Source organism: Hyla sarda, chromosome 6, assembly GCF_029499605.1.
Source record: "Hyla sarda isolate aHylSar1 chromosome 6, aHylSar1.hap1, whole genome shotgun sequence".
In the NCBI taxonomy this organism is placed as follows: domain Eukaryota; kingdom Metazoa; phylum Chordata; class Amphibia; order Anura; family Hylidae; genus Hyla; species Hyla sarda.
This window is the reverse complement of record NC_079194.1, coordinates 25897883-26042061: the sequence shown is the minus strand read 5'-3', so window position 1 is coordinate 26042061 and position 144179 is coordinate 25897883. Positions and strand designations below refer to the sequence as shown.

The following is a 144179-nucleotide window of genomic DNA, read 5'->3' as shown; positions in this document are numbered from 1 at the left end:
ATTACAAAAACGAAGCTCTGAGGCAGCTAGGCAATTCTCTCACCTACACCAAATTACATACGAATCCTGTCCCTAAAATTAGAGAGAATCTACAGGGTTTACTTAGAAAAGCAGTTGAAAACAATATCATTTCTAAAAAACGTGCTGAAAAATTGATTCCTTTTTTTCCTTCTAGCCCGCGATGGTACTTCCTGCCGAAGGTACATAAAACCCTGGAAGCCCCCCCCCCCCGGGAGACCGATAGTCTCAGGGAGGGGCTCAGTCACAGAACCATTGTCCAAATATTTGGAATGGTTACTGCGACCCCTTCTGCAGGAAGTGCCATCGCTGGTAAAGGATACCAACCAATTTCTTTTGTTTTTACAGGATTTAGTATGGTCAGATAATATGTTGCTAGCCTCTATAGACATAGAGAATCTATACACTAGCATTCCACAAGATAAAGGGGTGGAGTGCATCAGGGAGATTTTGTCGCACTCCGGAAAGTCCGAAAAAGTGACCCAATTTATTTGTGAGTCCTTGACATTTATATTAAAAAACAATGCATTTCTGTTCGACGAAGTGTGGTACAGACAGATCGGGGGTGTGGCCATGGGCACCCCCGTGGCCTGCACATTTGCAAATCTGTACGTCGCTTCATTCGAGGAAAAATATGTGTTCACTACCTCCAATCCCTTCCTGAAGTTCGTCCGGTGCTATCACAGATTTGTCGATGACGTGTTCATCGCCTGGGATGGCACCGCGACGAACTTCAGGGAGTTTGTAGAATTCCTCAATGAAAAAAATGAAATGAATCTTAGATTCACTTACAAAGTTGATTCGAAAAAAATGGAATTCTTAGACGTTCTTATTGAAACAGAGGGAGGGGAACTCCGCACATCAGGCTATAGGAAGCCCACAGCCTTTAATTCTCTGCTTCAGTTCTCGAGCTATCATCCTCAACACACAAAAACCGCTTTACCTTACGGACAATTTCTGCGTTTGAGACGCATCAATGATACTGATGAAAAATTTATCTCCCAAGCAGAAGAACTGAAGCAGAGATTGGTGGCTCGTGGCTATCCTGTATCTATTATTAATACAGCTCTTAAAAGAGCCTTAGCACAAGATAGAAACAACTTACTCGCAACTAACAAAAATAAAAAAGCCAAACAAGATACTAAAGTAAAATCCTCTGACAATCCAGTATCTAGGTTCTCCTTTTCTTTCAAATTTAGTCCCCTTGAAAAAGTCATAAGAAGAGCGGTACATAATAGTTGGTCCTTGATAAAAAGTGACACCGACCTAGGAAAACTGGTACATGATAGACCTCTAATCACATTCAAGCGGTGTAAAAACCTGAGGGATGCAGTTACTAGTAGTAACTTCTGTTCCAACCCTAAAACCACTGACTGGCTCACAAAATCTGGCCCCACAGGGAACCACAAGTGTGGTACATGTATTTGGTGCCCCAATATGAAAATAGGTAAAAGTACCCAAATCGGTGGAGAAATTATACATGTTAACACCCTAATTACATGCAGAACCCAGTGGGTTGTGTATGCGATGATCTGTTCATGCGGAAGGTTTTATATTGGTAGCACAAAACGCACCCTTAATACAAGATTTAGGGAACATGTTTACTCAGTCAAAACTAAAAAAGGTGCACCCTGTTTTATCGAACACATGAACAGTGAGCATAAAGGCATCTGTGATAACTTACTCTTTCAGGGACTCGAGGTTGTCCGCAGCAAAGAAAATTCTGACAAAAGAAAACTCCTGTTACAAACAGAAGCCAAATGGATTATAAAACTTAATGCTGCCGGCAACCTGGGACTCAATGAAAGAGTGGACTACAGTGTCTTTTTGTAATTCATATTCCTGCGTTTCAGGTTTATTTATAGCCTTTTCATTTCCTCTTTTTTCGTTTTTCTTTTTTTCTTTTTAATACTATTTTATAAAAAGAATAATTTTTGTAACTTTTGTACTTTTCTATATTTATACTATTTAGATAGAAACTTGTTATACTTGTGACAAATCCCATACATTACGAGTTGTTATTTAATGTTTTTAATGTATTAGTTAGCAGGCACCTGTTCCGGGTGCGTCACTCGGGGAGGTGTGCTCTTAAGGGTGACGCATCACGGAACAGGTAGGGTCTGAAGAAGCGTGATACGCACGCGCAACAGCTGTCACCCAGCTTCTCACTGATGATTTAGTCCTACCTTCTGGCGTCCGTGCTCCATGTCTCTGCACCGTTGAAATAAAGAAAATTGCACCGTATCCTGGTGAGTGACGTCCCTCTTTCTCTTTTGTGCATACTTTATATTGTATATTATACCTCTCACCTTATATATAGTATATTATACCTCTCACCTTATATATTGTATATTATACCTCTCACCTTATATATTGTATATTACGCCTCTCACCTTATATATTGTATATTATACCTCTCATCTTATATATTGTATATTATACCTCTCACCTTATATATAGTATATTATACCTCTCACCTTATATATTGTATATTATACCTCTCATCTTATATATTGTATATTATACCTCTCACCTTATATATTGTATATTATACCTCTCACCTTATATATAGTATATTATACCTCTCACCTTATATATTGTATATTATACCTCACACCTTATATATTGTATATTATACCTCTCACCTTATATATTGTATATTATACCTCTCACCTTATATATAGTATATTATGCCTCTCACCTTATATATAGTATATTATACCTCTCACCTTATATATTGTATATTATACCTCTCACCTTATATATAGTATATTATGCCTCTCACCTTATATATTGTATATTATACCTCTCACCTTATATATAGTATATTATGCCTCTCACCTTATATATTGTATATTATACCTCTCACCTTATATATTGTATATTATGCCTCTCACCTTATATATTGTATATTATACCTCTCACCTTATATATTGTATATTATGCCTCTCACCTTATATATAGTATATTATGCCTCTCACCTTATATATTGTATATTATACCTCTCACCTTATATATTGTATATTACGCCTCTCACCTTATATATTGTATATTATACCTCTCACCTTATATATAGTATATTATGCCTCTCACCTTATATATTGTATATTATACCTCTCACCTTATATATTGTATCTTATACCTCTCACCTTATATATTGTATATTATACCTCTCATCTTATATATTGTATATTATACCTCTCACCTTATATATTGTATATTATACCTCTCACCTTATATATTGTATATTATGCCTCTCACCTTATATATTGTATATTATGCCTCTCACCTTATATATTGTATATTATACCTCTCACCTTATATATTGTATATTATACCTCTCACCTTATATATTGTATATTACGCCTCTCACCTTATATATTGTATATTATACCTCTCACCTTATATATTGTATATTATACCTCTCACCTTATATATAGTATATTATACCTCTCACCTTATATATTGTATATTATACCTCTCACCTTATATATTGTATAGTATACCTCTCACCTTATATATAGTATATTATACCTCTCACCTTATATATTGTATATTATACCTATCACCTTATATATTGTATATTATACCTCTCACCTTATATGTAGTATATTATACCTCTCACCTTATATATTGTATATTATACCTCTCACCTTATATATAGTATATTATACCTCTCACCTTATATATTGTATATTATACCTCTCACCTTATATATTGTATAGTATACCTCTCACCTTATATATAGTATATTATACCTCTCACCTTATATATTGTATATTATACCTCTCACCTTATATATTGTATAGTATACCTCTCACCTTATATATAGTATATTATACCTCTCACCTTATATATTGTATATTATACCTATCACCTTATATATTGTATATTATACCTCTCACCTTATATGTAGTATATTATACCTCTCACCTTATATATTGTATATTATACCTCTCACCTTATATATAGTATATTATACCTCTCACCTTATATATTGTATATTATACCTCTCACCTTATATATTGTATAGTATACCTCTCACCTTATATATAGTATATTATACCTCTCACCTTATATATTGTATATTATACCTCTCACCTTATATATTGTATATTATGCCTCTCACCTTATATATTGTATATTATACCTCTCATCTTATATATTGTATATTATACCTCTCACCTTATATATTGTATATTACAGCTCTCACCTTATATATTGTATATTATACCTCTCACCTTATATATTGTATATTATACCTCTCACCTTATATATTGTATATTATACCTCTCACCTTATATATTGTATATTATACCTCTCACCTTATATATTGTATATTACAGCTCTCACCTTATATATTGTATATTATACCTCTCACCTTATATATAGTATATTATACCTCTCACCTTATATATTGTATATTATACCTCTCACCTTATATATTGTATATTATACCTCTCACCTTATATATTGTATATTATACCTCTCACCTTATATATTGTATATTATGCCTCTCACCTTATATATTGTATATTATGCCTCTCACCTTATATATTGTATATTATACCTCTCACCTTATATATTGTATATTATACCTCTCACCTTATATATTGTATATTATGCCTCTCACCTTATATATTGTATATTATACCTCTCACCTTATATATTGTATATTATACCTCTCACCTTATATATTGTATATTATACCTCTCACCTTATATATTGTATATTATGCCTCTCACCTTATATATTGTATATTATACCTCTCACCTTATATATTGTATATTATACCTCTCACCTTATATATTGTATATTATGCCTCTCACCTTATATATTGTATATTATACCTCTCACCTTATATATTGTATATTATGCCTCTCACCTTATATATTGTATATTATGCCTCTCACCTTATATATTGTATATTATGCCTCTCACCTTATATATTGTATATTATGCCTCTCACCTTATATATTGTATATTATACCTCTCACCTTATATATTGTATATTATACCTCTCACCTTATATATTGTATATTATGCCTCTCACCTTATATATTGTATATTATGCCTCTCACCTTATATATTGTATATTATGCCTCTCACCTTATATACTGTATATTATGCCTCTCACCTTATATATTGTATATTACAGCTCTCCCCTTATATATTGTATATTATACCTCTCACCTTATATATTGTATATTATACCTCTCACCTTATATATTGTATATTATGCCTCTCACCTTATATATTGTATATTATACCTCTCACCTTATATATTGTATATTATACCTCTCACCTTATATATTGTATCTTATACCTCTCACCTTATATATTGTATCTTATACCTCTCACCTTATATATTGTATATTATACCTCTCATCTTATATATAGTATATTATACCTCTCACCTTATATATAGTATATTATACCTCTCACCTTATATATTGTATATTATGCCTCTCACCTTATATATTGTATATTACACCTCTCACCTTATATATTGTATATTACGCCTCTCACCTTATATATTGTATATTATGCCTCTCACCTTATATATAGTATATTATACCTCTCACCTTATGTATTGTATATTCTACCTCTCACCTTATATATTGTATCTTATACCTCTCACCTTATATATTGTATATTATACCCCTCACCTTATATATAGTATATTATACCTCTCACCTTATATATTGTATATTATGCCTCTCACCTTATATATTGTATATTATGCCTCTCACCTTATATATTGTATATTATGCCTCTCGCCTTATATATTGTATATTACGCCTCTCGCCTTATATATTGTATATTACGCCTCTCGCCTTATATACTGTATATTACGCCTCTCACCTTATATACTGTATATTACGCCTCTCACCTTATATATTGTATATTACAGCTCTCACCTTATATATTGTATATTACAGCTCTCACCTTATATATTGTATATTATACCTATCACCTTATATATTGTATATTATACCTCTCACCTTATATATTGTATATTATACCTCTCACCTTATATATTGTATATTATACCTCTCACCTTATATATTGTATATTATGCCTCTCACCTTATATATTGTATATTATACCTCTCATCTTATATATTGTATATTATACCTCTCACCTTATATATTGTATATTATGCCTCTCACCTTATATATTGTATATTACGCCTCTCACCTTATATATTGTATATTATGCCTCTCACCTTATATATTGTATATTATACCTCTCACCTTATATATAGTATATTATACCTCTCACCTTATATATTGTATATTATACCTCTCACCTTATATATTGTATATTATGCCTCTCACCTTATATATTGTATATTATACCTCTCACCTTATATACAGTATATTATGCCTCTCACCTTATATATTGTATCTTATACCTCTCACCTTATATATTGTATATTATACCTCTCACCTTATATATAGTATATTATACCTCTCACCTTATATATAGTATATTATACCTCTTATCTTATATATTGTATATTATACCTCTCACCTTATATATAGTATATTACGCCTCTCACCTTATATATTGTATATTATACCTCTCACCTTATATATAGTATATTACAGCTCTCACCTTATATATTGTATATTATACCTCTCACCTTATATATTGTATATTACAGCTCTCACCTTATATATTGTATATTACAGCTCTCACCTTATATATTGTATATTATGCCTCTCACCTTATATATTGTATATTATGCCTCTCACCTTATATATTGTATATTATACCTATCACCTTATATACTGTATATTACACCTCTCACCTTATATATTGTATATTACAGCTCTCACCTTATATATTGTATATTATACCTCTCACCTTATATATTGTATATTATACCTATCACCTTATATATTGTATATTGCATATTTTACCTCATATTTTATATCTTATGCAGAGATTTAAAACCTGACAATATCCTAATTAGTAATAATGGACATCTTAAAATCGCAGACTTTGGTCTTTCCACCATCTTAGAGAGCGATTCCAACACTACGCAAGGATATGCAGGAACACTGGAGTACATGGCCCCTGAGGTGAGTGCTCGCAGTGCGGACCAGGACTGGCGGGAGAGAAGTGCAGGGTTTTATGTTGTTTTTGACATTTCTATCTTTCTCTGCCTCTTATGTTGGATTTTCTGTAATTGTTGGTTGTTATTCATTAACACAAGAATTTTTGATAATTTATCTATCACTCTATGACATGGAGTAAATGACAATCTGTATGTAAATGTTTATACAGATTATACTTTATTCCTAATAATACAGAACAATGATCCAGATTAGCAGGTGAATTATTCTATGGATCTCAGATATTCAGCTTCATATAAAGCTGGAGATCTGATACCCGATGTTATATCTAAGGGTAATATTGTACATCCCATAATCACTAGTAGATCACAGTACAGTTTGGCATCTCCATATATAGCTGAGCATCCATTCAGATGTATCATTCAGTAAGAATATACATTCATTATACATTTCCTTTTCTTAGATGGTTTCCAATAAGAAATATAGCTTCGGTGTGGACTGGTGGTCCTGTGGAGTGATCCTGTATGAGATCGACACCGGAATGTTACCATTCCTAGCAAAGACACCAGCAGCATTAAAGAGGAAGATCCTTAAATGGGTACTCTGGTGAAAAACTTTAACTTTCTGGCACCAGTTGATTTAAAAAAAAAATAAAGCAGATTTGTAAATTACTTCTTAATCCTTCCTGTACTTATTAGCTGCTGAATACTACAGTGGAAATTCTTTTCCGTATGAAACACAGAGCTGTCTGCTGAATCACGAGCACAGTGCTCTCTGCTGACATCTCTGTCAATTTTTAGGAACTGTCCAGGGTAAAAGGAAATCCCCAGACCAAACATATGCTGCTCTGGACAGTTCATAAAATGGACAGAGATGTCAGCAGAAAGCACTGTGCTTGTGATGTCAGCAGAGAGCTCTGTGTTTCAAAAAGAAAATAATTTCTGCTGTAGTATTCAGCAGCTAATAAGTACAGGAAGGATTAAGATTTTTTTAATAGAAGTCATTTACAAATCTGTTTAACTTTCTGGCGCCAGTTGATTTAAAAAAAAAAAAGTTTTTCACCGGAGTACCCCTTTAAGAGTCGTCTATCGTACCCGGGAGACATGAACCCTGAACTGAAGGATCTGATACAACAAGTGAGTATGGACGATCACCACTGTCGTTGGGACAAGTGAAATAATTATTATCATATAAAAGTACCTTATAATAAAGCCGGGCTCTATGGCTGTGAATCATCGTAAAAGCAAAGCATTATGGGGTCTGGGAGTTCACCTCAAAGTTTCTCTGTAGGTGACAAAGAATTAATAGAATTTGAAGATAAGGAAACATTGAAGTGGTGAGTGAGTTATAGTAATAGCAATGTTACTGCATCTTGTGCCAACAAATGTGAAGCCTGAGCCTAAAGGACAGAAGTGACCTATATATATTCCCACAATAATATCATCACCCATAAAATGTCTCCGATATTATAATAACATATGATTATTTATTCTTCTATTGTTCTTTTTTACAGCTGTTAAAGAGAGATCCCAATAGAAGGCTGAATGAAAACAACATCCGCCATCATGAATTGTTCCGGGATATAAAATGGACAGAAGTAGAAGCCTGTCGTCTCCATCCACCAAACCATCCATGCCAGGTAAATATTCTGTAGTGTATTCTTCCCATATACTCCTATTATTTTCCATGAGGAAACCAACAGCAGAACTTATCCTTTCTCAACTAAGGACAATAGAGGAAAATTATAGTTAGAAAAAAGACTTAAAGAAACCTTCAGAACAAGGAAATAAAACATAAAATGTCCCCAAATTTATTTGTGATTTACATTATATACATTTTTTTTTTGCAGATTTCATTAGAAGAGAAAGCCACCTGTAATAAAACCTTACCACCAGAAGAGACAAACCAGCCGGGGATATCTTATACTGACCAAATATTCTTTACAGGATTCTCCTATACAAGTCCCACATGGAGAACCCCATCAAAGGGACAGTAGCGGCTACCAAGCCATTCCAGCCCGAGTCCAGCTCTTTATTTATTTTTCACGCTAAACAAACAGCATAAAATAGACTAATGATTAGGAATGAGGGAACTTTCAGGAAATGTTTGATTCTGATCAAACTAGTTTGACGCTAACCGGCAATGTAATTGTGGTGTCCCAGCACCAAAGGCTGTCGTGTGGGCTTTGGACTTCCTCGGGCGGACCTGCGGCACAGGCGTTGGGCCCCTAGAGGGCTGGTAATTATTGTTATGTTTAAACACTTTATTAGATGTTTAATATATTTTCACATTTACTGTGTTATATTATATGTGTTATACCTTTAAAAGTGAGATGCAGTGCAAGCCCATGTGACCCTGACTGCCAATGGGAACCCCTAAATTCTTAGCTATATAGACTAGTGGGGGGAGGAGTTTCCCCAGTTCAGAGCTAGTCACTGGTCTAAGCAGAGCACAAGTGTAGTAAAGGAGTGAGTTGTATGTGTAGAAGCTCGGAGGGAAGTCCAGAACAAATCTCATTTCAAGTCTTATCCAGTCATATTTCAAGGATCACCCACATGGAAGAAATTCAAGCCCTGACAGAAAGCTACAGGGCCTTGTCAGAACTTATATCAAGTTCAGTCTTATATCAAGTCAGTATTAATCTATTGAGTGAAAAGCACCATAAGTCCCAGCAAGGCAACAGGGCTCCCAAGGGGTTACACTGCATTCTCTCCACTCTGCACCATACTGTTGCTGTGTAATACCATCTGCACCCTGCTCAGTAAAAGGCATTTATCCGTAACCCAATGTTGGTGTGTTTCTTTACTCCCTGTGTCTGGCCCAGGAGAATCTGTCTCCAGTCCTGGACTGTGTATAAGCTAATGGTGCCCTGGCATCACAAACTGATAAGGTATTTCCTAGCACCCCCATGGCTACTGCATAATAAACCCTGAGAAAATGTTTATAACACTGCCTAAGAGCTCTAAAGCCCTGTATAACACTGCTAAGAATGTGTTTAAGTAATTTGAAACTGGTTTTAATGGGTTTGTTAAACTATTTTTTTTTTTCAAATCAACTGGTTCCAGAAAGTTAAACAGATGTGTAGATTACTTCTATTCAAAACTATCTTAACTCTTCTGTCATGAAAGGGGGAGGGGGGCAGGGAGAAGTGAGCCCTACAGCTGTCCCTAAAAACCACTCTACTTGCCCATCTGCCCTAAATGACGGATCAACAACTTGGAGCTGGACCCTTGCAATAAAGTGTATTGGTGTTGAAGTCAACAAAACACACATAACTGTACAAATTTGGGGAACAAGTAAGAAACATAACAGAAATCCAATAAACAGATATATTAATACAAACAAGGCAGGATATAGCATACTAACATATCGTTCAGAAACCGGAATCAAGATAAATGGCAGATATGGTAATATAAACAACGCTAGATATGAGGATAAGTATACAGCAGACAAAACCAGGAGGTGCAGCGGATGAACAGGTTAACTGAATGTCAGAACATATAAAGGGTCAGAAAATAAAGAGCACTGTTCACACTGGACTCAGAACAAGGAACACACTAGACTCAGAACAAGGAACACACTAGACACCCCACTCCAATCATGGAGGGACATCAATACCAAAGCCAAATATGCTTCTAGCCAGCAGGCACACGCCACTGAGTGATTAGCATACTAGCCTAGGAGGAAACAAAAATCCTAAATACAAGCAAACACGGGTACAGGCACAAGACTAACTCACTCCTAGATAGACAGATTAGCCCAAGACTCAGAACAGAATTCTATTCTCGGAGATCCAGGATCAAACAAGGTCAACACAGTACTGACAAAACGCACAGTGTGAATACAAAGTACACAAACAAAGCAGGCTAAAATCTTTATATCAAACAGGACAGATAACCATGGTTAATACCCAGGATATGTGCAAAGACAGACATAGTGAACATTAAGCCAAAGTGGCCAGAATACAGGTCTAATCACCAGCACAGAGCACCACCTGAAGAGGCCTTATATATCTTCCCAGTGCTGAAATCAGGAAGGTTAACTCTTCCCATCCCAGGGAGAATTAACACAGAAACTGTTCAGACTCAAACAATGTCTGAATAGGACCCAAAGCACAAAATACAGAGAAACGGACATTACACCTTCCAGTACTTTCCAGTCCGACCACAGTTCTCTGCTGCCACCTCTGTCCATGTCAGGAACTGTCCGAAGCAGGAGAGGTTTGTTATGGGAATTTGCTCCTACTCTAGGCAGTTCCTGACACGAACAGAGTCAGAATCAGTCAGAATGGAAATAACTACACAATTTCTTCTGGAGCATACAGCAGCTGAAAAGTACTGGAAGGATTAAGATTTTTTTAATAGAAATAATTTACAAATCTCAAAAAAATAAGGTGCAGCTCACAACAGAAGGACCAAGGCAGTTAAAGCTAAAGCTGGACCCCACCTGCAACAATAATGCAAATTAATAAAAACCTATAGCTTATGCCTCTAGGACCTCACCAATGGTGCATAATGGTGTGGACAAAGATAGATGTAACAGCGTTTATTCAAAAATTACTTTTAATTCAGATATAAAATGTAATATATATATATATAAATAAAATAGTAGCAAAATATCAAAATAGTAGCAAAATATCACATTACACTGTCATTGATCTAATGAAAATCTCACTGGGCCCTAGTGAGGTATCAAAAAATGTGTGAATTAATATTTAATAAGTCCATGAATCTGCAGATAAAAAAATGTAAAAATAAAAATACCAATAAAAATAAGTCCGTAAGAAACGTATGGATATTGTAACATAAAGTCAATGAAAAAAGTTGATGAATGAATGATACGGAGTATCTCTCACCACTGCTTCTGGCTTGGTCTGTTGTAGTAGATGGATCGCAGCCTCATAATCCTCATGTGCCCCAATGAGTGGAAGGGGGGCACAGATTGATAGATCTCCCTTAGCAGCCCCGTTGGCAAGGGGGCGCAGATGTTGTGTATCGTGGGCTCCGATGGCAGGGGAGCAAGCGGCAGTTGCAGCGCTCGGGACCTCGTTCGCTTACCGGCTTAGCACAGACGGCACTAGTCTGGCACTCCGGCAGGAGTGTCAGTCGGCTCGGGTGCGACAACGGGTCTGCTGATGATGGTATTCCGGGAGCAATGGAAGGTCTGGGATTGGCGTCCCACGTGGAGGCAGAAGATGAGGCTATGAGATGCAATGGATGGTAAGGTTACAGCCAGGCAGGGCGGAGTAGAACAAGTTTAACTCCTCTGTTGCCGAGGTATTTGCAGATGGGCGCTGATGATAACTGTGTGAATAGTGCCAGATTTCTAAACGCGTTTCGGGGTACTGGGAAACAAAGTCCTCCGACCCCTTCCTCAGTAGAAATGTGTATATGATACAATTTAATGATGACGCTGTTTTTATAGTGAATTCACACCTGATAGTGGTTAATAGCATTCAAAAACAATACACGGTCATGGAATAATAGTGGATTGACTCTTAAGACAAGTAAGAAATGGAGTGGAGCAGCTCTTAGACAATAACTCATGAAAAACCGGATGGTGAGATAGGACGTTATTCACACCCTATTAGCTCTGATAGTAAAATCGGTCATGTTACTTGTAGTTAGACAATGTGAATTAATACAAATTTACTATAACTAATACATATAGCAATAAAAGTGTTATATTGAATCAACCTATATACAGAAAAATAAAACAAAAATGAAAATGTCATAAGGATGTTAAAAATAATATATGAAAAATAAGTATAGAGATGGTAGATGTGGAAATGAAAAATATGTAAATTAAGAAATATGAAAGTAAGGATAGAAAAAATGAAGTAAAAAAAATAAAATGAAAATAAAAATAGATATAATTGATGAAAATTAAAATAAAAATAAAATTAAAAATAAAAAATGAAATAAAATTAAGATAAAAAGATGAATGAAAAATAAAAAGAATGAAAATAAAAATAAATGGATAAAGAACAACGGAAACAAAAAATTAAAAACAAAAACAGAAAAATAAAACGATAAAAAATTATAATAATGGAAAATAAAAATGAAATATACAGTAGATGATAGATGATAATAAGAAGGATGGAGATAAAAAATAAAAATATGAATGGGCCAGGGGTCACGTAACTAAAAATGATAATGAACAAAGTTAAAACAGAAGAAAATAAAAAATAAATAGAGATGATAAGAGCAAATAAAAGTGATTAACAGTGAACACGGAATATCTGAAACCTGGAAGATGGTTGTTGAGAGGTTCCTATCAAACCACGAACCGCCGACAAGAGTAAAACATGGCGGCGGGTGGTGGTCGGAGGGGAACCACCTCATAAAAAACCAAACAATTCAAAGCTGGAGTTCAAACCTCTGGGTTCCATTGATCCAAATTCGTAGATCATTTGGCTCTCGGCCCTGGACATTTGGACCATGTAGCTACCACCCCTCCAATCTGGTTTAATAGTTCGGAGTCCTACAAATTTTAATTTTGATGGATCTCTGTTATGAGTAATTGAAAAATGTGTTGATAGTGGATGTTTTAAATCCCCTTTCTCCCCACATACTGTTTTTTACAGTCACATTCCAAAATATATATGACTCCTTTTGTGTTGCAAGTAATGCACTCATCTATTTTCCATATGAAACTATTAGTTCGGGATTTTACTTCTACAGTTTTTTTGAAATCTACAGTGGTGTTGCAATTGTTGCATATTCCACAATGAAAAAAACCTTTAGTGGAAAGCCAAGTTTTGTTATCTTTGTTATTCGTTGGTGGTTTGATGGAGGGAGCAACGGTTATACCCTGGTTCGGCGCCTTAGTGTATATGATAGGGGGGTGGTGTGGTAATAATTCTCCTATGATTTTATCCTGTCTTATTATTTCCCAATGTTTGTTGATCACTTTTTCATCTTTTTTATGTGAACTATTAAATGGCAGAATGATCCTAAATTCAGGTATTTCTTTTTGATTGTTTTTATCCAAAGTGAAAAAAGAAGTTCTATCTAGTACTCTTACTTTGTCCAAAGATTGTTTTAGACTCTCATCTGGATAACCTTTATCTAAAAATTGTTTAGTGAGGGTCTCGGCTTCTACCAAAAAAGTGTCATTATTAGTACAATTGCGTTTTAAATGACGATATTGGCCAGTTGGCACATTCAATAGCCAGCGTGGCAAATGACAACTATTATAGGTGATAAAGCTATTCTTAGCTGTGGGTTTAGTGAATGTGTTGCAGATTAATCTGTCCTTGGATAACTTAATCTGTAAATCCAAAAAATCAATGTGACTAGTGCTGATGGTAAAAGTGAAATTGAGATAGTGCTCATTAACATTTAACTGGTGAATGAAGTGTTCTAATTCTAATAAAGTGCCACCCCAAATCAAAAAAATATCATCTATATAACGTCGCCAGAGCACCAGACTCGCGCCAAGATGCCATGAATAAATTGGCATAACTTGGCGCGAATCTGGTGCCCATGGCAGTACCAGTTCGCTGTAAATAAAAATCACCTTCAAAGTTCAAAGAAAAAATTGTTGTGAGTGAGAATAAAATGGATTGCCTGTGTTATAAAGTCTACCTGATCTGTTTTGATGTCACCTTCCTCCAGGAATTTTCTAATCGCTTTCAGACCCAAATCGTGACGTATTATGGTATAAAGGGAAGATACATCAAGTGTGGCCATGATGTAGTGATCCTCCCATTTTAGGGAGTCCACCATGGCCACCACCTGAGTAGTATCTCTTAAATAAGATCTTGTTTTCTGTACAAATGGTTGTAGAAATTTATCAACGTATTGGGATAGGTTAGATGTTAAAGAACCTATTCCTGATACAATGGGTCTTCCTGGGGGTGTTTTGATGTCTTTATGGGTTTTAGGTAGACAATAAAACACAGGCAATCTACCCGGGGTGCTTAAAATAAATGTGTATTCATTCGTGGTGATAATACCCTTCTCCTGTGCACTGTGACAAAAATCATGCAATTGTTTAGTGAAATTTTCAGTAGGATTTTTGGACAATTTTTGGTATGTGTCTTGATCATGGGGTTGTCTCCAACATTCCTTGTTATAATCTACAGTGTTTAACAAAACCACACCGCCCCCCTTGTCAGCTGGACGTATAGTCAAGTCTTTATTGGACTGAAGTTCTTTAATGGCTTTTCTTTCTTGTGGAGTTATATTGCCCCTACTGTATTTAGGTGGATTAATTTTACGTAAATCCTGCTCTACTAGTTTTTTAAAGGTAGTGATTTCTGGACCCATTTCGGTTTTAGGAAAAAAACAGGATTTTGGTTTGCAATCTGTTTGTATATATGTTGTTTGAAATGTTTGTTTTTCTACAGGATGTTTTTGAAAGTATTTTTTTAGACACAGATTGCGTACAAACTTTTCGATTCCAACATATGCATCAAATTTTTTAAGAGGATAAGTTGGAGCAAATTTCAGACCTTTTTCTAAAAGTGTTTTTTGTGATGACGTAAGATTATGAGTACTGATATTTATAATGGATGTTTCTGTTATAGCTGTTATAGTTTGCCTATTTTTGTTGGTGGTTGTGATAGAATTTCGATGCCTGGTTCTTCTACGTGTGTTCTTTTTTTTATTGGCGTGGGATTGTGATTTGGAAATTGATGAACTTCTGCCTGGATGGTCTGTATTTTGGGTTTTGGAATATTTACTGGATCTTGGATGACGTGTGTGTTCTGTTGTGGAATAAAGTTGTTGGACAGATATGGTCTCTGGTTGTTGTGATATGTTGGATTGTGACGTCTGTATTGGGGTTGTGGATGATAATATGGTTTGTGATAAGGTTTGTTGTATGATCTGTGTGGGGAGTATCGTGGTTGCCATGGGTGATAATTTGGTCGTATAGGTGTTCTCTTTATAGTATCTTGACCTAAAAAATTCTCAGAAAGGGGTGTGTATTTGTTTTGTGTGGGAATTGTATATGTTGCTGTTTGATCACCAACCTGGTTTAAACCATTCGGTTGTTGCCATAATGATTTTTTTGTTTTTCTATTAATAATCTCTAGTTCTAATTTATCTAACTTTTTACATAAAAATTCCTGCTGTTTCAGATATTCCGTGTTTTGGGAAAATTGGTCCAATTCTACTCTGAGTAAATTAATATCTTGATCACATTCTAATAGGAGCTGCTCCCTCCTTTCAATGACCATTTTAACCAAACTCCTGGAGTGATTTCTGAGGGCGTCATTCCATTTTTTATTAAAATCTGGAGATTTTCATTAGATCAATGCCAGTGTAATGTGATATTTTGCTACTATTTTGATATTTTGCTACTATTTTATATATATATTACATTTTATATCTGAATTAAAAGTAATTTTTGAATAAACGCTGTTACATCTATCTTTGTCCACACCATTATGCACCATTGGTGAGGTCCTAGAGGCATAAGCTATAGGTTATTAATTTACAAATCTGTTTAACTTTCTGGAATCAGTTGATTTAAAAATAGTTTCCCATCGGAGTACCCCTTTAAGGCTAAGTTATAGCAACATGCGGCAACTGAAAGCTTCTTAACCCCTTAATGACGCAGCAATTTTTAATTTTTAGCGTTTTTATTTTTTACTCCTCATCTTTTAATATTCATAACTCTTCCAATTTTTCATAAATTTTCTATCTATAGGGCTTGTTGTTTGCGGGAGTTATTGTACTTTGTAATGACACCACTCCAAATTTCACCCAAAAAAATGTATGCTGAAGGCAAAAAAATATATATTTTTTATGGGGAAAAATTGAAAAACAAAAACGCTATTATGCAACTTTTAGGGGGTTCCGTTTCTACGTAGTGCACTTTTTGGGGAAAAGTTTTTCATTTGTAGATCCATATGATAATAGCAATACCCAATTTATATAGGTTTTGTTTTATTTTGCTAGTGAAAAAAAATATATAACTTTTTGCAAGAAAATTAGGATAAAAATTGTCCTTCTGACCTCTTTAACTTTTTTATTTTTCTTTATACGGGGCTGTTTGAGGGTTCATATTTTTGTTCCGTGATCTGTAGTTTTTAACTGTATAATTTTTTTTCTTAATAGACTTTTTTTTATAATTTTATTGCTTTTTATGAATATTTTTCTGCTATATGAAGTGACAAAATGTGCAATTCTGGACTTTCACAATCCGTTCACGCCATTGATCATGCAGTCTAATTAACATTATATTTTAATAGTTCAAACATTTAGGCATGCAGATATACCACATGTTTTTTATTAATTTTTTTTACATTATTTTAAATAAAAATGGTAAAATGGGGGTGAGTCAAACATTTATTGGGGGGGGGGGGGTTACATTGAATCTTACATGGAATCTTTCCATTCCTAGCACTGATCACTGCTGTGATCTGTTATCTGTAGGATATTGCTCTAGCGTGCCAAAGTCTGGAGCCACAGAATGAAGATCGGATGGCACAGAGGAAGGTAGGGACCCTCTGGCTGTCATTTAGGGTAATCGGGACCATGCAATTACCCCGCGGTGGTCCCCGTCACATGTTGCAACCAGCCAAAAACATTGAGTTGCCGGCTTGAGGTCTAACGATCAGCTGTGATCGCGGGATCTAAAGGGTAAATAGCCTCGCATCGGCAATCAATGCTGCGGTCCCTGGCTGTTGATTCACGGCGGCCCGGATCAACCATAGCAATCAGCCGGCGCCATAAAGGTGATTTTAGCACCTACCTGCCAGACAGTAATGGACATGCTTAGAAAGGATTTGCACTTGTCTTTGGGTTAAATGGCTGTGTTGTGAGATAACCATAAAGCTGGGGCTTTCTTTTTGTGAACCTCAGTATTTCCTGTTGAAGTTTTATGTTTTACTACAAATCCCAGAATTCCACTTTCCTACCTCCCACACTTCAGTCACCCCACCTATTGAACAACAAACAGACTAGATTCAATTAAAAAGGTCAGTGCTTTCTAACCAGGGTGCCTCCAGCTGTTGCTTATTCCTTGTGGTCGCTCCACCCATTGAAGCAGACAGGCTCCCTGTCATCACCTGACTAGTGATGTCAGGTCTCAGGCACATTGCAACCTGGGGAATACCTGAGACAGGAGTCATTTTGTATCCTGGAATATCCCATCAGCCCATTTTCACCTTAAGGATATTAGCATTTTTCTAACTTAGAAACTTTCTGCTTGTAAGAAAAATGGACATTCCAAATAAATTAAATATTGATTCCCGGATACAATATGTCTACTTTATGTTGGCATCATAAAGTTCACATGTTTTTACTTTTTGAAGGCATTAGGGGGCTTCAAAGTATAGCAGCAATTTTCAAAATTTTCATGAAAACTTCAAAATCTGAATTTTTCAGGGACCAGTTAAGTTTGAAGTGGATTTGAGGGTCTTTTTCTGTGAGAAATACCCCATAAATGACCTCATTGTAGAAACTGCACCCCTCAAAGCATTCAAAATGACGTTCAGAAAGTTTGTTAACCCTTTAGGTGTTTCACAGGCATAGCAACAAAGCAAAGGAGAAAATTCAAAATCTTTATTTTTTACACTCGCATGTTCTTGTAGAGCCATTTCGTGAATTTTACAGGGGGTAAAAGGAGAGAAATCCCCCCAAATTTGTAACCCAATTTCTCTCGAGAAAAGAAATACCTCATATGTAGATGTATAGTGCTCTGTGGATGCACTAGAGGGCTCAGAAGGGAAGGAGCGAAAATGGGATTCTGGAGAGTGAATTTTGCTGAAATGGTATTTGGGGGGGCATGTTGCATTTAGGAAGCCCCTATGGTGCCAGAACAGCAAAAAAAAAAAAAAAAAAAACACATGGCATAATACTGTGGAAACTACACCCCTCAAGGAACGTAACAAGGGGTATAGTGAGCCTTAACACCCCACAGGTGTTTGAAAACTTTTCGTTAAAGTCAGATGTGTAAATACATTTTTATTTATTTTTTTCACAAAAATGCAGTTTTTTCTCCAAATTTTAAATTTTTACAAGGGGTAATAGGAGAAAATGCCCCCAAAATTTTTAACCCCATTTCTTCTGAGTATGGAAATACAACATATGTGGACGTCATGTGCTCTGCTGGTGCACTACAATGCTCAGAAGAGAAGGAATCACATTTGGCTTATGGAAAGCAAATTTTGCTGGAATGGTTTTTGGGGGGCATGTCGCATTTAGGAAGCCTCTATGGTGCCAGAATAGCAAAAAAGACACATGGTATACTATTTTGGAAACTACACCCCTAAGGGAACGTAACAAGGGGTACAGTGAGCCTTAACATCTCACATGTGTTTGACGACTTTTCGTTAAAGTCAGATGGGTAAATTAAAAAAAAATTTCAGTAAAATTCATTTTTTTCCCCCCAAATTTTATATTTTTACAAGGGGTGATAGGAGAAAATGCCCCCCAAAATTTGTAACCCCATCTCTTCTGAGTATGTAAATACCTCATGTGTGGATGTAAAGGGCTCTGCGGGCGAACTACAATGCTCAGAAGAGGAGGAGTGCCATTGAGCTTTTGGAGAGAGAATTTGTTTGGAATGGAAGTCGGGGGCCATGTGTGTTTACATCCCCCAAGCGTTGTCACGGGATGCCTGCTGAATGATTTCAGCAGGCATCCCGGTCCCTGCCCAGCGAGAAGCAGGGACTGGAAATATACAGGTACACCCTGCGTCCCCAAGAGGTTAAGGTCCAGCGATCAGCTTTGATTGCAGGATCTAAAGGGTTTATTGCATCACATCAGCAATCACCGCTGCAGGCTGCGGCCCCTGGCTGTTGATTCCAGTCGGGGACCGCGTGTTACGGAGCGAGATGTTACGGAGCGATGATGTTACAATCCCGCTCTACAGTTGCTCCCCCCTTCCGAGAACATTCCCATATGGAGGGAAGGGTTAAATGGGCTAGCAGATTTTTATGCTTAATAACACTAAAATATAGGTGAATAAAGTATCCCTGGTTGTTGGTAGATACCTGCCGGTGTTAAAATGCACACGGAGGTATCGAAGAAAGCAATAGATTTTTACAAGCGTTTAGAAAATTATCCTGCGGGGGTCCCGCCGCTGGTGACCCCCGCAATCTTGCATTTGGCACCCACCTCTTTGAGCTGCACGCCGCAGCTCAAAGAGGTGGGTGCCGAATGCAAGATTGCAGGGGTCCCCAGTGGCGGGACCCCCTGCGGTCAGACATCTTATTCCCAATCCTTTGGATAAGGGATAAGATGTCTTAGGGCCAGGGCCGTCGCAAGAGGACAGACAAACCAAGCAATTGCTTGGGGCCCCAAGCTGGCCCGGGGCCCCCGAGCAGAGCCAGTGTTTGCCTGTCCTCCTGCGATTTACCGTTCGGCAGGCAGCTCGCCCTGTCGGGCCAGCATTTCGAGACAATACTTGGAGCGGGAGGCAGAGACTGAACTACCCGCCTACTGGGTCTGGGGGGAGGGGGTTAATAGGGCGGTACTATCTTCATACTGGGGGGGTTAATCTGGGGGTACTACCTTCCTACTGGGAGGGTTAATCTGGGGGTGCTACCTTCCTACTGGGGGGGAGGGGGTTAATCTGGGGGCCCCCCCAGTAGGCAGGTAGTACCCCCCAGATTAACCACCAGTAGGAAGGTAGCACCTCCAGATGAACCCCCCTCCTGGGGTATGGGAGGTACTATCTGCCTGCTGGGGGGTGGGGGTTAATCTGGGGTACTACCTGCCTACTGGGGGGAGGAGGTTAATCTGAGGCCCCTGAGTAGGCAGGTAGTACCCCCAGATTAACCCCCTCCCCCCAGTAGGAAGGTAGTACCCTCAAATTAACCCCCTCTTCCCCCAGTAAGAAGGTAGTACCCCCAGATTAACCCCCTCCCCCCCAGTAAGAAGGTAGTACCCTCAAATTAACCCCCTCTTCCTGCTAGTAGGAAGGAAGCACCCCCAGATGAACCCCCTCAGGGGGGGGGGGCTTCCATGTCTATTTTGCTTGGTGCCCCCAAATTCCTTCAAACAGTCCTGCTTAGGGCCGGAGTACCCCTTTAACAATAAATTGCAGAGTGCTGAGAAAGTTAAATATACACAATTAGTTCCACCAGGCATCTCTGCCCATACCCTTTTTTTTTATAACATGCATATTGCTTTAGGGTGAAAATAGTGGATGTATAACTAGGACCTACATCCTGTATCAACTTGTATAACTATTCTACACTGAAAAAACACCAGTTGATAACCAAATAGTTAAGTATAAAAACCAATGACTTTATTCAATAATACAACATAAAACAGAAACATATTTGGTGCTCAATAAAATTACAGACAAAAAATAGCCAAGAGAGTACTTAAAATGACTATGTAGTACACACTGTAGACAAATAGTGAAACAGCACTGTGAAGGTACCTAAGATGTCCACCAGGTGGGGGTGTTACAGACGCTATCCCAACATGTTACAATTATTTATTATTACTTATGAGCACAATGTCAATAAAGTACAATAATAAAACCCCAGGGAGGAAGAGGTTAATCCAATATTAAATCACTATGGGCTCTAACCCCAAATCTTCTCCTAAGGTGCATAGATAATAAAGTAAACAAGCTCATACATAGAGATCCTGTAACTCACCCGTGCTGTGTGTAAGTATTCTGCCGGGCCCCGGCGCGCTTTCACGCTTTCCTCAGGGGAATGCTATGCTCTGTGTGTTTGCAGCTTATAAAGAGGATACGCCGTTAACAACCGGAACGCATAGTCGCCTTCCGGTCCAGCGCTCACACACAACGCATGCACACTGTCCTCGACGAGTATCACGCCACATCTCCCTTGCGTCATTACGCAGCCAAACGCGCCACGCTTAACAGTCGTCTGGATGCAAACTTTAGCCGCAAGAAGAGAAATAGCGGTCACCAGTGAAGACAGTGTGCGTGCGCACAAGGAGTGACAGGTAAATATAATTAAACATAAGGTAATCTATTGATAACTATATCCCGTGACCCTAACCTTTAGTATTAAATACACTAGGGAGTCGCCCTAATATTATAAATATGTAATGAGAGTGTAAAGGAAATGCCACTAAACCATTCCTTCCTCTACGGGGAAGTATGACTGTGTAAATCCCCCCTACATAGGGACATTTCTACTAAAGTGCAATGCATTGTCTTACCTATCCTAATTATACACCTCATTGTTAGCAAAAATCAATTGCATAAAGTGACATAAATACCACATTAGATAAATCGAGGATGATTGCGCGCCCCCCCCCCCCCCCCCCAAAAAAAAATTTATGGGTAAATTTACGAGTAATTTACGAGTAACGGGCAATGGAGGATGTAGTTTTAGCTTCGAGGGGTACTCCAGTGGAAAACAATTCTTTTTTAAATAAACTAGCTCCAGAAACAGATTTGTAAATTTCTTCTATTAAAAAATCTTAATCCTTCCAGTACTTATCAGCTGCTGTATGCTCCAGAGGAAGTTGTGTACTTATTTCCAGTCTGACCACAGTGCTCTCTGCTGACACCTGTCCATTTAAGAAACTGTCCAGAGTAGGAGCAAATCCCTATAGCAAACCTCTCCTGCTCTGGACAGTTCCTGACATGGACAGAGGTGGCAGCAGAGAGCACTGTGGTCAGACTGGAAAGAACTATACAACTTACTCTGTAGTATACAGCAGCTGATAAGTACTGGAAGGGTTAAGATTTTTAGATAGAATTAATTTACAAATCTGTATAACTTTCTGGCACCAGTTGATTTGAAAACATTTATTTTCCTCCGGAGTACCCCTTTAAGAATGAAAGGAGCAGCCAGTGCACACGCCTGATCTCCATCCCAAAGTCTATGGGACTGACAGAGATGGTGCTTGGCTATTTCCTTCAATCCAATAGACTTTCAACAGATCTGGAGTGTATAAGCCTGATCCCCTTTCCATTTAACCAGGGGACATAGGGGACCCCCATCGTTCGATTAGTAGGGCCCTCAACAATCGAATACTTATTTCCTATACTGTGGTGGTGTCAGGGGCGGATCCAGAGTCTTGTCTCGGGAGGGGCACTATTAGAGTATCAGGCGCTGGTCAACACGCCCCCTCCCATAGACTTGCATTGAGGTGGTGTGGTGTGACGTCACAAGGGGCGTGGCTATGACATCACAACCCCCGCAGCCTGCACCCAGGGTTTGGAACAAAATGTTCAGAACGCTGGGGCAGTGGAGTACCCCTTTAAGTATGCAGCATAGTGCCCCCACACTAGGTAGGCAGCATAGTTTCCAGTTCCCCCACACTAGGTAGACAGCATAGTTCCCCCACATTAGGTTGTAGTCCCCCCCCCCATTAGGTTGGCAGTATAGTTCCCCCACATTAGGTTGTAGTTCCCCCACATTAGGTTGGCAGTATGTTCCCCCACATTAGGTTGTAGTCCCCCCCCCATTAGGTTAGCAGTATAGTTCCCCACATTAGGTTTTAGTTCCCCCACATAAGGTAGGCAGTATAGTTCCCCCACATTAGGTTGTAGTTTCCCCACATTAGGTGTGCAGTATAGTTCCCCCACATTAGGTTGTAGTTCCCCCACATTAGGTTGGCAGTATAGTTCCCCCCACATTAGGTTGTAGTTCCCCACATTAGGTTGTAGTCCCCCCCCCCCCCATTAGGTTGGCAGCATAGTCCTCCTACATTAGGTTGGCAGTATAGTTCCCCCACATTTAGTTTGCAGTATAGTTCCCCCACATTAGGTTGGCAGTATAGTTGTGATGCCCGCAGTGTAGCAGGTTGCAGAAAATAATTTCCAGCATAATGATCAAATATACCAATTGTCACAGAATGGGAAAGTGCTAAAGAAGTTTTTACCATTTAAGTAGAAATCTCGCCACTGGGTGGTGTTTTGGGGAAACTAATAAGCTTCGTACAGCAATTTTTAATTTATGACTATGCAGTAAATGGCATACACGCTGCACACTTACAATTCCCCTATACATTAGGAGCTCTAAAGGTGACAATCTATTGTAATATTTAGCATTTTGCCTCTCGCTGCTCAGGTTTTGCTCTCGGGATCCAGACCACGTGCGGTGACGCCAGGACGGGCCGTGCGTGCGCCGCAGTATAAAGAGGCTGTAATTAGCGGGATTAAGCACCTGCTTTTAGCACGTATGGCTGCTCTCCTCGAAAATCTCTGCATCCTTGTTTCCATGGAGAGAGGACTGTTAAAGAGCCCTCGGTATACACAGGCTGGCTTTTGTAGGGCTTCATCTTTAGGGTGAGGGGGGAGGGGGGGTAATTGCTATGATGATAGAAATCAACACTACATTCTTTGTATGGCAGCTCTCATGGCAGTAGGGGGTTAATAAATGAGCATAAATTAGCATATTTTTTCCGCAAATGTTTACCTTTCCGCGTTCGGCTTTGCAGTTTATTATGATCTTGTTAACCTGGAAAATTTAATCCGCAATATTAAAATTCAGCAAAAATCCGAATCGGGCTTAAGGGACGTGTGCAGTCCTACAGGTAGGATCATGGTCAACCAGAGAGAGCGCGGCTGGTCTGCTCTTTCTAGGACAGAGGTCTCCAAACTGTGGCCCTCCAGATGTTGCAAAACTATAACTCCCAGCATGCCCGGACAGCCGTTGGCTGTCCGGGCATGTTGCGAGTTGTAGTTTTGCAACATCTGGAGCGCCAGATTTTGAAGACCATTATATCTGTCCAATACGTGCCCTTTTTAGGGGAGGTGGAGGTCACAGCAACGCGAAGAAAAGGCGTATGTGTCCCTGTATACACGATCAACCATAATAATAATAAAACCACCGGCCTTACATTGTGGAGGTCATCTGCCGCGGAAATCCCGATTCCGAAGTCCGCAGAAAGAATAGACGTGTATTCTTTCTGCAGAGTCCACACGGAAATGCATTGCCGTCTATGAGATGGCATGTTTTCGCTCGGTCCTAGCGATGACACGTTCTGCTGGTGCTCAGCTGTCGGCAAAATGTCCGCACAGAAATTTTCCATGCGGACATTCCACTGTATGAACATAACCTTAGGCTGTGTCCATACAGCATCATTTTACCAGAACATTCAGATGGAAAATTTCCGGGCCAGATGTTCTGGGGGGAGATTTATCAAAACCTGTGTAGAGGAAAAGTTGCCCAGTTGCCCATAGCAAATAATCAGATCACTACTTTCATTTTTAACTAGGCCTCTAAAAAATGAAAGAAGCGATCTGGTTGCTATGGGCAACTAGGCAAATTTTCCTCTGCACAGGTTTTGATAAATCTCCCCCTCTGTCCTCATCAAGTTCGGAAAAGCTAGGACCACTCGGAAATGCGCCGTCTCCATAGATGGTAATGCATTTCCGAGCGGATTCCACAGGAAAAAATTGACATAAGGCCGGAATTTGAGTTTTTAGCACCAGATGTATTCAGGGCTGAAATGCTACCGTGTGCATGGTGCAGTAGACTCCCAATAAAAACTGAAATTTCTGAGCGGATTTTTTTTCCCGCCGGATTCTGCACAGAAATTCCTCTGTGTAAATGAGGCCTTAGGCTCTTTTCACGCTACTGTTATATCTAGCGCTTCGGCCAGACATACTGGCCGTGAGCGCTCCCCTTCTCCATTCACCGCTGCCGGCGGGGCCGGGATTCGCATCGCGGGACGCACCTGCATGTGAATCTTGGTCCGTGACTTACCTTCCCTGTCTGTGTGTGTCCCCACCTCCAAGGGCATGCGCACCCCGGTGCTCTAAGATTTAAAGGGACAGTGCCCCCTTGATTATGATTTTCACCTGTACCTCCCTTATAAGTATGTGCACCTCCCACTATTCCTTGGTGGATCTTTGTGTGACCTGTGCCCAAGAGAAAGCGTACTTTGTATACCCCTACCTGACTTACCTGCTCCATGACCGGATCACTTACTTGTGCCGCCTGCCCTGACCCTCTGCTATCCTGACTACGAGTTGCCATATCCCTCCTGTGCTACGTTTTATCTCAGCAACCTGTGTGGACTAGTGATGTTGCGAACATAACATTTTCCATTCGCGAATGGCAAACGCGAATTTCCGCAAATGTTCGCGAACCGCCATAGGCTTCAATAGGCAGGCGAATTTTAAAACCCACAGGGACTCTTTCTGGCCACAATAGTGATGTAAAAGTTGTTTCAAGGGGACTAACACCTGGACTGTGGCGTGCCGGAGGGGGATCCATGGCAAAACTCCCATGGAAAATTACAAAATTGATGCAGAGTCTGGTTTTAATCAATAAAGGGCATAAATCACCTAACATTCCTAAATTGTTTGGAATAATATGCTTAAGGTGTGTTAAGTAGTACTATTCCTATCAGTTTAATCCCTGTTACGTCCCCTATCAGGGGACATGTATATGGCATTGATTTTAGGAACCGGGAGATGTAAAAAGATGCTTGGTCGGTCCTCCTACTTCAGATTTGGGGCACTGCGCGTGCACTCTAATGTGCCGCCACATAGGAATGGTGTGTTAAGTAATGCTATTCTTATCAGTTTAATCCCTGTTACGTCCCTTATCAGGGGATGTGTATATGGCTTTGGCCAAATTCAGGTATCATGGGGGCAGCGCACTCGGGTATCATGGGGGCAGCGCACTCAGCTTGTGAGTCCAGGATGGGTCTGTTAGGGATGGTCTCAGTCTTTGGTGTTGGAGTTACAGGTATCACAAGTGTACACCACTCAGCCTGGGAATCAGACACAATCCCAACACATTCACCTGCCTTAGTAGTTAACCCTTTATTCTCTGGCTCTGTACATACAGCATTACTGGTCTTTATCTGCCCCTTTTCATCCACATTCAATGTAATATCAGTACATAGTGCAGGCAATCCCTCAGCGACAACAGCTGCAGGCCCCCCGGATGTGTCCACCCCTATCCTCACAGCATTGCTTTGTAAGACAATATTCCTCACAGATTCATAGTCAGTGTCATTATTACTTATCACCTCCGGTCTCCCTGCCGGCCCAAAAACTCCCAAGTGTTTTGTAAACTGACTGATTTTATTTCACAGCCAAAAAAGGTTTTTAAAATTTACACCATATATGAGTTGCATTGGTGTAACACTGTGCCCTTGAAGGCCCAGAAATGCACTTGGGTGATGGAAACTGACTGTTATTATTTCACAGTCAAAAAAGTGTTTTTGGGGAACGTGAACAAGCTATGTTCGCAGGAAACCGTTTGCCAGCGAACAATTTGAGACATCTCTAGTGTGGACGAGTCGTACCAGGGGTAGCGACCTGGGTGCCGCCTGCCGCAGCAAATCCAACCCGCTTTGCAGCGGACTCTGGTGAAAACCAGCAGCACCTTAGACTCCGCTCCCTGGTACGGCCCACATAATCTTCTACACAGGTACAGCGGATCCACTACTACTACCGTGAGTGTTACAGCTACGTTTTTATCGATCCAGCAAAGCACACAAACGTGGGACATTCATGTTTGATGACTTAGGCCAGACATGACGTCACCGCTGCAGATCTGAATGTGCCAGCACTCCACTCCTAACAGCATTGGGACCCACAAAAGCACCCCACATCGACACTTACCATGCCTTGATGCCAGGGTATCGTCACAACAAGGCATGGTAAGTACTGCTGTGAAGATCCTGATCTCTCCCCAGTGCCATACTAAATAATCATGATCAGCAGTTCATACTTAGCTCACCCACTAGCCTCAGATGCGTCTTGGACGGGACTGGACCTCTGTCCCATGTAGAAATGTCAGTGCAAGAAGAATGTTCAGCGCAATCTCGATGCAATACGTCTTTATTCATCAATCAAGCAAACATGGACGGTGCACATGTGACGCGTTTCAGCCACAGTTTGCGGCCTTAGTCATACAGGTTGAAACAGTGAATGGATCCATTTTATAGGAGAAGAGGGTGGGATTTCCAGGTGTAACACTGGAAATTAACCCCTTAAGGACGGGGTTTTTTCCGTTTTTGCATTTTCGTTTTTTGCTCCTTGCCTTTAAAAAATCATAACTCTTTCAATTTTGCACCTAAAAATCCATACGATGGATTATTTTTTGCGCCACCAATTCTACTTTGTAATGACGTCAGTCATTGTGCCCAAAAATCTACGGTGAAACGGAAAAAAAATCATTGAGACAAAATTGAAAAAAAAAAACCCATTTTGTAACTTTTGGGGGCTTCCGTTTCTACGTAGTACATTTTTCGGTAAAAATGACACCTGATATTTATTCTGTAGGTTCAGACGATTAAAATGATCCCCTACTTATATAGGTTTGATTTTGTCGGACTTCTGGAAAAAATCATAACTACATGCAGGAAAATTAATACGTTTAAAATTGTCATCTTCTGACCCCTATAACTTTTTTATTTTTCTGTGTGTGGGGCGGTATGAGGGCTAATTTTTTGCGCGTGATCTGAAGTTTTTAACAGTACCATTTTTGCATTGATAGGACTTATTGATAGGACTTATTTTTTCATGATATAAAAAATGACCAAAAATGCACTATTTTGGACTTTGGAATTTTTTTGCGCGCACGCCATTCACCGTGCGGTTTAATTAACTATATATTTTTATAATTCGGAGATCTCCACACGCGGCGATACCATATATGTTTATTTTTATTTACACTGTGTGGTTTTTTTTTATGGAAAAAGGGGGGTGATTCAAACTTTTAATAGGGAAGGGGTTAAATGATATTTATAAACTTTTTTTTCCACTTTTTTTTGTAGTGTTATAGCTCCCATAGGGACCTATAACACTGCACACACTGATCTTCATCATTGATCACTGGTTTCTCATAGGAAACCAGTGATCGATGATTCTGCCGCTTGACTGCTCATGCCTGGATCTCAGGCACTGAGCAGTCATTCGGCGATCGGACAGCGAGGAGGCAGGTAAGAGCCCTCCCGCTGTCCTGTAAGCTGTTAGGGATGCCGCGATTTCGCCACGGCTATCCCGAACAGCCCACTGAGCTAGCCGGCATGCTTTCCGTTTCACTTTAGACGCGGCGTTCAACTTTAAACGCCGCGTCTAAAGGGTTAATAGCGCGCGGCACAGCGACCAATGCCGCACGCTGTTAGCCACGGGTCCTGGCCGTTGTTAGAGGCCGGGCCCGACCCGCTATGACGTGGCCCCGCGTTATAGATCGGGAGTGGACACATGACGTTCCAGTACGTCATGTGTCCTTAAGGGGTTAAAGGGGTTATCCAGGAAAAAACTTTTTTATATATATCAACTGGCCCCAGAAAGTTAAACAGATTTGTAAATTACTTCTATTAAAAAATCTTAATCCTTTCAGTACTTATGAGCTTCTGAAGTTAAGGTTGTTCTTTTCTGTCTAAGTGCTCTCTGATGAGAAGAGGTTTGCCATGGGGATTTGCTTCTAAGCTGGGCGGTTCCCGAGACACATGTCATCAGAGAGGACTTAGACAAAAAAGAACAACTTTAACTTCAGAAGCTCATAACTACTGAAAGGATTAAGATTTTTTAATAGAAGTAATTAACAAATCTAAAAATAGAAAAAATCTCAGCTCACCTGGGACTTGCGCGGCTACCTCAAGACATCAAGAAAAAATAAGAAAAAGGCCAGCAAGTGGAAGCATAAAAAACTTGACTTTATTTAGGAATCCTCCATAAAAAAACCTTCAGGTGGCAGACAAACATGGACATGTAAAAAAAATACAAAAATAGCACATATAGAAAGGGTCCCAAGCAGTAGCTGACGCGTTTCCGATCTATCGATCCTTACTCATAGCTTGCTAGTACTCAAATGAGGCATCCTTATATATGCAAGGATGTATTCCCTGATCCACACAGGAAAGGGAGGGACAGGTTCATATCACATTATGCAAATGATTAAAACCAAGAGTGGGTGGGACCCATACAAAAGTATATGATAGAGACCAAAAAGATAGAAAAAATATATAAACATGTATAAAAATACTAATCGTGTAATATTAAATCTGTTTTGCTGTTTAAACCATTTGGCTGGGTACTGTTCAAAAGGTAAATCCATACTGTTCCTCTGTTGTGGAGGGATCGAATGTGATCTCCTCCTCTTTTGCTATGTTTGACTTTTTCAATACCCGGGAAACGGAAAGAAGTCATGTCTGAATTGTGGAATAACAAAAAGTGTTTGGACACATTAGAAAAGCCTGAAGCCCAAGGGCCAGCTGCGTTCCTGATGTGTTCCTGCGTTCCTGATGTGTTCCTGCGTTTTCTCAATGATCTTTTTGTGGAACCCACATACACTAAATTACACATAGTGCACATCACCTTGTAAACAACAAAGTTGCTGTCACAATTGATGAAATCATTTTTAGTATGGTATCGATTGTCCCCTCCACTTTATAGCATTTTTCGGCAAAAGGACAGAGCACACAACGTGTGTGGCCACATTTATGAAACCCTTTTGTACTTAGCCAGTGTGTATGGGGGCTTGCGGTATCTACCATACTAGGGACGAGGAGGTTAGACAGTGTGGGTGCACGTCTCGCTGAGAATCTGATCCCCGGCTTAATAATTTCACCTACCACAGGGTCTGTGGATAATAAAGGTAGGTGTTTTGTAATTATACGTTTGATGTCATTATACTCTAGACTAAAGGTTGTGACAAAGGTCGGGCAGTCATCCGCAACAGGATTTTTTCTCTTACCGACTAAAAGATCTTTGCGATCCATACGATCTACCCGTGATCGGGCCTTCTTTAACATCCAGCCGGGATAGCCGCGCGCTGTCAAGCATGTGCATACCTGATCAGCTTCCCTCAGGTATGCATCTGCTGAAGAGCTGTTCCGTTTTACTTGGATCAGTTCCCCAAAAAGAAGTTGATTACATATTTGTGCCCGCTCCCATTCTGCCTATTTTTCACTCGCTGCCAAAGATGCACAAGGACCGATTCCTGCCGCCGATGCGTCTGATCGTGGCGGGGATCGGTTCCTTGAATGAGCATCTATGCGAGTGGTTGGATTCAGTTCTCCAACCCTTGGTAGTGCAATGTCCAAGCTCTATCAGGGACACTAAACACCTTCTTAACATTATGGATGAATTCACATGGAGCGACTCTTTGTCATGTCTTACTTGTGACATAGAGTCGCTCTATTCCAGCATCCCACAAGACCCAGCATTAGTAGCTATTTCTGATATTTTGAACAGATTTTCTAAATATTCTTTGGATTTAAAGCACTTTATTATTGAGGTTGTGGATTTTGTGTTAAAACACAATTATTTTATGTTTGGGAGTCATTTTTATTTACAGCGCACAGGTGCTTCAATGGGCGCAAAATCTTCACCTGCTGTAGCCAAACTCTTTGTTTTCTGGTGGGAGGAACAATTTATTTTTCCTGATTCTAATAAGTTTTCCACATGCCTCTCATTGTATGGGTATTTACTGATTGTTCATCTGTAAAAGCATTTATGGATTACTTAAACTTCAATCAGTTTAACTTAAATGGGCACTGTCACCAACTTTATTTTTTGATATGTTGTAGTACTTATGTACTACAACATATCTCTAATATACTTTTATTTTATTTTTTTTCATTAAAAAGATTTAATTTACATTTAAAAACCGGCCACTAGGGGTCACTAGGGGTCCTGAAAAAGGACTGATTTTGGAGTGGCAATCAGTCCTTTTTCAGTTAGGCTGCACTTGCTCCCTGCCTGTCAATCAGACAGGTGGGAGCGAGCGCATTGGCTCCCCGGCCACTGGCTGGGAGGCCACTCCTCCCGCACATCGCCGCCGCCGCTGTCCCTGCACGCCCGCTGCCGGACTCTGCAGTAACTGCAAGTGTAATGAGGGAACAGGGTGGGGGGGGGAGGAGGGAACGGGCTAGCGCCGCTTGTAACTAAATTATAGTTTATCTACACAGGGTGCCTCCAGCTGTTTCAATACTACAACTCCCAGCATGCCCTGACAGCCAATAGATGTCAGGGCAAGCTGGGAGTTGTAGTGGTGAAACAGCTGGAGGCACCCTTTGTAGATGAACCAAGGGCGGAAGTCGTCCCCCCCCCCCCCCCCAGCAGGCATCAATGACATGGTGCCTGCTGGTGAAGTCTGCCTGGTAGTGAGCACACTGCCAGGCAGGCAAAAGGCATTTTTAATATAGTAAAAATAAAAATTAAAAGCAGGGAGGGGGTTAGGGATAGATGGGCAATAGGCAGGGACAGAAAAATAAATAGGATGGTGGGAGCTACCCTTTAAATTTAGGCATGCTTGATCTAAATATGAAACCCCTTTTTTAGACATAGCTGTGCGAGGTAATATTACAACTGGGAAAATTGAAGTTGATCCATACTGAAAAAAAAGTCACAGGCAATACTATTCTCAGAGCAAGTTCCTGTCATTCAAAAAGCACCATATCTGCCATACCTGTTGGGGAACTGATCCGAGTAAAACGGAACAGCTCTTCAGCAGATGCATACCCGAGGGAAGCTGATCAGGTATGCACATGCTTGACAGCGCGCGGCTATCCCGGCTGGATGTTAAAGAAGGCCCGATCACGGGTAGATCGTATGGATCGCAAAGATCTTTTAGTCGGTAAGAGAAAAAATCCTGTTGCGGATGACTGCCCGACCTTTGTCACAACCTTTAGTCTAGAGTATAATGACATCAAACGTATCATCACAAAACACCTACCTTTATTATCCACAGACCCTGTGGTAGGTGAAATTATTAAGCCGGGGATCAGATTCTCAGCGAGACGTGCACCCACGCTGTCTAACCTCCTCGTCCCTAGTATGGTAGATACCGCAAGCCCCCATACACACTGGCTAAGTACAAAAGGGTTTCATACATGTGGCCACACACGTTGTGTGCTCTGTCCTTTGGCCGAAAAATGCTATAAAGTGGAGGGGACAATCAATGGCAAAAACCATACTAAAAATGATTTCATCAATTGTGACAGCAACTTTGTTGTTTACAAGGTGATGTGCACTATGTGTAATTTAGTGTATGTGGGTTCCACAAAAAGATCATTGAGAAAACGCAGGAACACATCAGGAACGCAGGAACACATCAGGAACGCAGCTGGCCCTTGGGCTTCAGGCTTTTCTAATGTGTCCAAACACTTTTTGTTATGCCACAATTCAGACATGACTTTTTTCCGTTTCTCGGGTATTGAAAAAGTCAAACATAGCAAAAGAGGAGGAGATCACATTCGATCCCTCCACAACAGAGGAACAGTATGGATTTACCTTTTGAACAGTACCCAGCCAAATGGTTTAAACAGCAAAACAGATTTAAAGGGGTACTCCGGTGAAAACCTTTTTTCTTTTAAATCAACTGATGGCAGAAAGTTAAACATATTTGTAAATTACTTCTATTAAAAAAAAATCTTAATCCTTCCAGTACTTATTAGCTGCTGAATGCTACAGAGGAAATTCCTTTCTTTTTGGAACACTGATGACATCACGAGCACAGTGCTCTCTGCTGACATCTCTGTCCATTTTAGCAACCATGCATAGCAGATGTATGCTAAGGGCAGCGTGGTGGCTCAGTGGTTAGCACCGCTGCCTTGCAGTGCTGAGGACTTGGGTTCAAATCCCACTAAGGACAACAATAAATAAAGTGTTATTATTATTATAATAACGTCAGCAGAGAGAACTGTGGTCATGATGTCATCAGAGAGCATTCCAAAAAGAAAAGAATTTCCTCTGTAGTATTCAGCAGCTAATAAGTACAGGAAGGATTAAGATTTTTTAATAGAAGTAATTTACAAATATTTTTAACTTTCTGCCACCAGTTGATTTAAAAGAAAAAAGGTTTTCACCGGAGTACCCCTTTAATATTACACGATTAGTATTTTTATACATGTTTATATATTTTTTCTATCTTTTTGGTCTCTATCATATACTTTTGCATGGGTCCCACCCACTCTTGGTTTTAATCATTTGCACATGTGATATGAACCTGTCCCTCCCTTTCCTGTGTGGATCAGGGAATACATCCTTGCATATATAAGGATGCCTCATTTGTGTACTAGCAAGCTATGAGTAAGGATCGATAGATCGGAAACGCGTCAGCTACTGCTTGGGACCCTTTTTATATATTTGCTATTTTTGTATTTTTTTACATGTCCATGTTTGTCTGCCACCTGAAGGTTTTTTTTATGGAGGATTCCTAAATAAAGTCAAGTTTTTTATGCTTCCACTTGCTGGCCTTTTTCCTATTTTTTCTTAATTTACAAATCTGTTTAACTTTCTGGAGCCAGTTGATATATATATATATATAAGTTTTTTCCTGGATAACCCCTTTAAGCTCTTCATCTCTCCCATGTATATACAAGATTAAAACTATATAGCAGTGGTCTTCAACCTGCGGACCTCCAGATGTTTCAAAACTACAACTCCCAGCATGCCCGGACAGCCATTGGCTGTCCGGGCATGCTGGGAGTTGTAGTTTTGCAACATCTGGAGGTCCGCAGGTTGAAGACCACTGCTATATAGATACATACATAGACATTCAAGACCATTGAAGCCATCCAAGATTCTATTCCTCTGTGCATCTAAAGTGCCATCTGCAATATTGAATGAATGTCATAGTACAAATATGAAAAAACCTTTATATATATATATATATATATATATATATATATAGGTCCATGAAAGAAATATATATAATTTTGGCAATGTTGCACTTATGGATGTCCAGAGGATGAACTGAACTATGAGACAATTTTAGTAGACCTCCATTACCACGCCTTTCTATACAATTAATTCACACATATATTAGTGTTCAATAAAGCATAGTAAACAAATGAAAACATAATGAAGTGATCACCCAGTGAAACTAATGTATATGCTGCTAAAAAGAAAAATGCTATTATGTTACAAGAGCTAATTGTTGTAATAATCAATAACCACACCATTTCCAATAATGTAAAATTACATCTTGTCTTTGATTCAGTACCTTTAGATAGTGTGGTGGCCCAGTGCGGGAGGTGTTACTCTTGCTGTCCTGTCAGGCAGCCTCCCTTTAGTGACCCCTGGGACCCCCTTGCATCTCCCTCCCCGTGTAAATTTGTTTATTATGTATTATACTGTGTAATGTGTGAAGAAAGCATTGTCACTTTAAGACTGTTTACCATGTGAGTTGTCATGTGATTGTTGACCAGGTGACTTAAGGGTGACCAATGGGATCCCCCCCAGAGCCTCCCCCATATAAGCCCTGGGTGGAGCCTCTGCTCGCTCTCTTGCTTCCTGCTGAGGTCAAGTCAAGCCTAAGTGCGTGTCCAGAGTCATAGAAGCCTCAAGTCCAGTCTGCAGCCATAAGCTACAAACCTGCAAGCCACAGTCTTGTCAGTCACCAGTCACAAGTCAAGTCAACATGGCCTGCATTAAATTGACCCAATCTACTACAAGTCCCAGCAAGCCCTCAAGGTCTCTGAGTCACTGGTCACCTCCGTGGGCCTGGCTGAACTGTATAGACTTTTCCACCTGTCTAACCTCAGTAAAGCTACCGTTATCCGGAGTCATTATTGCCCCCGTGACTAGCCCAGGATCCAGCTATATACCTTCGGATGGTATTGAGGATAAACCACGTCCTGGCGTCACGAATACAAGGGGTTAGTGCTATCTGCCCCTAGGGTAATTCCATCTGCCCTGCATCACATCCCATACCACAATAGCGTGTTTTTGTTTTATACTACCTCCTCTTGTGGGGGCCGATATTCTCTTGATCCCCTGAAGGCTTAGGGTTAAAATTCCCCCCTATACACCTCCGCGCAATGTCTAGTTGCAATTGATACATGTCATGAATGAAAATGGGGGATGTCTGAAAGGTGCTTCCTAACCCTCACCTTCAGGGGATTTGATGTGCACCTCACATAGTGTTCTGAGCAGGCTTCACATGTTAACAAATGTATTGGGTATCATTCGCTACCATAGGAATATATTTTTTTTTGATAATTCCACAAAAATTTTTGTAATTTTGACTATGTCCAGTAGAAAATATTGATGGTTTTGTTGCAGTTTCCTTTGTATAATGAGGTTTGTTACCATAGATCAATTACTTTCTATTTCTATCAGCTAATATATATGTGTAAATTAATTGTATAGAATGGCGTGGTAATGTAGGTCTACTAAAATTGTCTCATAGTTCAGTTCATCCTCTGGACATCGATAAGTGCGACATTGCCAAAAAAAAGTTTTTTCACGAATATATATTTTTTTTATATCAAAAGATTTTTTCATTGTACTATGACGTGCATTCAATATTGCAGATGGCACTTTAGATGCACAGAGGAATAGAATCTTGCATGGTTTTAATAGTATTGAATGTCTATGTATGGATAGTATCTATATTGTTTTTATCTTGTATACATGGGAGAGATGAAGGGGTTAATTTTCAGGTGCCCTAGACAACGGGTCCACAACCACGAGGACTTTCCCTTCCTTCAACATGCAGGGACAGACAGAGTCAAAATAATAAACTACAAAACAGTAGGAGTCGGGAACAGATGAAGGCACACTAACTAAGGGTGGGTTCACACTACGTTTTGTCCCATACGGGAGCGCATACGGCAGGAGGGAGCTAAAACCTCGCGCTCCCGTATGTAACCGTATGCGCTCCCGTATGCCATTCACTTCAATGAGCCGACCGGAGTGAAACGTTCGGTCCGGTCGGCTCATTTTTGCGCCGTATGCGCTTTTACAACCGGACCTAAAACTGTGGTCAACCACGGTTTTAGGTCCGGTTGTAAAAGCGCATACGGCGCAAAAATGAGCCGACCGGACCGAACGTTTCACTCCGGTCGGCTCATTGAAGTGAATGGCATACGGGAACGCATACGGTCACATACGGGAGCGCGAGGTTTTAGCTCCCTCCTGCCGTATGCGCTCCCGTATGGGACAAAACGTAGTGTGGACCCAGCCTAACAGAGATACACGAAGACAAACACACAGTCAAAACATAGTCAGTCTAGCCAAAAGTTGGTAACAAGAGATAGCGAAGTAACAATGCAAGTTAGAGCATGACAGCAATGGAGGCTAGAATGGAAGTTTATCCTCTTTAGCTATGTGGAACAACTTTGTCGTAGACACAGTGATAGCCAGAGATTGGTCTGGAGACCACATGGGCCTTAAAGGGGTACTCCAATAGAAAACTTTTTTTTAAATCAACTGGTGCCATAAAGTTAAACAGATTTATAAATTACTTTTATTAAAAAATCTTAATCAATCCAGTACTTATCAGCTGCTGTATGCTCCACAGGAAGTTCTTAATTTTTAGAATTTCTTTCCAGTCTGACCACAGTGCTCTCTGCTGACACCTCTGTCCATGTCAGGAACTGTCCAGAGCAGGAGAGGTTTGCTATAGGGATTTGCTTGTAATCTGGACAATTCGTGACATAGCCAGAAGCTCGCTCTGCAGTCCCTCTGTGACTGCCATCAGTGCAACCGCAGCATGGAATACGCTGCAGATGCTCCCTGTGAGACCAAGGATAGGGGATAAGATGTCTGATCATGGGGGTCCTGCTGTTGGGACCCCCCATGATTTCTGGACCGGCACCATGAAGGGGCACCCCTTTAAGGTTTCTGGCTGTTGAAGCGGGTGCCTGGATGTCATATGACAGCCAAGTTCCTGTGATACAAGCAAAAGGCTCATCGACAGGAACTAAGCCCACTGTAAAAACATAATTGGGTGGTCACTAACTGGTTAACTTAAGAGTTAAAAGGGTTTATCCAACACCATTGGTAGGGGTCCGGCCACTGGGATTCTCACCAATCATGAGTATAATTATTAGTATATAGTAAGTAAATCATAAACACAAACCATTGTATGGGACGTATGTGCCTTAATTCCTCTGATTTAGTTATTTTATAATATTGTATCCCCAAAGAAATGTGCATAACTTTCTTATTACACACTTTTATATGTTTTTCGATTGTTCCCTTTTCTTTTGAAACAATTGTTTAATTGTATAAAGGTGTAAATGCTTTCCTGTTCCCATACAGTTTCACTGTGAGCTGAGGCTGCGGCCTTGTTGTTTCTATGGTAACCTGGATTGAAATAGCTCAGATATAATAAGAAGCTTTAGAGCCTGCCGGAGGAAACGCCACCCATGAAGGTGGAATCGCATGTCTGTTCAATCTTTCATCTTCATAATATTTGTATGTATATTTTATTGTAATTATTATAATTTTTTTTAAGATTGTGTTTTTGTTGTAAAGAGACATTATTAACCATTTATTACCCACTGAAAACTAGGGATGATTTCATGCATTTTGCATAGACAAAATTTGCATCAATAAAGCCAATATACGGCCTATAAAAAAAGGCTTTGAAACATGACCATGGATTATCAACCGAACCAGAATACCCTCCAAAAGGATCCATAGACTCCTCCATAGACAGCTCTTTAAACCTCATCCTTATTATAGAGTGGGGTTCTTTTTGGACACCAGGGAACTATCTGGAGGAGGCCTAATTTTTACATATTTTCCCCCATGGACCCAATTAGCATATTTTTTTCCCCTTAGGATAGGGGATAAGTGTCTGATACCAGGGGGGAGGGGATGGGGGAGGACCGACTGCTGGGACCTCCCGCAATCTTCAAATTGGGTCTGTCTCTACCAGCTGAGCAGTTCGCTCCCTACCTTCCAAGGCGTACTAGTTTCAGCAGTGACGGGACGCTCAGCCAATCACCAGTTAAGGCGGAACATTGCTGCGGCCAAAGATTGACTGAGCGGCCTATCACTGCCAAGACCCCTCATCTTAGAGCACTTAGCCAGGAGAGACGGCCCTGTTGTGGAGTTCGCTGGGTCCCAGAAGTCGGACCCCCCCCCCCATGATCAGACTCTTTTCCCTTATCCTGTGGATAGGGGATAAGTTTGCCATAACTGGAATATGCCTTTAAGACTTTCCACACCAGTGGCTCTCCACAAGGAGAAACAGTATCCCCTTAGGGTATGTTCATACTGAGTAATTTGAGAGGTCCGCACAGCCCCGCACCTTCACCACTGACGGCAATGCAGTGCTCGTGGAATTCCCGTGCAAAGAATGAACAGGTTCATTCTTTGCGTGGATGAGTTTCCACAGCAGACCGCGCAGACCTGCACCTCCACCATTGACGGCAATGCAGTGCTCGTGGAATTCCCGTGCAAAGAATGAACAGGTTCATTCTTTGCGTGGATCAGTTTCCACTGCAGAATTCTCCACCGCAGAAATTCCACAGTGTGAACAGGTCTGCAGAAGATGTGCGGAATTCTGTGCCAATTGCTCTTTGTGAACATACCCTTAAACTTAAATCAAAGACCTCTCACCCAGCACTCTACTCTATACCGGTAAACACTAAAGAGCACTCAGAGACAATGCCGGCCATTTCACACGACAAAGCGTGCTCCTTCTGGCCGGATGAAGCACGCCCTGTCATTGCTTTATAATACTTTATTTAGTTTACGTGCACCCCGTAGGTGTCATTTATAATATTACTGGATCCTAGACCATCGCAGTTTATTTTGGAATCCTCCCTAATATAGATACTGGATTGGCTACTACTAGGTGTGCCCTCCCCTCTGTTGTCTGTGATTATTGTTTTTCTGAATAATTTTGAACATAATGGAGATATGTATTATGTATTTTCTGTGCTATCTAAACAAAAAAAAAAAGAAGGGGTTGTACAATCCTTTGTCATCCGTTTACACCTGTTTGGTATCTATTCCGTTTGTTTGACAGGAAAAAAGTGCATGCAGTATTATTTTCCCGTCCCAAAAAATGATTGGAAACAGACGAGCCTTCAATGTCATCCTTTTGCATTCGGTTTTTCCAATACGTTCTTGATCAGAAGAGGTGCGAGCAACCAGAAAGTAGCCAGACAAAAATAAAAATGGACAATAAGAGATATAAACGGATGAAAAACAAAAGGATGTCCGTCATTTTAAGATTTTTTAATAGAAGTAATTTACAAATCTGTTTAACTTTCTGGCACCAGTTGATTTAAAAAAAAAAAAAAAAGTTTTCCACCAGAGTACCAGGTGACCAGATGACCTGCAGCTAGCCTATGGACTTCTTGCTCAGCCCCCCTTTATAAGAGGGGGAGGTTCTACAATCTCTCTTGTGTTTCACTTTCTGCTGAGGTCAAGTCCAGTCCAGACGTCTCAGGGTCAGTGTCCAGCACATTTTGAGGCCTCGAGCCTAAATTACAGCCACATGTCAAGTCATCTCTGTCTGCTGTTACTATCTTCAGTCAACTCAAGTCAGTTATAGTCAGCGTGGCTGTGCTAGAGTCTGTCAAGTCACTGCAAGTCCCAGCAAGCTGCGAGGTCCCTTGTGTTATTGGTCACCTCTCTGTGAACCTAACTGCCCTGTAAAGACTGTTATAATTGTTCAACTTCAGTAAAACCTTAACCTGGCCTTGGAACATTATTTACCCTTGCCTAACCTAGGACTAACGGGATTACCTTTGGGTGGTTACATAGGAAAACCATGCCCTGGCGTCACAAACACGAAGGGGTCTCTGGGCAACACTATCTGCCCCCTTACACCTCACTTCGCACCCCCGTGGCTCACCACATTTGCATCCATTTGTTAGTATGGTCCATTGAGCAGCAATAAAGGGAAAATCGCGGGACGGGAGAGAATAATGAGAATGTGGAAATATAATTTTTTGCAAATTTATTTAAAATGAAAACCTAAAATTTCTATGACCCTTGAAATCTAGCTCTTGGACCACCACATCTCGATCATCTCTTAAGATGTTTCTACACATTTGTGTTTTGTTTTTTTTCTTTTTTCCATTTTACTATCTGTATTTTAAAATAATCCTGAAATCTTGCAGTTTCCATTTTGGCAACTAGGTTTAAAACTAAGCTGAGTCTTCTTGTTCCGTGCAGATCACTTCCCAGGAGATGTGAGGATGGGGATGTGTGCTACAGTGCTTGTGCTTGTGCCAGGGCAGTAGCCTAAACAGCTCATCCACAGTCATCAGAGGTGACCGGATTTACAGATTACAAAAAGGGAACAAGTATCTGTCTCCAGAGAACAAGCACATATCGGTACACCCTGGCGGTGCTCTGCCCACCGCAAGAAACTTAGCCAGCATCTGAACCACCCGCTCACAGCCAGCACCATTCCCACCGATGCCCCCCAGGGTTGGTCACAGTGTGTCATGCCAGTTGTAAGGAGATTATATGAGGAGGAGGCTTGTTACAGGGTTTCATTAAGGCAATTACATGAGGAGGGGGTTTGTTTCAGAGTGTCACCCCAGTAGTAAGGGGATTACATGAGGAGGGGGTTTGTTACAGTGTGTCACTCCAGTAGTAAGGTAATTACATGAAGAGGAGGTTTGTTGCACAGGACGTGATGCAAGGAGGTTGAGAGGCTCCTCCCCCCCCCCCCACTTCCTGCCCCCTCCATGGACCAAACACATGCTGCTGGTCTGGGACACCGTTCAGTTGCGCTGTGAGTGTGCTGGATGGCGGTGGAGCAGAGGGACCTGACACAGCAGTAGCGAGCGGGAAGCAGTGGACTGTGAGCGTAGTGGCCCCCACATGAACAACAGCACACACAGGTGTCGACAACGCTGTGATCTGGAGTGGAGGCTCAGAAGAGGCAGTGAGTGGGAGGAACCTGGATCTGTGTTGTGCTGCAGATTGAGAGTGTGACCCTGCAGCTACTGGAGGAAGACACACTGAGGAGGCTGGTCCATGGCTGCTCCAGGGACCCAGCTGAGATTCGGGTGAGATCCTCTCATATCTGTGTTGTTATAAGGATGAAACTGCTGCCACAGTGAACAAGCTGTAATAAAAGAATAGGTGTGGGGCAAGTTTTTGCTTGCTCAATAATAAATCCCCCTCGTGGCGATTATAGCTGTGGAGGTGAATGCTGCCACGCTCACCTTGTATGTTTAAAGCCGATAAAGAAGGTCCTTCTGCATAAGAAATAAGAATCTATCTATAAGAACTGGATTTGGGTGGAATACCCTAATTGGGACAGTGTATTTTTTTCCTCCTGAGTATAAACGACACTTGGTGAAACACCTGTAGCACTGCAGGAGCAGGTCTATAGTCTGCAGATAACTGAGCTTCTCCTGTGATACAACAAGCTGAAAGTGTCCATTGGAAATATTTAGTTGGTAATCTTCTCTGAATCTCCCGGCGCAGCGTATGAAATACACGGGACTGTTCTGGGTGGGACAATATATTGACAACGGGAGGATAAGATGGCACCCAAGCTGAATAAAACACATAGCCCAACAAAGGACGCTAAAGCAGCTGGGAAAGTGGATAAATATTTTGTCTCGCCGGGGGCAGTGCCTTGAAATCGTGGACAAAAAATAAAACCAATGCAGGAGATCTGGGATTCGATGGCTCTATAATGGAGAAGGAAGGGGATGTTCCCCAACCTGCCCTAGATAATGGAAGGGGATGTTCCCCAACCTGCCCTAGATAAAATATTAGCGGCAGTTGCAAAATGTAATACTTCCATAGATGTTCTGTCCAATCAAGGGGGGGTTATCGGTGTGGAAATCAATTTGATCAGGGAAGATCTAAAGAAAGTCAGGGAGAGGTGTACAGAGGTGTAGACGAGAGTGTCGGGTGTGGAAGATGAGGTCCATAAGTTAAAATCTGAAGTACAGAGGATGTCAGGGGAGAACAAGTTATTAAATCAAAAAGTGACAGAATTCTAAGACCGCTCCAGACGGGGGAACCTTAGAATCTTGAGTTTCCCAGAGGGAGCGGAAAGTAAAGATGTGATAACTTTTATCCAAACATGGTTAATTGCGCAGTGTGGGGAGGAAAACCTCTTTAGTGTGATACGTGCGCATAGAATTCCGTTCCAACCTCCGCCAGTAGGGGGCAGAACACGTACCATAATACTTAAACTCCTGAATGATAATGACCGTGACAACATCTTGAGAATAATGAGGGGAAAATAAGGAAATAGAATACAATGGAAATAGAATTATGCTTTTCCCAGATTATGCAATTGAAACTTAGAAGAAAAGATATACTTTCAAATTTTCTTTCTTTTATTTTTTTTTTCTTTATATATATTTTTTTTCTTTTTTTTTTTTCCTTTTCTCTTCCTTCTCACTATGGTGTTTATTGTGTTCAACTGGACTGTAAGAGAATGACCGCGGATGACTGTTAAGGCTGTGGTATGGAATGTGCGAGGACTTGGGCATAAAATTAAAAGATCAGCGGTAATGGGAGTTATTATGAAGCACGCACCAGGTATAGTCGGGTTAGTTGAGACACATTTAACGAGAGAAACAGTAATGGTTTTGAATCGTAATGTTTGGGGATAGTATTACCATTCTCTTCATACAGCATATTCACGGGGGGTTTCGGTGTTAATCCGTAGAAACTTAAATTGGGAATTAATTAGAAAAAGGGTAGATGAGGAGGGGAGGTTTGTTTTTTTATATGGGAGACTAGAAAATTTAAGATGTGTATTAGCATTTGTACATATACCCCCGCCTTTCTCATCCGCGGTCCTTCTTAAATTATTTGATTTTTGTGTGAGTTGCGAAGAATGCCCTGTGTTTGCCATGGGGGATATGAACTGCGTCCTAGATGAGAGGCTAGATAGATGGAGGGCAAGCGGGAGTAAAGGAGAGGTGGGTTGCACCCCCCTGGCGAAAGTATGTAATGAACTGGGACTCAGCGATATTTGGAGGATTTACAACCCTCAAAAGAAAGAATATTCATGTTGGAACAAGACCTGTCAGACTATGTCCAGAATAGATATATGTCTGGGAAATGACTCTAGTTTAAATAAGGTATAAAAATACATTATTGAGTTAGATGTCTGTCGGACCATGCGGCTCTAGAAGTACTGATAAAAACAGAGGAAGAGGTAAGAGATGGGTTCCAGAAAATGAACCCTCACTGGTTAAATTTGATAGAGAATGCCACAATAGTAAAAAACTTGAGGGAGTTTTTTTTGCAAACAACTGGGGCGATGCAAGTGACCCGGCTGTCTGGGAGACCTGTAAAGCTTACCTAAGAGGGGAAATAATAAGAGCAATAAAGTGGGAAAAAAAAGTTTAAATCAAGAGGAGGGCTTAATAAGTAATCTTAGGGATACAGAGAAGGAATATACACAAAATTCATCAGAAGAGAGTAAGGAAAAATTAAATAAGCTACAAAATGAATTTCATGAATATATGTTGGAAAAGAGTAAAAATAAATTGATTTTCCAAGGCCAGCAAAGATTTGTACAGGCAGGGAAGCCTAACAAGTATTTGATGGCAATTGTCTCAAATCAACACACTAAGCAAAGAATTTCTGGGATAAGGAATAAAGAAGGAGATTGGTGTATAGAAAAAAGGAAATATTAAGGGAATTTAGAGAATATTATGAGTTATTATATAGATCTGAATATAATAAGGAAAGAAAGGAAACGCTAAATTATTTGGACCAAATGGAACTCCCTAGACTCCCCGAAATGGAAAAACAAACCTTAGATGCTCCATTAACTAGAATAGAACTGAATAAAGCTCTAGATCAGATTAGGGGTAATACAACACCTGGAAGCGATGGACTACCCTTTGAGGTATATAGAAGGTTTGGCGGAATTTTGATCCCGGCATTACATAGAGTGATTGAGGCCAGCATGGTGATCGGGAAATTACCGGACTCAATGCAGGAAGCGGTTATAATATTGATCCTGAAAGAGGGAAAAGATAAAGAGGATATGGGGTCGTATAGACCCATATCGTTAATAAATACGGATATCAAGATTTTCACCAAAGCATTAGCCATTAGATTACAGAGTAATATCACAGAGTTAATTCAGGAAGATCAGTGCGGGTTTATCCCGGGAAGAATGGTCCAACACAATATATATAGAGTCCTTACGAATATAGATATGGGAAAATTACAGGGCGGGGAATCCCACTCCATCCTGTCTTTAGATGCCGCTAAGGCTTTTGACAGGGTGGAGTGGGAGTTCTTGTGGGCAGTATTAGAAAAATGCGGCTTTGGGAAAACATATATAGACATGATCCGACTGTTATACTCCGAACCTAAGGCAAGAGTGATGATCAATGGGAAATTATCGGAGGAATTTTCGCTCTCAAGAGGCACCAGACAGGGATGCCCTCTCTCCCCCTTGCTGTTTGCTATGAGCATGGAACCTTTGGCTGTTAACCTCTTTAGGACACAGGGCGTATGGATACGCCCTGCATTCCGAGTCCTTAAGGACCGAGGGCGTATCCATACGCCCGTGGGAAATCCGGTCCCCACCGCTAGCCGGTTGGGGACCGGAGCCGGATGCCTGCTGAAATCATTCAGCAGGCACCCTGGCACATCGCCCAGGGCCCCCCCCCCCCCCCCATGTCGGCGATCGTAGAAAATCGCATGTCAATTCAGACATGCGATTTTCTCCAATTCCGGGCTGATCGGGTCTCTGGTGACCCGATCACCCGGAAAATAGGGCTGATCGGAGTTGTCAGCAACAGCCCCGATCAGCCTAAAGGATAGGAGTGAGGTCGCAAAGCTGCGATCTACTCCTATCCCCTGGCATTAGTCAGAACGGAGTTCTGACCAATGGCAGCGCAGGACAGGGGGTTGCCATGGCAACCCCCGTTCTGCCCGCCCCTGGATGTCGAGGGTCTCTGGGAAGAAGATGGAGGCCGTACCTGCAGGAGAAGATGCCTGGGCCAAAGGCTGTCTGGGCATGCTGGGAGTTGTAGTTTTGCAACATCTGGAGGGTCACAGTTTGGAGACCACTGTTACAATGGTGCCCAAACAGTAGCCCTCCAGATGTTGCCAAACTACAACTCTCAGCATGTCTCGACTGCCCAGGCATGCTGGGAGTTGTAGTTCTGTAACATCTGTCCCTTCAGATTTAGCAATTTTCATGACATTTTTGAAAATTGCTGCTCTACTTTGAAGCCCTCTAATTTTTTCAAAAAGCAAAAATATGTGCATTTTATGATGCCAACATAAAGTGGACATATTGTGGTTGTGAAGAAAAATTTCCTTACAATTAGAGAGCTTCAAAGTTAGAAAAATGCTAAAGTTTCGAAATTTTCATGAAATTTTGGGATTTTTCACCAAAAAAGGATGCAATTAACGCCGAAAATTTACCACCAAAATAAAGTAGAATATGTCACGAAAAAACAATCTCAGAATCAGAATATTCGGTAAAAGCGTTTTCGCGTTATTAATTCGTAAAGTGACGGTGGTCAGAATTGCGAAAAAGGGCTCAGTCCTTAAGGTGAAAAAGGGCTGCGTCCTTAAGGGGTTAAGATCAGAGAGGAGAAGGAGATTGGCGGGTTTGGTGCAAGGTGGAGAGAGGACAAAATATCCTTAGATGCAGACGATATCCTGCTTTTTTTTTGGAAAAACAGTCAGATCTGACCGGAGTGATGGAGATTATCAAGGAATATGGGAGTTTCTCAGGGTTAGAAATAAACTGGTCCAAATCAGTACTCCTTCCATTGGGGGAGAATAATATAGTCATAGAAAACGAAATAAAAATATTTTAAAAAAAAAAGACGAGCACTTTAAATACTTAGGTATACAAATCTCAGGTAAATTAGATGATCATTATAAATTAAACCTAGAACCCTTAAAGGAGTACTCCGGCGCGCACTTTTTTCCTTTTATCCCATCCGGGCTGCAAAATAAAAGAAATCAAACTTTCTCTTACCTGCCAACAAGCCCCCGGAGCTCCGGTACACTCCGGTACAGGTGTTCGGTCTCCGGGCTGTATTCCTCTTACTTCCTGTTAGCCCGGCACGTCACACGGAGCTTCAGCCTATCACTGGCCGCAGCGATGTCCCGCCTCTGCCGGTGATAGGCTGAAGCTCCGTGTGACGTGTCGGGCTAACAGGAAGTAAGAAGAATACACCCCGGGGACCGAACACCTGTACCGGAGTGTACCGGAGCTCCGGGGGCTCGTTGGCAGGTAAGAGAAAGTTTGATTTCTTTTATTTTGCAGCCCGGACAGGATAAAAGGAAAAAAGTGCGCGCCGGAGTACTCCTTTAATAAAGAAGGAAAAGGAAATTAAAAGATGGAGCGACTTAAAAATTTCTAAAGCAGACAGAATGATATTAATTAAAACGATTATGTCGCCGAAAATATTATACGTATTTAGTGCTTCACCCATTTGGTGTGATGACTTTTTTTTAAAAAGAATTTTGTCAATCTTCAATGCCTTGATATGGGGCCGAAGAAGGGTGAGGATTAAGATAGAATATTTATGTTTACCCAGAAGAGAAGGGGGAATGGCGTTTCTGGACGTGAAAAAAGAAAGAAAGAAAAAATTTGTATAAAATATTGTAGTATTTTTTTTTTGTAATGTGGTGGTAATAATAAAAAAAAAAAAAAAAAAAAAAAAAAAAAGGTTTGTTACAGTGTGTCACCCCAGTAGTAAGCAGATTACATGAGGAGGAGGTTTGTTACAGTGTGTCACCCCAGTAGTAAGAAGATTGCATGGGGAGGAGGTTTGTTACAGTGTGTCACTTCAGAAGTAGGGAGATTACATGAGGAGGAGGTTTGTTTCAGAGTGTCACCCCAGTAGTAAGATAATTACATAGAGAGGAGGTTTGTTACAGTGTGTCACCCCAGTAGTAAGGAGATTACATGAGGATGGGGTTTGTTACAGTGTGTCACCCCAGTAGTAAGTTGATTACATGAGGAGGAGGTCTGTTACAGTGTGTCACCCCAGTAGTAGGTGATTACTTGAGGAGGAGGGTTGTTACAGTGTGTCACACCAGTAGTAAGGAGATTACATGAGGAGGAGGTCTGTTACAGTGTGTCACCCCAGTAGTAAGGTGATTAAATGAGGAGGAGGTTTGTTACAGTGTGTCACCCCAGTAGTAAGCAGATTACATGAGGAGGGGGTTTGTTACAGTGTGTCACCCCAGTAGTAAGGAGATTACACTGTAACAAACCTCCTCCTCCTCATGTAATCTCCTTACTACTGGGGTGACACACTGTAACAAACCTCCTCCTCCTCATGTGACACCCCAGTAGTAAGGAAATTACATGAGGAGGGGAATGTTACAGCGTATCACCCCAGTAGTAAGAAGATTACATGGGGAGGAGGTTTGTTACAGTGTGTCACCCCAGTAGTAAGAAGATTGCATGGGGAGGAAGTTTGTTACAGTGTGTCACCCCAGTAGTAAGATAATTACATAGAGAGGAGGTTTGTTACAGTGTCACCCCAGTAGTAAGGAGATTACATGAGGATGGGGTTTGTTACAGTGTGTCACCCCAGTAGTAGGTGATTACTTGAGGAGGAGGGTTGTTACCGTGTGTCACACCAGTAGTAAGGAGATTACATGAGGAGGAGGTTTGTTCCAATGTGTCACCCCAGTAGTAAGGTGATTACATGAGGAGGAGGTTTGTTAAAGTGTGTCACCCCAGTAGTAAGGAGATTACATGAGGAGGAGGTTTGTTACAGTGTCGCCCCAGTAGTAAGGAGATTACATGAGGAGAAGGTTTGTTACAGTGTATCACCCCAGTAGTAAGGAAATTACATGAGGAGGGGAATGTTACAGTGTATCACCCCAGTAGTAAGATAATTACATAGAGAGGAGGTTTGTTACAGTGTGTCACCCCAGTAGTAAGGGGATAACATGAGGAGGAGGTTTCTTACAGTGTGTCACCCCAGTAGTAAGCAGATTACATGAGGAGGGGGTTTGTTACAGAGTGTCACCCCAGTAGTAAGGAGATTATATGAGGAGGAGGTTTCTTACAGTGTGTCACCCCAGTAGTAAGGAAATTACATGAGGAGGGGGTTTGTTACAGTGTGTCACCCCAGTAGTAAGGAGATTACACTGTAACAAACCTCCTCCTCCTCATGTAATCTCCTTACTACTGTGGTGACACACTGTAACAAACCTCCTCCTCCTCATGTGTCACCCCAGTAGTAAGGAAATTACATGAGGAGGGGAATGTTACAGCGTTTCACCCCAGTAGTAAGAAGATTACATGGGGAGGAGGTTTGTTACAGTGTGTCACCCCAGAAGTAAGGAGATTACATGAGGAGGAGGTTTGTTTCAGAGTGTCGCCACAGTAGTAAGATAATTACATAGAGAGGAGGTTTGTTACAGTGTGTCATCCCAGTAGTAAGATTACATGAGGAGGAGGGTTGTTACAGTGTGTCACACCAGTAGTAAGGAGATTACATGAGGAGGAGGTCTGTTACAGTGTGTCACCCCAGTAGTAAGGTGATTACATGAGGAGGAGGTTTGTTACAGTGTGTCACCCCAGTAGTAAGGAGATTACATGAGGAGGAGGTTTGTTCCAATGTGTCACCCCAGTAGTAAGTTGATTACATGAGGAGGAGGTTTGTTACAGTGCATCACCCCAGTAGTAAGGAGATTACTTGAGGAGGAGGTTTGTTACAGTGTGTCACCCCAGTAGTAAGGAGATTACATGAGGAGGAGGTTTGTTACAGTGTGTCACTCCAGTAGTAGGTGATTACATGAGGAGGGGGTTTGTTACAGTGTGTCACCCCAGTAGTAAGGAGATTACATGAGGAGGTTTGTTACAGTGTGTCACCCCAGTAGTAAGGAGATTACATGAGGAGAAGGTTTGTTACAGTGTCGCCCCAGTAGTAAGGTAATTACATGAGGAGAAGGTTTGTTATAGTGTGTCACCCCAGTAGTAAGGAGATTACATGAGGAGAAGGTTTGTTACAGTGTATCACCCCAGTAGTAAGGAGATTACATAGAGAGGAGGTTTGTTACAGTGTGTCACCCCAGTAGTAAGAAGATTACATAGAGAGGAGGTTTGTTACAGTGTGTCACCCCAGTAGTAAGGAGATTACATAGAGAGGAGGTTTGTTACTGTGTGTCACCCCAGTAGTAAGGAGATTATATGAGGAGATTTGTTACAGTGTGTCACCCCAGTATTTGTTAGTGTGTGTCAAAGGGCGGAGTCAGGGGGAGGGGGGTGGGGTGCAAAATTAGCTTTCCCCTAGGGTGGCAAAAATCCTTGCACCAGCCCTCACTAGGTGTACCCCGACGTACATGTGCGTCCTGAGCCCCATCCGGATGATTGAGCAGATGCAGGTGCGGCTCTTGCTTCATAGACTGCAGGTCCCGGCTGCTATCAATGGTTATGACACCCCGCTAATGGCGGACATCAGCGATCACATTGCCTGCCATTGCTATAAATAATGGCAGGCCTCAAATCTCCTATAGGGCCTCAAAAATGTAAATAAAAAAGGGTAATAATAAGTTAATAAAAGTGAATAGGCCCCTTCCCCAATGCAACGTTAAATCACCCTCTTTTCCAATTATACAAATTAAAAAAATTATAAAAATAAATAAAAAAAAATGTATATAATTTAATTTCCACGTGCAGGAATGTTCGAACTGTTAAATTATAATGATCATGTACAGTAAACCGTGTAAACGTTCCAAAAATACCTAAGTCCAGAATTGCTGATTTTCAGTCATATCACATCCCCAAAAAAATGGAATAGGAAGCGATCAAAAAGTCATATATACACAAAAATAGTACAGATAAAAAAAACTACTAATCATGGCGCAAAAAATAAGCCCTCATCCATTACCGTATACGGAAAAATAAGGAAGTTATAGGGTCAGAATAGAGAATATTTACACATACTTATTGTGTTAAAGTACAATAATAGTAAATGATATCACCATGGGGATCGTTTTAATCGTATTAACCCACAGAATAAAGAGAATGTGTCTGTTTTAACCGTAAAGTGCACTGCGCAAAAGCAAAAACCTCCAAAATTCGCAAAATTCACGTTTTCTTTTCAATTTTCCACCATAAATAATAATTTTTGGGTTGTGTCGCACATTTAATGGTAAAATAAAAGGTGTCATTACCAAGTATAATTGGTCGCGCAAAAAGCATCCACATGGGGTTAATACGTCAGCCTTATTGCACCGCAAAAATGAAACCCCTTCAGAATTGCGTAATTCAGTGTCTCCCAAGCAGGGTGCCTCCAGCTGTTGCAAAGCTACAACTCCCAGCATGCCCGGACAGCCAATGGCTGTCCGGGCCTGCTGGGAGTTGTAGTTTTGCAACAGCTGGAGGCACCCTGCTTGGGAGACACTGGCATAATTGTTTTGTTTCTTGTTTCGGCAGAAATTAGTTCCACATACAAAAAGGCCCTCATTTGGTTTTATAGATTAAAAAAAAAGCGTTATAGCTGCGCCATGAAGGGGTTAATAGCGGTTTACTGAGGGAGGGGCGTGGTCAGCAGTGGTAGAGCTCGGGAGCCCCTCCCATTGGTCACACAGGCCGCTCCTCCCATTGGTCACACAGGCCGCTCATTCACCAGCAGCCATCACTACAATAAAGCTGGGTGAAGGGAAAAAAAAGTGCGACCTAGAAGATACAGGAAGTGATGTCAGAGGATGGCCGTGATGTGTGTGATGAGAGAGAGCTGAGAGCGGCGGAGGACTGGCAGGTAATACCGGAGAGGACGGGGACTGTACCGGGCGGTGCCGCCTCTCCTCCGCGCGGTGTCTACACGGCCCAGACGTCAGGGCTGCGCATCCATCTTACTGACATCGTGACGGCAGGAACGGAGACCGAGGGAGGAAGGAAGGCGGGAGACAGTCATGTGTGAGGCGGAGGAGACACCGAGGTATTATAGGCGATGGCACTGAGGTATGGGGGGGAGGGGGAGGCACTGAGGGAGGAGGGGGAGGCACTGAGGGAGGGGGGGGAGGAGGAGGTACTGAGGTATGGGGGGGGGGAGGTACTGAGGTATAGTGAGGGGGGGAGGAGGAGGTACTGAGGTATGGAGGGGAGGGGAGGGGGGGGAGGAGGTACTGAGGTATAGTGAAGGGGGGGAGGAGGTACTGAGGTATGGGGGGGGAGGTACTGAGGTATGGGGGGGAGGTACTGAGGTATGGGGGGGGAGGTACTGAGGTATGGGGGGGAGGAGGCACTGAGGTAGTGGGGGGGGCGCGGGAGGTATAGGGGAGGAGGCACTGAGGTATAGGGGGGAGGAGGAGGCACTGAGATATGAGGGGGGAGGAGGAGGCGGCGGCACTGAGGTATTAGGGGGGGAGGAGGCAGCACTGAGGTATAGGGGGGGAGGAGGCGGCACTGAGGTATATGGGGGGGGAGGAGGAGGCACTGAGGTATAGGGGGGAGGAGGAGGCACTGAGGTATATGGGGGGGGAGGAGGAGGCACTGAGGTATGGGGGGGAGGAGGAGGCACTGAGGTATGGGGGGGAGGAGGAGGCACTGAGGTATGGGGGGGAGGAGGAGGTACTGAGGTATGGGGGGGAGGAGGAGGCACTGAGGTATGGGGGGAGGAGGAGGCACTGAGGTATGGGGGGGAGGAGGAGGCACTGAGGTATGGGGGGGAGGAGGAGGCACTGAGGTATGGGGGGGAGGAGGAGGCACTGAGGTATGGGGGGGAGGAGGAGGCACTGAGGTATGGGGGGGAGGAGGAGGCACTGAGGTATGGGGGGGAGGAGGAGGTACTGAGGTATGGGGGGGAGGAGGAGGCACTGAGGTATGGGGGGGAGGAGGAGGCACTGAGGTATTATAGGGAGATGGCACTGAGGTATGGAGGAGGAGGAGGCACTGAGGTATGGGAGGAGGAGGTATAGGGGAGGAGGAGGCACTGAGTTATGTGGTTTGTGAAAGGAGCCTTTGGTGCAGCCTCCAAAGATATGCACATTAGTTGCCTACCTCACGCTCTTTGCAATCCTCCTGTGAAGTCTTCCGGTCCCCACTGAACGTTTGGACTGCCATTTCTGGGACAGACTAGTGATGGCGTGCTCAGCCAATCACCAGCTGCAGCGGTGTCCCACCTTAGTCAGTGATTGGCTGACCAGGCTATGACTGCCATGACGCGTCTCTCGAAAGTAGTATCCAGAGCATTTAGTGAGGGCCCGGAATACTACACAGGGGCACCTCAGAGGGAGCAGGGTAGGGAAGTGTGTATTTTTTTTATTGTCATTGTGGCTCCAGCAATATATAGAAAGTTCTGATAATCCTTTTAAAGCCTATAACTGCAGAGAAGGGTGTCAATGAGATGCAGCTTCGGCCAATAATGGAGAACAGGAAGTCTAGACAGCAAGGAAGCAAACACAGAGAGCTTGACTTATAGTGCGAAGTTATAGTCCATCCCAAGGACACAGCACTGCCGGCGTCACAGGCTTCAGCAGTCTCTATTGGAGGTAGAGTCTACAACTGCACATATGGACATCTATGAGATTCATCTTCAGCTTATAGTAGCAGAGCAGACAGGCTTACAGAGTCAGCAAATGGCAGCAGGACATTTTCTTTATTTTATTTACCTACCACTGGCTCCCCTACAGCTCAAGATCTTCTGATCGCTCCATCACTTGTCTCTTGAGATGAGCATTCGTTGCAGGAGCTGCCCATTTAGCCATTGACTGCGGCCAGTGATTTGCTGAGCGGGCAGGTTGATTGGCAGGTCCTGTTTTGAGCGCTCATCTCTGATGCAGGCTGAAGAGACAAGCGACAGACAATCAGAAGCAGAAGAATTTGTGCTGTATAGGGACCAGTGGTAGATAAGTATGTTATTAGTTTGTTTTTTTACCACTCTAGCATTATAGATTTTTTTTTTTCCCTTCAACACCAGTACCCTTATTAAAGTTATTCTAATACTTTATAGTATTTATTTTATTTGCAATGATTATAAAATATATATATATTTTTTATTATAGGCAGGAAGAGCTTGGCATCATGCAGTCCTACCGAGAGCAGAGTAACTACCATGGAAACCCCCCAACTTATCCACCAGAATCTCATGGAGCCCCAAGGCTGGAGGAGCTAAGTCCCCGACAACAGGCTCATATATTCCAAGGTGGCTATGGTGGACGTAGAAGCGGGACAGCCACTCCTACTGCTATAGCTCCAGGAGAAAATCCTAGTCTACAAAATTATCAATCTTACCGCAAAGAGTCAGGCGATATCTATTACCTAGGCAGCAAAGAAGCTGGCACCCCAGGGGGGCAGACACAACAACGGCGACTACCTGGTCCAGTACAAAGTTATGGTCCACCCCAAGGAAACAGCAGTACCAGCAGCACAGGCTACAGCAGTCCCTATGGGAGAGAGAGTCACCCCAGCCAATTTGCGGGACAGCATTCTTCTTCAGCTAGTCTTTCTCAGTACTCACAGGATTTTCCCGGATCATTCTCTCCAGGTAGTGGACAATATTCATCACACGTTGCTAGCCAGCAGCTGAGACATCAACTTTATCAGTCACATCAGCCTATTTCTCCTGCTGGTAACCCACCTGCATCCACAGGAACCTCACATCTACAGCAGATTCAGCGTTCAGCCAATCTCAACTCTCCTGGTTATGCCCTTCGGATGGGACAGTTTGCTCAACATTATCAGGCCTCACAAGGATCCTCATCTAGTTCCTATCCTCAGAGGTTTGGCCAATCGGGAGCAAACTATGAAGGCTACAGCCCTGGAGGTACTAGCTCTCCATATGAGAGTCATATGTCTGGATCCTCCTATGGGACTCAACAAGCATATAGTAGTTTTACCAGCCAGCACTTGAAAAACTTTGAGACAGCTAAGATGCCTCAAGGAGGAAGTCAGGGACAGCAGCAGAGTGCTTCCCCTTTAATGCAGTTCCCAAACTCTTCTAAGTTACTTACTCAAAATCAGCTTGGACAGTATAATCAATCTGAAGTTCCTGTACGATCGCCCATGCAGTTTCAGCAGAACTTTAGCCCCATCTCCAATCCTTCTCCAGCTCCTTCTGTAGTTCAGTCTCCAACTTGCAGCTCTACTCCATCACCACTTATGACCAGCAGTGAAAACATCCAGTGTGGTCAAGGAAATGTCCCACTTCAATCCAGAAACCGTATATTGCCAGTGATGCCACAGTTAAGTCCTAACGCGCAGATTACAAGTTTTAAAGGTTTTGGCGTAGAAGGTCCAACTGAAAAGCATGTAACAGATCCAGGTCTGAGTAGTCTTAGTGCACTCAGCAGTCAGGTTGCAAACTTACCCAATACAGTTCAACATATGTTACTTTCTGATGCTTTAGCAACTCACAAGAAAGGTGGCAAACGTACTTCTCGGAAAACTGACAGCTGTGCCAACTCTGAAACCTCATCCCAAGCTGAGGAGCAGCTGAAGTCTCCAATGGCCGAGTCACTAGATGGCAGCTGTTCTAGTAGTTCAGGTGATCCAGGTGAACGGGTACGACAGCTAAGTGGCCAGAGCACTAGCTCAGAAGCAGGCTATAAAGGGCCTCCATCAGAAATGCCACCTTCACCTGCCCACACTTGGCAAAATGAACCTTCAGGAAAGACCACTGTTCAGGATGTTGATACAGTGCCAGAGCCAGCAAAAAGCTATCCGGAAATTTCCAAGGCAAGTGAAAAGGCAGTGGGAGTTATTGTCTCAACTGAAACTGTGACGAATAGATCAGAGAAATTAGTTGATGAGGCTCCAACAGTGGCTAACAACAATGAGGAGGAGGAGGAGGAGGATGATGATGATGATCCATCACCAGAGCCCGAACAGTCTGAAATAACAAAAGAGGAAGATACTGAGACCTGTCTCAATCCCCAGAATGGAGAACCTATTACTGTTGATGCTAGCTCTTCTACAGGAGTTAATGAACCTTTAATAGAAACTGATAAATCTCCTGTGGGAGCTGGATTTGGATTCAAGGAAGCACCATCTATTTCTCGAAATACTTCCAGTTTGGCCCAACAGCCTAAAAATTCTGATGCTGGAACTTTTGGAGGGCAGAGCGACAGGAAAACAGGAAGAAATGATAAGTATCCAAGCCTTTTGCAAGAATTCCTTCAAGGGCACCATCAGCAAGAAAGAAGATATGTAAGAAATGCTCAAGAACAACCTCCAGTTACTGAAAGTCCTGACGTACCATTAAGGCCCAATGTTCTCATGAGCCAGGCCAATGAGCAGCCTAATCGCAGCATGCCGGAAAAGACTTTAACACCACAATTAGAATCCACGCATTGGGGACAGTGGGATAGGAAACACACATCAGAAATAAAACATATCAATTTGGCAGAGTATCCTAACACCAGAAAGTATGAGGGCGAACCTCCAGCTCCCTGTCATGAACCCATTAGTGGTCCCTCTGAAAGAAGATCTGTTATCTGTGACATCTCCCCACTTAGGCAGCTTATGCGGGATCCAGCTAGTTCTCATCATATTGACTCTACTCAAGAAAGATCACAGGATGGCAGAGCTGGCCAATCTGTCATTTTGCCTAGTGGGATGTTGTCTTTAGAAAAGTCTAGTAGCCAAAGTGGAATTGCTAAGGCTGAAGATACAGATTCCACAAAGATGATCAGAAGACGAACAGTAGAGCAATGTATTCCATATGGCTCTAAAGATTCACCCAGAGGAAATGCAAGTCCTCGATCAATGACCTTTGACTCCAATCAAGAATATAGCTCTCACGGCCGTTCAACTAATCCCAAAAGAGGACCTGGGAGAGTAGGATCTCGAGGAAGATCACCTGCGCAATCTCACGATCTCGGTGATAAGCTAAAGTCTCTCGGAAGAAGTCGTGGCGCAACAGACATTCATCACGTGACTCCGACAATGAGTCTTTCTGAGCGAGCAAGTAGAGAGGCTTTGTACTCTGCTTTTTTCCAGAATGCTGATGCCTCTGCCCTTGCTTACCATACTAACTCAAGATCAAGTTCTTATGGGGAGCCTCATCCATCATTTACATCTTCTCTGCATTACAAAAGACAGATGTATCAGCAAGAGGAATACAAAGAGTGGTTGGGAAGCACCGCTCAAGCTATCCTTTCAGCATCACATCATCGTCAGGAATTACAGAGAAAGAGCCCGAGACAGGAGTCCTTTCATGTGCGAAGTCCTGGTAGAAGTGAAAATGAAGGGTTGCCCTATAGCCAGCCAACTTCATATCATGATCCCAGCAACATAGACTTCAGCCGCCAGATGCGTATGAGTGAAGGTACCTCTACTACATTAACAGCTGGAGACTTCAAACAAAATAGTCAAAAAACTCCTCCAGGAGACTCGACGGGCTGGCACCTTGGACGACAGTCTTTGCCTGCTAAAAAATCTGGATCTCTAGCTAGTGCAAATCAGAAGCCATTCAGCTCTATTAGGGATCATGAAACACATGGTCCTAGGCAAGTTGAACCCACTGAATTTTCTAAATCTGGGTGTAATGCTCATCGTCCTTCAGGACCTGAAGACTCATCGCACCATAACCCCTTAATTATGAGAAGGAAAGTGCGTTCTTTCATCTCGCCCATTCCAAGCAAGAGACAATTACCTGATGATAAAGCACATGTTATTGCTTCTTCAAAAGAAGCTTGTGACAGGACACTTGCATCACACAATCGATCACCAAGGGGAAATGAAAATGAACTTTTGTCTACGGCAGAAGAACAATCTAAATCTGGTCCTGAGCAGAGGAGCCCTACAGCAGTGACTCTTTCAAGTCCAACAAAGACAAAAATTCTCCCTCCACGCAAGGGAAGGGGTCTTAAGTTGGAAGCCATAGTGCAGAAAATTACATCTCCAAATGTTCGGCGGACCACAACTCCAAGTAACACAGACATTGTTGTTGAGCCTGTAACGCTTGAGGATATATTATCTCTCAAGGGTAGGCCTTCTGAGGCTTGTAGTTCTACTATAGAAGAGACGACTGAAAGAACAGTGGATGCTGTGCCAGATACTAACAAAAACTTTCTAAATATTAAGAGACTTTCGCCAAAGTCTTTTGAAGCTTGGCCTGCTAACAATGACAAACAGATTAAAATAGAAATTGAAGAACAATTTATGGAAACCAAAGACCTCCCGCAGTCTGGACCTTCAATACAACAAGCATCCAACCATTATTTGGAAACAGGAGAAAACTCTCCAGCCTTGGAACAAAAAAGCGAACAGAAAAGCTCTGAGCCGCAGCCTCCACCTCGTGAGACACCCGATAAAGAGAAGGTTGTTACTGCACCGTGTCCCGTAACCCCCAAGCAAACTATTATACCTCCAAAAGGATACTTTCCATCTGGAAAAAAGAGAGGTCGTCCCATCGGCAGTGTCAGCAAGCAAAAAAAGCAACAGCTTCAGCAGCAACAGCTTCAGCAACAGCAGCAGAATGTACATCAACAAGTGCAGGACCAGCAGCAGCTTCAGCCTCCTATTGCAACAGACCTGACACCTCTACCGCAACAAACACAGTCTATATCACAGCAAGAAATAGAGGCTGAGCCTAAACCAAAAAGGAGGCGAAGGGAAAGAAGGAAGCAACCTGGAACCACAAGGCGGAGGAGAGGTAAGCAAGCAGCTCCTATAGTGGCTCCCATAGAGCCAGAGATCAAATTGAAGTATGCCAGTCAAATTCTTGACAAAACGGAGACCAAACCCAAATCCTTTTTCCCCTATATTCATGTGGAAAACAAGGAGGAGTTAGGCTTAGCCTGTGTTATTATCAACGCTGAAGAGGAAGAGCAGAGATGGAGAAAAGAAACTTCTGCACGGAAGGAACAAAGATCTACATCTCCACAACCTTCTGAGAGGAAAGCTCTTCCAGCCTCAAGCTTCATGGTACTGGGGCCAGCTGTGACAGAATCTGCCTCAGTCGGACACCTTGTCTGCTGTTTCTGTGGGAAATGGGCAAACTACAAGAATTTTGGTGACCTATTTGGACCTTTTTACACACAGGAATATGCATCTACTTTGTCCAAAAACCCACCACCCAAAAAATCATCCGAAACCCCACAGAAAGTGAAGGTTCGACATAAAGACACTTTGGATGGATCTAAGAGTGACTCTGATGAAGAGGAAGAATTGCCACAGCAAGCCAGGGAACAGCGCAGTTTGTCTGCACACCTCCGTTACAAACGCCGAAATCGTTCAGGAGACTGTACTTCAAGACTTGCTGTACCTTCTCATAGGAAGACCACTGATTCTAGTGAACTGCTCTCTTTGGATTCTAGTGGGTCAGTCAATGCAGATGGAGTCCCTGACCAAGGATTTCAGATTCCCCAGCTACCTCTTGACAGCAATGAATTCTGGATGCATGAGGCATGTGTCCTTTGGGCCAATGGTGTTTACTTTGTTTGTGGACGATTGTATGGATTGCAGGAGGCTTGTGATGTTGCTAAAGAAATGGTAAGTAATCTGGAGAAGTCTTCGTTTACGACTAGTAATCTGTTTATTTGTGAATTAAATGTGACTAAACTAAGGCTATGTTCGTATTGCCGTTTGCATCTGTCCCGTTCAGGGTCCTTTTCGCCTCGTTTTTTTGTTGCATAGAACAGACCCTGAAACAGGTCGGAGGGAAACAGACACTCTGGTCCTGATGGACCCCATTCACTTGATTGGGTCCGTCGGGGATCCAGTAGTTCACCGGAGTTTGGAGAATTCTGTATCTCCGTACATCACAGGTTGCAGAATCTCAAGTTGCGTGAAATTCGTCGAGACCTCAACTAACAGCTCATTCACCATCCCCTCCTGTCTTCTGATGATCATCTATGCTCAGTTGTGTTTTAAATCGCTTTTTAATCTTAGAAAAATGTATTACAATATAAATGCATTTGAGGACTACAAACAGCCTTTGGCTGTCCGGGCATGCTGGAAGTTGTAGTTTTGCAACAGCTGGAGGCACCCTGTTAGGAAAACACTTACCTAGGGCAAGGATGAGCAGCCTAGTACAACTAGACTCAAGGCAAGTGGGAGTTTTTATTTATAAATTTTTATTGAAAAAAAAAAATGGGGGGGGGGGGGGGGAAGACAAGGTAGACAATAACACAGAAAAATTCAAAAGTTATACACAGCAAGGGAGAATGTCACAAAATGAAAAGGCTTTCCAGCTCCATTATACTAATGAAATAATCAGCTGTGTTAACATACAGAGAGAGCAATTTTTTTAATATATAAATCTATATATAAAACGATTTTTTTTTTTTTTTTTTTTGAAAAACTACAACTCTCTCATAGAGGGGGATATATATATATATATATATATATATATATATATATATATATATATATATATATATATATTTATCTATTGCTATGAGAGAGAGGGAGATGTGCCGCTCTGGAGCACTGTCTAGGTAACACATTGCCATGAGCAGTCTAGACTGAAGGCAAAAACAAAGCGCATAACAAGTCTGTATATAATTGACCTCTGGGCCCCCCCAAGATCTCTATGGATAGGGGATAAGGTTTTAAGGGCTGTGATATCCCTTTTATAAACAGTCTAGACAAGATGGCCACCCCATGTAAAAAAAAAATTTAAATAATTTTATAGGAAATAGAAACAGATTTAAAGGGGTTCTCCGGTGCTTAAACATCTTTTCCCCTATCCAAAGGATAGGGGATAAGATGCCTGATCGCGGGAGTCCCACCGCTGGGGACCCCTGGGATCTTGCACGCGGCACCCTTTGTAATCAGTCCCTGTAGCGTGTTCGCTCCGGGACTGATTACAGGCGACCACCGGGCCGGCGGCGTGTGACGTTCCGCCCGTCAATGCAAGCCTATGGGAGGGGGCGTGATGGCTGTCACGCCCCCTCCCGTAGGCTTGCATTGAGGGGCAAATTGGACATAATGTCACTCCAAAAATGGGCTGGACAAAATTATTGGCACCCTTTCAAAATTGTGGAAATATAAGATTGTTTCAAGCATGTGATGCTCCTTTAAACTCACCTGGGGCAAGTAACAGATGTGGGCAATATAAAAATCACACCTGAAAGCAGATAAAAGGAGAGAAGTTCACTTAGTCTTTGCATCATGTGTCTGTGTGTGCGCCACACTAAGCATGGATAACAGAAAGAGAGAACTGTCTGAGGACTTGAGAACCAAAATTGTGGAAAAATATCAACCATCTCAAGGTTACAAGTCCATCTCCAGAGATCTAGATTTGCCTTTGTCCACAGTGCGCAACATTATCAAGAAGTTTGCAACCCATGGCACTGTAGCTAATCTCCCTGGGCGTGGACGGAGGAGAAGAATTGATGAAAGGTGTCAACGCAGGATAGTCCGAATGGTGGATAATCAGCCCCAAACAAGTTCCAGAGATATTCAAGCTGTCCTGCAGGCTCGGGGGGCATCAGTGTCAGCGCAAACAATCCGTCGACATTTAAATTTAAATAAAACGTTATGGCAGGAGACCCAGGAGGACCCCACTGCTGACACAGAGACTTAAATAAGCAAGACTGTATTTTCCTTCTGGGGAAAAAAATCTTGTGGACAGATGAGACCAAGATAGAGCTTTTTAATAAAGCACATCATTAATAAAGCACATCATTCTTCTGTTTACTGAAAACAGAATGAGGCCTACAAAGAAACAAACACAGTACCTACAGTGAAATATGGTGGAGGTTCAGTGATGTTTTGGGGTTGTTTTGCTGCCTCTGGCACTGGGTGCCTTGAATGTATACAAGGCATCATGAAATCTGAAGATTACCAATGGATTTTGGGTCGCACTGTACAGCCCAGTGTCAGAAAGCTGGGTTTGTGTCCGAGATCTTGGGTCTTCCAGCAGGACAATGACCCCAAACATACATCAAGAAGCCCCCAGAAATGGATGGCAACAAAGTGCTGGAGAGTTCTGAAGTGGCAGCAATGAGTCCAGATCTAAATCCCATTGATCCCCTGTGGAGAGATCTTGCTGTTGGTAAAAGGCGCCTTCCAGTAAGAGAGACCTAGAGCAGTTTGCAAAGGAAGAGTGGTCCAACATTCCGGCTGAGAGGTGTAAGAAGCTTATTGATGGTTATAGGAAGTGACTAATTTCAGTTATTTTTTCCAATGGGTGTGCAACCAAGTATTAAGTTAAGGGTGCCAATAATTTTGTCCAGATCATTTTGGGAGTTTGGTGACCTGACCCATTTGCATTTTTCCTCTCTCTTTTGGTTTAGTTCAAATACACACAAAGGGAATAAACATGTGTATAGCAAAACATGTGTTACTGCAATCCTTTTCTGTGAGAGATACTTCATTTTCTTGAAAAATTTCAGGGGAACCATCATTTACAGCCATGACTGTAGATGCCAGGATCCCAGAAAAAAATGCAGTGTGTCACAAGAGGGGAATATGGAAGGACACAACCTATCAATTTGACACTTGCCCCGAACATCCGGGCCTCTGCATTAAAAACTGCTTCAGGGAGTATCACACTTCCATGCAGTACTAAATTTTACCTTTTCATTTTAATTTCCCATAATTTGACCCCAATGTCCAAGTCCAGAGTACATTCCAAATTTTAACCCCATAAACCACTAAATTTCCCAAAACTCTTATTTAAAAACAAATAAAAAAGCCTCTGGCTGTATTTTTTCAAAAATGGGTCATTGGTCACTGAGTGACTAGCATCGGGATATTTTTTGTGTTTCCTCAAATTCGCAGCGCTCTTTCCACCTGAGCGATATGTGCATTTGAGGCAACAGGTTCCCAGAATGATGGTTAGTGGCGGGCATAATTTTTTTACTTTTGACTATGCTCTGGGTCATCATTCTGGGAACATAATTGGCATATCAGTAGTCAAATAGCAATTTTCATAACCCCCCCCCCCCCCCCCCCCCAATAGTACACTTCATCCGTTCCTGGAAAATTAATTTGGGGAACACCCGCCTGGGCCAAATGTCCAGTTCCCGGGGTAGCGCTACGGCAACTTTTGATTTCAACCGTGGGCAGGGGGGGCGGGGTTTGGGGTAGTGCCGCGGCGCTAACAAGCTTATTGTTTCCTACACAGGGTGCCTCCAGTTGTTTCACCACTTCAACTCCCAGCATGCCCTGACAGTCAGTAGATGTCAGGGCAAGCTGGTAGTTGTAGTGGCGAAACAGCTGGAGGCACCCTGTATAGTGAACTAAGGGCGGAAATGTCGGCCCCAGCAGGCATCAGGGAGGTTGTGCGTGCTGGGAAAGTCTGCCTGGTAGTGAGCACACTACCAGGCAGACAAACGCATTTTGAATATAGTAAAAAAAAAATGTAAAGGCAGGGAGGGGGTTAGGGATAGATGGGCAATAGGCAGGGACAGAAAAAAAATGGACGGTGTGAGCTACCCTTTAAATGCTCAAGGCCCCTGACAAAATTCTCCAAAAGCTGATTGGCGCTCCTGTTCTTCTGGGACCTGGTGTGCACCTGCAGAGCAGTTTACGTCAAAATATGAGGTTTGTCCTTACTCTGAAGAAATGTATTTACAAATTTACGGGAACATTTTCTCCTATTACCACTTATGAAAATTTGAGGTAACCCCAGCATTTTAGTGTAAAAAATTAAAATTTTCCTTTTCACATTTATCAAACATCTGTGGGGTGTTAAGGCTCACTGTTCCCCTTGTTACGTTCCTTGAGGAGTGTAGTTTCCAAAATAGTATGCCGTTTTTTTTTTTTGTTTTTTTTTTTGCTGTTCTGGCACCATAGGGGCTTCCTAAATGTGACAAAAAAAAAAAAAACATTTCAGGAAAACACACTCTCCAAAATCTCATTGTCGCTCCTTCCCTTCTGAGCCCTCTACTGCGCCCGCTGAACACTTCACATACACACATGAGGTATTTCCTTACTTGTAACTTGGGTTACAAATTTTGGGGGGATTTCTCCCCTTTTACCCCTTCAAAATTCAAAAACTGAGTCTACAAGAACATGCGAGTGTAAGAAATGAAAATCTTGAATTTTCTCCTTCACTTTGCTGCTATTCCTGTGAAACATGTGAATATATATATATCTCCTTTGTTTGGCATGTCTTTTTTCCTTACAAGCAGAGCTTCAAAGTTATAAAAAAAATAAAGAAAAAAGAGAAAAAAAAAAAGCTAAATTATCAAATTTTTCATGAAATTTTTGACAAATTTCAGAAAATGTATCAAAGAAAATGTATCACTATGTTAAAGTAGAATGTCAGGAAAAACTGTCTCAGAATCAAATGTATAAGTAAAAGCATCCCAGAGTTATTAATGCTTAAAGTGACAGTGGTCGGATGTGCAAAAAAAGCTCCGGTCCTTAAGGTGAAAATGGGCTTGGTCCTTAACTTTACAGCCCCTGTTACATATTCAAATAAATTCCAGGAATACCTCTTTAACCAATTGACTCTGTAAACACGTCCTTGTGTCGTAAACCATGTATGGCGCGGGCTCCCGACTTGAGCCCGCACCATTCTGTCCGGCCCCCAGCTGATTTTTGTAGCACTTGCCGCGGCCGGCTATTACCCCTTTTAGATCGCCGCTGTAGACAGCGGCTTCTAAAGGCACATTTAAGAAAAAGAAAAAAAGTTGAATAAAAGTTTTAAAAACACCCATTAACTCCTTCCTTATTAAAAGTTTATATCGCCCACCTTTTCCCAAATTCCATATAAAAATATATATATAAACGTGTGGTATTGCTGCATGCGTAAATGTCTGAACTATAAAAATATAACGTTAATTAAACCGCACGGTCAATGGTGCTTACATAAAAAATTAAAATAAATGATCAAAAAGTTCCATCGAAACGAACATGGTACTGATGGACCTACAGAATTAGGATAAGCTGTAATTTTTACAAAATAGCGATCTGCGTAGATTTAGAAACCCCTAAAATTACAAAATGCGGCTTATTTATTTTAATTTTTTTTTTCAATTTAATTGGTGAAATAATTGATGTCAAAGTAAAATTGGTGGTGCAAAAAAACAAGCCCTCATATGGGTCTGTAGGTGAAAAATTGAAAGCGTTATGATTTTTTTATTGAAGGTGAGAAGGAAAAAACTTAAGTGCAAAAATTAGAGAACCTGTGGTCCTTAAGGGGTTAACAGTGTATGGAGTGTATGCTGCTTTCAAAACTGACCATGGCATTTAACAGTAATGTTTGGTGGTTTTAGTGGACAGATCGCTTTCTCGTGACAAAATAATGGGGAGCAGACCGGTTGTCATGGCAGCCCGAGGTATTTCGAAATCCATAGGCAGCATGTACTAGCCGAGCACAGAAAAATCTGTTCAATGCAAGTGATTGCTTATAGAAGTCCCATAGGGGAACTTAAATAAATAAAAAGTAAAAAAAAAAAATGTTTTTACAAATATAAAACTAAATTATAGCCCCCCCCCCCCCCTTTTCAAATTTTTCAAATAAAAAGTAACAAAGGAAACCCCATAAATTATATTTGGTATCGACTAGGGATCGACCGATTATCGGTATGGCCGATAATCACGATTTTGGGCATTATCGGTATCGGCAATTACCTTGCCGTTAATGCCCCGCACCGCCCCCACCGTGACCGACCCAACGCGTCGCACCCCCCCCACCGTAGTGCTGGGTGGTATACCGGTATGAACCGGATACCGTTTTTTTTTTTCCTCCCACGGTATGGATTTTTGCCCATACCGCTATACCGGTCGGGCCCCTCCCCCACCCTCCGAGTCAATAAAAATTAAACTTACCCATAATGGGGGTGGTCCGGGCCATCCATCCTTCCTGTAGTGTCCGGTGGCATTCCGGGTGAAGGGTGAACCGGTCCGGGCTGTCCTTCTCCGGGGGTCCTCTTCTCCACTCCGGGCAGGCTCCAGCCTAGTAATGCTGCGCAGCGGCGTCTATGCAGCGTTACTAGGCTTCAGCCTGCCTGGAGTGGAGAAGAGGACCCCGGAGAAGGACAGCCCGGACCGGTTCACCCCCCCACCCGGAATTCCGCCGGACACTACAGGAAGGATGGATGGCCCGGACCACGCTCCCCGGACGGTCCCTGCAACAACTGGGAAGGTGAGTCAGGGTTCTGGGATGGACAGGGGTATAATGTATAATATACTATACCTACAGTAGGCCCTCCAGCTGTTGCAACAGCTGGAGGCACCCCTAGGCGCGGCGGGGGAGCGGTGGCAGTGATAGGTCTCAGGACCCCCGGACAGGCAGGGGGAGAGAAGCGGGTGGCGGCGGCCTATGGCACAGCAAAAGCCACTGCAGTGCATTGATTTTAAAGCGCCCGCTCGCAGGGGGATAAATAGCTGATAACTTATACCGGAATATCGGTATAAGTTATCGGCTATCGGCCCTAACCTCTACCGGTTATCGGTATCGGCCCTAAAAACCGATATCGGTCGATCCCTAGTATCGACCCATGCAGAAATGTCTGAACTATTAAAATATAACCTTAATGAAACCACATGGTAAATGGCATAAAGGAACAAATAATTAAATGCCATAACTGGTTATTTTGATCATATCAAAAAATGGAATGGGGGAAAAAAAAATTACCCCAATACAGCTTCATATTGGAGCCAGAAAATTACCATTTAAAGGGGTACTCCGCTGCTAGACATCTTAACCCCTATCCGAAGGACAGGGGATAAGATGTCTGATTACGGGGGGGGGGGGGGGGGGGCAGCAGTGGGATCTCTGTGCAGCAACTGGCATTCGTTTACAACACTGAGTGGTGTCCTCGCGCCATGCCCCCTCAATGCAAGTCTATGCAACACTTGCATTGAGGGGGCGTGGCGTGAGGACACCACCCAGTGTTCTATTGCATTGTTACATTGAGGGGGAGCGGCGGCACAAGGGGGCGTGGCAGTGATGTCACAACCATGCAACCAGCTCCAAGCGTTTGGAACAGCCCTTTAACTATAAATATATTTTATATTTTTTTATTGTAGCAAAACATGATGCACAGGATAGGTGAAAAATGTCTGATTGCTGGATGACTCTCACCGATCACTAGAATGCAGAACTGGAGGTAGTGAGAGAGATTTTGATTGAAGCTGGACAGTGTGCGCAGCTCAGTTCTATTGAAAACCCCTTGACCTTTATTTAAACATGTGAACAGAAAACTCCTGGTGCACACACAAAATGCTGCCATAGGCCCTTTTATTTATTTCTGTTACTTATATAGTGCTGACATTAAGTGCCTTGCATAAGTATTCATCCTCTTGAACTCTTTTACATAGTGGCATGGTCTAACTACGGATTCAGATTTATTTCATTGCAATTTTATGTAATGAACCAACGTAAATTAATCCAATATTTTGAAGTAGAGGGAAATATTATAAAGTATAAAATGAATACACAGATTTCAAGAATATTTACAAATGACAATGGGAAAAGTGTTCAGTGCAGATGTATTTGCTCCCTTGTTAGCGGAACCCCAAGTAATTACTGCATGCCGTTTTGCCATTAATCACCTAAATCATTGTAAGGGTAGGGTCACGCGTAACGGATCTGCAGTGTATTTTACACTGTGTATCCCCCAATGACCGACCCTAGAGTGTGCGTTCTGCTGTGCCAGTTTGTCCGCTCGTACAAGTATCTGCGCAACTGTAGTAAACTGCGAGCACATGCACAGTTTATTCTCAAACATTGCGGCCGCTCTCTGCCCAGCTCAGCAGGGGGAGCGGCCGTGATGTCTGAGAGTAAACTGCACATGCGACTGCAGTGTTGCGCAGATCCCTGTGTGTCTGCTCATAGCCGCGGATTGCTGCTACGAGTGGACACACGTGCGTATCGGCAGCGTAAAATACGCTGTGGATCCATTACGTGTTTTTATCCTAAAAGTGGCGCATTTTACTGCAACTTCCATAATCGCAGTAAAACGCATGATTTCGGTCATTTGCTGCCAAATCTCTTCTGTTAATTAGTTGCACTACCACTAATAAGCCTAGAAGACCCTCAGGATCCCTGCACACTGCAGAATTTTTTTCACTGAATTTTCTCTACTTTCCTCCATGCAAAAACCAGGGCACACAGTAATTTAAAGCCGATTCAAGGAAATGTTCATGTGAAAATTGTCTGGAATCCTTGTTGAATCATAGCCCTATTGATGTCAGAAGCAGAAAATAATCCTAGTCTTTTCCTTCTATTAACAATTGCCCTTTCTTGAAGCAGAAAATAATCCTCATCAGGCCCTAACATTGACATTAAGGCCGGGTTCACACTTCAGAATTTCCAGCCTGTGCTGAGTGTAGCTAGCACTGGTTCAGTCGCCGCTAGGACAGTGCAGACATTGCCGTCCCCATAGACAGCAATGTCTGTGGAGTGGAAATCTGCAAAAACATTGAATGCGTTTTTTGAGGGGGCTTTCAGGGTGGAAAGTGTGCACAGTGCAATGAAATCTTATTGCCACCGGAATTTCAAAACTGAATTTGGCTCAGAAATTCTGTAGTGTGAACCTGGCCTACTAAGGTTTCGATTCCACAAGTAATCCAGGCAGATTTTCCACAAATTACCTATGAGCCCTGGTTCTTGCATGGAGGAGAAGTTGGGAAAATTCAGTGAAGACATTTTTTAATTCAAAATATATATTTTTTTAATTGTAAATTTTTATTAAAGTTTTCAGTTGTACAAACAAAGATAAGAACAGCAGGTCAAATACACAAAGGGCCCCCAAGGCCCAAGTATAGCCAGTAGAACCACACCAACAGTACAGAAATGTAGGCAATACTAGGCAGTAATAAGGTGATGCTGCAAAATACAATCCCCCCCCCCTCCCCCCAACAAAGGAATACACCATCGTGTCATAAAACCTGAACACATTTGCTAAACTCGAGGGCGAGCAGCCAGTACCACAATAAAGAACATGAGTATACACAGTGGGGATCAAAAGTTTGGGCACCCCAGGTAAAAATTTTAATTAATGTGCTTAAAGAAGCCAAGGAAAGATGGCAAAATCTCCAAAAGGCATCAATTTACAGATTAGACTTTCTTATAATATGTAAACAAAAGTTGGATTTTATTTCCATCATTTACACTTTCAAAATAACAGAAAACAAAAAAAAATGGCGTCTGCAAAAGTTTGGGCACCCTGCAGAATTTATAGCATGCACTGCCTCCTTTGCAAAGCTGAGACCTGCCAGTGTCATGGATTGTTCTCACTCATCATGTGGGAAAACCAGGTGATGTCAATCTCAAAGGTTTTAAATGCCCAGACTCATCTGACCTTGCCCCAACAATCAGCACTATGGGTTCTTCTAAGCAGTTGTCTAGAAATCTGAAACTGAAAATAGTTGATGCTCACAAAGCTGGAGAAGGCTATGAGAAGATAGCAAAACGTTTTCAGATGTCAATATCCTCTGTTCGCAATGTAATTAAGAAATGGCAGTCATCAGGAACAGTGGAAGTTAAAGCAAGATCTGGAAGACCAAGAAAAATATCAGACAGAACAGCTCGCAGGATTGTGAGAAAAACAATTCAAAACCCACGTTTGACTGCACAATCCCTCCAGAAAGATCTGGCAGACACTGGAGTTGTGGTACACTATTCCCCTATAAAGAGATACTTGTACAAATATGGTCTTCATGGAAGAGTCATCAGAAGAAAACCTCTTCTACGTCCTCACCACAAAAATCAGTGTTTGAACTTTACAAATGAACATATAAACAAGCCTGATGCATTTTGGAAACAAGTTCTGTGGACCAATGAGGTTAAAATTGAACTTTTGGGCCGGAATGAGCAAAGGTACATTTGGAGAAGAAGGGGAACAGAATTTAATGAAAAGAACCTCTGTCCAACTGTTAATCATGGGGGTGGATCAATCATGCTTTGGGGTTGTATTGGAGCCAGTGGCACAGGGAACATCTCACGAGTAGAAGGAAAAATTGATTCAATAAAATTTCAGCAAATTTTGGATGCTAACTTGATGCCATCGGGGAAAAAGCTGAAGTTAGAGAGGATGGCTTCTACAAATGGATATTGATCCTAAACACACCTCAAAATCCACGGGGGATTACACCAAGAGGCGCAAACTGAAGGTTTTTCCATGGCCTTCACAATCTCCTGACCTCAACATAATTGAAAATCTATGGATAGACCTTAAAAGAGCCGTGCGTGACAGACAGCCCAGAAATCTCAAAGAACTGGAAGACACTTGTAAGGAAGAATGGGCAAAGATGCCTCAAACAAGAATTGAAAGACTCTTGGTTGGCTACAAAAAGCTTTACAAGCTGTGATACTTGCCAAAGGGGGCAGTACAAGATATTAACTCTGCAGGGTGCCCAAACTTTTGCAGATGCCATTTTTTTTGTTTTCTATTATTTTGAAAGTGTAAATGATGGAAATAAAATCTAACTTTTGTTGACATATTATAAGATTGTCTGTCTAATCTGTAATTTGATGCCTTTTTGGAGATTTTTTCCATCTTTCCTTGGCTTCTTTATGCACATGAATTCAAATTTTTACCTGGGGTGCCCAAACTTTTGATCCCCACTGTATGTAACAAAAATATGATAGACAAACACAGAGAACATACAAGAATACAAAAAACATTACAAAAGGATAAGAAGGAAACCAAAGAAAAAGAAAGAGAGGAGAAGCTGAACTGAAGAGAAAGCAAATCAGGGGGTTGTCGATCAGAAAAGTGGCCCCATGGTTCCCAGACTGAGAGGAATAAGGGGATAGTATTATTCATTGAGGCAGTGAGTGATTCGAAAGAACGAATCTCAAGTATGCGGGCCACCAGGTCAGCCTCAGATGAAGGGAGAGTCCTTTTCTAGTACTTAGCAATGAAAGTCTTAGCAGCGAGGACAATGTACATGAAGAGCTTAAACGTCTTCTTAACTAAAACCTTAGTAGACAAGTGCAGAAGATGGGGTAATGGGTTTAGGGGACAAAATATTTTTTATTTTAAAGAATTTTAGAAAAGATACAACAGTTTAAGTCTATAAACATCAGTAAGCAAATACATCATAAACAATGCAATGCAATCAAGTGAACATAGAACAAGATAGCCCTATATATGGGCATAAAGGATAACATAAGATAAAAGAACTTGAGGGCTAGAGTAAACAAAAAACATTAGTATTGTGCACATGGTTTACTATTGTCTCATGAAAACATCCAAACAGTGTCAGTCAATGGGATGAAGAAAGTCTAGTGAAAAGTGCAGGTTACAGTGTATCAATTGAGCAGGAGTAACTTCAGAGACATAATGTAGTGGTTCAGCCAATACCTAAGGGTGGACAGTGTGGACTAGAAAGCCAGACTCCCCAACATTTGAAGAATTTACTATGAGTATACAAATGCATAGGATCTTTCATATCTACATGAAATATTCACCAAACTTATAAGCTCTATGAGACTAGGAATTCCCAATGACCTCTATCGCCTAGTAATAAGTAGTTTTGCAGACATCAGGATGTGGGCGACTGGCAAACAAACATTTACAGGTAATTGATCAAGGTTCAGTAGGAGAAGTGCTAAACTAGGGTGTAAAACGATGTCTCGACCTAGGAATTTTTTCAATAGCCATTGAATCCCATTCCACAACAAGAGTGTAGTTTTCAGGCATTCCCAAAGGGTGTGCAATAGTGTATCCACTTGACCACATTTGTGCCAGCAAAGGTTGGGGCACTCTGGGTTCAAAAGGTGCAATCTAGAAGGGGTATAGTACCAACGAAATATTTGATTTAACTACTGCTTCTATGTGATTGGTAGAGTGTAACGACGAGCGGGAGTTTATCAGGGCCATTAGCCATTGGGTTGTGGTGTAGGACTCTCCAAGATCTTTCCCACCTCTACATGTATGAGTTTTCCTCTCTGTCTTGTCACTGTGGAGATTGTTGAACAAAGTAATCCCTTTCTTACTGGGCACATTTTTCTGAAAGAAAAGCAACACTCGAGAGGGCACTAAAATGCTGCGACAAAACTCTGGTTAACAGGCTTCTAATCTGAAGACTTTTATAAAATTCTGTGTAGTCTTTGTATGTTTCTTTTAGGAAAAGTAGATAGTCCCTTGCTTGTCTATAAGTTCTCCCACCATTTTAATACCTCTGTCATGAATGGAGGTTTAGGTCAGGAATATAATGGGTGAGGAAGTCTAGAGGGACGTCCTTTAAGAGGCATAACCTCTTTTGTAGCGGGTGTTTAAGAAAGTATGTCCACACTTTATCTAATACGTTAAAGGGGTACTCCGGTGGAAACTTTTTTTTTTTTTTTTTTAATCAACTGGTGCCAGAAAGTAAAATTTGTAAATTGCCAGATTTATAAATTACTTCTGTTAAAAAATATTAATCCTTCCAGTACTTATTAGCTGCTGAATACTACAGAGGAAATATTTTTTTTGGAACACTGTGCTCTGTTGACATCTCTGTCCATTTTAGGAACTGTCCAGAGCAGTATATGTTTGCTATGGGGATTTTCTCCTACTCTGGACAGTTCTTAAAATAGAGATGTCAGCAGAGAGCACTGTGTTCCAAAAAGAAAATAATTTCCTCTGTAGTATTCAGCAGCTAATAAGTACTGGAAGGATTAAGATTTTTTTTATAGAAGTAATTTACAAATCTGTTTTTACTTTCTGGCACCAGTTGATTTAAAAAAAAAAAAAATTCCACCGGAGTACCTCCTTAATGGCAGATAAATGGGAAGGGGGAGAGGGTAGATAATTACTTGCCACTACAAGAGACTGAACCGAAGAGATAAGGGGTGAGAGCATACCAATCCAATCCAAGTTTTCTCAGGATTACCTGTCCACCAGAACTGCAATTGGTCTAGAATGCAGGCTCTAGACCTCCTGCGTCTGTATGTGGAGTCATGAGTTTATGTGCTAGTCTGTGTTTCTTTTCCTGGCCATATAGATGTAGAGAGATCCCTGTTTAGAGTTGTAAGGAAGGATTTTGGTATAGCTATAATGAGAATTCCGTATAGGTAGAGGAGTTTTAGCAATAGAAGCATTTTGAATGCTGCCAGATGACCCAGCCAAGATTTAATCTGTTTGGAGTACGCAAGCAAGGAGTCAGTGATAGAAGAAGCTAGAGGTGGGAAATTAGTGTGGAAAAGTCGGGAAGAGGGGAAAGTCCGTTGAATTCCCAGATAGGTCACAGACTCGGTCTGCCAGTCCAGAGTAAACTGCTTTTTTAAGGAGTCTGAGACTTCTGGAAGATGCACCGGCAGTATTTGTGATTTCGAGGAGTTGAGTTTATCAAAGGACACCTCACTAAACTGGTGGAGGAGAGAAAATAAAAAGGGCAGAGAGGACAGAACATCAGTAAGTGTCAAGATAACATTGTCCACAAATAATGCTAGTTTGTGCTCCTGTTCCCCCCCAAACCCCCCCCCCCCCCCCCCCCACTGTAATACCATGAGCCCGAATCACGTGCAAGAGGTGCTATGGTAAGAATGAAAAGCAGGGGCGAAAATGGGCATCCTTGTCATGTATAGCGCTTTAATCGCCTCTAAGATAGCACCTGTGATATCAAATGCTTCTAGCGTAGAGAAAGCTTACTGCCAATTTACTCTGTTGAAGGCCTTTTTGGCATCAAGTGTTCAAAAGGCTGCAGGAGTGTGAAACTGTTCACAATGCTGGAGGAGAGAGACACCACTCCTGGTATTATCTGGCGCCTGTCGTCCCGTGGTAAATCCCACTTGGTCAGTGCCAATAAGCTGGGGGAGTAATGGCATCAATCTAGATGCCAAGATTTTGCCATAAATCTTAACATCTCCGTTCAATAAGGAGATTGGTCTGCAGTGCTTTGGTCAGGAGATTTTACCTGGCTTATGGATAGTAGTGATAAGTGCGGTAAGCATTTCTTGTGGGAGGCTGCCTGTAGACAGAAATAGCTGTATTAAACATATTGTGGAGATGAGGCGCTCGGATATCCCTATAACTCTTATAATAATCGTTGGGGAGGCCATCATACCCCGGCTCTTTATGTGCTGGTAGTGTTGCTATTGCTGTCAATACTTCCTGTAAAGAGAGAGGATAATTAAGAGAAAAAAGGAAGGGTTCAGGAAGACAGGAGGTTGAGAGACTGCAGGAAAGAGTCAAAGGCTGGGTCGTCTGGGGGTCACTACGTAAATTGTATAAGCTGTGATATGTTTGAAATGCATTGTCAATTTCTCTAGGGAAGTGAACAACATTCTGGGTGCTTCATTGCAGCTATACAACTTTTAGCAAAAGATGGTTTGAGTTGTTTTGCTAGTAGGGCACTCTTTTTTTTGTCCTGGGTGTAAAAACGGAATCTAGATTTCAACAACTGCCTTATGCACCAACCATAATGCCGTTGATGTTATTTCAGTAGTATTATTTAATTGGAAATACTTCACAAGGGAGCTCTCAATAGATTTGCTATGGTCTGAATGATCTATGATTTGTGCATTGGCTCTCCAGACAAAGTCACTGCACTTGGGCACAGTATCCGAAGTGGTTTATGATTTCTCCACGTCAATTCACCAATTCCTGTATTCACAACACTCTCCAATAGACCCCTAGAGATGAGTATAAGGTCAATTCTGGAATATGTGTGAAAAGTATGTAAAGTCGCGTTCTGAAGCATGGTAAATACGCCCAGTGTCAAAAAAGGTCATAAGAATTGATCAACTCTTTAAGATTAAAGGAGCAATGTCAAACTGCTCCAGAGGGATCCGAAGAGGGGTCAGGGACTGAATTGAAGTCTCCTCAGATGATTGTTTCCCCCTGTAGTACATTAGCTACTAAACAATTTTTTTCAGAAAGTCACTTGGCCGACTGTTTGGGGCATGCAAGTTAACAATGGTAAAAGGAACATTATCGAATGTACAGATTAGCACAATAAAGAGATTGTGGGGATCCACAATTTGGTGAGAGATGGAAATTGCTGAATCATCTCTAAAAGCTATTAAGACACCCAGTTTCCTTTTCTCAAAAGTGGAGGACACAATCGTTGGAAATCTCTTGTGGTGGATGACAGGTGGGTTTGCTAAAGATATGTGTTTCTTGCAGGCACACTAGAGACACGTTACACCTCTCTACCTTACGCCACAGGAAATGTCACTTCAACAATGTTAACATTGAGTGAAAGGATCAAGGTCCAAGTTCTATACAATGAGGCACTAGAGAGCGATAGGGGCAGATCAAAGGGTTAAAAACTCGACTGGACACTCAGGCGAGGATGTCACAACAAGAATGTAAGGTCAGTTTAGCACTATAGTTATATGTGAGGTGTAGCATAAAAAACTTGACTGGACTTAAAAAATCACAGACGAGGATGTCGCACTGGAATCACTGTGTCTATGTTAGCAGATGTAGTACACTGAGCTGACACTGAGGGAGTTAAAAATCTTGGCTCTAGGAACCACAGACAGGGATGTCACATCGAAGTAATCACACAGATAATAGTATATATAGTATACTAAGGCCGTAGGCTGAAATAAAAAATGCACACAAAATAGAAGAAAAACAATATAAGGCAATAATAAACTAAAATGATGTAAGTGCAGATGTCCAGAGAACTACCAGTGTGAACTTCAATTTAACACTGATTCAGCGAGTGTGGGTGAATAGTCTCAAACTGGTCAATAATTTAGCTGAAAGCTTCTGCATCGGGGAAACAAATCAGGACAGGGTCCATTTTTGCATGCAGTGGCATTACTTCGGGTCTCTTCTGAGTGGTGAACCGGAACGTGATGAAGTGGTGCCATCTCCTTCAGGGATCATGCCCCAATCTCGCAGCATGGACAACCCCTCCTCAGCTGTTAGTAAGGCTTGAATTCTGCCATCTTGGTTAATCAGAATCTTGGCAGGAAAGCCCTAACGATAGGGGCCCCCCATGTTACGAAGAGTCTCTGTAAGTGGACCAAAACTGCGCCTCGCCTGTAGCATAGCTGCCGAAAAATCTGCATACGTCTTCATAGGGCTCAGGTAGTACAGGGTGCGTGGGGGAGTACTGTAGAAGCAGGTCTTTAGCTTGAAAGAACGTAAACCTAGCTAAAACTTCTTGGGATAAGCCCTCAGAGAGAACGTGGCTTAGGCACCCTATGTGCTATAACCACGCTATATCCATAGTCCTCCAGATCTGGAAGCAATTGCCTAGTTAGCGGATTCACATACCAGACTAGTTGGGATCCAGAGATATTTTCCGATATTTCCTGGAACTTTACATTTTCCCGCCGGTTGCGGTCTTCAGAGTCCACTATCTTAGCATGAAGAGAGTCCACTTTACCATCTAACGCATTGTGCACATTTTGCAATTCTTTATGTGCTTTAGCGAAGGAGACTAATTTAGTCTGTGTGGGACATCTTTTGCTCAGGCAGAGATGTAGAGGAGTGCAGGGGCTTTAGCAGCCTGGTGAAGTCTGCCTGCAGGGAACTACGCAGCATATCTTTTAAGCATAGTATCAGACACCGTTTTATCAGAAGTCTGGTATGTGGTGAACAGATTAGTCTTGGAGTAAGCTATGGAGTCGGCAGGATCCTCAGCCTCATCGTCTGGGGCAGCCAGATGTGCTTCTGTTTAAGGGGACTGACCTGTGGTGAGTTTTTTTCCATGCCAGCTGTCTCGCTCCTCGTGATGCCGGACTCCGGGCTTGTCTCTGTCGTACCTCCATCTCCCTCCACCATGACAGGACTGGGTTCTCCAGTATGCATCAGTGATACGGGCAAGCTCCAATGTGGCAGCATGTCAAAGGAGAGAGGCTGGTGCACACGGGTGGAAGGCAAATTCTGGTAAGGGCTCACCCTGTTGTCTGCTAGAGATGAGCGAACTTACAGTAAATTCGATTTGTCACGAACTTCTCGGCTCAGCAGTTGATGACTTATCCTGCATAAATGAGTTCAGCTTTCAGGTGCTCTCGTGGGCTGGAAAAGGTGGATACAATTCTAGGAGACTCTTTCCTAGGACTGTATCCACCTTTTCCAGCCCAATGGAGCACCTGAAAGCTGAACTAATTTATGCAGGATAAGTCATCAACTGCCGAGCCGAGAAGTTCGTGACGAATCGAATTTACTGTAAGTTCGCTCATCTCTAGTCTGTGCGGTTTTCTTCTTAGTTCTGCTTGTTCCTATTGCAGCCTGCAGGAGTGTTGTGTGCGGACTCTGCGGACATTTTGAGAGGACTAGCGAGTCGACCCTTAGCACACCATCATAACCCAAAACTGCCTATCACCCTAAACACACAAACCTGACTACACTGCCCATCACCCTGAGCACACCATCATAACCCAACACTGCCCATCACCCTGAGCACACCATCATTAGCCAACACTGCACATCACCCTGAACACACCATCTGAACCCAACACTGCCCATCACCCTGAGCACATTATCATAAGCCAACACTGCCCCTTACCCAACACTACCCATCACACTAAACACACCAACACTGCCCATCACCCTAAATCCACCAACATGACCAACACTGCCCATTAACCTGAGCACACCATTATAACCCAACACTGCCCATTACCCTGAGCACTCCATCATAACCCAACACTGCCCACCACCGTAAACAAACAAACATGACTACACTGCCCATCACCCTGAGCACACCATCCTAACCCAACACTGCCCATTACCCTGAGCACATCATCATAACCCAACACTGCCCATCACCCTGAGCACACCTTCCTAACCCAACACTGCCCATCACCCTGAGCACACCATCCTAACCCAACACTGCCCATCACCCTGACCACATTATCATAACCCAACACTGCCCGTCACCATAAAACACCACTGCCAATTACCCTGAGCACACCATCATAACCCAACACTGCCCATCACCCTGAGTACACCATCATAACCCAACACTGCCCATTACCCTGAACACATCATCCCCACAGTGACACATGGTGGTACTAGCTTCATACTATGGGGAGGCTTCTTTTCAGCAGGTGCAAGCAATCCGGTCGGCATTGATGGAAAGATGGAGGGCAATCCATGAAAAAAAGAAAATATGATGCAGCCTACAAAAGACTTGAGACTTGGCCAAAGGTTCCTCTTTCAGCAGGACAATGGGGTAGACTTATCAAAACCTGTGCAGAGCAAAAGATGACTAGTTTCCCATAGGAACCAAATTGTTTGTTTTTATTTTTCAGAGATCTTTTCAAAAAATGAAAGAAGCCATCTGGTTGCTATGGGCAACTGTTCAACTTTCCTCTGCACAGGTTTTTATATTATCTTCCCCAATGACCCTAAACATACAGCCAGGGCTACAATGGAATGAGTTACAGAAGCGCAAACTTGAAAGTAGATGTAGGAGGCACTCGCCATGGGAAAATGTGCATCATGGAGTTATAAAAATGGACTTGTGTTGACGTAGCACACCGGCAGCAGGTAACAGCTATTTCATGCCACGTTTGGGCACTTCTTCAGACCACGCCTCTGCTCACACATCCAGGTGGTTAAATACACCTACCTGAGTGACGTAAGAGCAGAGGGCGTTTACATAGTACGCACATTGAAAATGCAACAAATGTACTATTAAAAACAATAAACTAGTGCAAGAAAACTAAACATACGAAAAAACAGACAAGTAAGGAAGCACAGAGGAGCAAACATTTCATATAAATGGGCTTCGATCCAATCGGTCATTAAGCCCTAAATTCCCCTGTGCGTTCGTCCTCCATTTGGATCCATTTGGCTTCACAGTAAAGCATTTTGCCGATCAATACCATCCCTAGTGTGAACACGTTCCAAACCAAAGAGAGAGAGAACATTGTTACCTCCATGTTTGCTCCGTACATGTTTAATTCGCTTTGGTGAAACTTTTTGTGTTTTAACTGAGTGCACATGCACAAAGAATCTAACAATGAGCGCCAGAATGGTGCACCCAATGTAGTACCTAGAGCATGTGCATCGGACGGCATACACTACAAAATTGCTCCTGCAACAAATGAAATCTTTCATCTTTACTACCACGCCAAAGGTTATATATTTGTTAATATTTATGAGCACCATGAACAGTTTACGCAATGGAAATTACCGATCAGTGCGCCATTTTTTAACCAATTGCTCCCTGGCTCAGGTACACGTAACTTGCTGTGGACTAGGATGTCACCCACATTTCTGCATCTCTTAAAAGTAATGAGGGGTTTGTTACTCGTGTACTCTACCAATTCAGGGTCACTTTTCAATATTTCCCAATTCTCCTGTATAGCCTTTTTAATTTGGGAGGGGGCACGGGACTAAACGGAAAATAAAAACCAAAACGTTTAACCTTATCCTTATTTTCATTTTTACATAAAGATGCGCTTCTGTCTTTTTTGCCTTTGGCTGTCCGGGCATGCTGGGAGTTGTAGTTTTGCAACAGCTGGAGGCACACTGGTTGGTAAACAGTGTCTTAGGTTCTGTCTTTTAACAGAAAATCTGCGTCAGTGCTGTTGATTCTTCTTAAAGGGGTATTCCAGGCCAAAACTTTTTTTTATATATCAACTGGCTCCGGAAAGTTAAACAGATTTGTAAATTACTTCTATTAAAAAATCTTAATCCTTCCAATAGTTATTAGCTTCTGAAGTTGAGTTGTTGTTTTCTGTCTAACTGCTCTCTGATGACTCACGTCCTGGGAGTTGTGCAGTTCCTATGGGGATATTCTCCCATCATGCACAGCTCCCGGGACGTGACATCATCATTGAGCAGTTAGACTGAAAACTTCAGAAGCTAATAACTATTGGAAGGATTAAGATTTTTTAATAGAAGTAATTTACAAATCTGTTTAACTTTGCGGAGCCAGTTGATATATATAAAAAAAAGGTTTTGCCTGGAATACCCCTTTAACCCCTTAACGACGCAGGACGTATATTTACGTCCTGCGCCGGCTCCCGCGATATGAAGCGGGATCGCGCCGTGATCCCGCATCATATCGCGTCGGTCCCGGCGCTAATCAACGGCCGGGACCCGCGGCTAATACCACACATCGCCGATCGCGGCGATGTGCAGTATTAACCCTTTAGAAGCGGCAGTCAAAGCTGACCGCCGCTTCTAAAGTGAAACTGAAAGTATCCCGGCTGCTCAGTCGGGCTGTTCAGGACCGCCGCGGTGAAATCGCGGCGTCCCGAACAGCTGATCGGACACCGGGAGGGCTCTTACCTGCCTCCTCGGTGTCCGATCGACGAATGACTGCTCCGTGCCTGAGATCCAGGCAGGAGCAGTCAAGCGCCGATAATGCTGATCACAGGCGTGTTAATACATGCCAGTGATCAGCATAGGAGATCAGTGTGTGCAGTGTTATAGGTCCCTATGGGATAACAATGATCAGCATGAGAGATCAGTGTGTGCAGTGTTATAGGTCCCTATGGGACCTATAACACTGCAAAAAAAAAAAAGTTAAAAAAAAGTGTTAATAAAGGTCATTTAACCCCTTCCCTAATAAAAGTTTGAATCACCCCCCTTTTCCCATAAAAATAAAACAGTGTAAAAAAATAAATAAATAAACATATGTGGTATCGCCGCGTGTGCGTAAATGTCCGAACTATAAAAATATATCATTAATTAAACCGCACGGTCAATGGCGTACGCGCAAAAAAATTCCAAAGTCCATAAAAGCGTATTTTGGTCACTTTTTATAACATTAAAAAATGAATAAAAAGTGATCAAAAATTCCGATCAAAACAAAAATCATACCGATAAAAACTTCAGATCACGGCGCAAAAAATGAGTCCTCATACCGCCCCGTACGTGGAAAAATAAAAAAGTTATAGGGGTCAGAAGATGACATTTTTAAACGTATAAATTTTCCTGCATGTAGTTATGATTTTTTCCAGAAGTGCGACAAAATCAAACCTATATAAGTAGGGTATCATTTTAATCTTATGGACCTACAGAATAATGATAAGGTGTCATTTTTACCAAAATATGCACTGCGTAGAAACGGAAGCCCCAAAAGTTACAAAATGTCGTTTTTTTCCGATTTTGTCGCACAATGATTTTTTTTTCCGTTTCGCCGTGCATTTTTGGGTAAAATGACTAATGTCACTGCAAAGTAGAATTGGCGACACAAAAAATAAGCCATAATATGGATTTTTAGGTGGAAAATTGAAAGGGTTATTATTTTTAAAAGGTAAGGAGGAAAAAACGAAAGTGCAAAAACGGAAAAACCCTGAGTCCTTAAGGGGTTAATCTCTAAAACTGCCCGTAAGGTACTGCTTTCTTAACATGTTCAGGATGGTAGCTCTGGAAGTGTAGCAATGCATTACATGCTGTAGGTTACCAGTAACCCACGGTTATCAAATCCCCAACAACTAGTTTTATTTACCATCGTATCCAGAAACTCCAATTCCCTCTGCGGATTTATAGGTAACTTTTAAATTCATCTGGTTAGAAGTCCAGTGGCTCTGAGGATAAAATTGCCACTGTGACTGCATCCAATTCTGGGTCTCAAGAATTGGGAGCAGCATCCACCTCTCGGGTTGTCCCTTAAGAAGAAGGACGAGGATAGGGCACACGAGAGTGGCACAACTACAACGCAGGGTACAAGTGCAAAAAAGTATTTTGGAGAAAGTAGAGGCTGTACCTGCTCCCACCAATGACTTAACCATCATTAATGTATCCGATTATGTTTTAGATGATGTCACTATAGCTTTATTAGCTAAAGGGTTACATTTTTGCTTGACAGATGGATTTGACCAGGTCGACTTTGAGATAGACCTGTACAAATTAATCCGAAAGTATTTGAAATTTTTTTTCTACAATAATAGTTGTTCTAACAGAAATGGAGATTCCTGTGTGTATAGGACCTTTTGGGTTTTGTGTATTGAATGAAGCACCACAGGCAGAGTTGGACTACATAGACAGATTAATGTATTTATTACCAGGAGAATAGGGTGGTAAGGATACAGATACTATTTTAGTAGCCGCATTTGTAGGGGGTGGGAAGTCATCGTTTTCTCCCCCAGTTCTGACAGCCCGTTGCCTTGATGCTTTCCAGCAGAAGGTGTTGGAGAGCGTCAAGGCTTTATGCCATCCTACTGATCTTGATAATCTTACTAAACCTGAGAGGGAAGCGCTTACTATTGTTAAAAAAAACAATAGTAATGTTATTGTAAAGAAATCGGATAAAGGGGGAAACCTTGTTCTTATGTCAAGACAATATTATTTAGAAGAAGCTACACGACAGCTAGAAAATTATCAAGCTACCTGGTAACCCCATTAGTAAAATATCCAGTAAATTTCAATCCCTGGCTGGCAGGTTTAGAGATTAAAAGAATCAACAGCACTGATGCAGATTTTCTGTTCCAAGCAAGTGACCTAAGGGAACGGGCAGCTAATAACTACTAGAAGGATTAAGATTTTTTAATAGAAGTAATTTACAAATCTAGATAATAAAATTAAAGAAAACTGTCTGTGCATATAGGGACTTTGTTAGGCAAATAATATACTCAATAAGGTTATCATTAACATACCTGGGTGATCTGACTGCTACGGAGAGGTAGGAGACTTGACGGTTGGTGGTATGTGAAAATCCACAAACTTTCCTGGAGGGTTTTCGAAAAATGAATATTGTACAGCGGAGGTCCGGTGTCCAGATCAATAAATGTCCTGGTGAGGTTTTTCAGGAGAACGCCCCGGCCGGCGGCGTCTCAACCGTATTCACCTCAGTTCCCGGTTCTTTCGATAGTAGTGAGTTCCGGTTTGTGACGTCACTATGGAACTAGCTACGGATGCAGCAGAGGTCCAAAATTCCATCCAACTCTCTTCGTCAACTTTTGTGTTCTCATTATTATTTGTGTCACAATAGAAGGTATTTTGTACTCAGTAATATGCATGTTATGTTCATCAAATGGTAAGTCTATTTGAATTCTGGGTTGTAACAGGACAAATGTAATAGGATAAAAACTCCAGGGGTGAATACTTATGCAAGGCACTGTATATTGTTCTGCACAGAGATTAATCCTTTCTGTTGCTGAGGCTCAAAGTCTTTCCTGATTTGACACATGGACGGCCTTTTATAGGAATCGATTTTAACGTCTGAGGTTGTTGTGTGGAAACCAGAGGACCCCGAAGAAGCTGAAATGTCAGCTCTTCCACCTGTTGGTCAAATAAAATCTCCTTCTATAACCAGAAGAGGAGATTATGGGTCTTGCAGTAAGGCTAGGTTCACACTACGGAATTCAGACACTGCAGGATGCCGGCACAATATGCCGGTGCTAGGACCGCACAGGAATGCACTGCCTCATAGACGACCAGGCATTCTGTGCGGACTCCTTGTCCGGACATGGAAAATGGTATAGCAGTGCTGTTTGGCATGGAAATTCTGCCGTGTTTAGTGCACAGCCAAATCCTGTTGAACTCAACGGGACTCTGCTGCAGTGGAATTTCCGTGCAGACATTCCAAGCAAAATTCCGACGTGTGAACATGGCCTAACATGAGAATTTCTTAACATATACTGTACTTGAGTGCCAAACACGTGTTAAGGGATCAAGGATTCTCCTGATATACAGGGTGATTCAGAAAGGATTGGGCAAAATTTATATCCTCTGTCTTCATAACCGAGAAAACATAACACAAATCTATTACAGTAAAATCTCCCTTAGTGGACACCTCCCAATAGGGGACAGTTTTCTATTCCCCAGCAGAGCCCCATAAGACTTAATGTACTTGCACCCTCTTAATTGGGGACACTCCCAATAAGGGATGAGGACACCCCCAATAGGGGACAAAACACTCCCAATAATGGATGAGGACACTCCCAACCAATAGTGGACAACACTCCCAATAGCTCTCCCCCCCCCCCCCCCCAGTTTGACGTGCTCCTGACGTCCTCTGTGCTGCCCTCTCTGAGAGGCTGTGAGCAGCAGCGGCTGCCAGCAGTGAAGAGTGATGCTCCTGACGTCAGTGGCCGCAGCCACCACTGCTGCTCTCAGTAAGTGCAGCACAGAGGATGTCAGGAGAACATCAGGGGAAAGGATGTGGCACAGGGGCTAAGAAGGGGATGATTTGACACAGGGCACAAGGTTCAAGGGGGGAGGAATGAAGTGGTGGCTGCCACGCCTCCTCCCATAGACTTTTATTGAGGGGGTGTGGCAGTGATGTCACGCCGCCCATACCCAGCGTTCTAAACCCTGTGATGCACACAGATCGGGGGGTCCCAGAGGCAAGACCCCCGCGATCAGACATCTTATCCCCTATCCTTTGGATAGGGGATAAGATGTCTAGGGGCGGAGTACCCCTTTAAGAACAAAGGGTGTAAATGTACTCACTGGGGCAAAATGTCGGGGTCCTGATCAGCTAAAAACACAGGCAGAGATCTCTTACCATGCTCAGTCCTGTGTGAATTGGGGCTCCAATACTGCAGGAAACCTCAGCAGCCTGTAGTAATGGAGCGCCAATAACACTAATAAAAGCTGTGCTATGGCTCAGCATCGTTCATTGTATGTGATCGTCAGATATCATGTAATAGTCTCTCTCTATTGTGACTGAAATATAGTAAATAAACCCCTTCCTAATAAAAGTTCAAATCCCCCCACCCCACCCCTTTTTCCATTTTTCAAATAAAATAATATAAATAATCAAAAAACATATTTGGTATCGTCCGGTGCATAAGTGTCTGAACTATTAAAATATAATGTTAATGAAACCGCGCAGTAAACAGCATAAACGTTTAAAAAAAATATATCTTTTCAGAATTGCTGATTTTTGGTCACTTCATGTACCAGAACAAAAAAATAATCAAGAGGTCCTATCAAAACATAAATGGTACCTAAAAAATAAATAAAAAAATACAGATCATGGCACAAAAAATTAGCCTTCATACATCCCTGTATACGGAAAAATATAAAGTTATAGGGGTCAGAAGAGGACAATTTTTAGGCATATCATTTTTTTACAAATTGGTAAAATAAAACAGAACCTATATAAATTGGGTATCATGGTAATCGTTTGGGCCTACAGAATAATGATAATGGGCCAGATCTACTAAGAGTTTGGGGTTTTTACTAGCGTGAAATGTTTCTGACTTGCAGGATCCTTCTCCATTTACTACGGGGATTTACAGATTTACAAATCGGGAACGTTTTCTGACCAGTTTTTCCTTTGGTCGAAATTTCAAGCCATTTATTCACAGGATTTTCTGCGAATTCAATAGTAAATAGGTCGGGTTGTGAAACCATGGCCCTTTTTCAGGTTGTTTGGGTTTGTAGCTTTATTTTGGTGCAATTTGTTCAAATGCTCAGCCTGGATTTTTGATTTCCTACAGCAATTGTAAAGTTAAAGTTTATTCACTAATAGTGCTGAGCACAAATATTCGTAATGCGAATTTTTATCGCGAATATCGGCATTTCACGAATATTTAGAATATGGTGCTATATATTCGTAATGACGAATATTCATTCATTTTTTTTTTTTTGCTTCACATGTACGTTTTTATGCGAATTTTTATGCAAATTTTCGCATGGAAAAAAAGTGAATGAACATAGCAAATATGCGAATTTTGCGAATATACGACGAATAATCGGCAATATATTTGCGAAATATCGCGAATTTGAATGGCCCATGCTGCTCATCATTTATTCACTAATAATTTGGTTTGAATTCCCAGCCTTAGATTACGTTCACATCTACACTGAGGGAATTTTGCAAGTTCTCCCACTTAAAAATATGAGAGAGGCTGTAATTTTCATCATAGGTTATAACCTCAACTATGAGAGACAGAATGAGAAAAAAAATCCATAAAATCATATTGTCCGATTTTTAAACAATTTATTTGCAAATTATGGTGGGAAATAAGTATTTGGTCACCTACAAACTAGCAAGATTTCTGGCTCTCACAGACCTGTAAAGAGTATTTTTGCACTTTCATTTTTCCTCCTTCCTTTAAAAAAATCATAACTCTGTCAATTTTGCACCTAAAAATCCATATTATGGCTTATTTTTTGCGCCACCAATTCTACTTTGCAGTGACATCAGTCATTTTACCCAAAAATCTACGACGAAATGGAAAAAAAAAAAATCATTGTGCGACAAAATTGAAGAAAAAACACCATTTTGTAATTTTTGGGGGCTTCCATTTCTTTGCAATACCTTTTCCGGTAAAAATGACACCTTCTCTTTATTCTGTAGGTCCATACGATTAAAATGATACCCTACTTGTATAGGTTTGATTTTGTCGCACTTCTGGAAAATAAATCTACATGCAGGATAATTTATACGTTTAAAATTGTCATCTTCTGACCCCTATAACTTTTTTATTTTTCTGCATATGGGGCGGTATGAGGGCTAATTTTTTGCACTGTGATCTGAAGTTTTTAGCGGTACCATTTTTGTATTGATCGGACTTTTTGATCGTTTTTATTCATTTTTTCATTATTTATAAAGTGACCAAAAAGACACTATTTTAGACTTTGGAATTTTTTTGCGCGCACGCCATTGACCACGCGGCGATACCACATATGTTTATTTTTATTTACACAATTTTTTTATTTATTTTTTTTAAATGGGAAAAGGGAGGTGATTCAAACTTTTATTAGGGAAGGGGTTAAATGATCTTCACTTTTTTTTCCACTTTTTTTTTTTTTTTTTGCAATGTTATAGCTCCCATAGGGGGCTATAACACTGGACACACTGATCATTGTTATCCCATAGGATAACATTGATCGATGATTCTGCCGCTTGACTGCTCCATGCCTGGAGCTTTGCACTGAGCAGTCATTCTGCGATCGGACACCAGGAGACAGGTAAGGGGACCCTCCTGCTGTCCTACAGCTGTTCGGGATGCTGCGATTTCACCGCTGCGATCCCGAACAGCCCACTGAGCTAGCTGGGGGGTAGTTTAGTTTCACTTTAGACGTGGCAATCAACTTTGAACGCCGCATCTAAAAGGTTCCTAGCACGCAGTGCCGCGCACTATTAGCCACGGGTCCCGGCCGTTGTTAGAGGCCGGGGCCAACCCTCTCTGACGCTCGGTCACGCCGTGGCCCCGCGTTATAGAAGGGGAGTGGACTCAGGGCGTATGTAGAACAAATGTAGTTTACTAGTGATTTCTGAATGTGTGTATGTATGTGTGTGCATATATATATATTTCTATTAATAATACTATTAAAGGGGTTCTCCACCATAAGGTGATTTTAGTACGTACCTGACAGACAGTAACGGACATGCTTAGGAAGGATCTGCACTTGTCTTGGGCTATGTTGTGAGATTACCATAACACAGTGGCTAGCTTTTTGTGAACTGTTTGAGTTTTCTTTTTTGCCTACAAATCCCATAATTCCATTTCCCTCCCTCCCACACATCAGCCACCCCACCGATTGATACATAAATGAGCTGCATCCATTCAAAAGACCTGTGGTTTTCAATTAGGGTGCCTACAGCTGTTGCATTAGTTGCAGATTGATCCCTCCATCCATTGAAGCAGACAGGCTCCCTGTCATCAGCTGACTAGTGAGTCAGGTCTCGGCCGCATTGCAACCTGGGAAAAATCTGAGACAACAGTCATTTTGTATGCTGTTAAAAATAAATATTGGGGTGAAAATCAGAAGAATTGTGAGAAAACCGTCACACACAGGTACAGACACTATATTATGAACTACACTAACTTTACAGCCCCTGTAGCATAGTCAAATAAATAAAAAATTAGCATACTGTTCAGCCTTTGGTTGTCAGGGCATGCTGGGAGTTGTAGTTTTGTAACAGCTGGAGACTCACTGTTTGGAAAAAAAAAAAAAAAAAAAGCCCTTTAACCCTTTAATGACCATGCAGTTTTTTGGGGTTTTTTTTGTCTCCTTCCGAGAGCCATACTTTTATTTTTCTCTCTACATTCAATTTTTTGCTGGACAACTTGTACTTCTCAATAGTAACATTTTTGGGTACATATGACTTTTGATTGCATTCTTTTCCATTTTTATTTTTTTGTTTTTTTCTTGGTGGAGGGAAGTGCAGATAAACAAAATACAGCAAATCTGATGTAGTTTTATTTTTACAGTGTTCAACATGTATAAAGAGATTATTATAATCATATTCTTCAGGTTGTTATGGACATGGTGATGCCAAATGTGTATTTTTTATGTTTTATAAAAAAAAAAAAAAAAAAAATTGTACAAGAGGAAATTATGTTTGTTTGTTTTTTTGAGGGGGTGGTGTTTTATGTAACCTAATAACACTATATTTTGCGACACTTTATTGCTCCCAATGCAATCTCCTGATCACTAAAAAAATATATACTTAAAGGGGTACTCTACTGCTCAGCGTTTGGAACAAACTTCTCCGAACACTGGAGTCGGCAACTCCTGACGTCATAGCCCCGCCCTCTCACGATGTCACGCCCCGCCCACTCAATGTAAGTCTATGGGAGGGGGTGTGACAGCCGTCACGCCCCCCTCCCATAGACTTGCATTGAGGGGGCGGGGTGTGACATCATGAGGGGGCAGGGCTATGACCTCACGAGCTCCCGGCTCCAGCATTCGGAACAGTTTGTTCCAAACGCTGAGCAGCAGAGTACCCCTTTAATTACTACTGTAGCGCAGTATTACTCTGTCAATGTAAAGATGACACACGACCTTTCCGGTCTAGAGGCACAGCTTAGTAGGAACGAATACATGGCATACCTGGGGGGGACCTTTATTAGGCATCCTGTTGCCATGAAAACCAATCCGTATTCCAACGATTGTTTTACACAGGTGTTGCATATGCCCAGAAATTGCTTTGATGCTGTATTCACAATCTGACCACAGCATCTAAGGGGCTAAACTACAAGGATTGGAGGTAGGTAGTTAGAGCTGAAGCCCTGCTGTCATGCGAGAGCCAAATTCCTGCGACAGGGGACCAGTGAATTGTGGTCAATAAGGGGTTAAAAATAGGGGGAGAGATGCATCATCAAGCAGTTCGTAGGTTGGACCAATGTGAATATGTTACTCTGTCTCCTGGGAACGAACGTTATGAGGCATTCAGTGTGCAGCTTTAATCTGTATAATGTTTTTGTAGCTAGTTCTTTTTGTTTAAAGGGGTACTTTAGGGGAACAAACTGTTACGAACGTTGGAGCTGGTGACGGGAGCTAGTTACGTCATAGCCCCGCCCCCTCATGACATCATACCCTGCCCCCTTATTGCAAGTCTATGGGAGGGAGCGTGGCAGCCGTCACGCCCCCTCCCATAGACGTGTATTGAGGGGGTGGGGTGTGACGTCATGAGGAGGCGGGGCTATGATGACACAAGCTCCCGACTCCAGCGTTCGGAACAGTTTATTCCAAACGCTGAGCAGCGAAGTATCCCTTTTAAAGGGGTACTCCGGTGGAAAACTTATTTTTATTTTATTTTTTTTAATCAACTGGTGCCAGAAAGTTAAACAGATTTGTAAATTACGTCTATTAAAAAAAAAAACTTAATCCTTCTAGTACTTATTAACTGCTGAATACTACAGAGGAAATTATTTTCTTTTTGGAACACAGAGCTCTCTGCTGACATCACGAGCACAGTGCTCTCTGCTGACATCTCTCTCCATTTTAGGAACTGTCCAGAGTAGGAGAAAATCCCCATAGAAAACATATGCTGCTCTGGACAGTTCCTAAAATGGACAGAGATGTCAGCAGAGAGCACTGTGGTCATGATGTCAGCAGAGAGCTCTGTGTTCCAAAAAGAAAAGAATTTCCTCTGTAGTATTCAGCAGATTATAAGTACTGGAAGGATTAAGATTTTTTAATAGAAGTAATTTACACATCTGTTTAACTTTCTGGCACCAGTTGGTTTAAAAAAAAAAAAAAATTCCACCGGAGTACCCCTTTAAGTCCGTGTTAGCGCGACAGACGTCTTAACTTTGCCTTTTAATTTTATACTTGTTGAAATGAATTTACTCTTATCCTTTCTCACTTGTTCTTGCTTAGATCTGTGCTCACTGCCAGGAACCTGGAGCCACCTTAGGCTGCTTCAATAAAGGTTGTGTCTGCTGCTATCACTTCCCATGTGCCATGGACTCAGGTAAGGGCAGGATTACTGACAACCATGTTTACTAAATGATATAGGCTTCTCTCTCCTTTACATAGCTGTTCTCTTATTCTGGTGCAAGTCATATTGCGATTTAGAACGTTGTAGCTGCTACTTTCCAAATTGCAAAACAACTTGCAAAATGATCCCCTATCTGTTTGCACGGGGTCCGACCGATTGCGCCCCTGCAATATTGAGAAACGGGGACCAGAGACTCCTCTTAGGATAGAGCGTCAGGTCACACATGGGTGCCGCCACTCTATTTGTTCGGCCGTCTCTGGGCCTTTCATACAGAATGAATGGAGTGTCAGTTCACATGATCGACCCTCTGCTCCATTCTAACGGAGACTCTGGTCCCGGATCCTGAGAACTCAAGGGGCTCACCAGTGGATGGGGAATAACTTTAGGTGTGTGGAGGGATTGCCTTGGTGTAGATGTCAATGTCGTATTTCTTAGTTATGCCACCAATATCCAGTTGGCGAGGGTTCACCCAAGGGTTTTCCTGTCCGTCTGTAAAATGAAGCAGCTACCAAAAAGTCATGACACTTACTTGGCCACCTGTTGACACCTGGCCCCATAGTGTGTTAAGGAATTAAAGTTAATTTCTCTGTTGCGCTTCACGAAGGAACTGTGACGTAAGAACGTCTTTGCTTGTTTTAATGAGTGGTTTGGTAAACTAGAAAGACAGATTCGCTATAAACAGCGTTATCAAATTACCACAAAATCGTCACTGACTTGTGGATTGCTGGGGTCTGACTGCAGGCCTCAGTGATCACTAGAACAGAGATCATTTGTCTCCTCAATAAGAGGCAGCGCACATGCTCAGCCACTGCTCCATTTATTCTCTATTGGGGTTCCATACGTTGCCCAGCAATGAAGTTGCTTATGTTTGGAAGACCCTGGTGGTTGAGCATGCACTTTAACACTCTATTCCCTGGGGGAGAATTGACCTCCAATCTTGTGACCAGTGGGGATCTCAGCTTGTTGGACTCCTACCAATGAGTTATCCCCTGCCTTCGGCTGTCCAGGCATGCTGGGAGTTGTAGTTTTTCAACAGCTGGAGGCACCCTGGTTGGGAAACGCTGTTCTAGAGATTTCACATCCTAGGACACGCTAGAACAGCTGTGGTGGTGGTCTCGTGTATCTTAGTATGTCCTGACAGCATCTTCCCCACCGGTGGAGAACCCCTGATCTATGGCCTTGGTGGGCCGGACCAGATAGTGCCATAGGCCTTATACCACCCTGGTGGCGGAGGTTACCCAACCCTGTCTTTTAGTCAATCACAAAACATTAATATAGGTCATAAAGTGTAATATTTTTTACCATTTGTCGTAACTTTTTTAACCAGAGGACTCAATAATGCTGTTATAGGTGTCATTGTCCCTGGCATAAAGGGGTACTCCGGTGGAAAACTTTTTTATTGTTTAATCAACTGGTCCCAGAAAGTTAAACAGATTTGTAAATTACTTTTATTAAAAAAAATCTTATTCCTTCCAGTACTTTTTAGGGGCTGTATACTACAAAGGAAATGCTTTTCTTTTTGGAATTCTCTTCTGTCACGACCACAGTACTCTCTGCTGGCCTCTGCTGTCCATTTTAGGAACTGTCGAGAGCAGCATATGTTTGCTATGAGGATTTTCTCCTACTCTGGACAGTTCCTAAAATGGACAGCAGAGGTCAGCAGAGAACACTGTGGTCTTGACAGAAGAGAAATCCAAAAAGAAAAGCATTTCCTCTGTAGTATACAGCCGCTAATAAGTACTGGAAGGATTAAGATTTTTTTTTTTATTTAAGTAATTTACAAGTTTAACTTTCTGGCACCAGTTGATTTAAAAAAAAAAAAAAGTTACATTAACCGCACCTCCAGGATACTGCCCTACTGGACACACAATGAAAGATAAATGGAAACAGTTTTTTGAAAAAATGTCGAATATTTATTTAAATTAAATTAAAAAATTACCTAAAAAGAGCATAAATTATATAATATTCGTGAGCATAAATCAAAATACAATTCTTATGCCATTGGGCCCTAATGGCAAAAAATGTATAAAAATATATATGTAGTACTGCCGATATTACAACAGTCCGCAATTGTGTTGGTTGTAGAAAATGCCGGTAATCCGGAGTGATCGGATAATCCGACAATTGAAATTTAAGAGTATTAAAGTCTTTGCGGAGGTTAAAACATAATGCCCATAGTCTTTTGCACAAATGAATGGTTTTCTCACCGTATCCAGAGTCCTTGGTTCCGTGCTGTGACGGCCCAGTATTAGTAAATCATATAGTTGCTAGAAGATCTCTAGTGGTTGTTGTATAAGGAGGTATTCACAAGCCTGTGGAGCTCTGGCATGAGACTCCTCTGCCGGGGTCCGTGATTGGCAATGTACCCGGGTTGGCATGTCGGACCCTCGCTGCAGGACCTGTGGCAGGATACTCGTGGTGAAAGCAGGTAACCTGGAAGTACACCCGCTGATTTGGGAAGCAGGTGCAATGGGCGGCCTCCTTCTTTTCTTTATATGTCGGCTGCAGTATAGTCGGCAGTGCTTTAATATATCGCTCAATTCAGACTTGTAGATGAGCCTAGACGCGTTTCAGGGTGCTAAAAACTACCCCTTCCTCAGTAGGCAAATGGTATATCTATACCGTCATATGTCACGGAGCAGAGTTCGCTCCGTGCACTAGATGACTGGGGTGCCGTGACGGAGATTGTGGTGGTTCCCAGCGGCAGGACCCCCGCGATCAGATATCTTATCCCCTATACTTTGGATAGGGACTAAGATGTCTTGGGACGGAGTTCCCCTTTAGGTCAAAATAAGCTGTGCCCTCGAGGTTAAGGACACTGGAAATTTTCATTTTTGCCTTTTTCGTTTTTTTCCTATAACTCCATCCACAGACCCACATGAGGGCTTTATTTTTGCGGGACCAATTGTATGGCGCAACTAAAAAATATATATATTTTTTGTGTGAAATTGAAAAGGTTTAGCTTTTACGCTGTACACTTTACGAGGACATTGACATGTTCTCTTTATTCCGTGAGTCAATACGATTAAAACGATATCCATATTAACAAGCTTTTCTATTATTCTGCTTTTTTAACAAACTTTTTAGCTAACTTTTTTAACAAAACAAGTATGTTGTAATCTACACTATCCATATACAGGGCTGTACGAGGGTGATTTTTTTGTGCAGTGATTTGCAGTTTTTATCATTACAAGGTTTGCATATATGTGACTTTTTGATCTTCTGGGATGTTCTGTGACCAAAAAACACCATATTCTTTACAGTTACACCATTAACTGTACGGGAACATTAACATTATATTTGAATAATTCAGACATTTCTGCACATGGCAATACCGTATATGTTTTTTTTTGTATTCTGTACATTTTTTTAAGTTCCCATAGGCCACTATTTATAGGTTCCCATAGGCCACTATTTATTGCAATCTTTTGATTACTAATACTGACCAGTGTTATCTGCAATCTACTCCTATGGTCTGTGAAAAGGCAGACCATAGAAGGGTATTGCCGGATCAGGCGTGGAGTTGGTAAGTGGAGCTCCAGCCACCATCTTGACTCATCGGATCCCTATGATCAAGCCGCAGTAAAAATCCAAATCACTCCCATTTTTTTTTCCATAACAAAATGTAGACAAAAGGAAAATTAAAGGGGTATTCCGGCCAAAGACCTCTTATTTCCACGACTGGAGCAGCAGCCCAGCATAGAATAAGGGTGCTGCATGGAAATAGCATCGGGCCCCCCGTGATCAGACATCTTATCCCCTATCCTTTGGATAGGGGATAAGATGTCTGATCACGGGGGGCCCGATGCTATTTTCGAGCTGCACACTTATTCTATGCTGGGCTGCTGCTCCAGTCGTGGAAACCTCTGTGTTTCGGTGACTGGAGTCGTGACACCACGCCCCCTCATGACGTGACGCCCCCTCCATTCATGTCTATAGACATGAATGGAGGGAGTGTGGCGTCACGTCTCCAGTCCTGGAAACAAAGGTTTCCGAGATTGGAGCAGCAGCCCCGCATAAGATGTCTTTGGCCGGAATACCCCTTTAAACATATTTAGTATTGCTGCATGCGGAAATGTCCAAGCCGTAACATTGAAATATAACATCATTGATCCCGCACAGTTGCAGGTTTTTGGTCACATTCTTTAATATACAATAATAAAAAGCAATCAAAATGTCCCACGTAAGCCAAGGTGGTACGGATAAAAACTACAGATCACAGTGCAAAATGTTAGTCATCAGAAAGTCCTGTTGATGGAAAAATAAAAAAAGGTATTGGGGTCAGAATTTTTTTCTTTTTTTCTTTTTTTTTTAGAATTGTGTAATTTTTTTTTTTAAATACAATAGTAGAGTAATCAAATACTATATAAATTTGGGTACCACTGTAATCATACACACCCATAGAATACAGATAACATGTCAGTTTCATAGTACACTACATAGTATTCAAACACCCCTCCTAATGTTAGCAAAATGTCATTTTATATTTTTCAGTATATGTTATGGAAAAATGAAAGGTGTCATTACAATTGGTCCTGCAAAACGCAAGCCTCATTTAGACTGTAAGAAGGCGAGGAGGAACAAAAACAGGTTATTAAAAGGTTAAAGTGTACCTGACATCAACAATAACGTTTTATATAATGTAGATAATACCATTATATGTATATTTGTAAGATACATTGGTTAACAAATGTGTATATTTTTGTCCCTACAGCTATTGTTTGTGTGTCTCTATGAGGAGTCCAAATACAGAAAGGGTGGACAAGCAGGGCTCTGTACACTGAGGACAAGCAGGGCTCTGTACACTGAGGACAAGCTGGGCTCTGTACACTGAGGACAAGCTGGGCTCTGTACACTGAGGACAAGCTGGGCTCTGTACACTGAGGACAAGCTGGGCTCTGTACACTGAGGACAAGCTGGGCTCTGTACACTGAGGACAAGCTGGGCTCTGTACACTGAGGACAAGCAGGGCTCTGTGCACTGAGGACAAGCAGGGCTCTGTACACTGAGGACAAGCAGGGCCCCCCTTACACTGAGGACAAGCAGGGCCCCCCTTACACTGAGGACAAGCAGGGCCCCCCTTACACTGAGGACAAGCAGGGCCCCCCTTACACTGAGGACAAGCAGGGCCCCCCTTACACTGAGAACAAGCAGGGCCCCCCTTACACTGAGAACAAGCAGGGCCCCCCTTACACTGAGGACAAGCAGGGCCCCCCTTACACTGAGGACAGGCAGGGCCCCCCTTACACTGAGGACAGGCAGGGCCCCCCTTACACTGAGGACAAGCAGGGCCCCCCTTACACTGAGGACAAGCAGGGCCCCCCTTACACTGAGGACAAGCAGGGCCCCCCTTACACTGAGGACAAGCAGGGCCCCCCTTACACTGAGGACAAGCAGGGCCCCCCTTACACTGAGGACAAGCAGGGCCCCCCTTACACTGAGGACAAGCAGGGCCCCCCTTACACTGAGGACAAGCAGGGCCCCCCTTACACTGAGGACAAGCAGGGCCCCCTTACACTGAGGCCAAGCAGGGCTCTGTACACTGAGGCCAAGCAGGGCTCTGTACACTGAGGCCAAGCAGGGCTCTGTGCACTGAGGCCAAGCAGGGCTCTGTGCACTGAGGACAAGCAGGGCTCTGTGCACTGAGGACAAGCAGGGCTCTGTGCACTGAGGACAAGCAGGGCTCTGTGCACTGAGGACAAGCAGGGCTCTGTGCACTGAGGACAAGCAGGGATGTGTACACTGAGGACAAGCAGGGATGTGTACACTGAGGACAAGCAGGGATGTGTACACTGAGGACAAGCAGGGATGTGTACACTGAGGACAAGCAGGGCTCTGTGCACTGATTACAAGCAGGGCTCTGTACACTGAGGACAAGCAGGGCCCCCCTTACACTGAGAACAAGCAGGGCCCCCCTTACACTGAGAACAAGCAGGGCCCCCCTTACACTGAGAACAAGCAGGGCCCCCCTTACACTGAGGACAAGCAGGGCCCCCCTTACACTGAGGACAAGCAGGGCCCCCCTTACACTGAGGACAAGCAGGGCCCCCCTTACACTGAGGACAAGCAGGGCCCCCCTTACACTGAGGACAAGCAGGGCCCCCCTTACACTGAAGCCAAGCAGGGCTCTGTGCACTGAGGCCAAGCAGGGCTCTGTACACTGAGGCCAAGCAGGGCTCTGTACACTGAGGCCAAGCAGGGCTCTGTACACTGAGGCCAAGCAGGGCTCTGTACACTGAGGCCAAGCAGGGCTCTGTACACTGAGGCCAAGCAGGGCTCTGTACACTGAGGCCAAGCAGGGCTCTGTACACTGAGGCCAAGCAGGGCTCTGTACACTGAGGCCAAGCAGGGCTCTGTACACTGAGGCCAAGCAGGGCTCTGTACACTGAGGCCAAGCAGGGCTCTGTACACTGAGGCCAAGCAGGGATGTGTACACTGAGGACAAGCAGGGCTCTGTGCACTGAGGACAAGCAGGGCTGTGTGCACTGAGGACAAGCAGGGCTGTGTGCACTGAGGACAAGCAGGGCTGTGTGCACTGAGGACAAGCAGGAATGTGTACACTGAGGCCAAGCAGGGCTCTGTACACTGAGGCCAAGCAGGGCTCTGTACACTGAGGCCAAGCAGGGCTCTGTACACTGAGGCCAAGCAGGGCTCTGTACACTGAGGCCAAGCAGGGCTCTGTACACTGAGGCCAAGCAGGGCTCTGTACACTGAGGCCAAGCAGGGCTCTGTACACTGAGGCCAAGCAGGGCTCTGTACACTGAGGCCAAGCAGGGCTCTGTACACTGAGGCCAAGCAGGGCTCTGTACACTGAGGCCAAGCAGGGCTCTGTACACTGAGGCCAAGCAGGGCTCTGTACACTGAGGCCAAGCAGGGATGTGTACACTGAGGACAAGCAGGGCTCTGTGCACTGAGGACAAGCAGGGCTCTGTGCACTGAGGACAAGCAGGGATGTGTACACTGAGGACAAGCAGGGCTGTGTGCACTGAGGACAAGCAGGGCTGTGTGCACTGAGGACAAGCAGGGATGTGTACACTGAGGACAAGCAGGGCTCTGTACACTGAGGACAAACAGGACAGTGTGCACTGAGGACAAGCGGGGCTCTGTACACTGGGGACAAGCGGGGCTCTGTACACTGGACAAGCAGGACTCTGTACACTGGACAAGCGGGGCACTGAGGCTCTATAACATGCTCCTGGCTCACACAGCAGGAAGATTGACAAGCCAGGAGCCTGCACAGATCCCTGCTTGTCCCTCCCTCACTTCCTGTATTTGGTCTCCTCATAGACACACAGGCAACAGCTGCAGGGATAGCATTTTTTCACCCCAAAATATGCACATTTTTTAATCAATGTATATTACAAATATACATATAATGGTATTATCTACATTATATAAAACGTTTGTGTTGGTGACAGGTACACTTTAACAATCAGTTAAAATCATGGCTGCAGTCAGTGATCTGTCACCGTGGTCACATAGTAGAGAGGAATCAGAAAATAGAAGCCGAAGGCTGAGCCAGGATGCATGTGGGATCGATAAGCTGAGTATAGCTTATTGTTTTTCCAATATTGTGTCTTTTTTACTGTGTAATTCTTTTGGCAAAAATTTGCATAATTCCATGTACTTGCTGCTGATACAACCCTATCAAGATCCCTGGAACTTATTTTCATTTACAGAATTATCTATACTGCTCAAAAAAAATAAAGGGAACACTTAAACAACACAATGTAACTCCAAGTCAATCACACTTCTGTGAAATCACACTGTCCACTCAGGAAGCAACACCTGTGCTCTTCACAGATGAAAGCAGGTTCACACTGAGCACATGTGACAGACGTGACAGAGTCTAGAGACGCAGTGGAGAACGTTCTGCTACGTGCAACATCCTCCAGCATGACCGGTTTGTTGGTGGGTCAGTAATGGTGTGGGGTGGCATTTCTTTGGAGGGCCACATAGCCATCCATATGCTTGCCAGAGGTAGCCTGACTGCCATTAGGTACCGAGATGAGATCCTCAGACCCCTTGTGAGACCATATGCTGGTGCGGTTGGTCCTGGGTTCCTCCTAATGCAAGACAATGCTAGACCTCATGTGGCTGGAGTGTGTCAGCAGTTCCTGCAAGAGGAAGGCATTGATGCTATGGACTGGCCGCCCGTTCCCCAGACCTGAATCCGATTGAGCACATCTGGGACGTCTTGCTCCATCCACCACAGACTGTCCAGGAGTTGGCGGATGCTTTAGTCCAGGTCTGGGAGGACATCCCTCAGGAGACCATCCCCCACCTCATCAGGAGCATGCCCAGGCATTGTAGGGAGGTCATACGGGCACGTGGAGGCCACACACACTACTGAGCCTCATTGGGACTTGTTTTAAGGACATTACATAAAGTTGGATCAGCCTGTAGTGCGGTTTTCCACTGTGATTTTGAGTGTGACTCCATATCCAGACCTCCAGGGGTTGAAACATTTGCTTTCCATTGATAATTTTTGTGTGATTTTGTTGTCACATTCAACTATGTAAAGAGGAAAGTATTTCATACGATTAGTTCATTCATTCAGATCTAGGACGTGTTATCTTAGTGTTCCCTTTATTCTTTTGAGCAGTGTACAAAACTTCTGCAATGTGTTCACTCAATCACTGCTAAACAGAAAAATAAGTAACATTGCCAATAGTAAGAGAGCCTTTGGTGATTCTGTTGACTTCTTTGTGTTGCAGAATGTTTACTAAATGAAGAGAACTTCTCTGTACGGTGCCCCAAGCACAAGGTAAGGAAACCTTTGTCTCACTGTGTGCATCCTGTCATCTCTGGGATTCTATAAAAAATAAAGGGATCCACACTCCTTTCTGTGCAGTCCATATGACTGGTGTCTTTATTTCTTCCGTTCTTCGCTATCGTACACTGCACCCAACCTGCATTTGTGCAGTGTACATATATGTCACAGGAAGGTAGGGAAAATGGACAGGTCCTCAAGCTTCATAAGGAGACTACTAGTCAGACTGAAACACTACCTTTCTTCCCGATACCCAGCCAAGCACAAGCTTGTGATCACAACAAGATGGTTATATGTGTTGTTTCTCACAAGACCCTCCATCCTGCTACATTAACAGCTTCCCCTCCCTAGACATGCTAGTTTGTGCTTCATACATACTCCAGTGTTAGCATACGCAGGGTTTCCTTAAAGGGTACCTCTCATCAAAAAAACTTTTGATATATTATAGATTAATGTATGCAGAATAACTTTACAATTGCATGTTATTAAAAAATATGCTTCTTTCTATTTAATTTTCCACTTTGAAGAAATGACCACTAGGGGTCTCCCTACCAGTCCTGGCAGCAAGCATTTCAGACTCATGCTGGAGTCCTAAACACTACGAGCTGCCAGTCTGCTTTGTTCACAAAGGAGAAAACTCAGAGCTGCCAGCCTGCTTTGTTCACAGCCTGTTTGGCTGTGAACAAAGCAGGCTGGCAGCTCTGAGTGTTTAGGACTCCAGCACGAGTCAGAAATGCTTGCTGACAGGACTGATCGGGAAAAATACAATAGAAAGAAGCATATTTTTCATTAACATGCTATTGGAAAGTTATTCAACATTCATTCATCTAAAATATATCAAAAGTTTATTTGATGAGAGGTACCCTTTAAGAAGTGCAGAAGGTATGCCAGATTTAATTTAAAGGGGTACTCCGATGGAAAACAATTTTGATCAATTCAACTAGTGCCAGAAAGATAAACCGATTTGTAAATTAATGTAGAATAAATTTTAACCACACCTCAAGAATACCACCCTACCGGGTATACAATGAAAAATACTGGAAACAGATAGTTTGAAAAAAAATTGAGATTTATTAAAATACAATTAAAATATAAAAGACCTGTTAACATATAAAACATCAGAGCAATATTGAACAAATTGTGAATTTTACTTCCATTGGGCCCTAATGGCAGAATTAAAATGAATGTCAAAGAGCAACTACCGACTGTTAGAATGCCAGCAAAACTTTGTCAGCATATGCCAATGGTCCGGAATAGACTATTAATCCGGCAATTGAAATATTGGATGAAAAGTCAGTCTTTAAACTAGTTTATACTGTGCTGCCCATAGTCTATAAACAGATGGATAGTTGGTTCTCACCGTAGCAGCTGGTCCCGTACTGCGACGGGCCGAAGAATGTAAGTCCAGTAGTGGCTGCGATGTTACTGGCGGTGGAAAAGCAGGGTAATCTTTACGAGCCTGTTCGATGTAATGCTCCGACAGGAGACTCCTCTGTGAGCGGTCCGCGGTGTCGGTATACACCCGTTCAGGTGTCGGACCCTCACTCAGTTGTTTGCGGGTTGATGCTTGTGGTGGAGGCAGCAATCTTGCTGTGTGCTCAATAGGTGGAACTAGTAGATTAATGCAGCAGGAGCAATAGGCAGTTGTGTTCCGTTGTTATGTGCCGGCTTCAATATAGGTAGTTCCCCTGAATATCGCTCTGTTCAGACCAGATGATAAGCTAGACGCGTTTCAGGGTGCTAGAACCAACCCTCAGTAGGCAAGTTGTTATATATGTTAACAGGTCTATTTTAATAGTTTTTTATTAAATCTCTACATTTTTTCAAACTATCTGTTTCCAGTATTTTTCATTGTATACCCGGTAGGGTGGTATTCTTGAGGTGTGGTTAAAATTTATTCTAGATTATTATTTTTGATCGGTGGGGATCGATCTTTTAACTGCATCTTGGTTGTGAGCTACACACACACATTCTCTTTTGTTCAGATTTGTAAATTACTTCTATTTAAAAATCTTAATTCTTCAAGTACTTATCAGCTGCTGTATGCTCCACAGAAAGTTATTTTCTTTTTTAATCTCCTTTGTCTGACCACACTGTTCTCTGCTGACACCTCTGTCCATTTTAGGAACTGTCCAGAGTAGGTGAAAATCCCCATAGCAAACCTCTCCTGCTCTGAACAGTTCCTGACATGGACAGAGGTGTCAGCAGAGAGCACTGTGGTCAGACAAAGGAAATTCAAAAAGAAAAGAACTTCCTGTGGAGGGAGCATACAGCAGCTGATAAGTAATTAAAGAATTAAGATTTTTAAATAGAAGTAATTTACAAATCTGTTTTACTTTCTGGCACCAATTTTATGTTAAAAAAATAATAATAATGTTTTCCAGCGGACGTGCCGCTTGTTGTGCACACCTGCTAGAAGACCCATCTCGTACAGAACATGCTTCCCAAAGCTGTGAATCTGCGGAGGTTTTAGTGTATTTATGTTGCTTCTCGTATCTTAACTTTGTGGAGGTAAAATGTTGAGAGACTACAAGGTGTTTATGAATAGCTACTATTGTCTCTAAGGCTGTGTTCACATCTGCATTCATAAGTTTTGTTCAGTCATAGTAAATGAACGATGAAATTGTTTGAGTACCGAATTTGTCGCACAATGGATACCAGTGGTGCCTATTTGACCACATTGGCCCTTATTTACTAAGAGTGGTGTGTAGGTTTCTTTGTGGGTTTTAATTCCCTACAAAAAAATTTTCAACAGTATTTACTAATGTTTCCCAACGTTTTGCACTTTTCCCTACATTTTGCTTTTTTTTTTTACACCTGCTCTGATCTGTCAGGTTTTCCTCAGCTCAAATCCACCACATTTTCTGTGGAAATATGTTGGTTTTTTTTTTTTTTTTTTTAAATGTTGGGAACATGCCCCTTTACGGAGTCCACGCCCCCTTTTCTCGACAACCACGCCCCTTTTTCAGGGTTTCTCAGTCAAATGGAGAGTTGGTCAGGTTTCTCAATTCTGGCGCAGACAGAATTCTGGCGCAATTAAATAGAATTCTGGTGCAGACAGAATTTCTTGCGCACAACCCAACAAAATGTCAGGTTTACAATAGTAAATCAGGGTAATTGACTTAAAATAGGATCAGTCGGTTTCTGTTGTTGCTCTAGAATATATGAATGCATCTTTACTGTGGGTTCCAGCAAATATGATGGAATCTGCTGCAACAACATGGAGCCATGGATTCAGGTCTGAACAGGACATAAACTTTCTTGACTTGATCTTGTAAAATTTTATAATCCTCCCAGTTCACTGCCCCCATCATGATAAACCACCCCCTGCCTTTATTTTTATTATTTTTTAGTTTTCTACCTTTATATTGCTCTGTATTTTCTGCTCAGTCTCAGTCAGATTCACAGACTGGGAAGGGGCGTTCCCCAGCAGGCGTGACATCATCTGAAGCCATACAGGGGAGAACTTCCTCCCTCACTCTGCTACACACAGCCCAGAGCAGTTCAGTGTGAGTTGAGCTATGATTGGATAAGGCTGCATGCACCCCCCCCCCCCCCCCCTCAGAATTTCCTGATTTTGGACTTCTGTCAGGCCGCCAGCAGGAGTCCAAAGTCTGTGCTAGAGATAGGGGAAAATGTGCTCTGGACACCTAGTGGCAGCTTTTTTAAACCCCTTATCGACCAAGGACGTATACTTATGCGGTGACCCCGCGTCATATCGGGTCGGTCCCGGCATGTATCTGATGCCGGGACCCGGGGCTAATAGCGTGTGGCAGCAATCGCGGTGCTGTGCGCTATTAACCCTTTAGACGAGGCGTTCAAAGCTGAACGCCGCGTCTAAACCGAAAGTGAAAGCTGCTCAGCGGGGCTGATCGGAACTACCGCAGTGAAAATGAGGTGTCCCGATCAGCTGGGACACGAGCGGGGGTCCTCTTACCTGCCTCCGGCGTGTCCCCTCGGCGATTGATTGCTCCAAGCCTGAGATTCAGGCTTCAGCAATCGACCGCTGATAACCCTGATCACTGCAAAGCTATGGCTTTGCAGTGAACAGGGTATAAGATCAGTGTGTGCAGTGTTATAGGTCCCTATGGGAGCTATAACACTGCAAAAAAAAAAGTTAATAAATGTGATTTAACCCTTTCCTTAATAAAAGTTCAAATCACCCCCCTTTTCCCATAAAAAAAAAACACCATGTAAATAAAAATAAATATAAACATATATGGTATCGCCACGTGCGAACTACAAAAGTATATCATTAATTAAACAGCATGGTCAATGGCGTACACGCAAAAAAATTCCAAAGTCCAAAATAACATATTTTTGGTCGCTTTTTATATCATGAAATAATGAATAAAAAGCGATCAATAAGTCCGATCAATACAAAAATGGTACCGCTAAAAACATCAGATCACGGTGCAAAAACCCCATTACACGGAAAAATTTAAGTTATAGGGGTCAGAAGATGACAATTTTAAACGTATACATTTTTCTGCATGTAGTTATGAATTTTTACAGAAGTGCGACAAAATCAAACCTATATAAGTAGGGGATCATTTTAATCGTATGGACCTACAGAATAAAGATAAGGGGTCATTGTTACCGGAGAATGTACTGCGTAAAAACGGAAGCCCCCAAAAGTTACAAAATGGCGTTTTTTCTTCAATTTTCTCGCACATTGATTTTTTTTCCCGTTTCGCCGTAGATTTTTGGGTAAAATGACTGATGTCACTGCAAAGTAGAATTGGTGGCGCAAAAAATAAGCCATCATATGGAATTTTTAGTTACAAAATTGAAAGGGTTATGATTTTTAAAAGGTGAGGAGGAAAAAATGAAAGTGCAAAAATGGAAAAACCTGTGGTCCTTTAAATGGGTACTCCGGTGAAAACCTTTTTTCTTTTAAATCAACTGGCGGCAGAAAGTTAAACATATTTGTAAATTACTTCTATTAAAAAATCTTAATCCTTCCTGTACTTATTAGCTGCTGAATACTACAGAGGAAATTCTTTTCTTTTTGGAATGCTCTCTGATGACATCACAACCACAGTTCTCTCTGCTGACATTATTATAATAATTATAACGCTTTATTTATTGTTGTCCTTAGTGGGATTTGAACCCAAGGCAGCAGTGCTAACCACTGAGCCACCATGCTGCCCTTAGCATACATCTGCTATGCATGGTAGCTAAAATGGACAGAGATGTCAGCAGAGAGCACTGTGGTCGTGATGTCATCAGTGTTCCAAAAAAGAAAGGAATTTCCTCTGTAGCATTCAGCAGCTAATAAGTACTAGAAGGATTAAGATTTTTTAATAGAAGTAATTTACAAATATGTTTAACTTTCTGCCACCAGTTGATTTAAAAGAAAAAAGGTTTTCACCGGAGTACCCCTTCAAAACATTGAAAACTTCATTTTTTTTTTTAATCAAAGTACATTTATTTACCATAACGAGTGCGATAGCAAAATTAGTTTTAATGAGTGCCTATTTTTATAGAGAAGTGTTCTCTGTTTACAGCAGTGTTTCTCAACCAGAGTGCCTCCAGCTGTTGCAAAACAACAACTCCCTGCATGCCCAGACAGCCTTCGGCTGTCTGGGCATGCTGGGAGTTTTTGTTTTGCAACAGCTGGATGCACCCTGGTTGGGAAACACTGGTGTATAGATGTGACAGACTCTTCATGTGTGCGCTGTGTTCTTGATTCTTCTCTTTCCTTTTTCCTTAGACCAAGACAATAAAGGGTGTGTCAGCAGAACAGCCTGAGCAGGGCTGAGGGAAAACATTTGGCCTAAATTTAGAGAGAGAATTCAAGCACAGGTAGGTAACGGGTCGTATTTTTTTGTTTTGCAAAGTGGTCCTATACATTGTGCTGTTGCAGCTACATACATGAAATGCATTCTTACAGAGCTTATTCTATTCTGACAACCTCCATGTTGTGCCTGAACCAATAAAGAGTGTCATTCTCTATTGTGACTACTAGAGATGAGCGAACTTACAGTAAATTCGATTCGTCACGAACTTCTCGGCTCGGCGGTTGATGACTTTTCCTGCGTAAATTAGTTCAGCTTTCAGGTGCTCCGGTGGGCTGGAAAAGGTGGATACAGTCCTAGGAAAGAGTCTTCTAGGACTGTATCAACCTTTTCCAGCCCACGGGAGCATCTGAAAGCTGAACTAATTTATGCAGGAAAAGTAATCAACTGCCGAGCCGAGAAGTTCGTGACGAATCGAATTTACTGTAAGTTCGCTCATCTCTAGTGACTACTAATCTGCTACATGGGAAGCTGTTATGTTGTGCTCATAGATTTATATGGTGCTAAACATGCAGAAATACATATAAATGGGTAAGCTTTCATTTTTGTAAGGGTCCAGTTAAAATCTCACAAAATATAGAAGATAATCAGACTTAATGTGACTTTGCCCAGCGTTGAGCAGTTGACCGTAGCGCTGCAAGGTGATGGTATTAACGTAAACTGGTCATACGCTTTTGATAGGGGCATTTGGCGACACCTATTTCCAACAACTCCCTACACATGCACGCTTGTCTCTGCTGAGCATGCACGTGTTCTGAATAGGGAAAGGTGAGTAAGCCGATGAAAGCGCGTAGGCGTCTACTGCGCTCCCATAGAAAGGAAATGGAACACATGCTGGGAGTTGTAGTTTTGCAACAGCTGGAGGCGCACTGTTGGGAAAACACTGATGTAAGGCGAGATCATGGGTCCATTCAAATAGAGAAAACAGACAGGGTCGCACGTCCACAACATGCACAATGATCTAATGCTTCTCAGCAACATTTATTAAAGGGGTATTCCGTTTTTTTTTTTTTATTTGACTATGCTACAGGGGCTGTAAAGTTGGTGTAGTCCATAATATAGTGTCTGTATCTGTGTGTGACGGTTTTCTCACAATTCTTCTGTGATTTTCACCCCAATATTTATTTTTACCAGCATACAAAATGACTGTTGTCTCAGATTTTTCCCACGCTGCAATGCGGCCGAGATCTGACATCACTAGTCAGCTGATGACAGGGAGCCTGTCTGCTTCAATGGGTGGAGCGATCGCTTGGTGGGGAAGGGATCAATCTGCAACTAATGCAACAGCTGTAGGCACCCTGATTGAAAACCACAGGTCTTTTGAATGGATTCAGCTCATTTATGTTTCAATGGGAGGGGTGGCTGATGTGTGGGGGAGGGAGGAAAATGGAATTATGGGATTTGTAGTCAAAAAAGAAAAACTCAGACAGGAAATACCAGTTCACAAAAATCTAGCCGCGGTATTATGGTAATCTCACAACATAGCCATTTAGCCCCAAGACAAGCGCAGATCCTTCCTAAGCATGTCCATTACTGTCTGTCAGAGGTGCCGACGCCTCTGTCCATGTCAGGAACTGTCCAGAGCAGGAGAGGTTTTCTATGGGGATTTGCTTCTACTCCGGATAGTTCCTGACATGGACAGAGGTGTCAGCAGAGAGCACTGTGGTCAGACAGAAAGGAAATTCAAAAAGAAAAGAACTTCCTGTGGAGCATACAGCAGCTGATAAGTACTGGAAGGATTAAGATTTTTAAATAGAAGTCATTTACAAACCTGTTTAATTTTCTGGCATTGGTTGATTTAAATAAAAATGTTTTCCAGCGGAGTACCCCTTTAAAGGAAAACTGTCAGCTTTCTCCCCCTGCACTAACCAGCAGTACTGGCTGGTAGTGTGGGGGACGCTGATCAGTTTGATGCTTACCGTGCCCGGATCCGCCGCGCCGTTCAGCCTTAATCTTCTATTTTCGGTATATGTTAGTGAGGGGCTAACTGGCACCGGCCAGGCTAACTGGCACTCTGACGCAACGCCGCCCAGCTCATCAATATTCCTCCCTCCGCCTCACCCTGTTCTTCCCGCTCTGTAATGAAGAGAGAGGGGAGGAATATTGATGAGCTGGGCGGCGCTGCGGCAGGCGGCACTGATGTCAGAGTGCCAGTTAGCCCGACCGGTGCCAGTTAGCACCTCATTAGCATATACCGAAAATAGAAGATTATGGCCGAACGGCGCGGCGGATCTGGGCACGGTAAGCATCAAACTGATCAGCGTCCCCCGCACTACCAGCCAGTACCACTGGTTAGTGCGGGGGGAGAAAGCCGACAGTTTTCCTTTTACGGATGCAATTACAGACAGATGTTCAGCGCAGATGGATGCGGAACGGTGCTTTTATTGCAGTAAAACTTCACAACATGGTAGACATGGACAGGTGACGCGTTTCGGCCCTAGCGTCGGGCCTTAGTCATTCCTTTTAATATAGTGTTCACAAGTTCAGAAAAATATCTTTTTTAGGTATAGTTAATTGCAAAACTCCAATAAGAAGGTGCTCAGTCTTCTTTGCTGGAATAAATAATCGATATTCAACAAATTGAAAGGTAATTAGTGTTAATATATTCCGATATCTCAGCACAGCGGGCAGTGCACTCTCACGTGTTCGGGGCATTTGTTTGAATTTTAGGATAAAGCAGAAATCTTGAAATTGGATTAACCTCTATATCAGTGGTTAGAGATGAGCGAATTTACAGTAAATTCGATTCGTCACGAACTTCTCGGCTCGGCAGTTGATGACTTTTCCTGCGTAAATTAGTTCAGCTTTCAGGTGCTCCCGTGGGCTGGAAAAGGTGGATACATTCCTAGGAGACTCTTTCCTAGGACTGTATCCACCTTTTCCAGCCCACCGGAGCACCTGAAGGCTGAACTAATTTACGCAGGAAAAGTCATCAACCGCCGAGCCGAGAAGTTCGTGACGAATTGAATTTACTGTAAGTTCGCTCATCTCTATCAGTGGTCTCCAACCTGCGGCCCTCCAGATGTTGCAAAACAACAACTCCCAGCATGCCCGGACAGCCAACGGCTGTCCGGGCATGCTGGGAGTTGTAGTTTTGCAACATCTGGAGGTCCACAGGTTGAAGACCACTGCTCTATATACATAGTGCAAGCTTATTGCACAGTCTGTGTTCAGTCTTTCCCTATAGCAGGTAAGCCCAGCATGGATGAACGAACTTTAACAGGACGTGATTTAAAGTGGTTCTCATTGTTTTTAAATCAACTGGTGCCAGAAAGTTATACAGATTTGTAAATTACTTCTATTAAAAAAAAAAAAAAAAATCTTAACCCTTCCAGTACTTATCAGCTGCTGTATGCTCCACGGGAAGTTGTGTAGTTATTTTCAGTCAAACCACAGTGCTCTCTGCTGACACCTCTGTCAATGTCAGGAACTGTCCAGAGCAGTATAGTTTTGCTATGGGGATTTGCTCCTGCTCTGGACAATTCCTGACACAGAGGTGGCAGCAGAGAGCACTGTGGTCAGACAAGAAAAAAAACTACACAACTTCCTGTGGAGCATACAGCAGCTGAAAAATACTGAAGGGTTAAGATTTTTTAATAGAAGTCATTTACAAATCTGTTTAACTTTCTGGCACCAGTTGATTAGAAAACTTTTTTTTTTTTCTCCTCCCGAGTACCCCTTGAATTAAAGTATCTCTCTGGAGTGTGAGAAGAACCCAGAAGAAAGCAGAAGAAATATGGGGAGAGTGTTCAAAGTGTTTGTCGCCATATAAACAAAAGCTTTTCATACACATGGGATATCTGTTTGCTAAATGTTTGAGGTATCCTGACTCCGTAGACACCATACTTGGGCTGCATTCACACCACGTTTTTGCAATACAGTCCCCGTATACGTTTTCAATGTGAAAACCGTACGGAACCGTATTGAAAACCGTATGCATTGACTCTCCATTGAAAACCGTATGACAAAAGCTGCATCAGGTTGCATCCGTTTTGCATCTTTTACGATTTTGTCGTTTTTTTTTTTCCCGGTACCCAAAACGGTAGTCTACCACAGTTTTTGGTCCAGGTGAAAAATCATATTAAACCGTATACGTTTTTTTTTTTAACATGGGAGTCAATGGGAACCGTACAGAACCGTATGTGTGTACGGCACCATACAGTTTTTGGCTTTGTACATTTTTTTTTTCCTTGGAATTTTAATCAAACAAGCAAAACTTTAGGCTGCGTTCACACGCTATTTGTTTTTGCGGGTTATTTGAAAGTGGGCGGGCTCTTCTCGGCTGTCCGCAGCAGATTTTCCACGGAGGAATTTAGGCTGCGGAAAATCTGCCGCAAGCCCCATTGAAGTCAGTAGGGACTGCGGCGGATTTTCCGCAGCGTAAATTCCGCTGCGGGAAAATCTGCTATGGACAGCCGAGAAGAGCCCGCCCACTTTCAATTATGCAGTGGAGAACCCGCAAGAACAAATAGCGTGTGAACGCACCCTTATTCATAATGGAGCGAAAAGTTAAAAACTTGTACGTTTTTTAACTTAAAAAAACTGATGCAACCGGACATAGTTTTTCAAACCGTAGATGGGTTAAAATTTGTACACACGTTTTGATACAGTTTAGTCCGGTTTTCATCAAAAACCTGATACGGGAACTGTATTGCAAAAATGTGGTGTGAATGCAGCCTTAGACTGTTAGACAGTGCTGGTGGATTCAGACACCTTCTCTCTTCTGGGGTTCATGTCATCTTTATCATATGAAGTTTATATATTATCAGAATAACCTCCATAGTATGACCCTGCCTTATTGATCAGCATTAAAAAATATTCCTGTAAATTGATAAGGACACGATGGTTGTGTGTGTGAATTATACTTCTCCTCTATGTATTTAAAACTGATAAAAAAAAATTAAAAAAAAAACAAATATTCCTGCAGACCCCCAAGAAACACTATATCACCTCAACAATTTAATCAATCAATCAGTCTGGCAGAATAAATAAATCAGAAAAAATAAAAAAAAAACTGCAATATATTTCAATGGACCTGAAATGTTTTTTATGTATACTCATCTCTTGTAGCAATAAATAAAAGTGCTCACATTTCATCTTGGATCTTCTCGAATACTTTTACATATTAAGGTGAAAGATTTCAAACAGCAAGGAAAAATAATTTATAAATATATATACATATCTTTATGGCAGTGTTTACCAACCAGGGCACCTCCAGCTGATGCAAAGCTACAACTCCCGGCATGCCCGGACAGCCGTTGGCTGTCCGGGCATGCTGGGAGTTGTAGCTTTGCAACAGCTGGAGGCACCCTGGTTTGGAAGCACTGCTTTACGGTCTCTCAGACAGACTTCACACAAACAAACAACGCTGTACAAGTCCATTAACCATCAGGCTCACCTGTTCATACATCGATATCAATTCGGATACTGTTTCCGGACTGCTAAACTAATACACCCAAGTGCAACAAAGTGACTAAGGGGGAGATTTATCAAAACCTGTGAAGAGGAAAAGTTGACCAGTTGCACGTAGCAACCAATCAGATCGCTTCTTTCATTTTTAACAAGGCCTCTGAGAAATGAAAGAAGCGATCTGATTGGTTGCTCTGGGAAACTGGTCAACTTTTCCTCTGGGCAAGTATTGATAAATCTCCCCCTAAGTGTATGAAACATTAAATTATTAACATAGTCCCTGATTTTAATGCAGATCAATAACACCCCTTTTTTTTAAAGGTTAATTTAGTGCAGTGATGTTTTCATATATATATATATATATATATATATATATATATATATATATATATTTCATTAATTATTATTTATTTATTTATATATATATATATATATATATATATATACATATATATATATATATATATATATAATATATAGAAGAGAAGAAAGAACAGCACATCCACATGAGTCAGAGCTGACCAGGAATTGAACTAGTCACTGCTTCCAAAGTGGCCACGGCCCATGCTGCCTGATCCTAAAGTGGCAGAGGGCCACTTTAAGAGAAATGAGCAGTGGCTGCTGGTACTAGCTGAGATTGCCGCCCTGAGGACGGTAGAGCGCGTGCTCCAGGCTGCTGTGGACTCCTGCATCGTCTTTGGTGCTTCGCTACTCCTTCGAACCTGGGATCTACTGCTATGGGACATAGCAATAGGTCCCCACACTGGAGGAGCACCAAAGCAGAGCAGTATGGCAGCCTACAACTATATGGGGCAGTATGTGGGGGCCTACAATAATGCAGGGGAAATGTAGGAGCTTTAAACTATATGGGGGCAGTGTGGGGGGTCTACAACTATATGGGGGCCTACCATTATACAGGGGAAATGTAGGAGCTTTAAACTATATGGGGGCAGTGTAGGGATCTTTTACTATATGGGGGCAGTATGTGGGGGCCTACCATTATACAGGGGAAATGTAGGAGCTTTAAACTATATGGGGGCAGTGTGGGGATCTACAACTATATGGGGGCAGTGTGGGGATCTACAACTATATGGGGGCAGTGTGGGGATCTACAACTATATGGGGGCAGTGTGGGGATCTACAACTATATGGGGGCAGTGTGGGGATCTACAACTATATGGGGGCAGTGTGGGGGATCTACAACTATATGGGGGGCAGTGTGGGGGATCTACAACTATATGGGGGGCAGTGTGGGGGATCTACAACTATATGGGGGCAGTGTGGGGATCTACAACTATATGGGGGCAGTGTGGGGATCTACAACTATATGGGGGCAGTGTGGGGGATCTACAACTATATGGGGGCAGTGTGGGGAATCTACAACTATATGGGGGCAGTGTGGGGGATCTACAACTATATGGGGGCAGTGTGGGGGATCTACAACTATATGGGGGCAGTGTGGGGATCTACAACTATATGGGGGGCAGTGTGGGGGATCTACAACTATATGGGGGGCAGTGTGGGGGATCTACAACTATATGGGGGGCAGTGTGGGGGGATCTACAACTATATGGGGGCAGTGTGGGGGATCTACAACTGTATGGGGGCAGTGTGGGGGATCTACAACTGTATGGGGGCAGTGTGGGGGATCTACAACTGTATGGGGGCAGTGTGGGGGATCTACAACTGTATGGGGGCAGTGTGGGGGATCTACAACTATATAGGGGATCTACAACTATATGGGGGGCAGTGCGGGGGATGTACAACTATATGGGGGGCAGTGTGGGGATGTACAACTATATGGGGGGCAGTGTGGGGGATCTACAACTATATGGGGGGCAGTGTGGGGATGTACAACTATATGGGGGGCAGTGTGGGGATCTACAACTATATAGGGGCACAAAAGGGGCCTACAAATATATATAGATAGATAGATAAGGCTACAGTTACATCAGAAATAAATGATTAAAAGTAAACCAGAGACCTGTGTGTCCAAAATGTGAAGCCTGCTTGGATTTCTGCATGACCCTGAAGCAGACAGTCTTGTATAAATCTTAAAGAGTGAACATTCTATAGATGTATTCCCTTTTTTACTGTATCTCTGTGCTCCTATTCTTTACCCCGACTTGTTTCTCCTAACATTTACATAGGTTCATCTGGATGATAAATGGCCCATTAAAGGGCCGTTATCTTCAAATCGGCATGGTTCTGACTCCTGGCACCCCCTGCCGATCAGCGGTTCAGAAGAGCCTGTGAAGCCGCAGGATAAATGTTTAAAACTTCCAACAACTCTGTAGCCCTCTGCTACAGTGAGGGATCTATGCAATAGCAGGAAGTCCAATGCATGCAATTATTTGATCAATTCTTTATTTTGATTTTAGCAAAGTAACAACAGGTGTAGACAAAGGACACAGCAGATATACTCCATATAAAAAGCATCTGTGTAATTGCTAACAAAGAATAGGAAGGCACATGAATGTCAATTAAAGGCAATAGACATCCATACCAATTATTCAATCTAATCGTCTTCCAGCGAATATTGTATGCCTCCAAAACCTGCCCGCAACAAAGAGATGTGCTCAGCGAGTTGTAACGACATACAAAACAACATAACATGGCTTAGTGCCATGAAACAGAGAAACGAGCAGAGTATTGAGAAGAAAATATAAGGAGGTGTAGTATGAAAGTAGGAAAGAAGGAGGGGGTGGATAAGGGAAGGAGACAAGGGGGGGGGTAAGGGAAGGAGACGAGGGGGGGGGATAAGGGAAGGAGACGATGGGGGGGGGATAAGGGAAGGAGACGATGGGGGGGGGGGATAAGGGAAGGAGACGATGGGGGGGGATAAGGGAAGGAGACGATGGGGTGAGGATAAGGGAAGGAGACGATGGGGTGAGGATAAGGGAAGGAGACGATGGGGTGAGGATAAGGGAAGGAGACGATGGGGTGAGGATAAGGGAAGGAGACGATGGGGTGAGGATAAGGGAAGGAGACGATGGGGGGGGGAGGGAAGGAGACGATGGGGGGGGGAGGGAAGGAGACGATGGGGGGGGGGAAAGGGAAGGAGACGATGGGGGGGATAAGGGAAGGAGACGATGGGGGGGATAAGGGAAGGAGACGATGGGGGGGAAAAGGGAAGGAGACGATGGGGGGGAAAAGGGAAGGAGACGATGGGGGGGAAAAGGGAAGGAGACGATGGGGGGGAAAAGGGAAGGAGACGATGGGGGCGGGAAAGGGAAGGGGACGATGGGGTGGGGATAAGGAAAGGGGACGATGGGGTGGGGATAAGGGAAGGGGACGATGGGGTGGGGATAAGGGAAGGAGACGATGGGGTGGGGATAAGGGAAGGAGACGATGGGGTGGGGATAAGGGAAGGAGACGATGGGGTGGGGATAAGGGAAGGAGGCGATGGGGTGGGGATAAGGGAAGGAGGCGATGGGGTGGGGATAAGGGAAGGAGGCGATGGGGTGGGGATAAGGGAAGGAGGCGATGGGGTGGGGATAAGGGAAGGAGGCGATGGGGTGGGGATAAGGGAAGGAGGCGATGGGGTGGGGATAAGGGAAGGAGGCGATGGGGTGGGGATAAGGGAAGGAGGCGATGGGGTGGGGATAAGAGAAGGAGGCGATGGGGTGGGGATAAGGGAAGGAGGCGATGGGGTGGGGATAAGGGAAGGAGGCGATGGGGTGGGGATAAGGGAAGGAGGCGATGGGGTGGGGATAAGGGAAGGAGGCGATGGGGTGGGGATAAGGGAAGGAGACGATGGGGTGGTGATAAGGGAAGGAGACGATGGGGTGGTGATAAGGGAAGGAGACGATGGGGTGAGGATAAGGGAAGGAGACGATGGGGTGAGGATAAGGGTGGGGGGTAGGGACATATATCTTAAATGATCTAAACAGAAAAGGGAAAGACCCTACTAGTCGTGGCGGGTGTCAATATCCGCAAAGAATGTCATCTGGCAGATTGTTCCCTATATGCTAACCACGGGTGCCATGTTTTATAATAAGTATCTAAGACCGGTCACTCCAGCTTGATAATTCTTCTAATCTTCAGATTACAGTTACCTTACTAAACCCTTCTTGGACAGTCAGTGGGTCAGGTTTACGCCAGTGTAGGGGGATCATTTTGGACTTCTTTAATGGAATGTTTTTCTTTTTTTTTAAAGGGGTACTCCGGCCCTAAGACATCTTATCCCCTATCCAAAGGATAGGGATAAGATGTCTGATCGCGGGGGTCCCGCCGCTGGGGACCCCCGTGATCTAGCATGCAGCACCCACCTGTAAGCACTGCAGGAAGCGCTGGAAGCTCCAAGTCTTATTCCTCCCGACCACGGGGACGGAGTATTGTGACGCCACGACTCCGCCCCCGTATATGATGTCACGCCACGCCCCCTCCCATACACTTGCATTGAGGGATCGGGGCATGACGTCACAATATTCCGTTCCCGTGGTTAGGAGGCATAAGACTTGGAGCCTGCAGTGCTTCCTGCAGTGCTCACAGGTGGGTGCTGCATGCTAGATTGCGGGGGTCCCCAGCGGTGGGACCCCCGCCATGAGACATCTTATCCCCTATGCTTTGGATAAGGGATAAGATGTATTAGGGCCGGAGTACCCCTTTAAGTTATGGTTGTGCTGCTTTCTTCCTCATTACAAAGGTCTCCCTTTTGTCTATTTAACTTTTTATATGCTTTTTTTTTTTTTGGGGGGGGGGGGGGGGGGATTGGTTGGTGTAAAAATCAGTTCAATTAACCCCTTAAAGATGCACTCCAGGGAAATTAATCTCTACCTATCCACATACATTTCTGTTTGCTGGGGCGACCTCCTGCACGGTGCCGAGATACTCACCCATCCTCTGTGCACTCCAGCCCCCACTTTTGCAGACAAGCTTCAGTGAGATGGGACCCCGGTTCAGCCATTGATTGGATAAGAGGGTCACCTGTAAAGTTCTTCTCAGAGGGTGGGGGCCAGAGCGTGTGTAGGACTGGTGATTATGCCATTTGTCAGCATTACACTAAAATGTGACACCAATGTTTAGATAAGATTGGAATCTGATATTTACAATAGGTGATAGTCATAGCTCACCTCCTCCCCCTTCCTGCACAGGTCACAGAGCATGTCTAGAAAACTCCTCCATAAAAATGAATGAGCTCCTCTCCAGTCTGTCGTGTCTGTGTCCATGGTTCTTACAGAAAAGCTTATGTCTATATGCTGGTAAAAACGGCTCAGGCTAGACCCATAATAATGTACTAATAATCAAATACAATATGGTGGGAGGGGGAGGGAAAACAAGCTGCAGAGAGAGAGTTCAGACAACTCTGTAAGTAAGAGATCTCACCCCAGGGCTTAGGCCCCGTTTACACTACGGAATTCTCGTGGCTGAATTCCGCGAGCGGAGATTCTGCCTGGCGGTCGCTGCCGGAGGTTCTTTGGCGCTAGGGCTGCGGGGCACTGAGCCGTCACCATTGACAGCTGTGCAGTGCTCGCGGAATCCGCGCAAAGAATAAACATGTTCTTTCTTTGCGCGGAACAATTTCAGCGGCGGAATTGTCCGCAGTGTGAACGGGTCTCGGAGACCCATTCACACTAATGTTAAGTTCACACCGTGGAGTTCCGCGAGAATTCTGTAGTGGGAACGCACCCTTAAAGAGAAACTATCAGCTAGTTTACCCACACTAAACACAATACTGATTTGAGTGAAGAGCTTTAAAAGGAAGGGATAGTAAAGAAGAAATCCAGTGTAAGACAACTAATCCCCTATCTGCAGGATAGGGGATAAGTGCCTGATCGTTGAGGGTCCGATTGCTAGGACCCCACCCCCCGACCGTGCACTGACACTGGTCGAAACACTCCCCCTCCATTAATTTGTGTTGGAGAGGTGGAGTGGGTTCGCGTGTCTCTGCCTCTGCCATAGAAATTAATGAAGGAGACGTGTTTTTCCCTACGTCACTGCTGGATTCGAAAGTCACCTTAGCAGAGCAGAGCTGGGGCCCCGTATGGGAAATCACGGGGGGTCCCAGCGGTCAGACACTTATCCCCTATCCTGTGGATTTTTTTGGTTGTCTTGCCTGTCTTCTGACCGTTTATGGTTCCAGCTCTGCGCAATAGAGGCGGGGAGGCGGTCACCCAGCTTCCTTCCCTCATCAGTATTCCCATCCCGCCTCCTTCCTGACTATGCAGACATCTTCACTCTCACATCCGTGATGTGGTAGCCTGTGGGGGGATGAACGCTCTGCACCGAGAGCAGAGTACAGGCGCCGCTGTCTCGCTACACCTTGAAGTCTCATCCCCACCACAGGCTCTAAAGTCGAAGGCGTGACAGTGATAATGGCCGACGGTGCTCCCCATGTACCCACACAGGACAGCTTATATTTAATAGTCACCTAAAACAACAGATACATTTGCATTCAATGTTAGAGCTTTTTCTTATTTTGGTCTTTTATCCTATTTTCCTCACAGGATGTTAATGCTGTTTTTAACCAATAATAAGTTCCCAATAATGTCTCTTTTACAACAGTCGTACCAAATAATTCCTAGGAGTGACGTTTGATTGTAAATGACTGTGACCTCCAGTAATTTAACTTCTGTTTTGTCTTTCAGGTAAAGCTTTTTAAATAAAGGAGATCATCACACCGTAGTCCGCTATAAACACTATGTGCTCCGGTTCAGTGGGTGGACATTGCCTTCTCTTGGGATTCATCCCACTTACCTAAAGCATTTCCATCTTGGACTCCGTGAAACATACCACGAGCGGAATCAAGGATCTCACAGTCCACGGAACAGTCTTCATCCTAGAACAAGGGGGAACGACTGTGTAATTTAATGGGGGAAAAGTATTAACAAAATATATAAATATATTTTTAATCTGACAAGGAAAGGCGCAAAATCTTTTTATGGTTCAGATTAAATTTCATTAAAAAAAAAATCTATGTATGGAAAAACGAAGACTTTTGAAAACCGTTTTAAAAATATTTTCATTCTTTGACCATTGCTCTACAGAACTGAATTCTTTACCCGCCTAAACGCCATTGAAACCAGGAATTTCGGATACCACGTGCTGATATGGATTGAAAGGTTTGCCGCTCAGAATACACAGGCTGTGTACATACTGTGTGAGCCGCTGTGTTACAGTCCCTATATGTAAATCTTGTGTAAAATTAAAAAGAATCTGCCCAGAATTTAACATGCAAATGCAGTGACGTTGGAGTATTGTATTTGTTGCCCACCGGCGAAAACTTCTTGAACAGTCATAAAACGGTAAGAATGCAAAACATGTTGGTCGATGGGTGTTTTTTTTTTTTTTTTTTTTTTAAAGTAAAATAAACCACCTATGGACTATATAAATATATATATATATTTTTTATATTTCGTGTATGTTGGCCCACGTGATCAAATGAGGGGGAGAGGGTGGGAGATGCCCTTCCAATAGGGTTTCATATCATGAAACCTTTAATATTTGACATTAGGTGTTTCACAAAGGAAGTCAACTTTTTTTTTTCTAGAAAATGAAAGAAAAAAAAAAAAAACATTCCTGAAAAAATTTAAAAGAAAAAAAATAAAGTTCATTTTATCATTTGACATTCTCAGTTTTCTGTGTGTTGCGTAAATGTTGTCTATATGTTCTGAAAAAAAATGATTTGACATTCTTCACATTGGTAGTCTGGAACTTTTTTAAAGGTAGAAAAATGCAAAATAATATGGAACATTAGAAGAACAAAGAAGATCCGACGTATGTGAAAGAGATAAAGTAGGGTAAATAGGAGATGGACATGACTAAGCAATTGTAGGAAACGTTAAAGGGGTACTCCCCAGGAAAACTTTTTTTTTTTTTTTTTTTTTAAATCAACTGGTGCCAGAAAGTTAAACAGATTTGTAAATCCCTTCTATTAAAAAAAATCTTAATCCTTCCAGTACTTTTTAGGGGCTGTATACTAAAGAGAAATCCAAAAAAGAAATGCATTTCCTCTGATGTCATGACCACAGTGCTCTCTGATGACCTCTGCTATCCATTTTAGGAACCGTCCAGAGCAGGAGTAAATCCCCATAGCAAACATATGCGGTTCTGGACAGTTACTAAAATGGACAGCAGAGGTCAGCAGAGAGCACTGTGGTCATGACATCAGAGGAAATGCATTTCTTTTTTGGATTTCTCTTTAGTATACAGCCCTTAAAAAGTACTGAAAGGATTAAGATTTTTTTAATAGAAGTGATTTACAAATCTGTTTAACTTTCTGGCACCAGTTGATTTAAAAAGAAGGCACCCCAGACATCCGGTTCACGGAGCGAACTTCTGGGTGACTGACGATGCGGGGCGGAGGCTCATGACGTCACGTCCACGCCCCCTCAATGCAAGTCTATGTGAGGGGGCGTGATGGCTGTCACGCCCCCTCCCATAGACTTGCATTGAGGGGGCGTGGCCATGGTGCTGCACCCAACACTCTTAACGAACGCAGGGAGATCGCTGGGGTCACACAGAGGAATTTCCTAGCAAAATCGCTGAGAAATTCTGCTGGGAAATTCAGCTGCAGCAGAATTCCATTGTTTTCATTGGAGTGTTACTGCACCGCGTGCACAGTGGACTTTCTGCGGCAAAATCAGCAGCTACGGAAATTCTAATTTCGGCCTCCGCAGAAGGAATTAACATGTCACTTCTTTCTGTGGAATCCACAGAAATGCATTGCTGTCTATAGAGACGGTGCATTTCCGAGCAGTTTGTTCCAAACGCTGAGCAGCGGAGTACCCCTAGTAATCAAGCCCAGATAACGGGCCAAAATGTGTAAAAAAATAAATAAATAAATTATTATTTATAAAAAAAAATCCCACACTAATAAAAAAAAAATGTTACAGGTTATCCAGGATTACAAAAACAGATGAGTTCTTCAAAAAACAGCCCCACACCTGTCTTCAGGTTGTGTGTGGAATTTCATCTCCATTGTTGACTTATACAGTGGCTCTTAGGCTGGGTTCACAATGTGTTTACATGTAACATATACATTTTATACACTAACGTTTACGATAACGGATGCTAGATAAGTGTTCAATTGATTTGCATTTTTTTTTAAATGCATTGCAACATATATATATAGTGATGTCACAGTACAGGGATAATATACACAGTGATGTCACAGTACAGGGATAATATACACAGTGATGTCACAGTACAGGGATAATACACACAGTGATGTCACAGTACAGGGATAATATACACAGTGATGTCACAGTACAGGGATAATACACACAGTGATGTCACAGTACAGGGATAATATACACAGATGTCACAGTACAGGAATATACACAGTGATGTCACAGTACAAGGATAACACACAGTGATGTCACAGTACAGGGATAATACACACAGTGATGTCACAGTACAGGAACAATACACACAGTGATGTCACAGTACAGGGATAATACACACAGTGATGTCACAGTACAGGAATAATGTACAGTGATGTCACAGTACAGGAATAATACCCAGTGATGTCACAGTACAGGGATAATAAACACAGTGATGTCACAGTACAGGGATAATACACACAGTGATGTCACAGTACAGGGATAATATACACAGATGTCACAGTACAGGAATATACACAGTGATGTCACAGTACAAGGATAACACACAGTGATGTCACAGTACAGGGATAATACACACAGTGATGTCACAGTACAGGAACAATACACACAGTGATGTCACAGTACAGGGATAATACACACAGTGATGTCACAGTACAGGAATAATGTACAGTGATGTCACAGTACAGGAATAATACCCAGTGATGTCACAGTACAGGGATAATAAACACAGTGATGTCACAGTACAGGGATAATACACACAGTGATGTCACAGTACAGGGATAATACACACAGTGATGTCACAGTACAGGAATAATGTACAGTGATGTCACAGTACAGGAATAATACACACAGTGATGTCACAGTACAGGAATAATGTACAGTGATGTCACAGTACAGGAATAATACCCAGTGATGTCACAGTACAGGGATAATATACACAGTGATGTCACAGTACAGGATAATATACACAGTGATGTCACAGTACAGGATAATATACACAGTGATGTCACAGTACAGGGATAATACACAGTGATAACACACACAGTGATGTCACAGTACAGGGATAATACACATAGTGATGTCACAGTACAGGGATAATACACACAGTGATGTCACAGTACAGGGATAATACACACAGTGATGTCACAGTACAAGGATAATACACAGTTATGTCACAGTACAGGGATAATATACACAGATGTCACAGTACAGGAATAATACCCAGTGATGTCACAGTACAGGGATAATATACACAGTGATGTCACAGTACAGGATAATATACACAGTGATCTCACAGTACAGGGATAATACACACAGTGATGTCGCAGTACAGGGATAATACACACAGTGATGTCGCAGTACAGGAATAATATACACAGTGCTGTCACAGTACAGGGATAATACACACAGTGATGTCACAGTACAGGATAATACACACAGTGATGTCACAGTACAGGGATAATGCACACAGTGATGTCACAGTACAGGAATAATACACACAGTGATGTCACAGTACAGGAATAATACGCAGTGATGTCACAGTACAGGGATAATATACACAGTGATGTCACAGTACAGGAATAATACACACAGTGATGTCACAGTACAGGATAATACACAGTGATGTCACAGTACAGGGATAATACACACAGTGATGTCACAGTACAGGGATAATATACACAGTGATGTCACAGTATAGGGATAATATACAGTGATGTAGCAGTACAGGGATAATATGCACAGTGATGTCGCAGTACAGGGATAATACACAGTGATGTCACAGTACAGGGATAATACACACAGTGATGTCACAGTACAGGAATAATACACACAGTGATGTCACAGTACAGGGATAATACACTCAGTGATGTCACAGTACAGGAATAATATACAGTAATGTCACAGTACAGGGACAATATACACAGTGATGTCACAGTACAGGGATAATATACACAGTGATTTCACAGTACAGGGATAATATACACAGTGATGTCACAGTACAGGGAAAATATACACAGTGATGTCACAGTACAGGAATAATATACAGTGATTTCACAGTACAGGGATAATATACACAGTGATGTCACAGTACAGGGATAATACACAGTGATGTCACAGTACAGGGATAATATACACAGTGATGTCACAGTACAGACAGGGATAATATACACAGTGATGTCACAGTACAGGGATAATACACACAGGGATGTCACAGTACAGGGATAATACACACAGTGATGTCACAGTACAGGGATAATACACACAGTGACGTCACAGTACAGGGATAATATACACAGTGATGTCACAGTACAGGGATAATATACACAGTGATGTCACAGTACAGGGATAATACACACAGTGATGTCACAGTACAGGGATAATACACACAGTGATGTCACAGTACAGGGATAATACAGTGATGTCACAGTACAGGGATAATACACACAGTGATGTCACAGTACAGGGATAATATACACAGTGATGTCACAGTACAGGGATAATACACACAGTGATGTCACAGTACAGGGATAATACACACAGTGATGTCACAGTACAGGAATAATGTACAGTGATGTCACAGTACAGGAATAATACACACAGTGATGTCACAGTACAGGAATAATGTACAGTGATGTCACAGTACAGGGATAACACACACAGTGATGTCACAGTACAGGGATAATATACACAGGGATGTCACAGTACAGGGATAATTCACACAGTGATGTCACAGTACAGGGATAATACACACAGTGACGTCACAGTACAGGGATAATATACACAGTGATGTCACAGTACAGGGATAATATACACAGTGATGTCACAGTACAGGGATAATATACACAGTGATGTCACAGTACAGGGATAATACACACAGTGATGTCACAGTACAGGGATAATACACACAGTGATGTCACAGTACAGGGATAATACACACAGTGATGTCACAGTACAGGGATAATACACACAGTGATGTCACAGTACATGAATAATATACAGTGATGTCACAGTACAGGGACAATATACACAGTGATGTCACAGTACAGGGATAATATACACAGTGATTTCACAGTACAGGGATAATATACACAGTGATGTCACAGTACAGGGATAATATACACAGTGATGTCACAGTACAGGAATAATACACAGTGATTTCACAGTACAGGGATAATATACACAGTGATGTCACAGTACAGGGATAATATACACAGTGATGTCACAGTACAGACAGGGATAATACACACAGTGATGTCACAGTACAGGGATAATACACACAGGGATGTCACAGTACAGGGATAATACACACAGTGATGTCACAGTACAGGGATAATACACACAGTGATGTCACAGTACAGGGATAATACACACAGTGACGTCACAGTACAGGGATAATATACACAGTGACGTCACAGTACAGGGATAATATACACAGTGATGTCACAGTACAGGGATAATACACACAGTGATGTCACAGTACAGGGATAATACACACAGTGATGTCACAGTACAGGGATAATACACACAGTGATGTCACAGTACAGGGATAATACACACAGTGATGTCACAGTACAGGGATAATATACACAGTGATGTCACAGTACAGGGATAATATACACAGTGATGTCACAGTACAGGGATAATACACAGTGATGTCACAGTACAGGGATAATACACACAGTGACATAAGAGTAAAAGGTGGGAATATTGCTTTAACCCCTTAAGGACTGAGCCCTTTTTCACCTTAAGGACTCGGCCGTTTTTTGCAATTCTGACCACTGTCACTTTAAACATTAATAACTCTGGGATGCTTTTAGTTATCATTCTGATTCCGAGATTGTTTTTTCGTGACATATTCTACTTTAACATAGTGGTAAAATTTTATGGTAACTTGCATCCTTTCTTGGTGAAAAATCCCAAAATTTGATGAAAAAAATGAAAATTTTGCATTTTTCCAACTTTGAAGCTCTCCGCTTGTAAGGAAAATGGATATTCAAAATAATTTTTTGGGGGGTTCACATATACAATATGTCTACTTTATGTTTGCATCATAAAATTTATGAGTTTTTACTTTTGGAAGACACCAGAGGGCTTCAAATTTCAGCAGCCATTTTCCAATTTTTCACAAAATTTTCAAACTCGATATTTTTCAGGGACCAGTTCAGGTTTGAAGTGGATTTGAAGGGTCTTCATATTAGAAATACCCCATAAAAGACCCCATTATAAAAACTGCACCCCCCCCCCCCCCCCCCAAAGTATACAAAATGACATTCAGTAAGTGTTTTAACCCTTTAGGTGTTTCACAGGAATAGCAGCAAAGTGGAGAAAATCCCAAATCTTCATTTTTTACACTCGCATGTTCTTGTAGACCCAATTTTTGCAAGGGGTAAAAGGAGAAAAATGTTACTTGTATTTGTAGCCCAATTTCTCTCAAGTAAGGAAATACCTCATATGTCTATGTAAAAAGTTTGGCGGGCGCAGTAGAGGGCTCAGAAGGGAAGGAGCGACAAGGGGATTTTGGAGAGAACATTTTTCTGAAATCGTTTTTGGAGGGCATGTCACCTTTAGGAAGCCCCTAGGGTGTCAAAACAGCAAAAAAAAAAAAAAACACATGGCATACCATTTTGGAAACTAGACCCCTCGGGGAAGGTAACAAGGGGCAAAGTGAACCTTAATAACCCACAGGTGTTTCATGACTTTTGCAAATGTAAAAAAAAAAATGCCTAAAATGCTTGTTTTCCCCAAAATTTTACATTTTTAAAAAGGGTAATAGCAGAAAATACCCCCCAAAATTTGAAGCCCAATTTCTCCCGATTCAGAAAACACCCCATATGGGGGTGAAAAGTGCTATGCTGGCGCACTACAGGTCTCAGAAGAAGATTAGTCACATTTGGCTTTTTGGAAGCAAATTTTGCTCTGGGGGCATGCCGCATTTAGGAAGCCCCTATGGTGCCAGAACTGCAAAAAAAAAATCACACATGGCATACTATTTTGGAAACTAGACCCCTCGGGGAACGTAACAAGGGGTTAAGTGAACCTTTATACCCCACAGGTGTTTCACGACTTTTGCACATGTAAAAAAAAAAAAAAATTTTACCTAAAATGCTTGTTTTCCCCAAAAAATTTGCATTTTTAAAAAGGGTAAAAGCAGAAAATACCCCCCAAAATTTGTAACACAATTTCTCCCGAGTACGGCGATACCCCATATGTGACCCTAAACTGTTGCCTTGAAATCCGACAGGGCTCCAAAGTGAGAGCGCCATGCGCATTTGAGGCCTAAATTAGGGACTTGCATAGGGGTGGACATAGGGCTATTCTACGCCAGTGATTCCCAAACAGGGTGCCTCCAGCTGTTGTAAAACTCCCAGCATGCCTGGACAGTCAGTGGCTGTCTGGTAATACTGGGAGTAGTTGTTTTGCAACAGCTGAAGGCTCCGTTTTGGAAACAGTGGCGTACCAAACATTTTTCATTTTTATTGGGGAGGGGGGCTGTGTAGGGGTATGTGTATATGTAGTGTTTTTTTTACTTTTTATTTTATTTTGTGTTAGTGTAATGTAGTGTTTTTAGGGTACAGTCGCACGGGCGGGGGTTCACAGTTGTTTCTCGCTGGCAGTTTGAGCTGCGGCAGAAAATTTGCCGCAGCTCAAACTTGCAGCCGGATACCTACTGTAAACCTCCGCCCATGTGAGTGTACCCTGTACGTTCACATTGGGGGGGGGGGGGGGGACATCCAGCTGTTGCAAAACTACAACTCCCAGCATGCGCTGACAGACTGTTCATGCTGAGATTTTTAGTTTTGCAACAGCTGTAGGCACACTGGTTGTGTATCACTGAGTTTGTGACCTAACTCAGTGTTTCACAACCAGTGTGCCTCCAGCTGTTTCAAAACTACAACTCCCAGCATGTACGGTGCATGCTGGGAGTTGTAGTTTGCAACAGCTGGAGGCACACCGGTCGTGAAACACTGAGTTAGGTAAAAAAAAAAAACTGAGTTTCACAACCAGTGTGCCTTCAGCTTTTGCAAACTACAACTCTCAGCAGTCACCGACAGCCAACGGGCATGCTGGGATTTGTAGTTATGCAACCAGCAAATGCACCACTACAACTCCCAGCATGCACTTTAGCTGTTTGTGCAAGCTGGGAGTTGTAGTTATACAACAGCTGAAGGTACACTTTTCCATAGAAAAAATGTGCCTCCGACTGTTGCAAAACTATAAGTCCCAGCATGCCCATAAGGGAATGCTGGAAGTTGTGGTGGTCTGCCTCCTGCTGTTGAATAACTACAGCTCCCAGCATGCCCTTTTTGCATGCTGGGAGCTGTTGCTAAGCAACAGCAGGAGGCTGTCAATTACCACCAACTGCTACTCCATGCCGCCGCACACAGGTCAGTCCCTCGCCGCCGCTGCTCCTGGGGCCCCGATCCCAACAGGGACACCGTGGATCGGGGTCCCCAGCTGCTGGGGTCAACTTCCTGCACCCGCTCACGTCCTCCGGAAGAGGACAGCAGGTGCCCTGATTGGTCGGCCAGTAAACCGGCCGACGAATCAGGGTGATCGTGAGGTAGCACCAGTGCCACCTCTCCCCTGCTGGCTAAGGCTGTTCGGGGCCGTCAGAGACGGCCCCGATCAGCCAGTAATTCCGGGTCACCGGGTCACTGGAGACCCGATTGACCCAGAATCGCCTCAGATCGCTTGGCTGAATTGTCCAGCGATCTGTGGCCATCGCCGACATGGGGGGGCATAATGACCCCCCTGGGCGATACGCCGCGATGCCTGCTGAACGATTTCAGCAGGCATCCTGCTCCGGTCCCCAACCGGCTAGCGGTGGGGACCGTAATTCCCACGGGCGTATGGATACGTCCTGCGTCCTTAAGGACTCGGAATGCAGGGCGTATCCATACGCCCTGCGTCCTGAAGAGGTTAAGAGGAACCTAAAACGTTAATTTGGCAAATTCTGCAGAGACAAGTTTTGGACAAAAGTCTTCATCGCGATCTGAGCCAGATGGAGAAGAAAAAGAAAAGTGAACAACTCTGGTCAGAGAAGAGGTCATCAGATGTAACTGTAATGACTTATACGGTCTGCAGATCGCTTTTGTACAGCTGGTATCTTCCTCTGGTCACGGTTTGTAGGAATATTGTTCGTTGTAAATTGGATTTAATTCAGTTACAGTATTGTGGTATTAGTCACAGTGGTAGTAGTGGTCATGGTGTGGCCTCACTTTCAGCTCATCTATTTATTTTTTCAGTAATAAAAGTTAAGTTTTAAACAAATTACAGTGAGGGAAAACACGTGGACTTTTTACTCAGTCCTTTTGGACTGAGTTGTAGTATATAGCTCATCCAGGATGGCATCAATGCGAGCTGTGGCAAGAAGGTTTGCTGTGTCTGTCAGCGTAGTGTCCAGAGCATGGGGGCGCTACCAGGAGACAGGCCAGTACTTCAGGAGACGTGGAGGAGGCCGTAGGAGGGCAACAACCCTGCAGCAGGACCGATACCTCCGCCAAAGCATTGATGACCTAAATCCGATTGAGCACATCTGAAACATCATGTCTCGCTCCATCCACCACAGACTGTCCAGGAGTTGGCGGATGCTTTAGTCCAGGTCTGGGAGGACATCCCTCAGGAGACCATCCGCCACCTCATCAGGAGCATGCCCAGGTGTTGTAGGGAGGTCATACGGGCACGTGGAGGCCACACACACTACTGAGCCTCATTGGGACTTGTATTAAGGACATTACATAAAGTTGGATCAGCCTGTAGTGAGGTTTTTCTCTGCGATTTTGAGTGTGACTCCATATCCAGACCTCCATGGGTTGATAAAGACAAAGTATTTCATAAGATTAGTTCATTCATTCAGATCTAGGATGTGTTATCTTAGTGTTCACTTGAGCAGTGTATTTCAGTTTGTTTGGAAGTGCTATTTTTGTTTTTTGTAATGGTATTATTGGTAATTTTGGTCTCAGTATACAGGATTTAGTCAGTAACAGTATGATGGTAATATGTATGGTGATAAGGGGGAGATTTATCAAAACCTTTCCAGACTAAAAGTTGCTGAGTTGCCCATAGCAATCAATCAGATCACTGCTTTCACTTTTGAAAAAGGTCTCTGAAAAATGAAAGAAGCGATCTGATTGGTTGCTATGGGAAACGCAGCAACTTTTCCTCTGGACAGGTTTTTATAAATCTTCCACAATATTCTTCCTTATATACTGGTAATATTGTTCTCTGTATACTGGACAGAATTTGTTGTGGGGCTTACTAGGGACGGTGTGAACATCTCGCAGCCGATTGGATCACCATGTGAAGTCTGTAGAAAATGATGTGGGGCCTCATGTTTTAGCTCTGTGCCTGCCACGTGGCAATCTGTTAATAGTTTGCTGCTGCCTCAGCATTGCATTGATAAGTATAAGCAATCCAATAGATGCTTATAATTGCAAATGTCAATATTTGGTATTGTGATTTGTGAATTGTTTTGACCTATTAAACATAACATTATGGATCCCGTATGGTGAGCCTACATACTGTAAATGGAAAGAAAAATGCCAGAATCTAAGTTAAATTTGGTATTATTGTAATCATATGGACCACAGAATAGAGATAAGATGTCAGTTTTACCATAAAGTGCACTGTGTAAAAACGAAACCCCCCAAAAGTTGCAATTGTGTTGTTGTTTTCCTAATTTCTTCCCACAAATTATATATACAATTTTGTTAAATTTTTTTTTGGTTCACTGTTCATTTTATTGTGAAAGGGAAGGTGTCATTACAAAGTCCAATTGGTTCTGCAAAAAACAAGCCCTCACATGGCTCTGTAAATGGAAAAATAAAGAGTTATCCGGCCAATATTCATCTTTAACCCTTTAGATGCTACGGTCAAAATTAATTGCGGCGTCTAAAACAGGAAACATCGCTCTCCAGTAGCTCGATAGAGCTGAATGGAACTCCTATGGCAAGATCGCCATGTCCTGATCAGCTGAGAGGAAGGCGAGGGGGCCCTTACCTGCCTCCTCGCTGTCCGATTGGCGCTCCAATGCTCCAGGACACCATGGCAGCCTAAAGTAATGAAGCGCTGATAACACATCTGTACATGTCTGACCTATAAATATAATGGTAATAACACCGCATGGTCATTCACGTAAACATAAAAAAAAAGTCCAGAATTGCGTATATTTGGTCACTTCTTATACCATAAAAATGTATAAAAAGCGTTCAAAAAGTCCCATTAAGATGGTTCCGATCTACAGATCACAGCGCCGCCCAGCTCATTCCTCCCCTCCCTCCACCTCTCCCTCTTCATTGCTGAGCGGGGACAAGAGGGAGAGGCGGAGGGAGGAATATTGATGCGCAGGGCGGATGAGCGGTGCTGCCGTCAGAGTGCCAGTAACCCCGCCTGTGCCAGTTAACACCTAATTAGCATATACAGGAAAACAAAGATTTCGGCCGAACAGCGGGATGGATCCGGGCACGGTAGGCATCCAACTGCTCAGCGTCCCCCGCACTTCCAGCAAGCTGACAGTTTTCCTTTAACATTTTTTTTAGTTTTCTATGTTATATTTGTGTTTAAAAATGCCGCCACTAGTCCAGAGCACATTACCTACCCCCCCCCCCCCCCCCCCCCCGTCTCTTGCATAGACTTTGGACTCTTGCTGGCCTGGCAGAAGTCCAAAATCAGGAAATGCAGTCTGGAGTGCTGAGGGGGGGGGGGGGGGGGGGGCGGTGCAGCCTTAGCCAATCATAGCTCATCACTCACTGAACTGCTCTGGGCTGTGTGTAGCAGAGTGAGGGAGGAAGTTCTCCCCTGCATGGCTTCAGATGATGTCACGCCTGCTGGGAACGCCCCTTCCCAGTCTATGAATCTGACTGAGACTGAGCAGAAAGTACAGAGCGATATCAAGGTAGAAAACTAAAAAGTAATAAAAATAAAGGTTTATCATGATGGGGCAGTGAACTGAGAGGATTATAAAATTTAACAAGATCATGACAGGTAATCCGGTGAAAAGTAACATACCCCTATTCACAAGATAGGGGATAAGTAGCTGATCGCAGGGAGGTCCGACCACTGGGGCACCCTGCGGTCACCAGGACCCCGGCTCTCTCAGTGAGGAGCGCGTGTCGTCTACCGGTAGATGGTACGCACTCCATTCATTTCTATGGGAGCCCCAGCGGTCAGACCCTCACGATCACCTACTTATCCCCTATCCCCGGAGATCTCCTTTAAGGATACAGTTATTTTGGTCATTAAAGGCACAATGATTTTTTTATTTTTTTTATCCCATTTTTTTTTTTTGCCATGCAATATAAATTTGAATGTTAACTTTATTTTGGGGGGGTCAATCCAGTTGTACTGATAACGCACAGTTAATGTGTGTTAACCAGTTTTTGTATGTTTAAAGGGGTTATCCAGGAAAAAAAAATTTTTTTTTATATACCAACTGGCTCCAGAAAGTTAAACAGATTTGTAAATTGATTCTATTAAAACAATCTTAATCCTTTCAGTACTTATGAGCTTCTGAAGTTAAGGTTGTTCTTTTCTGTCTAAATCCTCTCTGATGACACGTGTCTCGGGAAACGCCCAGTTTAGAAGCAAATCCCCATAGCAAACCTCTTCTAAACTGGGCGTTTCCCGAGACACGTGTCATCAGAGAGCACTTAGACAGAAAAGAACAACCTTAACCCCTTAAGGACAATGGACGTACTCCTATGCCCCCGTTTCCGAGTCCTTAAGGACCGAGGACGTAGGAGTACGTCCTGTCCATTCCCAGCCCCCCGCCGCTAGCCGGAGGGGAGCCGGTGCCCGATGCCTGCTGAAATCGTTCAGCAGGCATCGCGGCATAACGCCCAGGGGGGTCATTATGCCCCCCCCATGTCGGCGATCGCAGCGCATCGCTCGTCAATTCAGACGAGCGATGCGCTGCGATTCCGTTCCCCGCCGCTCGCCGGGCGGGGATCGGAGCCGGATGTCTGCTGATTTCTATCAGCAGACATCCCGCCAGTGTGCAGGAGGAGGTCCGGAGGACCTCCTATACCTGCGATCGCTGCAGGACGCCGGTAACTACTTACCGGCGTTCTGCAGCGGTTCCGGGTCATCAGGGTCACGTGTGACCCTGTGACCCGGATATAGATGGTGACTGGTGGTGTAGTATACACCACCAATCACCATTCATGCTGTACTGGGGGCTGGCATTGTGGCCACCCCCCTCAGTACAGTTTTGATTGGGTGGCCAAAGTGGCCACACCAATCACATAGTAATGGGAGGGGATGGTGGGGGCTAGGAGCACGTTGCTCCGTTCTGCCCACCATTCCACAGAGATCTGGTGTGCAGGACGGAGCCCCGTGCTGCCCACCATCCGAGTCCAAAAAAAGTGCCCCTTGCCCCCTTTCTGTGGCCCCTTGGCACAGAAATCCCCAGGGATAGCTTTAGATTAAGTAGGGACAGGTTAGGGTTAGGGTTAAAAAAAAAAGTTTTTTTTTGTCTTTTTTTCAGCGTACCTCAGTGGGTGTCCGTGGGTCCGTAGCACCTTTAGCTGCGTGACCCCGGCCCTGCTGGGTCGCTGCGGTCTGCCGCCAGCCTTTTTTTTTTGGCGCAGATCTTTTTTTTTTCACTAAGCGTGTGTGCGGACCCTCTTAGTTATAAAAGAGCGGTCCGCCACCGTTTGTTAAAGCCCACCCGCCGCTGATCAGTCCCGTAGTACTGATCAGCGTTTTTTTTTTGTGGTGCCGGCGCTTTTTTTCGGGGTTTCTAGCGTGTTTTTGCACCCATAGGCGGTCCGTGCCACCAGTAGCAGGCGTGTACTGTGTGGCCGGACCTTACCTGTGTGTGCGGCGTGCCTCACCGCTGTCGGTGATTTATCACTGATCAGCGTTTTTTTTTGTGGTACAGGCACTTTTTTCGGTTAACGCGGTTTATTTTTTGCACCCATAGGCGGTCCGTGCCACCAGTAGCAGGCGTGTACTGTGTGGACGGACCGTACCTGTGTGTGCAGCCTGTCCCACCGCTGTCTGTGATTTATCACTGATCAGCGTTTTTTTGGGGGTTCAGGTGGGTGCATTTTTTTCGGGGTAAAGCGTTTTTTTATTTTATTTTTCGGGTTTTTTTTGTGTGGGGGTCAGTGGCCAGACCCCCCACTGACTTCTGCGCCCCCTGCCGCCACAAGCGCTAATCAGTGCGCACACCACTGATTAGATAAACGCTTTTTTTTGGCGCAGGGCTTTTTTCCGCTAGAAGTCCCCCCTTTTTTTTTTTTTTTTAAAAGGCTCCTTTTTATTTTATATTTTTTTCTGTTAGGGCGGGTTAGTTTAGTTAGGTTAGGTTAGGGAGGGTTAGGGAGGTAATATCGCACCACACAACACGCAGCACACACACCAATAAAGTTTTCCCCCCCACACACACACATACCCGTATCCCCATTAGAGTAGGGAAATGGTCCGCAGAGTGTTTTCGGCGGAGGAGGCATATGATCTAATTGCCTCCGACACCGAGAGCGGCTCAGAGGACGATGAAGACCCCACCTTCCTTATTTCATCGTCCTCCTCATCATCTAGTTCTGATGATGAGCCACCAAGGCGGCGGAGACGCCGCCGTGCGGTGCCGCAAACCTCCTCTGCCCTTGACCCTGTGCCCCATGCTAGTATGAGTCCCCCTGGCGCTCATACTAGTGAAGCCCCCCTGCCAAGGTCACTGGTACCTCGTACCGGAGAACTTGACTGGGCTGAGCCAGCGGACCACGAGCCCGTGATTCCTGAGTTTGTTGGCGACTCAGGAATCAAAATTAACATCGCCGGGTTCACTGAAAAGGACTTTTTCGGTCATTTTTTCAGTGACGACTTTGTTAATTTGATGGTTACACAGACTAATCTGTACGCCCAACAGTTCGTCGCCGCTAACCCGGGCTCACTTTTAGCTAGACCCGGCGGCTGGACTCCAGTCGATGCAGCCGAAATGAGGACCTTTTGGGGCCTCGCGCTGCATATGGGTATAGTTAAAAAACCCAGTGTCAGGCAATATTGGAGTGGGGACGTCTTTTACCAGACACCCCTCTACAGTATGGCCATGGCACGCTCCCGGTTCGAGGCCATTCGGAGATGTTTGCATTATGCTGATAATGCGGCATGTCCCCCCCGAACTGATCCCGCGTATGACCGCCTGTATAAAATCAGGCCGGTCATCAATCACTTCGGGGCCAGATTTTGGGAGGCCTATGTCCCGGGGCGGGAGGTCTCTATTGATGAGTCTCTCATCAGCTTCAAGGGGAGACTCAGCTTCCGGCAATACATCCCGACCAAGCGGGCGCGGTATGGCGTGAAGATGTATAAACTTTGCGAGAGTACCTCCGGGTACACTTGCAAGTTTATAGTGTATGAGGGACGAGATTCCCGTTTTGAACCCCCAGAATGTCCCCCCACTCTGGGTGTTAGCGGGAAAATCGTTTGGGGCCTTTTGCACCCATTGCTAGATAAAGGTTACCACCTTTACGTGGATAACTTTTATACTAGTATCCCTCTCTTCACATCCCTCGCCACCAGATCCACGGTCACTTGTGGGACAGTCCGGAAGAATCAAAGAGGCCTCCCGCCCCATCCCCTACATGCTCCTATCCCCGGGGTGAGTCCCGTGCCTTTTCCCATGAGAACCTGTTGTTGGTCCAATATAAGGACAAGAGGGATGTCCTTATGCTCACCACAATTCATGGGAATGGCAGCACCCCTGTCCCTGTGCGAGGTACCGCGGGACCGGTCCTCAAGCCCGATTGTATTCTGGACTACAATCGGTATATGGGGGGAGTTGATCTTTCTGATCAAGTCCTCAAGCCATATAACGCCATGCGGAAAACACGCGTATGGTATAAAAAGGTTGCGGTCTACATGGTACAGGTTGCCATGTACAACTCTTTTATACTGTACCAGAATGCTGGCAACACAGGGACATACCTGGAGTTCCAAGAGGTAGTTCTAAAGGCCCTCATCTTTGGTGACCGCCAAAGAGCGGGTCAGAGCACCTCTGGAACTTTAGGTCCCCGGATCTTCCCCGGCCAACACTTTCCAGGTGTGATCCCTAACACTGGAAGGACGGGACGAACCCAGAAGAAATGCAGAGTGTGTCACAAGAAGGGGAGACGGAGGGACACCACCACTCAATGTGACACTTGCCCCGATCATCCGGGCCTCTGCATAGGCTGCTTCAGGGAGTATCACACTTCCATGGAGTACTAAATTTTCCATCCTTTGCCCTAATTTTCATTCCCCAGAATTCGGCTCCAATGTACCAGTCCAGGGTACATTGACTTCCAAATTTTAAACCAAAACACACCCCCAAAAAACAAAACCCTTTTCCCAATAGCCCAATATCTTTTTTTTTTTTTCTTCCCCCTAAAAAATGGGTCATGGGACACAGAGTCAACAGCATTGGAGGTTTGCAGTTGCCTCAAATGCGCAACGCTCTCTCTCCCCACCTGAGCGGGTTGCGCATTTGAGGTAACAGAATAGGGACGGCCCCACATATCCCCTTCCCAGAATGATGATTCAGAGTATAGGGTTTGGGGCGGGCATCATTTTTACTTTTGGCTGTACTCTGGGTCATCATTCTGGGAAAATAATTGGCATATCAGTACTAAAATTGCAATTTTCTTCCCCCCATAGTACACTTCATCCATTCCTGGAAAATAAATGAAGGGAACACCCGTCTGTTCCAAACCTCCACTTCACCCTATACACCTTCCCTAGGGGGTGCACTGTTTGTAGTATTCTCACATATGGATGTTCCTTTCTTGTATTTTCCTCTGAATGTATGTAACTGTTAGGTCCGTAACAAACATCCACCTCAAATGCGAAGAGTTCTCGCTGAGCTCTGTCGTATTTCCAGGCGACAATTCGGAGTCACATGTTAGTTGTTCCCAGAAAAATGAAGCAGAGCATAGGTTGAAAATTGCAATTTTCAAAAGCTGCCCTTCATCCATTCCTGGAAAATAAATTTAGGAAACACCTGTGCATTAAAAATGTCCTCTTTACCCCTATACCCAATCCTCAGGGTGGGTACTTTCTGTAATGGGGTCACATGTGGGTGTTTCATTTTTGTATTTTCCTCGGAATGTATGTAACCGTCAGCTACTGATATGCCATAGGCCACAAATACAAAGTGACCTCTATGACTTCTGAGCCTTGTTGTGCGCCCGCCCAGCACGTTACCCCATATGTGGATGTATTTTTATAGTCAGGGGGAAAAGCCCTCCAAAATTTGTAACCCAATTTCTCATATTATGTTAATAAATGGGTAACCCCAGCATTTTACTGTAAAAAAATCTAATTTTTCAATTTATCGCCCACTTTTAAAAAAAAAACTGTGAGGTGTTATTTCCCGCTGTACCCCTTGTTACGTTCATTGAGGGGTGAAGTTTCTAAAATGGTGTCACATGTGTTTTTTTTTTCTTCCTGTTGGGGGCTTTATAAATGCACATGACCCCCGACTTCAATTACAACAAAATTTTCACTCCTTCTATTCTGAGCATTGTAGTGCGTCCACAGAGCAATTTACATCCACATATGGGGTATTTTTTTTCTCAGACAAAATTGTTCTACAAATTTTGGGGGCCTTTTGCCCTATTACCCAATGTGAAAATGAAACATTTGGGGTAACACTATCAATATAGTGCAAAAAAAATCAAATTTTTCACTTTTACGGCCCACTGTTCAAAAAACCTGTGAGGTGTAAGTACTCACTGTAACACTGTTACGTTCCCCAAGGGGTCTAGTTTCCAAAATGGTATGCCATGTGTTTTTTTTTTTACTGTCCTGGCCCCATAGGGGCTTCCTAAATGTGGCATGCCCCCAGAGCAAAATTTGTAACTCCTTCTCTTCTGAGAACAGTAGTGCGCCAGCAGGGCACTTTTCACCCCCATATGGGGTGTTTTCTGAATCGGGAGAAATTGGGCTTCAGATTTTGGGGGGTATTTTCTGCTATAACCCTTTGTAAAAATGTAAAATTTTTGGGAAGCCAAGCATTTTAGGTAAAATTTATTTTTTTTTTTTACATATGTCAAAGTCGTGAAACCCCTGTGGGGTATTAAGGTTCACTTTACCCCTTGTTACGTTCCCCGAGGGGTCTAGTTTCCAAAATGGTATGCCATGTGGGGTTTTTTTAGCTGTCCTGGCACCATAGGGGCTTCCTAAATGCGGAATGCCCCCAGAGCAAAATTTGCTTCAAAAAAGCCAAATGTGACTCCTTTTCTTCTGAGACCCGTAGTGCGCCAGCAGAGCACTTTTCACCCCCATATGGGGTGTTTTCTGAATCGGGAGAAATTGGGCTTCAAATTTTGGGGGGTATTTTCTGCTTTAACCCTTTGTAAAAATGTAAAATTTTTGGGAAACCAAGCATTTTAGATAATTTTTTTTTTTTTTACATTTGCAAAAGTCGTGAAACCCCTGTGGGGTATTAAGGCTCACTTAATTCCTTGTTACGTTCCTCAAGGGGTCTAGTTTCCAAAATGGTATGGCATGTGGGGGGGGGGTTTAGCTGTTCTGGCACCATAGGGGCTTCCTAAATGCAACATGCCCACCAAAAAACATTTCAGAAAAACGTACTCTCTAAAATCCCCTTGTCGCTCCTTCGCTTCTGAGCCCTCTACTGCGCCCGCCGAACACTTTACATAGACATATGAGGTATGTGCTTACTCGAGAGAAATTGTAAAAAGTAAAAATTTTCTCCTTTTACCCCTTGCAAACATTCAAAAATTGGGTCTACAAGAACATGCGAGTCAAAAAAAATGAAGATTTTGAATTTTCTCCTTCACTTTGCTGCTATTCCTGTGAAACATCTAAAGGGTTAAAACGCTTACTGAATGTCATTTTGAATACTTTGGGGGGTGTAGTTTTTATAATGGGGTCGTTTATGGGGTATTTCTAATATGAAGACTCTTCAAATCCACTCCAAACCTGAACTGGTCCCTGAAAAATATTGAGTTTGAAAATTTTGTGAAAATTTGGAAAATTGCTGCTGAACTTTGAAGCCCTCTGGTGTCTTCCAAAAGTAAAAACACGTAAATTTTATGATGCAATCATAAAGTAGACATATTGTATATGTGAATCAAAAAATTTTTATTTTGAATATCCACTTTCCTTACAAGCAGAGAGCTTCAAAGTTAGAAAAATGCTAAATTTTCAATTTTTTCGTCAAATTTGGGGATTTTTCACTAAGAAAGGATGCAAGTTACCATAAAATTTTACCACTATGTTAAAGTAGAATATGTCACGAAAAAACAATCTCGGAATCAGAATGATCAGCAAAAGCATTCCAGAGTTATTAATGTTTAAAGTGACAGTGGTCAGATTTGCAAAAAACGCTCTGGTCCTTAAGGTATAAAATGGCCTGGTCCTTAAGGGGTTAACTCCAGAAGCTCATAAGTACTGAAAGTACTGAATTACAGAAGTAATTTACAAATCTGTTTAATTTTCTGGAGCCAGTTGATATATATATATATAAAAAAGGTTTTTCCTGGAATACCCCTTTAACTACTTTTGCACACACAAAAAAAAAAAAAAAAAAAAAACTAAATATTTTTTTTTTTTTTTTACTATTTTATTTATTAGCTTTTTCCCATTCTAAGAGCCATAATTATTTTATTTTTCTGATGATGTAGTTCTGTGAGGACTTATTTTTGTGGGATGATCTGTTTTAAGTGACACAAAAACATCAATTCCTGCATTGCTGTTTTGTATTTATTATTATTATAATTTTTTTTTCACCATTGAATATAGAATGGAATAAAGGCGACTGGATGCCGCATTCTGTAGCGTTACATTTCTTTTATAATATAATACGGTGTTTCCCCATCAGGGTGCCTCCAGCTGTTTCAAAACTACAACTCCCAGCCTGCCCGGACAGCCTTCGGCTGTCCGGGCAGGCTGGGAGTTGTAGTTTTGCAACAGCTGGAGGCACCCCGGTTGGGAAACACTGGTATAATACACTGAAATTCCTACACCTGAAGTGTACATTAGATTTCCCCTCCTTGTGGCCCAGGGCAGATATTGATCGTCTCTCTTCCTCCCTAATGGAATAATGTCACAGTTCTTGTTACGTTGCGGATGAAGCCGTCGTCCATAGAAATGTAATACCTGCAGGTATCTCAGGCAACCGATCAACTAAAAATAGAATTTATTCCTGATCATAATGATAAAGTGAAGGTGCTTTTGTGGTTGTCATAGAAACAAAAGGAATGTGTGGAAAAGAAAATCGCTTTCATCAGCGGATTTGTGTGTTTGACAAAAAGTCAATTAAGAGGCGCCGAACGCAAGAGAATATGCCAGTATATGAATAATTTATATAGCGGCAACAGAAGCCACGGCACCTTACAATTTTGTGGTTACAAATAACCAGACAGTACAATTTTACATACTAAGGGTAGGTTCACACCCTGCGGGGGAAAAAAACGCTGCACATTTTGCTATGACCAGATACATAGGGCTTCCTTGTCGCAGCCCTGTGTGTGCAGTAAGGTTTGGAGGCAAACCTTACTGCACACACAGGGCTGCGACAGGAAAGCCCTGTGGGGGGGGGGGGGGGAGGGTTGTATCAAAACCTGTGGAGAAGAAAAGTTGCCCATAGCAACCAATCAAATTGCTACTTTCATTTTGAAGAGGCCTTGTTAAAAATGAAAGAAGCGATCTGATTGGCAGAACGGGGAAAATGAAGAGGACCGGCGCCGGAGTCCTCTTACCGATCTGCGGAGGCTGCGGACGACGATCGGCGTCGGAGATCGGCGGGCGGCGATGTCGTGCAGCAGGCTCCCTGGATCCGACGGAAGCTGGTAAGTTGCCTAGCAACATCTGGAGGGCTACAGTCCGAGACCACCATACAGTGGTTTGCTGTCAGGGCATGCTGGGATTTGTAGTTTTGCAATAGCTGGATGGCTACAGTTTGAGACCACTATATGGTAGTCTCTGAACTATAGCCCTCCAGATCTTACAAAACTACAACTCCTAGCATGCCCACACAACTGTTTGCTGTCAGGGCATGCTGGGATTTGTAGTTTTGCAACATCTGGAGGGCCACAGTTTGCAGTGGTCTCTATACTGTAGCTCTCCAGATGTTGCAAAACTGCAAATCCCAGCATGCTGGGAGTTGTAGTTGCGATCCCTCCAGCTGTTGCATAACTACATCTCCCAGCATGCCCTTCAGCGATCAGTACATGCTGGGAGTTGTAGTTTTGCAACAGCTGGAGGCACACTGGTTGGAAAATATTGAGTTAGATAACAGAACCTAACTGAAGGTTTTCCAACTAGTGTGCCTTCAGCTGTTGCAAAAGTACAACTCCCAGCATGCACGGTCTGTCAGTACATGCTGGGAGTTGTAGTTTTGAAACAGCTGGAGGTTTGCACCCCCATGTGAACGTACAGGGTACATTCACACAGGTAGGTTTACAGTAAGTTTTCTGCTTCAAATATGAGCTGCGGCAAATTTTTCGCCGCAGCGCAAACTCCTAGCAGGGAACTCACTGTAAACCTGCGCCCGTGTGAATGTACCCTAAAAACACTACACTACACTAACACATAATAAAGAGTAAAACACTACATATACATCCCCTTACACCGCCCCCCCAATAAAAATGAAAAACGTATTGTATGGCCGTGTTTCCAAAATGGAGCCTCCAGCTGTTGCAAAACAACAACTTCCAGCATTTCTGGACAGCCACTGACTGTCCAAGCATGCTGGGAGTTTAGCAACAGCTGGAGGCACCCTGTTGGGGAATCACTGGCGTAGAATACCCCTATGTCCACCCCTATGAAGTCCTCAAATGCGCATGGCGCTCTCTCACTTCAGAGCCCTGTCGTATTTCAAGGAAACAGTTTAGGGCCACATATGGGGTATTTCAGTACTCGGGAGAAATTGCACTACAAATTTTGGGGGGCTTTTTCTCCTTTTACCCCTTATGAAAAGGAAAAGTTGGGGTCTACACCAGCCTGTTAGTGTAAAAAAAATGTTTTACACTAACATGCTGGAGTTGCCCTTTACTATTTAATTTCACAAGAGGTAAAAGGGAAAAAAAAGACCCCCAAAATTTGTAACGCAATTTCTCCTGAGTACGGAAATACCCCATATGTGGGCGTAAAATGATCTGCGGACGCACAACAAAGCTCAGGAGTGAGAGCGCACCATGTACATCTGAGGCCTAAATTGGTGATTTGCACAGGGGTGGCTAATTTTACAGCGGTTCTGACATAAACGCAAAAAAATAAATACCAACATGTGACCCTATTTTGGAAACTACACCCCTCACGGAATGTAACAAGGGGTATAGTGCGCCTTAACACCCCACAGGTGTTTGACAAATTTTCGTTAAATTTGGATGGGAAAATGAAAAAAAAAAAAAACACTAAAATGCTGGTGTTACCCTAAATTTTTCATTTTCACAAGGGAAAATAGGAAAAAAGCCCCCCGAAATTTGTAACCCCATTTCTTCTGAGTAAGAACATATCCCATATGTGGATGTAAAGTGCTCTGTGGGCGAACTACAATGCTCAGAAGAGAAGGAGCGCCATTGGGATTTTGAAGAGAAAAGGTGTCCGGAATCGAAGGCCACGTGTGTGTTTACAAAGCCCCCATAGTGCCAGAACAATGGACCCCTCAACATGTGACCCCATTTTGGAAACTACACCCCTCACGTAATGTAAGAAGTGGTACAGTGAGCATTTACGCCCCACAGGTGTCTGACAGATTTTTGGAACAGTGGTCCGTGAAAATGAAAAATGTATTTTTTCATTTGCACAGCCCACTGTTCCAAAGATCTGTCAAATGCCAGTGGGGTGTAAATTCTCACTGCTCCCCTTATTAAATTCTGTGAGGGGTGTAGTTTCCAAAATGGGGTCACATGTGGGGTGGTCCACTGTTCTGGCACCACGGGGGGGAGGGGCTTTGTAAATGCACATGGCCCCTGACTTCCATTCCAAACAAATTCACTCTTCAAAGCTCAATGGCACTCCTTCTCTTCTGAGCATTGTAGTTCGACCACAGAGCACTTGACGTCCACACAGTATTTCCATACTAAGAAGAGATGGGGTTACACATTTTTGGGGGCATTTTCTCCCATTACCCTTTATAAAAATGGTAAATGTGGGGGAAAAAACTGCACTTCAGTGAAATTTTTTTTTTTTTCATTTACACATCCGACTTTAACGAAAAGTCGTCAAACACCTGTAGGGTATTAACCTCTTAAGGACCAGGCCATTTTACACCTTAGGACCCGGCCATTTTTTGAACATCTGACCACTGTCACTTTAAACATTAATAACTCTGGAATACTTTTAGTTATCATTCTGATTCCGAGATTGTTTTTTCGTGACATATTCTACTTTAACTTAGTGGTAAAATTTTTGTGGTAACTTGCATCCTTTCTTGGTGAAAAATCCCAAAATTTTATAAAAAAAAATTGAAAATTGTGCATTTTTCTAACTTTGAAGCTCTCTGCTTGTAAGGAAATGGATATTCAAAATATATATTTTTTTTTATTCACATATACAATATGTCTACTTTATGTTTGCATCATAAAATTGACAAGTTTTTACTTTTGGAAGACACCAGAGGGCTTCAAAGTTCAGCAGCAATTTTCCAATTTTTCACAAAATTTCCAAACTCACTATTTTTCAGGGACCAGTTCAGGTTTGAAGTGGATTTGAAGGGTCTTCATCTTAGAAATACCCCACAAATGACCCCATTATAAAAACTGCACCCCCTAAAATATTCAAAATGATATTCGGTCAGCCTTTTAACCCTTTAGGTGTTTCACAGGAATAGCAGGAAAGTGAAGGAGAAAATTCACAATCTTCATTTTTTACACTCGCATGTTCTTGTAGACCCAATTTTTGAATTTTTACAAGGGGTAAAAGGAGAAAATGTATACTTATGTGTAGCCCAATTTCTCTCGAGTAAGCACATACCTCATATGTCTATGTAAAGTGTTCGGCGGGCGCAGTAGAGGGCTCAGAAGCGAAGGAGCGACACGGGGATTTTGGAGAGTACGTTTTTCTGAAATGGTTTTTGGGGGGCATGTTGCATTTAGGAAGCCCCTATGGTGCCAGAACATTTTGGAAACAAGACCCCTTGAGGAACGTAACAAGGAATTAAATGAGCCTTAATACCCCAAAGGGGTTTCACGACTTTCGCATACGTAAAAAAAAAAAAAAAAATCACTAAAATGTGTTTCCCCCCAAAATTTAACATTTTTGCAATGGTTAATAGCAAAAAATACCCCCCAAAATTTGAAACCCCATCTCTTCTGAGTATGGAGGTACCCCATAAGTTCACCTGAAGTGCACTACGGGCGAACTACAATGCTCAGAAGAGAAGGAGTCATATTTGACTTTTTGAGAGCAAATTTTGCTCGGGGGGCATGTTGCATTTAGGAAGCCCCTATGGTGCAAGGAAAGCAAAATAACCCCCACATGGCATACCATTTTGGAAACTAGACCCCTTGAGGAACATAACAAGGGGTACAGTGAGCATTTACCCCCACTGGTGTCTGTCAGATCTTTGGAACAGTGGGCTGTACGAAATTTTTAATTTGCACAGCCCACTGTTCCAAAGATCTGTCAGACACCAGTGGGGTGTAAATTCTCACTGCACCCCTCATTACATTCCGTTAGGGATGTAGTTTCCAAAATGGGGTCACATGTAATTTTTTTTTTTTTTTGCGTTTGTCAAAACCGCTGTAACAATCAGCCACCCCTGTGCAAATCACCTCAAATGTACATGGCGCACTCTCCCTTCTGGGCCTTGTTGTGCGCCCCCAGAGCACTTTGCGCCCACATATGGGGTATCTCCGTAGTTGGGAGAAATTGCATTACAAATTTTGGGGGGCTTTTTTCCCTTTTACCTCTTGTCAAAATGAAAAGTATAAGGTAACACCAGCATGTTAGTGTAAAAAATTTCTTTTTTTACACTAACATGCTGGTGTAGACCCCAACTTCACCTTTTCATAAGGGGTGAAAGGAGAAAAAGACCCCCAAAATTTGTTAGGCAATTTCTCCAGAGTACGGCGATACCCCATATGTGACCCTAAACTGTTGCCTTGAAATACAACAGGGCTCCAAATTGAGAGCGCCATGCGCATTTGAGGCCTGAATTAGGGATTTGCATAGGGGTGGACATAGGGGTTACGCCAGTGATTCCCAAACAGGGTGCCTCCAGCTGTTGCAAAACTCCCAGCATGCTTGGACAGTCAACAGCTGTCCGGTAATACTGGGAGTTGTTGTTTTGCAACAGCTGGAGGCTCCATTTTGGAAACAGTGGCGTACCAGACGTTTTTCATTTTTATTGGGGAGGGGAGGGGGGCTGTGTAGGGGTATGTGTATATGTAGTGTTTTTTACTTTTTATTTTGTGTTAGTGTAGTGTAGTGTAGTGTTTTTAGGGTACAGTCACATGGGCGGGGGATTACAGCGAGTTTCCCGCTGCGAGTTTGAGCTGCCGCGCAAAATTTGCTGCATCGCAAACTTGCAGCCTGATACTCACTGTAAGCCCCCTGCCCATGTGAATGTACCCTGTACATTCACAGGGGGGGGGGAGAACCTCCAGCTGTTGCAAAACTACAACTCCCAGCATGCACAGTCTATCAGTACATGCTGGTAGTTATAGTTTTGCAAATGCTGGAGGCACACGGGTTGGGAAACACTGAGTTAGGAAACAGACAATGTTTCCCAACCAGTGTGCCTCCAGTTGTTGCAAAACCACAACTCCCAAACATTCTCAGGCATGCTGGGAGTAGTAGTTTGGCAACATCTTTAGAGCCAGATGTTGCCGAACTACAACTCCCAGCATGCTTGGAGTTGTAGTTTTGCAACCCCTTCGAGGACTACAGTTTGCAGACCACTAATACAGTGGTTCCCAATCTGTGCCCTTCCAGATGTTGCAAAACTACAACTCCCAGTATGCCAAAACTGTCCAGGCATGCTGGGAGTTGTAGTTCTGCAACATCTGAAGGGCCAGATGTTACAGAACTACAACTCCCAGCATGCCTGGACAGTAAGGGCATGCTGAGGATGTGTAGTTTTGCAACATCTGGAAGGGCACAGTGGTCTCCAAACTGTGGACTTCCAGATGTTGCAAAACTGCAACTCCCAGCATGCCCAGACTCCAAGGGCTGTCTGGGCATGCTGGGAGTTGTAGTTTACAGGGTCCCATTACAGCAATGCATGTCGCTTTATGGCAACGTGCATTGCTGTAAAGGGCCCGACCGCGGCTGAAGATCCACTCACCTGTCCGGGCCTGTCTGGATCCGGGTCTTCAGGGACGAGGTAAGTACCGGGGCCGGGCCCAAGCACTCCCCCGTCCCTTGCCGCGTCCTCCGGTCCTCCTCCCGTCCTCTCCGGACTTCAGTTGGTCGGTTAACTAATTGCGATTGGTCGGTTAACTAACCGAAGAATCGCAGGGTATAGGAGGAGGTGGCCGGCTTGCCACCTCGCTCCTAGGCTCCAGCATGGTCCTGGCCTTCTGTGACAACCGGGATCATGCAAAATTACCGGGCGGTCGGGTCCCAGAGACCCGATCAGCCCGGTATCGCCGCAGATCGCAAGGGCGATTTCCCTACATGGCCCCCCTCGGCGTTTGCCCTGGATGCCTGCTGAAGGATTTCAGCAGGCATCCGGTTCCGATCTCTGCCCGGCGAGCGGCAGAGACCGGAAAAAGCCAGGACGTATGGATACATCCTGGGTTCTTAAGGCCCAGGGTGTGAGGGCGTATCCATACGCCCTGGGTCCTTAAGAGGTTAAGGCTCACTGGACCCCTCGTTACGTGCCCTGAGGGGTGTAGTTTCCAAAATAGTATGCCATGTGGGTGTTTTTCTGCTGTTCTGGCACCATAGGAGCTTCCTAAATGTGACCTGCCCCACAAAAACCATTTCAGAAAAACTCACTCTCCAACCCTCTACTGCGCCCGCCGAACACTTAACATACACATATGAGGTATTTTCTTACTCGAGAGAAATTGGGTTACAAATTTTGAGAGGATTTTTCTCCTTTTACCCCTTGTAAAAATTCAAAAACTGGGTCTACAAGAACACGCGAGTGTAAAAAATGAAGATTTAGAATTTTCTCCTTCACTTTGCTGCTATTCCTGTGAAACACCTAAAGGGTTAACACACTTACTGAATGTCATTTTGAATACTTTGGGGGGTGCAGTTTTTTATAATGGGGTCATTTATGGGGTATTTCTAATATGAAGGCCCTTCAAATCCACTTAAAACCCGAACTGGTCCATGAAAAATTCCGATTTAGAAAATTTTGTGAAAAATTGGAAAATTGCTGCTGAACTTTGAAGCCCTCTGGTGTCTTCCAAAAGTAAAAACTCGTCAATTTTATGATGCAAACATAAAGTAGACATATTGTATATGTGAATCAATATCTATTTTCCTTACAAGCAGAGAGCTTCAAAGTTAGAAAAATGCAAAATTTTCAATTTTTTCATCAAATTTTGGAATTTTTCACCAAGAAATGATGCAAGTATTGACAAAATTTTACCACTAACATAAAGTAGAATATGTCACAAAAAAACAATCTCGGAATCAGAATGAAAGGTAAAAGCATTCCAGAGTTATTAATGTTTAAAGTGACAGTGGTCAGATGGGCAAAAAACACTCTGGTCCTATGGTGAAAAATAGCCTGGTCCTTAAGGGGTTAATAGAAAAATGTTTTTAACCCTTAGTATCCTT

General features: G+C 42.8%; 3 protein-coding genes across 8 annotated transcripts in view; all 3 read left to right on the top strand.

Moving 5' to 3' along the window:
• LOC130277374 (regulator of nonsense transcripts 3B-like) overlaps positions 1 to 2333 on the top strand; it is a 5706-nt gene extending 3373 nt beyond the window's left edge. For both annotated transcript variants that reach the window (XM_056528028.1, XM_056528029.1), the window contains exon 2: positions 1 to 2333. This exon is cut by the window's left edge and continues 1523 nt beyond it. In XM_056528028.1, coding sequence (XP_056384003.1) covers positions 388 to 1851 — 1464 coding nt within the window. In that variant the 5' untranslated portion in view covers positions 1 to 387 and the 3' untranslated portion in view covers positions 1852 to 2333.
• A 5739-nt stretch (positions 2334 to 8072) lies between these two features.
• On the top strand, positions 8073 to 9876 carry LOC130277373 (ribosomal protein S6 kinase beta-2-like). The gene is made up of 3 exons (XM_056528027.1): positions 8073 to 8239; positions 8617 to 8742; positions 8953 to 9876. The coding sequence occupies exons 1-3, from the start codon at positions 8207 to 8209 to the stop codon at positions 9097 to 9099; spliced, it is 306 nt and encodes a 101-aa protein (XP_056384002.1). The 5' UTR covers positions 8073 to 8206; the 3' UTR covers positions 9100 to 9876.
• Positions 9877 to 51120: 41244 nt separating this feature from the next.
• On the top strand, positions 51121 to 116732 carry LOC130275428 (transcription factor 20-like). 5 transcript variants are annotated; one of them, XM_056523380.1, is made up of 7 exons: positions 51121 to 51547; positions 52925 to 53099; positions 53613 to 59043; positions 89319 to 89412; positions 98157 to 98206; positions 103929 to 104020; positions 116013 to 116732. In XM_056523380.1, the coding sequence occupies exons 3-6, from the start codon at positions 53632 to 53634 to the stop codon at positions 103974 to 103976; spliced, it is 5604 nt and encodes a 1867-aa protein (XP_056379355.1). In that variant the 5' UTR covers positions 51121 to 51547; positions 52925 to 53099; positions 53613 to 53631; the 3' UTR covers positions 103977 to 104020; positions 116013 to 116732. The 5 variants fall into 5 exon arrangements, with proteins under 5 accessions (XP_056379355.1, XP_056379356.1, XP_056379353.1 ...); XM_056523381.1 differs by lacking the exon at positions 52925 to 53099 and having other exon boundaries at positions 51121 to 51367; XM_056523378.1 differs by lacking the exon at positions 52925 to 53099 and having other exon boundaries at positions 116412 to 116732.
• The last annotated feature ends 27447 nt before the right edge of the window (positions 116733 to 144179 follow it).

What these genes read in the sequence shown, in the direction of transcription:
- LOC130277373 (XM_056528027.1), top strand. Translation starts at nt 8,207, where the DNA reads ATGAACCCTGAACTGAAGGATCTGATACAACAA. An exon ending in TGAAGGATCTGATACAACAA is followed by an intron (nt 8,240 to 8,616) that starts GTGAGTATGGAC and finishes TCTTTTTTACAG; the next exon opens with CTGTTAAAGAGAGATCCCAA. An exon ending in CACCAAACCATCCATGCCAG is followed by an intron (nt 8,743 to 8,952) that starts GTAAATATTCTG and finishes TTTTTTTTGCAG; the next exon opens with ATTTCATTAGAAGAGAAAGC.
- LOC130275428 (XM_056523378.1), top strand. Translation starts at nt 51,522, where the DNA reads ATGTGTGAGGCGGAGGAGACACCGAG. An exon ending in GAGGCGGAGGAGACACCGAG is followed by an intron (nt 51,548 to 53,612) that starts GTATTATAGGCG and finishes TTTTTATTATAG; the next exon opens with GCAGGAAGAGCTTGGCATCA. An exon ending in GTGATGTTGCTAAAGAAATG is followed by an intron (nt 59,044 to 89,318) that starts GTAAGTAATCTG and finishes GTTCTTGCTTAG; the next exon opens with ATCTGTGCTCACTGCCAGGA.